This window comes from Abrus precatorius, unplaced genomic scaffold (genome assembly GCF_003935025.1).
Source record: "Abrus precatorius isolate BTA unplaced genomic scaffold, Abrus_2018 Scaffold10, whole genome shotgun sequence".
In the NCBI taxonomy this organism is placed as follows: Eukaryota; Viridiplantae; Streptophyta; class Magnoliopsida; order Fabales; family Fabaceae; genus Abrus; species Abrus precatorius.
This window is the reverse complement of record NW_020874292.1, coordinates 6,483,898-6,598,745: the sequence shown is the minus strand read 5'-3', so window position 1 is coordinate 6,598,745 and position 114,848 is coordinate 6,483,898. Positions and strand designations below refer to the sequence as shown.

Below are 114,848 nucleotides of genomic sequence, written 5' to 3'. Positions count from 1 at the left end.
TTTTATAAAAAAAAATTGGAGAGAGTATAAAGCAAAATTTATTTTATAATTTTTAATAATTAAGATTTTGTCCTTTTCTCGTAGAAAATGACGAGAATTTATTCCATTCAAAACAGGGCATCGGCTACACGCATTCTATGATTTGGTGGCATAAGAATGTGGAAACGAGGTCGTGTCGTGTGTTTGACTATTGGCGGGTAAAGAAATTATAGTTGTGGGATTATATATATGAAGACCATATACTATAATAATTTGTATAATTATAATCATCTTACAGGGAAAAAAAAAAACAGAAATAGCGGAACTATATGAGTGATTAAATATAATACTATCATATATTAGAGGTAATATATATAAAAAAATTTTAATGTGTATTATTGACACATAATAAAACTTATATATAATAATTTATATTAAATGTATTAATAATATTAAATATCATCATTTTTAATAAATATTTATTATTTACTAATTTTTTATTAATCTTTTGAAGATAGAAAATTAAAAATTAAATTATATATTTAGTCTATATAATTAACATATATTTATGAATTAGTTCTTATATTTAAAAAATTACATTTTAATTTTTATATAAGTATTTTTTATGTTTTACTTTTTTCTAATATAAAACGTTAACAATAAAAAGAAAATAAATCATAAGAAAACAACTATGTAAATTATAAAAATTTAAGTATAAAGACTAATTCATAAATATATTAAATAAAAATTAAATATATATTTTAACTAATTATAATTTTAAAAGAATATAATACATTGAATAATTGAAAGAAATACGTGTATTTACTCAATTTTATCTTTATGACACTTTATTTTTTATTAAAAAAGATATTGACATTTTTATTATAATTTTGTAATATGTAACTATATCAATTTTTATATAATATATTTTTTTAATTAAGTATTTAGTCTTTAAAAAATTTACATAATTTTAATTTAAATATTTTAATTAAATATTTGTATAACTTTTGTAAAGACTAAATATTTAATTAATTATATATTTTTTATATGATATACTAATATTTATAAAATCTTTAAAAATTAATTTTTTATATAAAAAATAAAATATTTATTACATTTAACATGTAAAATTATATTATTATTCAAAAATTTTGAAAATCAACTTTCTTATTCTTACAAATTGTGTGTTGATATTTTCTCTGGTCAAAAACATAAAAAAATGATAATGCTATTAAGTGTTTGCAAAGTAAATTTCACAGAAAAATACAGAATATTTATTTTTTAAAATTAAAATAATAGATAATTATTATTAACTATACACAAACTAAAAAGAAGTAATTTAAAAATTGTTCAGAATAATAAGTTAAACTTAAAAGGCATTCTTTATTATTATTTTAAATAGTAATGGAACTGAACAAGCTAGCAGAAATGAAGTCCATATAGATTCATAAAATTGAGTACTCAAGATAGTAAAAATGAGTTAAATGCTGATTTAAATGAAACACACATTCGTCGTGGGAAAACCGAAATAATATATATAACTATATAACACAGGGTAAAGTAAAAACAATTCTACTATAAAGTAGAATAAAAATCTTGAAAAAATATTGTAGAACTTTTGTTATATTTTGCAAGTTGATATAATCTTCGTACAAAATATTAAAAATAGAAAGCTTAGATTTCAGCAAATGTTCGTAAGTTAAAAGAGAGGACTTGTTTTGAAAAGGTTTTTTTTTCTTCCTTTTTCAAATGCTTCTAACACACTTAAAACATGGATTTATAATCTAAAAAAGTACATTATAATAATTGTGAATAATATTGTTGGATACTCTTTATCATATAACTCTAATGTTGCTAGATTCTATTTATTTCCTTTTCATTTTCTTTTGTATTATTTGATACATTCCTTTCAAATAGATTTTATATACTCCTTTGTCTAGATTCTCTCAACTTCTCTGTATTATTATTAGATTCATCTCTAATAGATTCTCTCTGTTCATTGGTCTAACTTTGTTTCTTAGTCAGGTATCTTGTGATAGATGTTGTCGGCATTAGATTTTATTGTAGAGGAGAAAAAATCATTTGACAGTCATCTTCATTGTTAAAGAAGTTATCAGGATTTGAGCTGCTTTGAACCTCTTCTTCACCTTCATCTTGTGAGGCTATTGAGGCTATATCTTGTAAAATTTTGTTAAACTCTATTTCAGTTCTTGCTGAAGATAATATTATAATCATCCTTGATTTGTTTTGTAGAAATAAAGATTGTTGATTGAGGGAGACAACAGTTGATGTTGCTGTTTGGCTTTTTTGGTTGATCCTTAAGCATTGTAGCCACTGATCAATTTTTGGTTTAGTAATTAGAGTTAGGTTAAATTTTTCTCACCATTTGACTTTGATTACTCTTACCAAGTATCGTACACTTGATTTTTCTACCAATTTGACTAAATCATACTCCCATATAGTAATCAAGTATTTCCCTAGCTTGCCACAAAAGAGATAAGCTTATAATCTTCATCAAAGTTGGTCTTTAATGTAAAATACTAGAAGTTTATGAGAATCTCTTTGGGGGAAAACAAATTGAACAAGTCCAAATTCTAGAAACTATTTGATAAACTATTTTGAGAATTTTAAGGAGATTCCTTAACTAAACCATTTGAACTAAGAGTGCGTAGCAAGTTGCATAAACAACATATTACTCCAGCATCAATGTAATCAAAATAATTATATTATTACAGCTGATATTGTATTGTAAAGCTCTTTGATTGATACAGAGGTTGTTGTCAATCCTATATTGTCAAAATTTTAATATTTTTACTTTTTAAAATATTATTTTTCCTGTCTTAGAATCTTGTTGATGAGTTAGTTCTATAGACCGTGTGTCTAATAGAATTCATTCATAATATTGTTTCTTTTTTGCATAAGAAACTGGTACAAAATAGAACTCTTTAAGAAATATTCTCTTTGGTATTTCATGTCATGGTAAACTAAACTATTCTAATTCAATTACCATTAGAGATATTGTAAAATCTTTTTCTTGGTAAGTACCTTTGATTATGCTTCTTTTTTTGGAGTATCCGGTGGTAAAGGAGTGAATCTGTTTGAAGTTTGAATTAGACTGTTTTGATTTTTTGTGTAGGGTTTGTCTTAATTATCTTGTTCATTGTTTGTTGAGGCCTTTTTGTATGATCTAATTTTGTAGATAGGGGCAAACTATATAGGTCTTTTGTCATTCTGAACATTGTTTTCCCTGCAAAAATTCTCTAGTAAAATAATTTGGTAATATATTATTTTCTTCTTTGATATGTTGGATATGAAAATCAAAGTTTGCTAATAAAGCTTGTCATCTTGCAAAAATATATTCTGAAACAATATTTTTAACATCTTTTTGTAAAATTTGTGGGCCTACCTTGCAATCTGTTTTTATTAAAAAAAATCTATTGAACAAATCATCTTGAAATTTATGCATATATAAAACAATTGTTAAAATCTCTTCTTTTAATAGAAAAATATTTTTATTGGGTAGAATGTCAGATACGTGAATGATACTTAACAACTTGTTCTTTTAAAGATTAAGGATGTATCTGTTTAAGAATTTCACCATAACTAAGTTCAGATGCGTCTTTTCAACTACTAAGGAGGCATTTGGATCTAGAATTTCTAGACAATGAATAGTTTTGACTATGCTCTTAATCTTTTTAATGGTTTCACTCATCTCTTCATTTCAAGCCAGAGGGTCTTTTCTAAACCTAGAATATAAAGGCACACATATTATCCTAATATTTGACAAAAAATCTGATATATAATTTAAACACCCTAAAAATTTCTATAATTGTTTTTTTGTCTTTAATTTCATTAGAAAATTTATCTGCAAATTCTAATGATCTTTGTATTGGCATAAAAGTTTCTTGATGAATATTATTATCCAAGAAATGTTATTTTTGTTTGAAATATACTTCTCTTTTTGGCTGATACTACTAACTCATTATGTTTAATTAGTTCTATGAATTTATTGAGGTGTTGGATATGTTGATTTAGGGGTGTCCATTGGATTAGATAAACCAATTGTAACACCTTAATTTAATTTCAATAAATAAAGAATTTCACAAATTTTTAAAATAATAAAATTTTCATTTTCAATCCAAGTTCATTAAGCATTTCAAATAAAGAAAGGGTTTACAAATTATATCGAACGGTTGCTATAGGACTTATTCCAAATACAACAGTTTTCAAAATAAAATCCTAAGCCCTATAGCAGTTCCATCCACCCCTTCACTGAGTTCGGTGCTGATCGTCTTGATTACCTAAAAAATGAATGTAAGGGTGAGTACTCTACACTACCAAAACATACAATTAAGCATAGAGTCTCACCTCCAACACATTTCCAATACATTAAACAAATACAGGCACAAGCAACATTATCACATCTACAAGCACAAATCATGAACCCATGCATACGCATGCCAGCCACACTCATATTGACACTGTGATCACAGATTTACACCTTGAATAGTCGCTGGTCACCCCCGCCTCACAGATACCACGTGGGCAGTCACAGGTCACTCAGCAAAGGTAATGGTCAGAGGTTTAGTCAGGAAGAAAGTGTGTGGCCTGTGGTGCACCCGTTTCATAGTCGGTGTCACCACCACTCCCTCTTCTCTAAGGTATTTCTACCGTCCTCATCTCCCACACCCCAGTGTATCGTTGAACCATTCACATCATATTACAACGGTGTTACACGCCCCAGTCACACATATTTCAGTATACAGCACATAGCCCACAATTCATTCAAGACACACAGCCTCTAGCCTATTTCCATTCATATTACGCGGTCCTCGGCCCCACATTGTTACACAATATTCATTCAATTATACGGCACGAGTGCCCATACCCATTCACAACATCCAGTACATAATTCACATCACATATCTCAGCAATTTCCTATCTTCTAACTCAGCCACATCACAACATTCTACAGAATAACAACAAATTACACATAAAAGAGTAGGGTAGAGTCCCTCCTTACCTTGGATTGAAGACCCACGTCCGAACTCAACCACGGAAATGCTCCCCACACGGTTTTCGGCCTAAATACATGGAAGAATTCCATGAGAACTCTGAAAATCACCAAGAACAGAGAAAGGGAAAGAAAATGAAAATCCTAACCGTTTAAAACTCACCTCCAAGCGTTCTCCACACAAATCCGAGCTCCAATCTCGCTCCTGAATAGCTTTAGAGGTAATTTATCGGTGAAAAAGGGTTTTGGAGATGAGAGGATCGAAGGGAGAGGGAGAAATAACTCTCCTAGAACCTTAACCCCCTCTAAATCTTTTTCTGGTCGCGACACTCTCGCTACAGCGACACGCCCTCTCACTATAGCAAAATAAACCAGAAAAAATACACTCTGATTTATGCAGAATCTTGTCACAACGAAACCCTCTCGCTACAGCGAAACTGCATCCAGAAATGCACTCCAGACTGTCACTCTCTCACTACAGCGAGAAGGCGACAGTTCTGGTCCTTCCTCCCAGGGCATTCTTGCTACAGCGAGAACAACTCAGTATCTCGCCCTGCACTCAGCCCAACCAGTCATGCATACACACACACATATACATATTCACAATATATATCTAAAAATACGCACATATATATATACATTTAGATTTATATAAATAACAATAATTAATATTACAAAATTAGGGGCATTACACCAATAAACCCGATGATCCAAACCAATCTAAATCGATACTTAACAGGTTCGATTTGATCCAAACTGATCAAACTCAACGTAGTTTGGTTTGGATAACGGGTTGGCACAAGTCAACTCGTAGACCTGATGACATACCCGATTAACCCGTTGACATGCATTGACTTTAAAAAAAAAAAAACACCTTCACATGCAATAAAGTGTGTTTTGAATTGAAACTTATTTTGAATTTGGGTATTTGTGTTGGAATGTTGTATAATTACGTTGAAATTATGTGTTAAGAATTATTCAAATAAAAAAATTAATATTTTTTCTATTTTCTTATACGTTTTTTATTTTAAGTTATTTAATCGGACAATTCGATGATCCAAATTGAACCAACCCATTCGGATTGGTTCAGATTTTCAAATTTTTTCACATAAATCTAAACCAAACCAAACCAATTCATTTTAATCAGTTCAAATTATTTTTTTCTCCAAATCCAAACCAAATTGACCCGTAGACACCTCTATGTTGATTTATTCCCTTTGAAAAGATGAGTACATCATCTAAATATACTATAGAAAATTCTATTTATGGGTAAAATATATTGTTCATTATTTTTTAAAATTTACTAGACACATTATTAAGTCCTTGGGACATTACATTTCACTCATAATGTTAAAAAAGACTACGAATGCATTTTTATATCTATCTTTTTTCTTAATTGATATTTGATAATATCCATATATTCATATCAAACTTTGAAAATATATTGGATTTGGTTAGTCTTTTAATTAAATCTTATTTATTTGTTAAAGGATATTTGATCTATTTGAATACTTTATTTAATGGCTTATAATTTGTCACTAATCTAGGAGCTCTCCTTTCTTACTCTGAAGCTTTGTTAACATAAAACTCTGAGCAATTATAAAATATTTTTTCTTTACAGATTTTTGCATTAAATAATTTATTTAACCATCATTTTACTACCATTAGTACTAATTACTCTCTTTGTAGTTTTCTCAAAATATTTTATGGGTATCGATCCCGCTTGTATGCAGTTTACATTTGCACTTGAATCTATTAGTGTAAAGAACTTAAACTTTTCTTTTTTTACTACCAAGACTACTTCACATTGTCACTTATGAGTATTAATTAAATTTAATACTTGCATTTGAAAGATTTTTTACTCAGGTATTTTGGTCTGTTGTTTTATTAGTTATTTTCCTTCTAGTGTTAATTTTAAAGTTAGCTGATTTTATTTTAATTCTATAACTTCTTGTTTTAACTACTTAATTTTATTTGGTAAGTCTTATTATTACTTAATTTTATTTTTATTTAAATATAGAGAATATCTCTTTTATCTTAATTAATTTTATTTATTCAGTAACTTGTTCTATTTTTTGTACTAGTTTATTGACTTTACTAATATATTTAGTATTTAAAGAAGAATATTCTAACTTATCTATAATGAATATTAAAACTTTTGTTTAATATGAGATTAATATATTTATTTAGAAACTAGTGCAGTCATTAGAGTCACATAATCCTAGTTTTAAACAAAAAAAATTGGTTCTTCATAACTTGTATAAAAAGAATTATCTAATTAGTATGTATTTATAAATAGAATTTTTTTCTTTTAAAATGATAAAAATATATAAATTTAAATAAAATTAATAAATTATAAGCACTTATTTTAAATTATTTTAATTATTTAAAAATATTAATTCTTTATTATTTTAATAAAAAAGGAAATCGTTAATCCTAACTTCTAACTTGTTAGACTGATTTTAAGTGATTAATAATATTTTTATATTTTTAAATAATTAATCATAATTATTAAAAATAGATATGAAATTTTATATAATAAATAAAATAATAAAAAATCAGTTTTAAATAACTAAAATTAATTTTTTTAAAAAGAGAACTGTAGTAAAAAAAAAAAAAGTAAGCGTGTAAAGGAAGATCCAAAGAACCATTTAATTCCGTTCCCTTTGGGGTATGGTGTACGCGGACTCGACCACTTTGCATTGGAATTGACCATTGCAACTTTGGAAGCAAAGGGGAAATTGTACTAATTGAATATGCTCTTCAACTCCACCTACTTTCGTATCAAACCCTTTTTAGTCAACTTTGACTTTTATCTTTCACACACTTCTACAAAACATTCACTTTTATTTTGCTATTTTTTATATTAAAAATCAGTATTTATTTTGTTACCATTTAGTATACTTCCGACAAAAAATTATTTGTTAACTATTTTAATTTAATTTCTATAATGTATAAGTTATATTTCATTAATTAATTTCCTAAAAAAGAATAAATTAATAATTTGTAATATAAAGATAAATTAAAAATTTATGTTTATTCATTATTTTAAATCTTAAAAGATAATATTTAAATAAAAATGTATTGCAACAAATTTAAACTCGGTTTCTTTTGAAATAAAAACATGTTAAAAGGATAGATAGTAGTTTAAATCTTTATGACTTTATTTATATAAGAAAAAAAATTATATAAACACTTAAAATACATTTAAGATATGTTTAAAAATGGAGTTTCACAAAAATAAATGAAAGATGATTTTTTTTAAAATTATTTACTTTTTTATAATTTATTTAGAAATATATTAAAACACAAGTAATTATTATTTTCAAGTGTGCATTGATATGATGCTTGATAAATAAATAAAATATTAATACATCAAACTTATATGTTTATCTATCATTTATATATTTTTATATCTTAAAAAATATTTTTTTTAAATTTATTAAATTAGATAATTTATTAAAAAAATATCATTCTGTCTTTTATCAATCACTCATGTAAACGTATATTAGGTCATTTAAATTTTATAATGGTTAGTATTAGTTCATTTAAAATCATTAAAGATTAAGCAGGAGTTAAATTTTGATTTGAAAAAAATGTCTCACTTCATATCCATGAAACTGCCACATTTACTTTAGGCGACTAAATCAATGCATCTCTAACAATTTGAAGAGTAGTTGACATATGGACAAACACAATTAGCTATTGATACTGAAGAAGTCGCAAGAGGATATTAATTAGTCACAACATGGCATGCGACAGAGTTGCTGAAATTCTGAACTGAACCATAGGCATGAAAAGAAAACTGTCGAGTGTTACAAGGAAAATGTTTGATGATTTATTAAAAGTAAATATTTGTAATAACATCAACACATAAAGTAGTACTATAACAGTTTCTTTTGCACAGATACCACAAAACTCATCCTATCTCAACCAAGTAGCATGCACTGGATTGAACAAATTTGTAGAATGCTTCTTGTACTCTTTTGTTTTATTAGAGCAGTCAACTCAATGATAAAGGTTTCAATTGTTCTTGTATATGAACAACAATGAAGTCAAGACACTCTTGATAATAGAATTACAAGGCAAGAGTTAATTTTTAAGTATAATGTGTTATCATCTGATACTCAAAGTTGGCACTTGCTATTGTCTGAAGTGTCTTTCATATATGTTAACTTGGTCCATCAATGTTCTAAATAACTTGGAAATATTTAAGGAAAAAAAAAACTTGAAAATAAATTATGCATGTTTGTTGATACTTAAATCAAATTATCTAAAATAAAATAATCAAATTATTTTTTAAAAATAATATACTTAAATCAAATTACTTTCAATAAGATATATACTCAAATTATCTTAAATAAAATATTCATGCGATATATTTTAAATAAAATACTCAAATTAAATAAGAAAATAATTCATATAATACATTTTCAGTTTCATATACACAATAAAAAAAATATAATATAATTTAATAAATAGATAAACATAAATATCATAAAAATATTATTTATTATATAAATAAAATATTTTTTTTATATTAGTTAGTTTAAACAAAAAAATATAAACAATATATTTTATTTGAATAAAAAATTCTTTTAAATTTCTCTTTAATTAAAATTATAGATTTTTTTTTCCTTAAATGAATAATCTTGATCCTACGGTGGGCAAAGGTAAGATGTGAAGGATATTTCCCACACGAGTTGGCTTCACTTCACTTCACTTCTCTGGCTATAAATATAACCAACACATCTCACTTCTCTTCCAATAAACAAACAACTATTAATTAGCATTGTTCTCTCTATCTCTACCATAAATCCTTCTCACTGCACTGCTCAATTTCCTCGGTAGTTATGGCGAAACCACACCCTGCAGCAGCACTTCTCCTCCTGTTTCTGCTTCTCACATCATCGTTCTCATACGCGAGGCCCTTCAACTCTTTCAACCTTGCACTTCCCAGCGACCGAGTGCTGCCCGTGGAGGAATACCCAGCTGGACACATGTCGCCGAGTCACCGCATGGAGGTTGCTGATAAGATTCCGTTACCGGGAATGAGAGTCGGTAGGAAATATGGGGCTATGGTTCTGAACATGCTTCCTAAGGGTTCAGTGCCACCCTCTGGACCAAGCAAAGGAAGCAACTACATTAAAAACTAGTTACCCATTTATTATTTAGTTACAATGAATAAAAAAAATAAAAAAAATTCAATACATTGGATATGGATACATCATATACATCTGCAGCTGCAAGCCATTCATTATTAATTCCCATGCCTCTCTCTCTCTCTGCTTTTTATCTCACTTTTTTTTTAAAAAAATAAAATCATTTTCTTCTTTATTATCTCGTTTCTTAAATTTTATAAATACTATATATATGATACAGTTGCAGGATTGTGTTTTTTATTTATTAAAAGACGGATGTTCTTTCGTTTTCAGCTTTTGCTGTAATGTCATGATTTTTATAAATTATAATCACAAACAAAATTTATAATTAATTCTTTGAAGTTCTGAACAAGCCTTTTTTTTTTTTTTTTCATATACGTAAATCGTGACGTGATACACGAATTCATGAGAAGATATATATATATAGTTGTAAACCATTGATCGTGAGCTGTTGAAACTTGAAACGGTTTCAAACAAGTCATCTGTATATTTAATTAAAGAAGTGTATATGGCGTTGCTGTGCAATTAATTTGACCAGCTTGAAAACACGTTATTCTGGAAATATTTTATAATATTTTAGTACTGTAATCAAACTAGTTTAAAAAGTTATTTAAAAGACAATTTAAAGCTAATTTTAAGTGTTTTTGGAGTTGTTTATTAATTAAAATTAAATTGTATTTTAAGAAAATATTTATATTTAATGTGGGTGAAGATTACCAATGTTAAATTCTAATTTTGATTACTAAAAAATACCAATAACAATTAAGAAGTTGTATTTACGTTTTGTTTTTGTTTAAATATCTTCAACAATTATTTAATTTAAACATAAATTTTACTGTTATAAATAACTTCTTGCTTTTTTATAATTTTATTATAAAATTAATAATTTTAAACAATTCAAATAAAATAAGTTATTTAAAAAACCAATTCTTGTAGTATTTTATCATAAAATAAAATAAAAATGTACGGATAATATTATTCTTTATTAGATGTCACATAACATTGACTTAGTTTAGCGTCTGACTTGGATGGTGTGCTTCAGTCTTCAACATTGTCAAAATGATAGAGATATTAATTACGAGTAATGTTATTGATTGCGAATCAATCTTGTCAATTACGAGTAATGTTATTGATTTTTTAAAATAAGAAAATATTAATATTATTATTTTAAATTATATTTATTATGTTAAAAATGTAAAATTATAATAAATTATTTTTTAAATTATTTTTAAATACTTAAAATAAGTTATAACAATTGAGGTTCATAAATTTTTTGAAAAAATAATTTCAAAGTCAATTCATGTTTAAAGCCAAGTGAAATAATTAATATTGTGTTTATTCCAGCTTTTAATGAATCCACGTTACGATGTATTCTAAATTAAAATAAAAGATAAGGAGGAGTTTTGTGTATTGTATTTTATCTATTTTTTTAAGTTCTAAAAGGTGCTATTTCTCATAAGAAGAATATTAAGTGTATGATTCTTAAAGACAATTTATTAATGCTTGATCTTTTAAAAAAATAATTATATGAGTAACTGCAGTAGAATTAAATTTAAACTCATAAGATGTATTGACAAAAAATTTTCTTCTAAATTTGTTTTTTTTATTTTTTTAACAATTGAACTTGAGAGATTTATCATCATTCTCGTAACGTTTTCAGATAAATTTATTGATGAACCAAATCAAATAATCACACAGGGGCCATTTGCTTTTTAATTACAAAAATATCACTTTATTTTTATTTTATTTAATGTATTTAAATATCTATACAAGAAATAATAAAAAATTTATTTTTTTATTATTTATATATTTTTAAGATAATAAATATAATAATGATATGATAATATTTTTACAGTTAAAAATAAAAAATACTTTTAAAACTAAACCTTTTCTCGTAACCGTGTTTTCTAAAATAGATTCAATGCATTATTTATCTTTGACAGTGAAAGGAAACATTTTTTAAAGAATGCATTAAACTAGTCATTAAAAAATTGAAATTATTAACTGCATAAAATTTGAAAACGTTTTTTCATTTAATAATTTTCATATTTGACCCATAAAATTTTCAGAGATTATCATGGCAGAAGCAGTAGCTCCACCCCACCATTTCTAACCAAGATAATCGTTGCATGGCACATGCCGTGTGTAACATGTTTTAATTAGAACTATTTGGGTCAAATGTCCTCTAGACTGTGATTTTCATGCTCATTGAATCAAGCCTAGTTTTTAGCTCTCTACTCCATACCAATCTTGTAGCCATTTAAATGAACTTGTTTATGTTTAAAAATATTTATCAATCAAATTGAAATTTTAATTCAATAATTCATGTACAAGATAAGATACTATTCAATTATTGCAAGAGAAAAAAGAAATTAAATACTTTTTCAATCTGACACCAAGAAAGATATTCAAGTCCTTTCGATTTAATTAAAATAATTAAAAAATTAATAGTTAATAATTAAAAAAATAATAATTACTTAAAATAATCAAAAAGTTAAAACAAGGCTGAATCAGAAAGTTTATTAGTTTGATATATTATTTATAAAAAAAAAGTAAGAAGTATAAGTAAAAAGTTGACTTTTAAATATTAAATACTATTTATTACCTTACATTAAATACTAACTTCATCATCTGAGTGTCTTTGCAGATATTCTTTCCTATATTATAGCAAAAAATAATCTAAAATATTCTACAAGAATTTTATATCAAGAAGACTAAAAGAGTAACTATAGAAGACTAGTTTATTTTTAACAAGAATAATTCACCAATAAATATTTTATTAAAATAGAACTCTAGTTGTAATTTTATCTTTTACCTGCTCAGAACAAACAGCATGACTAATTTCATGTTGAAATAAATGAGAATTCACATCTATTTTAAAATTAACTTATTTTAAACACATTAAATTTTGCTTAAGATTATCTGAGTCTATTTGAGTCCCTGTCCTTACGGATACATGATGATATAATATGTTGATATAGATAAGCCGCCAAATGTGACCGAAGACATTATTGTTTCTCTAATTTAATGTATAACTTATAGGTCTTTTTTATTAGTATGTGTTTGAAATTTTATTAAAGTCACTAGTAGTTTTGCTTTATTTGCTTGACTTGGAACTGCAGTTTGGAACGACATGACATGACCAAATCCAACGTTTATCTTTCACTTATGCCTTATACTTCTGTTTCTGTTTTGATGACAAATAACTTGACATGAAACGAGTTCGAGTTTGAGTTTCAAACGACTAGTCGTATTCTGTTGTTTTCATTTTCAAAATATTACGAAATACAATAACATATTAGTGTGTTTGTTAGCAATTTAAAAGGCATTGATGTGATTAATTTAATTATATCATTAATAACCTTTTGTACGAATTGACGAGTTCTATGATAAGATTGTGGTTGGTAGGCCGAATATTAAACTCAGTTCCATGAATTGAAATACTTGTATATTGATTTGTTCATACACATACGGACTGAAACTTATAATTAAATTAATATGTTTTCTTTCATTTTCTTTTCAGTTTTTCACTGTTAATCTCTAAAGATATAGATGTAAGACTAAACCTTAGGTTAGGAACTTAGATGCGATGATCAGATAAAACATTATTTCAAGTGGCGACTTCAAGCTATAAATATTTGACATCATAAGTAAAATTTGCATCATCTCTTCATTAACTTGGATAAATTTACAACTATTATTTTTATTAAATCTTTCGTAGACAAAAAACATCTTAATTTCCTTCTTTGAGTATATTTTTTATCAAGTAAAATAAATTAAACCTGGACGTTACTAAAAAAGGCTTTTGGAGAAGGTTCGTTTTTTTTTTCCTCTTATTATGAGCATTTATTTTCTTTTAATTGACTTTTAGATTATTCTGCAGTGATTGTGATTACCAAGTCAATTTTTATGTTCAATTTAAATGAAGAAGAAATAAGGAAGAAAAAAAAGAAGGAATGTTAATTTTTTTAAAAATAATTTGTTTAAATTGATATAAATAATAAAAATTTGTAATTTTTTTTACTTCGAGTGAAAGAGATTTTTTTTTTCTCTTTTGTATATATCAAGATTTTTCTCCACTGATGGTCAGGCTATTAAGTTCAAGATATAGAGATTATTGAAATACATTTTGCCTTTCTCAATAAGTTTTCTTATAAACATGGTCTATAATTAAATCCTTATCGGTATATTTAAATAATACAATTATCTATTAATTATACCAAACTTTATAAAATAAATAAATGTATTATATATAAGAAATATATTTAATTTAAAAACCTACCTTTTATTGTATTTTTTCGCACAACCTAAAAATAAAAGGGCTTCTGGGTACTTTTCAATTTGGGGATCATGTTTTCTTCTGCGTCTAATTGAGGTTGTGTTCAGTGACTGCCTATGCTGTAACGATGTATTTGAATTCATTTGGGTACTTTCAAAGTTTCAACTTTCCATGCAACTAACACTAATTATTACAGGTAAAATTGTAAAAAAATAAATAAATTATATACTCATTAATTTTATTAAAGTGTTAATTAAATGCAGAGGAAGTATAAAATAAGGGAAAAAATGCATTTAGTATAACAGTAAATTTTGAATATTTATTCTACTTGATAGCTTATTTAGATACATAATTTTATTAGTTTAATTGTTAGTGTAATATGATATTAATAATTATGCATATTAAATGGTAGATAATTTAAACATTTATAAATGTATACTTTTATTATTAATATTTACTTAATTTTAAAAAAATGCATGTATTTCAAGAAGTATTAAATAATTTTTGAATTATGTTAAATTTTGTGAAATTGATTTATTTAATGTGAACAATTGATTTAGTTTTGATAAAATTTAGTGTCTAAAAAAATTATTAAGAGAATAAAATTATTTAATATCTACTGGTAGACTAAGTAAATTTATTATCAAATAATCTAATTATATTTTTATTAAAAATATTAACATAATTTCCCTACAAAAAATGAAATTTAGTGAATAAGCGGCAATGGAATCTTAGTTTGTAATAAAAAACTGAACCAACAAGACCTAAAAACTTAGAATTTGCATTTAAGCACGGGCCGGTGCTCCTACTCCAGCAGGACGAGGGGCTTGACCAGGCTGACCGGGCCTTGGTGCATCATCCTTCAAAAGAGAAACATATAAAGTGATCTTAAATCACCCTGGACAGGATCTCATCTTTTATAGAGTCTATAGAGCAACATAAAATTGAAATCGTATCACAAAAGGACAGATAAACAAGTTTCAAATGTGTGTAAATCAAGTCCTCAATTATATAGCAGCTCAATGCAAGTATGCAACAAACACAATTTTTATAATCTCAGATTTCTGCATCACAGTATAGCCATCCATACGAAATTTGAAGGGACATTATGCAACTCCACTAATTATAACCAAAAATCAAGCAAATTAATAAATTAATATATATATATATATATATATATATATATCCACATAACTAATCATATTAACTTCGACCACACTATAATCCTATGACTAACAAATAGGAAAAAAAAAACAAGAAGAGTTAAATAAAGTTACCCTGCGCCTGATGAATCGCTGTGGAGGTTCACGCTTCCTCCTATCAGTGCGAGATCGAACCCTAACAACATGAGAATGGATAGCACAGGAAACACAGTACTGCATCTTCAAATACAGCTTCGGAAGAGTGTATTCTACAAATAAGAATTAAAAAATAAGGCAAATAACAAAAAGATATGTGATGTTTTGATGAAAATAGAAGACAAAGAATAACATTACGGTCATAGACACAGGCCTCCTGAACATCTCTTACTGCAGCCTGTTCAACAATGTTCCTCACCAAAAACCGCTTGATTGCCTTATCCTGTTCGGTTTTTTTCACAAATAACAAAGACTTAATTGACATGCAACGCAAAAATTTGAAGGCAGAAGAAAGTGAAAAACCTTAGGACAGCATTTGCCGCAATTGGAGCATCGAATGAATTTGACGTGGCCACGGCCGTGTTTGTTGCGACCTCCGTTCCTTCGCTTGAATGTCTGCGAAGAAGAAGAAGATCGAAAACTGAGAAGAAGAAAACATGTGAATAAGAGCGGAGGAGAATAAGAATAGATCTGAAACCAACCATCGTGACGGAGCGTTCGACGGCACTCTCTAGAGTTCAAGGTTCAGCGGCTGCTAACTGCAAAAGAGGAAATCAGAATGCCTCTTTTAAACGTAGGTTTCTAGGTTTTGTGTTTTAGTTTACATCCCCTAACTTCAAAAATAAATTATGAAAATTGTTGTGAGGTCAATCAACATTAATATTGAAGGTTTAAATTTTTTTTACTATTTTTTAATTTTTGTTTATTTCGTGTGAGAAAACGGGTTTGATCTATCTCAAACAATGTAAAAAAGGGATTAATGTAATTTTAAAAGAGGAAATCTGCTGATTTTTTATAATTACACGTGTCTCTATATTAGTTATTCAAAAAATTTAATCAATAAAAAAATAAAAAAATGTATATTATCACCATATTAATTTTTTAAATGATTCTTTTAATAAGTTAATCATTCAAAAGTTTAATCTGTTGTTAATTTTATACAAATTTAAAATATTATTATAGTGAATAGCAAAAAAATATTATTACAGTGATAATTATAGAACACAAAATAAAGATAAAGAAACTTTTAAAGGATTAATAAAATGATTTATTTTTAATTTTTTTCATTTTTAATAGCTTTTAATTTTAATTGATTAAAAATATGTAATATATAAGGAAAACAATAAATAAAAAATAAAAATATATTATTGAGGACTGGAAGTAGCGTACGCGGAATAAATAATGGGGGGATATATTATCTTATGAAAGGACGATGGGAAAAATGAAGGTAATTATAGTAGAATATAGAAGCATGTCTTATCATATTTGAGACATATACATTTCTTTATGCAAAACAAAATCTACCACTTACACGTAATAAAATGCAGAAAGTGACTATGGGGAATATTACACCAAAGATTCTTATCCATATTCATGGTATGCTAAATAGAGTTTTTCGTAAACTATCGTTATTTTCTTCTATTTATTAATTATTGATAATGATGATTAGTTTTAACAATTTAATATGAATTTAATTGAATTTTTTATATATTATCATTTCGTTTAAATATAATTTTTAATTAATTAACAGTATAAAAATTTTATATCAATGATATATTTAAATTAAATTTATTAAATGTAATAACAATGAAAATGTTTTCCGAAAATAACGGAAATGTGACGAATGGGTTGTAGCTGGTGTTCAATGCCTGTCTTCTGGACTGTTCTGAGACCATTATGTTTTGGAGTTTTCTCCGGTGACAGTCTTCAGATCCTTCGATAGTCGACACAAACTCTTACACCTTCCAAACAGCATCATTGCTTTGAAGAATTACTGAATTAGAATAGTGCTGAGACTTGAGTATGGCGAAGCAGAAACATCTCAACACTCTTTTCATGCAATTGCTCATTCTCTTCTTCTGTGCTTTCTCTGTTTCGGTTTCTGCGAGAATCGTGCCTCTGTTGCAGAGCTATGCGAAACCCATTTTCAGAGCAAACTTTCACACTGTTTACGACACTTCAAAATACGGTGTGTTTCAACTGAGTAATGGGTTGGCTCAAACACCTCAGATGGGGTTCGTCTCTCTCTTTCTCTCTCCGACTCAGTTGAAGAAACTTTTGCTCGTGGGTCGTTCAGTTAACTGAAATTTGAAGTTTTTTTTTCTCTCACTCACGGTCACAATATTATCTACGGTTCAACTTTGATGCTTCTTTTTAATTTTTGTGTAGATGGAATAGCTGGAACTTCTTCGCGTGCAATATCAATGAAACGGTCATTAAGGAAACTGGTATTGTTTTCTTGCTTTGATGCTTCCACTTGCAGATGCATCACTTAATATATCCAAAAAAGTGTTTTGCTACCATTTCTAATTTTAACTTTTATTATATTTCGATTAATACTAATAAAATCACAACTTATAACCTTTTGCCACTGAACTATAAATGAGTTTAAATTAAATCCTGGAAAAGTGGAAAATGATGTTATATATATAAAAGCCGATATATATCTTGAAGAGTTGGGAGAGGAATTTTGCCCCTTGCTCTTTGGCTTTACTTGTGCTTTAAATAACTATGCATTCTTAACATATTTTGTGATCTTCTTTGGTGAAATAGGTTACTATATATCGAAGAAAAAATTTCATTCGTTTTCCTGGTGAATTTTGCATTCTATTAGATAAATTTTTGCATTAAGTTATTAATTCCGTTTGTGGAGCTCCACAAACGGAATTCACACACACTGCAATGCACCTTCTGTGAGGAGGAGCTGTTTATCAATATGCTGGAACAAAGGTTGGGAAGTTATCCAATCAGGCCATACATATTTTGTCTCATTGCAAGCATCATGGTTCATATTTTTACAATTAATAATAGTAATTCAATCTTTTTCCCAGTAATTTATGTCTACCAGTACTGAGGTGTGCTTTATCCTTTCAGCTGATGCACTAGTATCAACGGGGTTGGCTGATTTAGGTTATGTGTACGTCAACATAGGTATTGTTCTTGTGTGTTCAAAATGCACATTCTAACAGTGAGTCATCTATTTATACTTATTTTATATTACAATTTACAATGTGTGCAGATGATTGTTGGTCTTCTGTGACAAGAAATCTGAAGGTTAGCTAAAGTATCTCACTTTCAATGTTGTTATTGTATCAACTTCACAGCTTCTCTTATCGTATACACTTGTCAGCTTTTGATGTTATCTATCTGGACTTTCAATTTGATGAAGAAAATTTGTTTCAATTGGCATTTGTTAGGTCTTGGCTAAGTGGTATCACATAAAATAGGTATAAATGACAAGTCCTTAGATATATTTAGATATGATTCTGTTAAGATTTCAAATAATTCTCTCTCTGTGCTTTGAGCCTTGCGCTGTGCTGAGGTATTTGTTTAATCTAGCAGTAAAGCATGCATTCTTCACATGACTATTTGCACTACCCATTTTCTACGTGAATAAATGGTTTTGTAGCAAAGTGTAAAAGTCTATTTTGAACATTGTCTTGGTAAATATATGTTTTTCCTTACTGTTTTGGGTGTGGATGTGCAGGGTCAACTGGTTCCTGATCATAAGACATTTCCATCAGGAATCAAAGCTATAGCAGATTATGTACATGAAAAGGGACTAAAGCTTGGCATATATTCTAGTGCTGGGTAGGATGATATTGTAAAATCCAGCCAGATGTTTGAACAATTCATTCTAAAATACATGATACCTGTATTGATTGTGACAAACTGATCTTCTAATCTCCTGCTCAATATGTTACACATCCAACTCTTTTTTAGGGTTTTTACATGTCAAGTCCGGCCAGGATCGCTTTTCTATGAAGGTGGTGATGCAGATTTATTTGCTTCTTGGGTTAGATTCTCTTATCTCATTTTCTAGTTTGCGGAACAGTATCAGATACTATTAATGTTTCAGGGAGTTTATGGAGACCCAAAGAAGAGTTCTCTTTGTTCATTTCTATTTAATATGATCATTGCAGATGTAAATTGTTTATTAACTCCACAACATCATATATATATATATATATATATATATATATATCTTTTTATGGAATTAATTTTGTTTTTTTAGGAAACAATACCAAGCTTTGGATATGAAGTTCTAATTAGAGCCATCATAAGTGCCAAATTTGGATGAGAGAAGAGATTGTTCCATTTAATGAAATTCTTTTAAAGTTCTTCAGAAAATAAATGGAAAATTATGCCTTTCTTGATCAAATAGTTCTCAATCATTGATATGATTGAAATTTCTGTATTCAGATGGTCTTCATGGAACTTAGCAATGACCTATACCATCATAGATATAATGTCTAGTTGTCTAACGTGGCTCAATTAGATTGTTAGAATTACAGCACAACTCAAAAATTTCTGTAGTAAATGATGAAGTAATACCAGAAAATTAGGGTATGTTTGATTTCTCTTTTAATTTGATTGCTCTTTTAATTTATACTACATTTAGAAAAAAAAAAAAAAAAAACTCTTTTTAAAAGAGAAATCAAACATACTCCTAGTCTCACTGCTTGATAAATTTAACTATAAACTTGCAGTCACATTATTCTTAAATTTAAATTGTTGTTAGCAGTATTTTTCTTTACTTTATCAGTAATTTCCCCCTTTCAATCCTTTTACCAGGGTGTAGATTATTTGAAGTATGACAATTGCTTCAATCTGAACATCCCTGCAAAGAAACGGTTTCTTCTCATCTTTGTTTCAAAGTATTTGCAATAGTCACAAAACCTAATACATATAAATTGAGTCAAGGTGATTGCTTGTATTCCAGTTATCCTCCTATGCGTGATGCTCTCAATGCAACAGGGCACAAAATTTTCTATTCAATCTGTGAATGGTAATAAGGTGTTTTTGTTTTTCGTTATCTGACCTTAGTTATTGTTAGCTTGACAGAAATATTCCTATAGCATTTTTTATTTTGCAGGGGTGTTGATGATCCCGCCTTGTGGGCAGACAAGGTTGGTAACAGTTGGCGCACAACCGAAGACATCAATGATTCATGGGCAAGGTTAAAATTCTGACTTTAGCTTATAGGTGGTGCATTTAGCTTTCTATCTGGGTTGCTTATAGCTCAATAGTGTCAATAACTTCAGATAATAGCATTCAACCTGATAAAACAGAAGTTGTGGGGCCAAATCAGTCCTTGATTACTGCATTGAAATTTTGCTTTTGTCACATGTTTCTATCAAATACTGATCTAATAGCATGAACAAAAATCGTGTTGAAAAATGGTATCTGATGATGACATTAATGGAAATTATTTGGAACTTTGAATTATATTAGAACAACTACTTAAGATTACATTTTAGTTGATGTTATTTTATAATCAGGATATAGTTAGTGAAATGTGGATTGTTGTTTCATTATGTTAAGGCTTGGTATCCCTGTCAATTTATTATTGTTTGAACTTTCAGTTATAGAGAGGAATAACATATTTCCTTGTCAACATTGCTTCCTTCAGTCCTTTATACTTTAGAATAACAGGGAATGACGAGTATATATACATTGTGCACGTGCCAACAACTAATTGGAATATATTTAGTATTGTAATGGCTACTCTTTTTGTGGCCCTGGCTTGATGGGAATGAAAATATGAGGAAGGTTGTAGGGATGAGTAGACTTGTGAAAGTAACAAGCAAAGGGTAGGAATAAATGAGGGCAGAAGGAGGATGGTATTTTTCCATCTATTTCTAGTAACCACGATAGGAAAAAGAATTAAGAATATATTCCTGTATACATTCTTTCTCTGAACAGTAGGAAGATAAGTGGGTGCATTCCTTGAATCTCAAATAATCTTACCCAGCTGAATCTTATTATTGGATTGCGATGATGGAGCTGACATTAGCATAGAGTTAGGTATTAAGTATGTTTATGTGGCTGGGACATACTGCAGCATCCATCTATTTTATTTTAGGTTTGACTGCTTTGAAATAATCTAATACATTCTCATGATGTTTTTGTATATTTATTACTAGAAGAAATTTTTTAAATTTTGTTCTTCTTGTCTAATCATAGATGCTGTGCCAATGTGTCACTGTTATTTCAATACAAAGTTTTAACATATGATCAACTAGCATTCTTCTATAAATTATCTGCAGGGTAGTCTAATTCTTAAAATTGTTGTTTTTCTTGTTTAGCATGACAACCATTGCTGATCTTAATGATAAGTGGGCTGCATATGCTGGTCCAGGAGGATGGAATGGTACGTGTCTTTCTTGAAATTTTATTGAAAATGCAAGGCAAACCCAGAAACAATTCTTTCTTATTCCTCATATTACTGTTTCTGGACAGACCCAGATATGTTGGAAGTTGGCAATGGTGGCATGACTTACCAGGAATACCGTGCTCACTTCAGCATATGGGCTTTAGCAAAGGTGTTGTTGCTCTTAGTTCCTAGTCCCCCCTCCTTCTCCTCCTTTATGCTATGTTTGGATAAAACAGAACATGAGTAGAAGGAAAATAAATAGAAAAAAAAATGGTAAGAAAAAAATATATGAGAAATGAGATTGAAAAAATCTGTTGTTTGAATTGACAGAAATAAGAGAGAATGCACCAAAATTTTTTTACTTTATTTGTGTGAATGAGTGAAAAAGAGAATAGATAAAAAGAGAGTTTATATGAAAAATATTTTATAATAAAATTAAAAAAATTATTTTAACTAAGATGAAAAGCTTTAGTATATTATTTTTAAATATTTTTATACTATTTTTAAAATTATTTTCAATTATATATATATATATATATATATATATATATATATATATATCACAAATTTTTTCACCCAAAAAATAATCATTTTATGTCAGAAAAGTTAGTGGTAGGCTTCACGAAAAATATTATTTTTCATTCATATAAAATAAAACATTCAAACAAATGAAAACTTTCTTTTCTACACTTTTTCATCCTTAGTTTATTCCACCAAAACAAACAAAGTAGTAGGGATTTGACAGACTGATTTTGCATGTCTATACGGGATTGGTAATCTTCTCTCAATATTCATTTGTCATTTACTGTTTTTCTATATGTTGCCTGATAATTTAGCTATCAATATTAGATATTGGGATAGCAGGCATTGGTGGCAAAACTGATCTGATAAAAATAGAAAAACGGCTAGTCTGAATTTAGTTTCATTAGTATTGGCAATACTTTCATGTGAATAAAGTGTAAAGACAAGCTTGCAAAGATCACAACACAAATATTATATTAGAAACTTTCACATTCTCAAAATGGTATACTTGTGTGTGCAGGCTCCTCTATTGATTGGTTGTGATGTAAGAAATTTGACTCCTGAAACACTTGAGATTTTGAGCAATAAAGAAGTCATTGCAATAAACCAAGGTGGTACCACTTTTTTCTATTTTTGTAATCAAGTTGATGCAATAGATTATTCAATTCTTTTTGATAAGTTGATGTATTAGGCTATTGAATGTTTTGTTATCAAGTGGGGCCTTATCATGGTTTTGGCTATTGAATAATACTTTTTGATAGATCTCTTTTTTTGTTATCAAGTTGATGCATAATGCCTGTGTGTGTGGTGTTGGTTATATTGTTATCTAGTTAATTTTTTCTTTTATCTCATTCAGGAAGGTTAAATGAACAAGGTTACTAATTCTTATGTATTGCTGCAGACTCACTTGGAGTCCAGGGAAGGAAAGTTCAAATTGCTGGAGCAGATGGCTGCAGACAGGTAATCTATTCTGTATCCTCCAAGGTGCATCTATGGGAGAAAGCTTGGCATTTTGTGTGTTTTACAGGTTCATTGTAGTCATGCTCCTGATGTAGATTTGATTGGATTACTAGGTAGTTATTTGGACCGATCCTCTAGTGTGCGGAGTGCTGCTTTGAATAAACTTCATGTTCCTTTTGAATTGAAATAGTTGTTATTCAATAGTCAAAACCATTCAAAGTGTACAAGGAGTATTTATATATACAGACCAACAAACCCCAAACATGATAAGGCCCCTTCCAAACATAATAAACTAACCAAATCTAAAATGATAAAGCAAACAAACTTACTCTAAGTTATAATAAAATCCATAAATGCAAAATAATCCTAAGTCTAAAACCCTAGTTGCGAAATCAAAATCCCAAATAACTACTTAGTAATCCAATCATCTACATTAGCTTTACAATTCTAATGGTTTCTATCTGGAGCAAGAAGCTTTTAAGTGTCTTCATCTCAGATTTAGATAATTTCACTGTCTTGCTAATTTTACACTTCTAAAGCATATCCGTACTAAACCCATTTGATCTGTCTTTGAAACTTCACCTGTTACCCTGTTAGTATACACAACATTCAATATACAGATATTGACCATCCGTATTATATTTCTCAATACAAAGTATGTTGACTAATATGACATCTATAAGCTGTGCATATGTTATTGTTTGCTAGATTTAGACCTTACTTTTACATCTTTCCAGGTTTGGGCAGGCCCTTTGTCAGGAAATCGATTGGTTGTTGCTCTCTGGAATCGGTGTACAAAAGTTGCTACTGTAACAGCTTCATGGGAAGCACTTGGGCTTGAATCTGGGGTTCATGTTTCTGTGAGGGATTTGTGGCAGGTAAGCTAGCCTAGTTGCATGAAACTGCTCAAGTTGCATCTAGGAATAGTGGTAAATTAAGTACTAATTCAATTAGCTTTTTTTCATACGAAGGCTTATTCTATAAATTTGATCATAAAACTTCTTGGAATAAGCTAAAAAGTGCTTATTCTGATAAGTTATACAGAAAAACTTATTGAAACAAGTTGAAAAGAACTTATGGAAGCTATAAGCTATTTCCATAACCTCTTCCAAAGTTTTTCTATATGAATTTGTTATTGGGTTTTGTTTTGCTTTGCTTTGCTTTGCTTTGTTATCTTAGTATACTTTCCCTATTTTGTTGAAAAAAATTCCCTTGCCACTGTTGTTTTTACTTAAATGTACCTTTATTATCTTGCAGCACAAGGTAGTAACTGAAGATGCAGTGTCATCATTCAGTGCTCGAGTTGATATTCACGACTGTCAACTGTACATTTTCACTCCATTTACAGTATCTCACTCTGTAGAGTAGCTCATACACCTGTTATGTATGGATATATCTATTGAAGGAGAAGTTGATGCAACGTCCATTTTGGATTCGCTGCTTTTATGAAAGTAAACTAAATAATAAACCTCTGCATGTTTTATTTTCTACTCCTGTATCATTTATTGGTCACACGCTAAAGTTAAAATATTCCATATCTTGGTGTTTCCATCTCAAATAAAATGTGTACAAGATGGCCCGCAGCTCATGTATCATGATCACATGGTTTGTCCTAAATGTGGATGTAAATGGATTTATGATGTTTTTGAAACTGTTATGGGAAAAAGAGAGCCTAATTATATAGTGTCTGATTGGTTTATAGTAGGAAAATAAATTCTTGCAGCGTTTAATAAAGAATGCACGTTTTAATAATAATTTATGGTTAAGATTAATTTTGGCACATCTTAATTACGTTGAATGATCCAAAATTAAAATTAATTCTATTGATATCAATCCATCGATTCTACTCAATTTTATGACAAATAGGCTCGATGGTTATGGTCACTTTCTTGGGAAAATTTATTTGTAATTCTAGTGTGATATTGAAAATTATATATATATATATATATATAGACACACACACACACCCGAAGATTATTCTATCTCCATCACATAGTCTAAAGTGGATCTATTTGTAATTTATATTTTGTTTGGATTAGTTTATTTAGTGTTTTAAAAAAATATACCTGAATTTACGCAATTTTTTTCTATTGAAATTACGCAAATTCAAACGTGCAACTGAATTAACTAAATATTGTTTTGATATATTTGAAATAATTTCAGTAATTTTTATATAATGAGAAAAAAGAGAGAAAGTTTCATTGTTTATATTAACCAATTAAATTTAGTCACCAATTTGGGATTAATAAATGACACATGCTTTTTAATACATAAATTGTATTTTATTTCACCGAATGATTCTCATTAGACTATCAGGAATTGAAGTTGGCCTAACTAAGTGTTTGATTGAGGACAACAATGACTAAGGGTTTATTCTAGGGTTGAAACCCAAATTTAACGCTTTCAAAGAGTCAAACAAAAGTCTCCTACGCACTTACAAACACGCTTCAATTATCGCTGATCGCAGCTTTTAGATGATCCTTGCCGTAATTATCTCAGTTCATACAATGTGCCGTAAATTTTAGTACATAAAAATGCGATGTATGTGTGCGTGTGTCACCAAATGTGATAAACAGAAATATTTAATAACTAGGATATAAATCATATGCAATAAACCCCTACACAGTAGTAATAACAAGTTAGCAGTTAATGCAAATTTTACAAATTGGTTTAGCATTTTTACAACTCATGTGGGCATAAAACCTGTATATAATTTTCTTTGATTTAAATGGTTAATAACATGTTTGGATTCACATTTAAATATTTATCTATATTTTAGTTATAACTTTTATATTGAATTTATATTTACAAGTTTTTCAATAAATTTCCAAGCACACACTAAATATACTGCGGTTGAAAACAACTTTAGTCTACGCGTCAGAACTACGAACCTACGTTGCAGTTTTGACAAACTAAACTAAGTCATAATAGTAAGAAAATCAACCAAACTAGTTTGGTTTCATTGGTTTGATTTGGTTTTTCATGATGCCAAGAAACCAAACATGCCAGTGTGGGATAACTAAATGGATACAACAGTAACAGAAAATACGTTACTGTTGGAAAGACGGATTTTAAGACCTGGGATTCATCTCCCAAACAATGAAATTCGATCTAACTGAGTAATCATTTTACCAGTGAATTGCTGCAGTTCCAAGGATGATATATGCAACTTTAAAAATCAATATAGAAAGGATAAGAAGTGATGCCAGATCCACTCTTGTAGCCCTGTCCAGCTCTTGCAATTTTTGGACCTTTTGAATTGTACTGCTAAATCTTTTTCTGTTGAAGAGTTACTAGATTAAAATAAGGTATTGGAATTGGATTAAGCTTAATAAAATGTTCTTTCATCCATTTATTTGTTGGGCATCTAACCTGGCAAATTGCTTAACTTGCTATGGTATGTGAAGTAACTACGACTCATGTTGTGAAATATTGATCGTAAGAATTATTGTTTGGTATGGTGTGGTAGTTACATACTCACAGATTGTTGCCTTGGTCACACCTAAAAAACACAATTACAGGTTAACAAGCTTTTGCTATTTGGTTTACATGCTTTTGCTATTACTTGAAGACAACCATGCAGCTGCTATCTGCTTCTGCTAGTTATGGGTCAGTAACATGAGGTGGTGAATGCAAATGAACATAACAATTATGTATTTGGTGGGGGCTAGTAGTTATAATTTAGATTAGATACTTTTTTGTATACAACCGTTTACTTATTTTAAGCATTGAAACTTCTATGTATTAAAGTTGGAGTACCCTTTGTGCTCTATTTATATACTGTATTAGCTTATAAAATAAAATAAAAAAATTGGATTAGACGACCAAATTCTTCTGGTCAACTTGGTCTTGCACCTTCTGGTTTTTGTGCGCTATACAATCTTACGTCTCTTGACGTGGAAGTACAAATATAATTATTTCATTCATGCTTTTATAAGATATTCTTAGATGTTACAAATTCATAGTGTGCCCGAATTTATTTTTAAATGATCACGAATCCACGTTTATTTTAATATTACTAGTTGTAAGTTGTAACTTCTGCGTTGAATTTATATTTACAAGTTTTTCGACGAGTTTCTAAACACATACTCAGTTTACTTATTATGCTTACTAAGTCTTCAGTGACTCGTGTTTCACTTTGCACCGTATGTGCCAGGAATTTGTCCATTCATTTCTTCGACTTTTTTTTAGCTAAATTACTATCATATACTGGCACTAACTACTTGTATTTGGGAATTCTCGAGTCTAAAAACTTGAGCACTAGTAGCGGTTAGACTTAGAGTGATGTAAACTGAATTATCGAATAAATACCAAGGCACATCCATAATTCCATATTGGGTAGCAGATGTTAGGGCACAAAATTTGATATGACCAAGAAAGTTGATATGACCTTCCACCCTTGTGAGCATTAACCACGCATAGTTTGCTCTGATGGCATTACGTGCAAGTGGTTTTGCAGCCAGAGTAACCTTCAGGCTTCAGCACTCAAATCATTAAGCGATGGAAACTTGCAGAAGTTCTTTGGCAATCTTAATGCATTCTGTCATGGGGCAATTTGTCTTGATTGCATTTGTGGATATGTGAGACCTGCTAGCAGCATAACCCTTCTGCAATAAGCCAACATAGAAAGCTGGTAAAATGTTCGGTTTCTAAAGCTTTATCTGGAGTCAACATGAACCATCCACGATCCCATTATCTCATCTAACCAGCCTCAGTAATCAAACTGACAATGATGACATGATATAGAACAAAAGACATCTTTCTTTGGTTTTCAGTTTAAGTAACTAAGTAAAATTTTGAGTCATTTACCTAAAGAGCTGTTGTTCCATGTGAGCAACTAAATGTACCATAAATGATTTCATGGCTTAACATAGTAGTTTCTTTTGTTGAATTTGAATTAATATATGTTAACAATATACACTTTTGTAACTTGTTTTCGTTGTTTCAGTTTATTAAATAAGTATCTTATTAAATAAGTAGTTTCCACATTTTAAGAGTAATATTAGTTTGTTAAATCTTAACTTCGTAATTAGTTTATGTTTTATTTGAATAATTATAAATATATTGTTGTTATTAAATAAAGATTAAAAAAAAAAATTTCATTCATTCCCTTCGTAATTTTACGCATTTTTACTTATCTTTTTTTTTTATTTTTGTGTCATAAAAACCAACAATATATGACATACAATTCAAAGATGATGTTGACATCATTAATCAATGCAATGATCAATAATCCTTTAATGCAATTTTGGAATAGATGCAAGTTAGATTTGTTTTTAACATAACAAAGATCACTATCCACAGGAGAAATATATATCAATAAAGAACACAATCATAACTTGATTCTTTTACCATATAAAAGATTGTTTATACAGTACCTGGTGCATGGCGCTCATCAAGGTCTTTAGAGGTGGAGAATTAATTTTTGCACGGCTTGCCATCTGGATAAATACACAAAAAACCACCATTAACCATTCTTCTTACCAGGGTTGGTAACATTATTTTACATGCAACAAAGATATCATTTCAACAAGACGCACCTCATCCAACTTGATGTACCCAGATGGCAACTTGGGGTCACTTTCATCCACCATCAATTTTATAAGCTTTTCAAGACTATCTTTACCATCACAGCCTATCCAGCCCCACTGCTTGGCCAGATTTAACATGTCCATAAGATAGGGAGCATCATGCAGAGGTCCTGTCCAAAGTGGTCCTGACACCACAAGGGAGTTTGAAACCTGAAAAAGAGATGAAATAGAAAGTAATTTATGCATTCATAGGAAGTTTCTGAAATTTGAACTACGCGCCACACAAATAATATATCGACTTTGTAAGTTTTTACAAAAAATTACAGAATTCAATGCAATTTAATATATACTATTAAATGCTACAATTTCCAATATAAACTTTCTGTAGAGTATAAACAACCTTTTATCCTGTGCAACAAAGCTTAGAAAAATGGATCTTATTCCTGTTCCATATATCTTTTGTTAAAACAATTGACAGAAATGGCAAATACAAAACATTCGTGAATAATATCAATCCAACAGGGCGGTTTTTTACTTCAGTCGTATTATAGCTTACAATTACCGAGTAAAAGCAATGAATATACTTGAAGCTGACTATTTCTTATGCAGTAACTGTTTAAATAGGAATTTAGGATAAAAAGAATAGAGATGCTCAAAAAACTTCGTTGACTACACAAGTCAAAACATAGCTTGCTATTTGAAAAATATGCACAAAACTCGACGAGTAAGTCTCAAACGAACCAGACCATACCTTTGGCACACTGCAGGAGCAACTCATCTGGCCAAGTTGATCCCAAGAAAATTCATGGGAATTCCCACATTGGTGGCAGTATCCAATGTAACCATAATGCCTACAGTAGTGAAAAAAAATATAAATAATATATATATATATATATATATATAAACAAAAGAGAAACAAAATAGCAATTAAACGAGAACCCAATAAAAAAATGATACATTTATTACCTACTGTCATGAATCTTCCCACGATTCAATCTGAGCAAGACTCGAAAAACAGGTCCATGAAAAGCATAGTAAGAAAACAAAGGGGTGATATGAAACCCCAACACTGAAGCCTCCCTAGCAGCCCCACCTATAAGCATTCGCAAACCAACCTCATTTGAATATGGCATGGGGCGCACATAGGCTCCATATGCAGCTAAAGAACTACGAAAAAAGTACAAAGTCAACCAACTACCAACTGGGGTCCCCAAATCCATTACAACAAAACATGCAAACCCCAGACATAACAATCCTCATATGTTTAGAAAAAAAAAAAAAAACACCATCAATTTCAGTAAAGCATCCTAGTAACCCCACATTAGAATTAGTTAATTAACGACTACAATGAAACTAAGAGTCTAACATGAAACGAAAAATTAAATCTTACTGATGAGGACGGTGGCCACCAGATGAGTATCCATCAGTTGAAGTAACATAAAGCAATCCACCTAATTTCAATGTACTAATGGCAGACCTTAAGAAAGAAGAATCACTCCCAAATGAATCAACATCAATAAAATCAAAAAAACTCTTCTTCAAATAATAATCCATCATCACACGATTAGCTTCTAAATGAGTAACCACCCATTTCCCCTCTTCTTCCCTCGAAACCCTAGACAAATTCTCCACAACTGTGCTTCCATAGTTCTCATTCCCATCGTTCGCCGCCACAAAATCTGCCTCGGCCTCCGCCAGATACCGGAGCGACCGAATTCCACACCCACACAACGCATCAAGAACACGCAAGCTTCCGTTACCCTTTTTGTGCAAGGAAGCGGCAAGCACGGCGAGATCTCTGCCGGTGGCGCTCTCTTGCCGGAAAAACGCGTTTCCTGTACTAAACTCCAAACCCCTTTCAATGTGGTAACCATTTTCGCAGGATTTAGGGAGAAAGTTAGGAACATTAGAACCAGAGCAGTTAATTGCAGTAAAGAGGTTGGGTTGAAAGTAAGAACACGATGAAGATAGTGGTTGACAAGGGTGAATGAGAGTAAACGACATACCGAAAAATACGATGGAAGGGATGTAACCGTCTTTATCTTTTAAAGTGAAGTGATCAAAATCCCGTCAAACAGTACACGTGGATCAATAAGGGACTAAAGATGCGGTTTTTTTTTTCCTTCAAAATCTAGGTGGTTTTTTTTATATTTTATTTATATTATTTTGGGATATATAAAGAACAATGATCTTGGTTTCTGACACATTAGAATGAGCAACTACCAACGTTGTGGGCCATGGCTTTGAAGGAGAAGGGGTTTCCTTAGGGCTTTGATGTGGTCACAGCGTTGGGGACGAGGATCAGAGCTTGCGACCCAACTGCATCCGAGACAAAAGCTTGAAACTTTCTGCGTTTTTGGGGGTAAACTTCTCTTTCCCTTAACTTTTGTTGTTGTGGGTGATTATTATTTGGTGCAGGACGTGATGGCTGTAATGGGGTTTCATGGGAGAAATTCTGAGACCCCAAAGTAACCTGTTTTCGAGTATTCGGTTTTCTGTAGATCATTGGTCAATGTACCTTCTCTGATCCTCATTATTTGTGGAGTTGAATTTGTTGGAGTTTTTTTAGCGTTTCCTGCTTAAAGAACGATTTTTTTACTTCTTTGGTTTGGGACTAGGGATTGGGGTGTTATTATTACTGTTATTGTTGTGTTTTTCCTCTTCTTCCTTCAAATCGAGTGCTTAATTGGAATTTGTGTGAACCTAGATATTTGTCATGTTTATGATATGCTGTAATGTCTGAAATCATGGTGAGGAAACTTCTCTCCCATCCTTGACTTGTTCTTCTTCGCAAATTGAAGAGGATATATATCAAGCCTTTTTAAATTCAATCTGGTTTTACAGTACTAAATTCCTGCACAATTACCCGATTTTAGTGTCGTGGTTTGGGGTAAGGAAATTGAGGGAGAAGCATTATATTGGATAACTGTTGGGCTGGCAATGCTCTACAGCATTAAATGTTGGGCAGGAAAGTGCCAACAGGAGAGAGAAAAAAATGCAGGGGATGATGAAAATGTGGGGTGGATGAGTTGACTAACCGGAAAAGACAAGGAACAAAAATTTATTGGGAAAAAGTTAGACTAACTCCTGTTAATGAGAAGATGGTTTGGTCATGTGTAGATCAATAGAACCATCAATGAGAATCATGGATCAAATGGATGACAACCCAATTGACAGAGGTGGAGGAAGATAGAATGAAGTGTTACAAGAAACCCTTTAAAAAGACCGAGTTAAATGTTCTTTTCTAGTTTTTTGGATTTTGATGGGGCAAAACAGCATTGCTTGATCCATGTAACTGACCTTGCCTATTGGTAGGCTTGGGGGTTGTTATTGTTATTATTTATACTAAATCCCAGATATTTATGAACTGCTTGATTTGATAGATTTGCCTGCCGGCTGGGAAGCCCTTGAAGTTAATTGGTTTAGGTTTTCTATACAACATATGCCCATAAAATTTTATAAGTTCCTTTAAGGCAGTAACTGATATCTATGAAGATAAACGGTTTGAAAATTAGGCAAGGAAGCTAAAAGCTGTCTTCAGTTAACAATTATATCATCCTAGGTAAGGCTAGCCTTAGATTAATTATTAAACAGGGTTATTAATTTTACTTTGATTGCTGATACAAAGTTGGTTTATAGATAGAGGGACTACATGAAAAACAAGGGAATGTTGAAAGTGTACAATTTATTCAGTCACTATTAGTCTTATCTTGTATTGAAAGATACCCTAGTCCTGTTCCATGTAACTTCGTTAACAAGAGAAAAATTCACAGTATTCACTTCATAATAGCATACAACAAAGGGGAAACGTCAGTTAGAAATGGTAAATAATGACTCAAACCTTTCTCTCCCCTTTCCATAAGACGTCATCTCGGCTGCTGAATTTATTCACAATCATTTTTCTTTGTTAAAATTTGTCGTTTCTCTAATTTTGAATTTTTTTCAGTAAGTAATAACGCATTTGTCATATTCTGTTTCATATTTTCCTGCATAAATATCTTTTTTTAACTGGCCAATGTGTCTATATTACATTGGAATTGCAAGCATGGTAGAAGGGTGCACTCTGATTTTATTTACCTATGAAATTTCAGATTATTCGTGGTGATATTTTAAATGCCTATATTTTCTTTGCAAAATTTTCTTTCCTTTTCTTCTCCCCCTTTCCTCACCTCTCTTTCTCTCTCTCTCTCCCTCTCGCAAATCAGGGTTATTAAATTGACAGTTCCTGGAGACATAAAGCACAAAATCATTGTGGAGGAGTATCAGTGGCCAGGAATTTGATTTTCTTCTCATTTGTATACAAAGTTGATAAATTGACCTTGGCTCATTTATTTTACCTCTAATTAGGTGTAGGTGTTCTATCTTTACTCTTTAATCCTAGGTTCACCCAAATGTAATTTGGCTAATTCTTTCTCTTTTCATGAGCATGGTCTCTTACAAAAGATCCTAGTTTTAGGGGCCTGTTTTGCATGCAGAGATTGAAAGCAATGCTGAGATATTTTGTTTGTGCTGTTGTCTAGGTTTTCTGTGTGCTGGAGGTCTGAGTTCTGATATCTGCAGCTATGGATGATAAACAAGACAATTCGTTACCATCCCCCTTGCCGAACCAATTTTTATTAATTGATGAGGAACTTTGGCAGATGGCTGAAGAGAGGGCCCAAGAGATACTATCTACAATTCAACCAAATGTGCTATCTGAGGTCAACAGAAAGGATGTGATTGATTATGTTCAGAGGCTGATTAGAGGTTACTATGGAGCAGAGGTTAGAATACATTGATCCTATCATCATATTTGTAACTTTCTATTGATGTAGGTTTTCTAAATTTGACATTTTCTTCTTTTGACCAATTTGCTTTCTTCCCTCACAATTAGTTGGGTGTTCTTCTAGCATTTGCTGCTTTTAAATGATTTGTACATATCAGATCCATTTTGATGTATGCTATGAACGTTCTTTGATTTCTGTTTAGAATAACTGGTGGAAATTTCTTTTTCTGTTTTCTCCCTATCATTCTTTCCTTTCAAGAGAAGTTAGATTTGATTATGTTAAGAAGTCATTTTACTCATTCTACTATAATATGGTTTTTCGACTATTTTGTTGACTCTTGTGTGCTTCTACCCTACCTTAGGTGTGCAGATTGACACCTTCCCCTATCAACTCCATTTTCTTCCCATTTTATATTTAGATATCTAAAAGAACCATTAAAATCATGGAATGCCTTGTAATCATTTGCACATCTTATGATCAATATAATCCTACTCCTGCAGGTTGGCTTTGACTTTCCTTGCTATGTGTTTTATTTCCTTTACACTGTGCTCTTCCTCTTACCTTGACAAGAAAACCAAACGTTTTTCCTATTTGTATGAACTGATGTTTAAGCTCACCTAGTGGAACAAGACTTGATTGTTGTTGTTGTTTTTGTAAACTGATACTTCATAGGATCACTAGCATGCCTGTACAGACTGTCCCCTACCAGCCTAAAATTGCACCCAGAATTAAAAAAACTGTGCAACATGTAGGTTTCGTCCTCCCATTTAAAAACTGCATTTCTCGTAACATGAAAATGTGTATAGTTTAAAAATTTTGAAATGCTTTAATTGAATGATAGTAATTGATTACTCCATTGAACATTGTTCACTTGAGGGATTGGACACTACTTCAAAAAATATAGAAGCCTTCAGTTCCAAATTTAAAGGGTTTTTTTAAACCTTGACTGCCACTTAAAATTTTAAAAGCTTTTTTGGTGCCAATAATAAGTTGATTTCATTTTGTTTATATCATTACTGTGGTGAAGTAAATGAACTTCTTACATTTTTGTGGACCACCTACAGGTCTTCCCATTTGGCTCTGTCCCGCTAAAAACCTATCTTCCTGATGGAGATGTTGACTTGACAGCTCTCAGTCATGAAAATGTAGAGGAGGATTTGGCACAAGCAGTATGCAGTATACTTGAAAGTGGAGAGGACCCTGAATACCAAGTAAAAGACATACAATATATACGTGCACAGGTTTAGAAACAATATTTTCCATTTAAACTATTATTATTATTATTATTATTATTATCATCAATTTATGACTTTTTGGGACATCATTTTGTCTGAAATTTTGTCTTGGAAGATTTTTCATTTTCTGTTATGACTTGTGTTTTATATAAGTTTGCCTAACTTCAGTAGGATAACTCTTGTTTCCATTTGACACTACAGTCAGAAAAATCTTAACTCTAGAACAATCTGAATAGTCACTGTTGACATTGCTATTGTTGAGTGTAAAAGGAAAATTAATAGAAGTAAACAATAGAGCTGATAACTAAATGAATGCTACTTTAATCCCTCATTGATAAGTACTCCCATGAATCTGTCTCACTCTATTATCTATAAATTAAAAATAATTGAGAGTTGTGAAAGATTGAAGCTGCTGTTGCCATTGTTATTCAATTGCCAAAATACTATTAATTATCTGGAGTTACTTAGTTTCATTTACTATTGAAAAATTTGAGATCCGTAATAGCTTCTTTAACCGAATGATTTGCCTGACTATGTGTTTCTTTTGGGCCTGAATACTAGGTTCAATTGAGGCCTTCATTTCTTCCCCCATGTCAATGTCTATTGTCTAATCATTTTTTTATCATGTTGAGGAATCTGCTTGATAGGAGCCTTGTCCTGTTACCTATACAGTTTTTCTCATTGGGCATCGAACTAACTCTGCCGTAACTATGTGAAAAAGGAGCATCTCCTCTGGCATCATTGCCTCTTTATCTTTTTATATTCAAAATTATGACTCCCTTTCTGTGTTTGTCCTGATTAGAAAGTAGTGTTTAATGTTATTTTGTCAAAGGATATCTCTCGGCTTTATCTGACCATTTTTTTTAATGTTTGGATGATGGGCTGCAGGTCCAGCTTGTGAAATGCACAGTGAAAAATATAGCAGTTGACATCTCTTTCAATCAGATGGCTGGACTCTATGCTCTACGCTTTCTTGAGCAGGTAAATCTTAATTTTTGTTAATCAATATTCACACCTGATTGATGTTCTTTGATTTCTACATACCATGTGCTTAAAATGTTCAGTTTATGTATGCTTAAACTTGGTAGTTGAGTAGACCATATATGTTGGTTGGTATGGATAAATCTAGTGTCAGAACTGTCATTTATATCAAATTTATACATTTTTATATATTTGTTCTGCTCTGTTTCAGCTTTCTTGTGGACATTTTGGGCTCATTTTCCTTTTATGTTCTTACATATTTGTACTACATGGTTTAACAAGGATTCCTGGGGTTCCTGCAGGGTCAAGACCAGTGCAAATGATCCTATAGAGAATATCATAAAATTACTTTGTGTCTCCATTCAATCAATTTGCTTTGTAGTGGCCTCAATTTTGAGTTAATTGTTTACTTAGCCGCTTTCCATTCTCATGCCCCACCCATTTTCTCAATAAATGATCGTTACCAATTCTCTCTGCTAAGTATTTCTGTTTGAAATTCACTTCTTTTGTTTTTCAGTTCATGTTCAGGCTTTGCTAATTTTAATTTTAATTTAAATAAATTCTCAGGTTGACCAACTTGTTGGGAAAAACCATATTTTCAAGCGAAGTATCATCTTAATCAAAGCGTGGTGCTATTATGAGAGTCGTATTCTTGGTGCACACCATGGACTGTTATCAACATATGCTGTGGAAACATTAGTGTTATATATTATCAATCGATTTCATTCATCAGTGCGTGGTCCTCTGGAGGTGAGTCAAGTCTTCAATCAATATTCTTAACACCCTTTCAGCATTTATATGTACATGAAGAATAAAACCATTGAATCACTACTGGTTGCAGGTGCTATACAGGTTTTTGGACTACTATGGCAGATTTGATTGGGAACATAACTATGTCACTATAGATGGTCCAAAACCCTTATCTTCCCTTCCAGAAATTGTTGGTAAGTGATGTGATGCACAAGCAATTGTATGTATCAGTGATTTGGTGGGATGATTATTTTCAATCTTCAATCATTGATAAATCCAAACTTGATTGCTTGTCAGAGACACCAGAATGTGATCGGGGTGAGTTCTTGCTCCAGAAAGAGTTCCTGAAAAGTTATAGGGATATGTGTGCTTTTTCAGCAAGGGCATCTGAGAATGCAGTCCATGAATTTCCCACTAAGTTCTTGAACATCATGGATCCTCTAAGAGATGATAACAACCTAGGCCGTAGTGTCAGCAGAGGTAATGCTGCCCACTAAAGCATCAATGGATTATAGTGAATATTTTTTATTTGTACTTCAAGAAATTTCGGTAGATCCTAGTCTTATACTCCATGGGACGTATAAGGTTTGAAGGACATCTACACGTGGTTTAAAAATATCTACAAGTTCACTACAGATATTGTTACAGATATTCATAGATGAACTCCAGTGATGACTTTAAAGTTTTATATGATGCTGAAATAATTAGAGATTGCGATGTTTCATGCCAATATTTCAAATTTGTAATGGTTACTTTTTTAAAACACATACTTCTCTTTCACTTATTTACCAACCTTTTTACTTACTACCTGCAGCCAATTTACATCGAATTAGATTTGCTCTTACCTTTGGTGCTCGAAGGCTTAGGGGCATCCTTAAACTTCCAGGAGAAAACATGGGGGCAGCACTTGAGAAGTTTTTCACAAACACTTTGGAGAGGAATGGAAAAGGACTAAGGCCAGATGTTGACATTCCTGTTCCTGTATTTGGTACTGGAAAATCTCAAGAGTTTGTCCTCCGGGGAGATTGTGAAAGTTACTATGGTGGCCTACAATATGTTCAGTTGTATCGTAATTATGCCACACCAGTCACTGCACATCAGAGTTCTCCATCGTCACCTTCTCAGGCTGATATCCTTGCACTATCGATGCAGCAAAACTGGAGTATGTTTTATCAAACGGGTACTGATGTCTATGTCCCAGGACAAACGCTCTATCATCCAAATGTTTCCCCAAGAAGTTACAGCCTTGAAGAAAGAGCAAAATCACGAGGAACAGGGACATATATACCGGACATGGTATAGTGTTTTTTGTTATTAAACTTCATCTATTTATATTGTGACAACTCACTTCATCTCCACATTGGTTGAATCTTGCAGGCTCATAATTCCTACTGGGACATGCGAGTAAGAGTGTCCAGGCCAAGGAGATTTACTTATACGAATCATTATTCACTGCACAAATCACCTCCAAGAAACCCAGAAGTGGGCGTTCATTCTGAGACAGCAGATGTGAATGGTAATTCAAAGCCTTTTGAGCTCTCAAAAGAAGATTTCCCCCTTCTTCCAAGCGTTCACAAAGCCATGTCAGAAGTCCAAGAGTCTGCTGACTCTGCTCAGTTACCTGAGATTCATTCTGTGACAGACATGGATGGTAATTCTAGGTCAGACATGGATGGTATTTCAAGGGCAAACATGGATGGTATTTCATGGGCAACCATGGATGTTAATTCAAGGCCTGTCATGGATGGTATTTCAAGGGCAGTAATGGATGGTAATTCAAGATCAGACGCACATGTTAATTCAAGGTCATTTGAGCTGTCAAATGAAGATTTCCCCCTTCTTTCAAGCACCCGCAAGACCATCCTGTCAGAATCCCAGAAGTCTGTTAAGTTAACTAAGCAGGCCAAGAATTCCTCATCGTCTCAACTGAATATTGATTTTGGAGATGTCAAGAATTCGCAATCACTGACAGAACCAACTTTGTCAACCAAGGATGAGAAAGAAGATTCTGGTGTTTCATTATCTCAAGATACAGTGCTAGTAGTTCCAAAGGTGGCAATGTTGACTGAGGAAGAATTTCTCGAGGGTAATGAGAAGATGTATTGATAGTAGTATCTAACGCATAGACCTTTTGTAGGATATCCAGAATAACATCAGCGAAGTTATAGTGTTGCTTTGTAGTTGGTGGTTGTTCAGACCATTCCAGCTTGAAGATAATAGTCAATTTTCCATTTTGGTTTTTACAGATGTACATTTTGGGAGAAACTAGAATTGGTTGCCAGTAGTAGTCTCCAACTTCATAGGAACAAGCCATTGGTAAGCATGTTAACCAATTTTGTTCTGCCTTAGTGAGAATAGCTTACCATGACCCTAGGAACAGAATCACACCTCCCTTCTAAAGTCCGAATGAACTTGTACATGATTTCTCTTTGAATGATAAAGCAAAATATATTGGATACAACGCTCTTAACATCTCATCTTTGAACCTCTATGTCATCGCAGCACAGGCAAGCTTGTAAGATGATGTGCTATGGTACTGGTTTTTTTCTGAAGAAAAAATGTGTCATGAGTTCAACAAAATTTAATCAGCACCAAATGAATGTTTCAAGGTAGTACCATTCAATCATGAATTGGGCCTACCCTATAAAGATTTCTACTTATCAAAGATCAAGTTGACATATATTACACATACAACATAAAAGCAAGCTAGACCACCATAATTTTATCTGTCTACTCTCGGTAAGTGCAAATCATAGTTCTCCCTTTCTACATCCAAAGGCAGATGCCAATCCAAAATAAGCCCACGAACTACCGGAAGGAGCTGGATGAATATCAGCAGGATAAAGCTATATGATGTGCCAACGGAATCATCATCCCAATAAAGTCATTATCCACTTGACTCCTCTCATCCCTCTTCATCTCTGTGTCTCATCACATTACTCTGTCACGTTTTTCTCTTTTCTCTCTCTCTCTCTCACTAAATCTCTTTAGGCATCTGCACTCCAAGTGATATCTACTGGTACATTTTCCTTCTATAACATGCCAAGTCCTATTGTGAATGCAGATTCAATCAGGGTAGGAAGCACATCTCCAACTTTAAGGAATTGAGGTTGCAAACAACGGCAAACGCGTTTTGTTATTTCATGTACGTGAAAAGCTTTTTAAAATGAAATTATGACAATATTTTGTATTAAATCAGTTACAAACATAAATTAAGAAAACCTGACTCATTTTTTTCAACGTGTATGGTTATGCCAGTGAATTTATTCGTCAATTTCATAACCTTTCTGTTCATATTAAATAGCGTTTCAGTTCCCTTGCTTTTTTGCAGTTAATTTTCAAAATTTAGTAACATTCTTATTTTTAATTTAAACATAATTTAGGAAAAGTCAACCTCAAAATCAGATATCATCATTATAATTGGGGAAATGTAGACTACATAAGAACTGAAAAAGGGTTCAGTCCATTCCAGTAGTCCTTTACGTTCAATATAATACTGCACTTGTACCGGGGGAAAACGATTGAAGGGTGGTGATTCAACCCTAGGCTTGTCAGGTTTAAGTATTATAATTCTAATAAATCGAGTTTCAATCGCACTGACAATCCATGAACCTTATCGTGAAAGATTTAATACAATAGAACATTGCAAACGCATTTAACCATCAACCTCTAATAAGTAATACTTTTCCTAACTAAAACTAATACTTTGAAATTTATTATTTATTATCATCTTAAGATATAAGACAAAAATAAGATTGTTAAACAACCAAATTCAATGAGCGCATAAAGCCGAACTTACTTGGAAAGACGTACCATTTTTTTTGTTGATGGGTGTGTAGAGGATAAAACTGAGTTTATAAGACTCAGGTACTTCAAAACGATAAAATTTATAATTTATCAAAGTTCCATTCTCATCAAAACCGACATTATAACAACGAAAATATAACAGTTCGAGGACTTGGGCGGACAATTAGAAGAGAACATAATTTCCCTACACAAAACTGAAGTTTAGAAAGAAAATAAATGGCAAAGGGAATCTCAGTTTGTAATTTGCATTTAAGCACGGGCCGGTGCTCCTACTCCAGCAGGACGAGGGGCTTGACCAGGCTGACCGGGCCTTGGTGCATCATCCTTCAAAAGAGAAACATAAACTCATCAAATACCAACACAAGTAAAGCAAAAAGTCATTATTTAGAATTAAAATAAAATCTACTGATCAATCATTCCTAACAACTTCACACCCACCAAATCAAATTATTATTCATGAAAATATAGATCATTCTCCTAAAGCAAACTGCAAGATTAATGACTTAAAACTTCCTCAGAGATTTTGAAGAAAAGCAATTGTTTCCTTTAAAATAACCTGTGTCGAAACATGTATTTGCTTCTATATAAACTCAAAAAAGCAACTATATTTTCTTTAACCGAAAAAATATTTTCAGAATATGAAATTTCCACGTGTTTTGGCACAATATCATGCCTATAGAAAAAGGTAGACAGCCATCCTACTCAATAGCAGGCCTTCACATTTCCATTCTCAAATGACTTTAATCTTTAATCACCCTAGACAGGAACTGATCTTTTAAAGAGTCTATAAAGCAAAATAAAATTGAAAGCGCATCACAAAAGGACAGATAAACAAGTTTCAAATGTGTGAAAATCAAGTCCTCAATTATATAGCTCAAATGCAAGAATGCAACAAAAACAATTTCTATAATCTCAGATTCCTGCATCACAGTATAGCCATCCATAAGAAATTTGAAGGGACATTATGCAACTCCACTAATTATAACCAAAAATCAAGCTCTTGCTAGTGTTCTAAATATTTATCCACATGACCAATCAAATTAACTTCGACCACACTATAATCCTATGACTAACAAATAGGGGAAAAACAACAAGGAAATAAAAAACAAGTGTTAAATAAAAGTTACCCTGCGCCTGATGAAACGCTGTGGAGGCTCACGCTTCCTCCTATCAGTGCGAGATCGAACCCTAACAACATGAGAATGGATAGCACAGGAAACACAGTACTGCATCTTCACATACAGCTTCGGAAGAGTGTATTCTACAAATAATAATTAAAAAAATCAATCAAATAACAGAAAGATATGTGATATTTTGATGAAAATAGAAGATAGAGAAGAACATTACGGTCATAGACACAGGCCTCCTGAACATCTCTCACTGCAGCCTGTTCAACAATGTTCCTCACCAAAAACCGCTTGATTGCCTTATCCTGTTCGGTTTTTTTCACAAATAACAAAGACTTAATTGATATGCGACGCAAAAATTTTGAAGGCGGAAGAAAGTGAACAACCTTAGGGCAGCATTTGCCGCAATTGGAGCATCGAATGAACTTGACGTGGCCACGGCCGTGTTTGTTGCGACCTCCATTCCTTCGCTTGAATGTCTGCGAAGAAGAAGATCGAAAACTGAGAAGAAGAAAACATGTGAACAAGAGCGAAGGAGAATGAGAACAGATCTGAAACCAACCATCGTGACGGAGCGTTCGACGGCACTCTCTAGGGTTCAAGGTTCCGCGGCTGCGAACTGAGAGAGAAAACAGAATGCCTCCTTTTAAACGTAGGTTTCTAGGTTTTTGTTTTTTAGTTTACACCCCCTAACTTCAAAAACAAATTATGAAAATTGTTGTGCGGTCAATTAAATTAATATTGAAGGTTTAAACTTTTTTCACTATATTTAGTTTTTGTTTATTAAGTGTGAGAAAACGGGTTTGATTATCTCATCAACCTGTCTAACCTACAATTTTTACAAGGTCCAAGTTCGAATGTTTTAATTTTTTTATACTTTTATTTAATTTTAAACAATATAATGTAATTTTAAATGAGAAAATCTGCCGATTAGTCATTCAAACAATTTAATTAACAAATTACTTTTTAAAAAAAATTATATCATCAACACATTAATTTTTTAAAATATTTTGTCAATGAGTTAATTATTTAAAAGTTCTCTGTTGTTAATTTTATAAAAATTTAAAATATTACTTCTTTTGATTTTTTTATAAGAAATAAAATATTAAATCACCGTATCAATAAAAGTAATTAATTCTGTTATATTTTTTATAAATATAAATTTTATTTTAAAAATATACATAATATTAAATAGTATAATTAGTAACATGTATATTTAATGATACTAATAAAAGAATATAAAAAATTTAATAATTAATGTATTTTAAATTTATTATTTATTTTTTATAATAAAAAAATATTTTATTTTATTTCTCATAAAAAGAAACAGAAAAAGTATTATAGTAATAATCATAGAATACAAAATAAAGATAAAGAAACTTTTAAAGGATTAATAAAATTATGATAACATCTTCAAATATTTTTTAAGTTATTTATGGATGATTTATTTAACTTCGGTATGATTTTATTTGTTTGATTATTTGCTTTTAAACTTGCAGAATACTTTTTTTTTTAAAAAATATTATAGAAGCTTTTATCTTTTTTGAATACTCAAATAATCATAACATTCATTAAGTATGGAGAAGATTATTCTCTTTTAAATGCATTTAGATAAAGGACTCGGTAAAATATTAATATCAAATTTATAATTTCATCATTGAATATAGACTATCATTTAAAATTGGATTGGATTTAATATTATTTTTATGGTCAAATTTGAGTTAATATTGTACTTTATTTTTAAATATATAATATAATATTGTATATTAAATTTTATTTTAACCACTCCAACCATTTTATTCAAACTCATGCTATAGAGAGACCCTTAATGTGGTGTGGTTAAACTCTTCTGAAATTTGTACTGGACTGACTGTCAGAATTATTGAATATTGGCTTGTTGTCCAAATGTTTGTCTCTGCATAAATGGGTGTTTAAATGGCTCTCTAAATGAATCATTTTGCCAAATGGGATTTATGAACTTTAGTTGAATGCTAAATTTCATGCTTTGTGATGTAAGAAATTCTGAAAATTTTAATTTGTTTTAGCACTTATATCTTCTCTGAGGCTCAATTTCTATTTTACGTAATAAGACCTTGTGATGCAAATTTTATCTCAATATGTATTTAAAGATTGGCGTGTAAAATTTATTTCTTATTACAATGATCGTCTTTAAATTAGAGATAACGAAAAAATAAACAAAAACTGCACCCACATGTACCCAATAAGTAAAACCCATTATGAGTCGAGGTTCAAAATCTTTGAACCACTCTTGTTTTAATTAAACATTTTTTTCCTTGTACCTATTTACACACAAAAAAAAAAGGTGAACATCAATTTATTTGTAAATACAAATATTCGTTACATAAAATTACCTATTTTATTTATATATTAATTCCATTATTAAACACAGATTAATTGGCATACGGTTGTTTTAACTTTATTTATAATCTCAAATTTAAATTTTACTAAAAATTACCTATAACTTAGAAAAAAAAATTACTTTTATCCTAATTTTGTTTATCTCATCCTCATTTCCCAATTCTTACGCCCAATATATATATATATATGCAGACATCTATCATTCTGTTTTTTTTTTTTTTTCTAATTATATCATAAGATTCCAATTTTATTGTGTTAGTATATTAGAAATTCAACTCATTCTTCAGTATCATTTGAAGACTTAAATCAAGACAAATCTTGATTATTTTGGTAAAAAACAGTAAGAATCAAACCTTGACATTTTTTTTATAAGGAAGCACTTACTTTAATCTTAGTAAATAATTTATCTTTTCATATAACCTTAATTTAATTTATATTTGTAATTAAATGTTTCATTTAAATAATGATAATTTATTGAAATTTGATATACAAATTTTTCAAAATGATAAATTTAATTTTATATTTAAAAGTAAATAAAAATTTTATTTATTCATCAATCTTTAAAAATATCTTCCTATTATTATTTTAAAAATATCTTCCTATTATTATTGTTAAATGGTCCTTTAATTTTAAAATTAAAAATTAATATTATCTGGTAACTTGTTCTTCTAAAATTTGAAGTCAAACTTAACATTCTAAAACTCTATCTTCTTCTTCCCAAATCTAAAATCAAATTTAAGATTCTAAACCATATCTTCACCACACCTTCATCTTTATGTCATTGTTGCCAGTGTATTAAAGGATTTTTTTTTTTTCCTTCAATCAATTTTATCTTCTCGCTAATGTCAATTTTTTTATGTACGTTTTAAATTATACTTTTCTATTTCTTAATGTTGTTAGGTCTACAATATTTATCTTAACTTTGTTTTATCGATTTAGAGGTAGAACTTTCTCTCTAAGAACTAAGAATGAAGTAGTAAATTTTGGAATAGAGAATGAGTTCCTCTGAGGCAGCAATTAAGCAACTATGAACTCTACCTTCCTTAATTTCAATGTGGTTGAGTGATAGCTTGGAAATTCAAAAATTGTGTTATTTCACATTTTGTAATTTGTAATTGACTTGCCTATTGCTACATTTGATGATTACGAGATATAGCTTAGCTAGGAGCCTCATCTAAGTTGAACCATAAAATCAAAAATATAAAATTGTTTGATAAATAAGGGGCATTGACATGTGTGTAAAATTCATTAGAAAATCAATTTGATTATTCCTAATTGAACCACCACAAGCACCTTTTTTTACTTGCACTTTAATAAATCCATCAACATTCAACTTCAACATATTCTTAAGGAGGGTTCAACCAATATTTTTTTCTCCTTTCTAGCTTTGGTGAATGGGACTATAACAACATAATGAAAAGTAATATAATTTGCACAACTTCAAATTTAAAGACAAAGGAATTTATCATTAATAAGATTATTATTGAAAATCTAATAATTTCTATTATTCCATAATCTCTATAGTCACTTCAAACAAAATATTTCAATTATTCACCTTATTAAAATTGTTCTTCATATTAAACACAAACCATTTACTCAAACCAAGGCAAAATGAAGAAAGAAACTACTACTATTACTCTTAATTAAAGAGATCTAAAATTCACTAACAAAATAGCAATCTCCAACAATATCTATAATAGATTTATAGGCACAATTACACATAGAACATAAAATTAGAGAAACATTTTTTCAACATTTTTTATCAGTGAATAACTTGTCATGGACAACTTCCCATAGAAAAATTTAATTTTTTTGTGGTCCAAGTTAATTTCAAATTAACTTAAAAAATAGACCAACAACAATAGCTTTTAAAAAAACAACTAAATCATGTGTATATTTAAGATAAATTTTTTCATCAGCTGAAGAAACAAGGTAATTGTATCAAATTCAACATTAATATTTAGAGAGAGAAAACTGTAAATGAGATCATATAATTGAACAATTCAATAATCCAAAACAACTCATTAGTGATATTTCAAGCGTGTGAAATACTTTCCATAAAATTGAACAATTCTAACGAGTTTTATTAACAATCAGATCATTAATTGCAATTTTATATTTTCATTTCAAGACCTACACTCATAGAAGAGGAATTAAATTAAGAGAGAATATTTTATCCTAATAAATTAAATTTCCTTTGAATAGAAGAGGAATTCAAAATAAAGATCTAACAATATTAATTTTCTTATAAATACCAAGAAGGACAAAATGAGACTACATAAGATAATTTGGGATACTAATAATACTAGGGTGAGTTAAGGTCACTACCACCAAATGCAAGAGTATTAGGCTTCTAATTATTTAATTTCTTCTTAATTTTATATATCAAAGTAGAATGTCTGTTTTTAGTAATCATATTATAGAAAATATGAGTTCCTAAATAAGAATTCAAAACATTAAAAAATTTAATAACAATCTTTTAGCTGATAATACGCTTAAATTTAAAATTAAGATTACTGAAAAAATTACAAATTAATCTTTATAATCAAATTTTTAACCAGAAGCTTCCAAAGGTTGTAACACAAATTGAATTATTTTAATTTGATTCAAAGATACTTCAGTAATTAAAATGATATCATCAACATAAAATAAATTAAATAATTCAGGTCCCTCTTACCGACACAAACTGGCTTCCAGTTACGTGAATTTATTTTATGTTAAATGCAATAAGCTAACTTTCCTGTATAGATAGCAAAAACATAAGGGGATAAATAGTCATCGTAGCTGTACCTTTAGAAGGCAAAACTTGCTCTAAAAGTTCACTATTTTCGTTAATACACACGGAGGAAGGAAAAAATAAGAAAAGACCAAATCTGCAAAGCATTCACCGAATCCAACCCTTTCAATAGAATTTTTAATAAAGTTCCAATTGATTTTGTCGTACGACTTTCCTTGATCAAACTTAATTTATTTTAAATTATAAAGTTTCAGATGCTTTTATTTTTTTGATTAACTAAAATTTAATACACTTCATTAGTTGCCACGTTGAAATTTCGTTTAGCCTGATTGATAATTTTATGACAGTCATTGACAACTAGAGACCAAAGCAAAGATGATTTTTGGTATAAAGATAAATCTATAAACTTTTTTCATATATAAACTAAATTAAAAAACAATGTTAAGTATAGAAACGAAAATATATTTAAACATAAAATAATTATATACACATCATTGTAATTATTGCAATTATATATTCACTCGCTGTTAAATTTAACAAACTCTGCACATTCAAATTATTTGTATACTAATCATTGCTATATTAAAAGAGGAAAATTCTTCATTGAAGACATTGTTTTATATATATATATATATATCAGTGATGTTATTTTTGTTTACAAATAACATCGCAGAACTTTTAAATATTAACGTCACTCTTAATATTAACTATATTACTAATAATTTTAGTCAAAAGTAGCATGTGCTAGACATAAATAAACTTAAAACAAGAGAAAAAGAAATTAAAAATATAAATATAGCTTACAGTGCCTTTTTTTCATATTTTATTAACTCTAATACATAAATACATTTATTTTAAATTAAAAATCAAAGCTGTATATGTAACATTCAACTTGTATTAATTATAAACCATAAATCATACATGACATATACAACTTTTACTTTTAAATTTTCAAATATATAAATTGTATATAATATGTAGAACTTACTACTTTATTAAAAAAGAAAAAACAACAAGTAAATCGTACATGAAATCATTAAGTAAAGAATTTTAAAAATACATCACACCCATAACTCAAGAATGAAATTACACTAGTAACGTAAAAAGGTTTTCCATGTACCATCAGTGCAAGAAATTCAGCCATATATCGCTCGTGGTTCTTCAGTAAAGTATATAAGTAATTATTCTATAAAAGAACCCAGAGCCTAATGACAGTGTTATCTATTACATCACATCACTTTATTCCATCTCTAACCCTGCTGCAAACCTGTCATCTCAAGTTCCATACAAGTAGCATTTTCAGACTAAGAGCTCTCTTTCTCATACACTTCACTGGCATATTTCCAATTAATAACTTTCCAAATATTCTTCAGATAGTCTGGTCTAACATTCTTGTACTGCAACAAGAAAAATAAAAGCATACATCAGAAAATCTTTTAAAAACTGATGCAAATAAAAACTGATGTTTTATTTTCTTTCTAATCGCCAAATAATAGCACGATATGAGTTTCAACATCATTAAGTGACGACAAATGATACAAATTTATTTCCAATGTTTGTGTACTCTTTAGGAACAGACAAAAATTGCTGAAAATGAAGTCTCATCCTCATTATCTGCAATCGTGATAAATTCTTTACAACAAAGGGAAGGTGAAGCACAATTGAATGTACGATTTCTAAAAGAACACAACTGATTTAAGAAGACTTACAAGAAAGTACATGCAAGTGTTGATGCATGCACGTATGTGTGGTTTTTTATCCCAGACAGTGGGGATAGAGAGAAAGAGGAAATCTTAATTAAATTCCAACTCATAACCAACATAGAGGAATAAAAATGAATATTCTATTGTAAGTTGTAACTATCATTGACCTAAATTCTTAAAATAATAATAAACTTAAGTGAGCTCTTGATTTGCTTTTTTTATCAAGTAAGCTGTCAAAGAAATGTAACCATTCCAACTAAAAGTAAAAAATAAAAATATTTACGAACATTCCCCTCATTTCATTATTTAAAACTAATGGAATTAAAATAAATATACTGAACCTAATTCAATTTCAAAAGCTAGTTGGGAGGGCAGGGAAAGGGATAAAAGGGGGATGATTCAAATCTTATAAAAAGTATTTTGTCAGTATTAGAACATCTTAACACAACCTCCTCATGCTTAAAAACTAGACATCTTAAGCATAACGTTCGCAGGACTAAACATATATGAGTCGCCCAACATCCTAACTTGACTGATATCATATTAGAAATGAACCAAGTCCAATTCAACTCCAAAAGCTAACTCAAAGAAAGGGACGATTGTCCAATTCTTCCAGAGTATCTTGGCTATATTGTATTTTTTTTAGTCAATATAAGACATCTTAATATGAAGTTAATCATGAAGTTGTGAAACTTTGGAGGAATATATGTGATAGAATACCAAATATGAGTAATGTGGATCATGAGGTAGGACAAGAAGTGTCAGCTGGTGGGCTCTATTCATGGGAAGCCCAAAATATGGAAAATCTGTACACGTAAGAAAAAGAAGTGTGTTGGGGGTGAGAGTTTGTTACATGTTGCTGAGCTGGCCAATTGGTTGTACCATACAATATGCTTTTAGGAAGAGAGAGGGGGGGGGGGGAGAGGGGAGTGATAAGAATTGCTTTTTGGTTATTGTTGGACAGAGTATTTTTAGTTTTTAAAAAGAGAAAACTCTTTTAAAAATTGGAAACAAACATGCTCTTAAATTCTCTGAGGAGCCTTGGCTCTGGTTTCTGCTTAATAAGAGCTCTGACTAAACCATCTTTGGTTTCATCATAACACTATCTCCTTTTATATCATTCTATTCCTATCAATATGGCATCACTTCCTCCTTGTCTCCAATATTAGTTTGGGTTAATAGTTAATAAGAAGATCTATTTCACATTTTGATTCACTAGAACCACTCAGGAATATCAATTATCAAGATGGAAATAATCATAAAAGCTCTAGAAACATGTTTGAAGGTCAAATTTCAGCACAAAGAAAGTTAGTAACTATTTTGTTCAAAAAAAAAATTCTATATTTCTGAAGTGTTTCAATACTGAATTAAAAAACAATTCAACTTTATTTTAGTCAAACACATTTTGTTTGAAATTTGTATTTGAAAACCAATGACTGAAAACTTGCAACCATCCCAAAGAAGCCAACATTTCTCGTTAGTCATAATCACAATACTTGGAAAAAAACTGCTTTCAAATAATGTCAACCACACTATCAGTAGTGGATCACCAAGTTCAAAATTTTACCTGTAAGTAGTATGCATGCTCCCAAACATCAATTCCAAGCAATGGAACCAAATTTGGTCCCTTAGTAACCAGTGGGTCCTGCAAATAAAACGTTCTAACATTACATCTGAAAATTAACAAACCAGAAACAAATTTTCACAGAGCATCCGTTATCCTGAACAAGGAAAGAGGAACAACTGTTAAAATCTTCTCTTCTCTCCAGTTTCCACTATAACAATCTTTCTATATCCTGAACGCCACTAACATTTGTAAAAGGAAGGGTTAATTATATATTTTGTCCCAACAATGTCACTCAATTTTAAAGTGGTCCCTGCGTTTTTTAAATTTGGAATTGAGTCCCGGTGATAATAAAAATTTGTAATCAAGTCTGTAAATTTTAATCACTATAACTTCATTAAAGCTGAACAGATATTGCTAAAACTTCTCTTACCAGATCTAGAAAAATAGAGAGGAACACATGCCAAATAGCTTCTGCACCCTTCAACTATAAGTTAGCCATGGATTCAGTGGCAGAGGTTAAATAGAGCTAGAGAGAAAATGTTCATCTGAGATCTGTTGGTGTTCTGGTGGTTAGCTCTAGACAAAAATTATTAAATAGTGTAGCGGGTAAAGAGCCACATCAGAAAAGCATATAAGAAAAGACAGATAGAACCAAGACTTTAGAGAGACAAATCAGGTAAAACTAATAAGGTGGCAGCAGGTCCTCGTGCGGTGAGAGCTGATGTAAAAAAAAGAAAGAAAAATGAGAGAACTAGAGAGATCACTCCATCTCAGCAATGAGCCTGACTGAAAATGAACATACGAGACTGCAGAAAACAAAAACGGTGGCAGGACAAATAAACACGGTTTCCATACTCAGATACAAATAGTTTGATATGCATACATCACATTCTATCCACCAGACAAGATGTTTTCTAAAGGGGAAATAAGAATTTTGGTAGTAGGTAAGGACTTGACTATAAATTTAATAAAATGTATGTAAGGACCCAATTCCAAATAAGAAAAAAGTATAGCAACCAATTTTAATAAGTGAGTGAAGCTATAGAGACTACATATATTTATACCTTTAAATAAGCTCAGAGCCTCAAAAGTCAAACACAGTTTGCAGAGCCATGTTACAATAATAACACATTGTTTAGAGCATTATCTATTCTTTAAGATATCAAAGATTAAATTAAAAAAGTCAGCAGAAGGAACATGTACTTGAGTGCTGAATCTCGTTGTGTTAATGTAATGAATATAGACTATTTGTAATAGCAATAAACCGTCAAAGAATCTTGAATGGTGTTACAAAATATACAACAGAAATACAAACGGGTAGAATTGAAGGCCAAACCAAAAACAAGGAGACTATTTTCATTCGCTAAATTTTTTTCATGTGCTATAGTTGATCTACTGATCTACACAGTCTCTTGGGATCATGTGAAAAAGAGGAGCATTGGAGGTGGAAGGGGAAGGGGTAGTTTACCTGGTTGCCAGTAGTTTCAACCACAAGCCTCTTCAACTCTTTGTCCAGACCAAGCCACTGGCAAAGCATTACAAATTAAGTAAAAGGAAACAAGGCATTTCAAATAACAACTGAAACATTAACCTCTAATGATTTGCAAGGGTAGAAGATAAGCCAGGAATTTCAGAATCTGCACAACTTACCACCCATCCAGACCCCTGTAGCGCTGCACCTTCAGCATTAACTTTTTGTATTAATGCTTCTAAAGAACCAAAATGTGTGTCAATGGCCCATCCCAGGGAACCCTTGGGTGGTTCACCACCTCCTTCCTGCACGAGAGGCAAAGTATTAGGTAAAAGAACCACCGAAGACAAAACACTTCCTATAAAACAAGATCAAGATACAAACTTACACGAACAGGAGCCAGATTTTTCCAGAAAATAGAATGGTTGATATGACCTGCAGTGAATGATACTCAGTTATACATGAGCTAAATTAAGCAACATAAAAAATCATAGAAAATATATCCTTGCTCCGTCTCTGAAAATCTCGTTTCATTCATTTTAAAATCAGGCTTAGTTTAAGTATCCACGATTACAAAACAATGATGCAACCCACCGTTGAACAAAGTATCCGTGCATCAGTGCATCAGTACCTGACATATAATCCTTCGCTTCACTAATCACTACCAAATTCACAGAAAAGTGTAAAGCAAATTCCATATCCCCTACTTCTCTTTAATATCTCATTTATCATCAACAAAGGTCACCACAAAATCCATCCACAATTACCAATTCACGAATCGATTTAATTCCAACCAACAAATAACGCAGTTACCCTAATTTACCATCTAATTAACCAAAAAGTAAATCGAGAAAAAATAAAGAGAGACCTCCGCCATTGAACTTGATGGCACTCTGGAGCTTAACGATGGAAGAGGAATCGGCCTTGGCGATGGCATCATGAAGCTGCTCAAGAGCCTTGTTGTAATTGGTGATGTAAGTCTGATGGTGCTTCTGGTGGTGCAGCTGCATGATTTCGCCACTTATGGCTGGCTCCAGGGCGCCGTAGTCGTAATCGAGATCGGGAAGCGTGTAGACATGCAAGCCGCGGGAATGAGTTGCTGAAGCTGCGGCTACGGCAACTCCGATTGGCTTTGCGTCATTGCGGAGCACGGAGGCTAGGGTTTTTCTGCTCAATAGGGCTCGCACGGCCATTGCTAAAGACAACGGAGACCCTTCTGTTACTGCACCAGTGTGGAGGATTCCGAGCCGCTCCAACAGAGGTGAGTGGGTTTATAAAAGAAATAATATATTATAATAATAATAATTTGTTTTTAGTTATATATTTCAAATAAAAAAAATGGTGGTTTAATTACACAGTTTTTATAACTAGTTTTGAGAAAAATGATTTTGAATTGAATAAACTTATATGAGTTTACACGCGTGAACAAGAGAGCGTTACAGCAGATATGTCACGAGTTAAGCAGGTAAATAATATATAATTAATCTTATGTCCATTTGTGCTGGACAGGAATAAAACTAGTAAAGGAGTAAATACATACAAAATTTAAAACAAGTTAATTGTCACTTTTAATCCCAGTTATGTTCACTACCAGTGTGACAACAGGATTTCAATTCAAGCGTAAAAAATTTCTATTGTGGTCCCCTCTCCTCAACACCTTATCATCACTTGAAAAATCTGTACTGCATTTATTTTATTAAAAAATGTACTAACTTAACATGTTAATGTCAATCAATCGCTAATTATACATAACGACAGATATTTTAGAAGAATTTTATTATATCTCCTAAAACATCATATTTTATTATTTTTCAACAGTTTGTTTTTATTTTATTTTATTTGAATTTTCAAAATAGATACATTCAATATGTTTATAAAAAGTATTTTAACATTTAAATTTAATAATAGAGAAAACTATTGAAATTAATTATAAGAAGGATTTATGCTGTTCATTTATTTTAAAGGAGGGACTAATTTAAAATAGTTAATAAAAAATAATTAAAACTGATTGCAATTTCATTTTAGTATTTTGGTTAAAACTACTACACACTTTATAAAAGCTTACATGGTATGTGGTTAAAAACACCTTAAAGAACCTATAATCATAAATTTAATATAAAAGTTACAACTAATATGTTTGAATCAACGTTAAATATATTCAAATGCAAATTTATTTTAATATTAAAAGCTATAACTTTCACATTAAAATATGATATAATGTTGTTTTATCGAGTTTTCAATCATTCATTAATAATGTTAAAATAAACATAATTTCATAACAAAATATAAATTTTTTTGTCGTGAACTTATAAGCATCTCCTCTAGCCCAATATGTGATTCTAAACACATCATATTCAGTGGGGAGCCCTAAAAGGGTGGTGCCCACAAAAGGGTCCAACACAACCCAAAGCAGAACAGTAACGATCCAGTAATTAGGCCGAAAAGAATCGACCGAATAATCTGCTAACCTAAATCATCGTCCGAAAAAAACAAAAGAACCTAACTCAATCCGCACGCTCAAAATTGTTGGTATAGGAATACAATCAGGACAGACTTGAAACAGAGACGAGAGAAACTCAGAAAACAAGAGAAAAATAATTACAGGTAAATGTTTGTTTAAATGTTATTCATGGCAAGAAAAAGTTTGAATATCTATATAAAATTATAATTGTAACAAGATGTGAAAACACCACCAGGAAATGTATGCTACTAAAAGCCATATTTGTAGGCCAATAAAATTACGACATGACCATGAACTAGTTCCTCTCCCTAATACTGCTGGTTGGCAAACGATTCTTAAAATACTATATTAATGCTATTTAGAAAAACCACTTGAAACTTGCGTTTGGCAGCACTTCCTAATTCCATATGGATTATGGGTGTTAACCCTCCATAAGGACTATAACTGTTCTTAACAATAATTTAACAAAGCCCATAAATATACTAGTCTTTGCTTTTGCTCCATACAGGGGACTTCTGCCCAACAGTATCACCCACTCCTGCACCTCCATTTTCTACATTAATCAGAGGATCAGATTCACCTTCTCTTGCCTGGAAAAATTTTGAAGAAAAAGGGTCACAGAATGTTCTTGTAGTAAATGGTCGTGACAATGCAAAGCCAGAAAGAAAGCCAGTTAAAAACAAACCTGGGATGTTTGTGCTGCAGTTTCAACAGCTTTTTGCTGATTCTCAATAGTGCAATAGTAAGAATATAGAATCATCCCGAGCATGGCTATCAAAATACCCAGTATGTTTCTCCAGCTAAATGGGTCATGGAGTAAGATATAACCAAATGCCAATACAAGGCATGTCTTCAGGTGTCCAAGAACCTGATAGGTGACTGGAGATGTCTTTCCAATAACAAGGAAGGTACTAAAATTGACAGAGATGGAAATAAGGCAGGAAAGAACTATGAAAACCTGCAATGCAGAAACAAACAATTGAGAACACAATAAAAGAGAGAGAGAGAGTTGGAACTTGGAAGACTATTTAACTCTTACCGTCACTTGTGTTGTATACTTGAAAGCAAATACATTTTGGTTGGTCAAAAGTTTATCCAGGTATGGACCAGAGATTAACAGAGTTGCTGCTTGATATGGACATGATTGATACAGAAGCTGTGTGGAAGAAACCTTGTACTTCTTCTGGATAGTATTTGTCATCTAAAAGCCACTAATTAAGGACAAGACATCCAGAGAAAAAATTGATAGCCCAATATAAAAAATCAGACAAACATCTTTGTAAAGCTTTCAAGGGCAATATAAGGTAATATTTTCTTCTAATTATGTTCAACTAACATGAATGACACTCTAGATAAAGAAAATGGACTTGTGTGAAGGCAAGCAGAGAAAGAGAGAAAGAGAGAGAGAGAAAGTGGCTCCAGGCCAAAAATGGGGGTCTGCATGTAAAGCCTTGAACATTTTAAACGAAAACCTAAGAAGATACAAAGTTGGGAATATGATTAGTTCTTCAGCCAGCTCATGTACCTCAGAGAAGAAAATAAATGTTTCAAGTTTTCTTTTCTGATATAGTTAGCAGCATAATATCTTCAAGAACCATTTTTTGTATGGTTAACAACAGTGCATATAAAATATGCCAGTACCACAGTGGAAATCTATCACAAAATTCATCTCACAGTATTGCTAAATATTTTAGGCGCTAATACAATTGGAAATTAATTTAAGGATACAATCTGAGCAACACAAGTTGTAATCACTGCTAGAAAAGATAAGAAAGAGCCCAGAGCATTGAGCTGCAAATCCGTGACAGTTGCAATCCCAACACCCAGAAGGAGGGTAGTAAGGGAAATTTGAATTCTCTTACTGCAGTAACAATGAAAAGAGAACAATTAATTTTATTTCTGGAAAAAGTACTGAAGGCAGCTATGCTCAGAAATGAGCATTGCAAATAGACACAATGCTGCTTCAAATGAGCATGAAAATTAGAAACAAATGATACTTCAGGTCAAAACAACATGAGAGAGAGATGATAAATCAAGAACAAAAGGAAAAAAAATGGTAGGTAAATGAATAAATCCTTTCGTTAAACATTACATACATTTTTATAAGATATTTCAAGTATATATTGACAATCAATCATAAAACCATAGTATTGGTTGGAAGCCAAATGGAACCTGAACTTCTTCCCAAGAAAAATGGTCTCCAAAAGTACAGTACAAGGAATGATTGCCAGCTTAGTCATCTGAAAAGAAATATCATAGAGAAGTTCAGAGGCAAGGATGATCAAATAACACATGAGAAAAACAGAAACCATAACAAACAACCATACTTGATAAAAGCCAACAGAATTGAACCCCAGGCTCAAATTTAAAAGTCCAATTGAGATCCCATTTAGAATCCCAAACCCCATTACGGCTTTCTGCTCAAAAGGTTTGTGCTCAAAGAATCTCATTCTGAGTGCCACATGAAGGGAACAAAAAGTGACAAGCAGATGCCAGCTCGTCAAAGTTGTTGCTGCATACCAAAGGACAAATTTAAAAAACTTGAAAGTTTCAGACAATAAACTGAATGTAAACAGGGAATCTCAAATTTGTATACAACATGGAAATAACCAAAATCATCATCATTCTCCACATTTCTGAGGTGATAAATTTACCTTCTCATGGATAGGACAGATAGTTGGCAAACAAAAAATCATATAAAGTTAAGAGATGTCTAATGTTTAGGGCTAGGCACACCCAAAAATTGATCAATAATTGCATTCTTAATGAGGCAACTTATCCGTTATTCACACTACCAAGTGACAATGTAGATTTAGAAAGAGCAACAAGGAAAATGAAATCATTAACTTCGTAACGGCTAGCGAATAAGACAACAATTGATACTTCCAAAGAGGCAATATTAATTTAGAAAAAGAAGGGATAACAACAGATTATGTCACATTCACACGAACAGTATCTAGAAACTAAATTCCAAACATAAAGGGAAACAATAAATCGTGAAATTTGGCAAATCCAATCTCCAATTAATACATCTAGATTTGAGATCATGGTTGATTCAATTGGTAGAAATTCATAGTTAACCAAGGGTGAAAATGAAGTACATTTCCATTTCCACCTTCTCATGTTTATGTTCAAACAAGCAAGTATAACATAGCTTTCATTCCAAAATTTCCACCTAAATAACCATGCACACCCTAGGTTAGTACTTAGCCTAGACCACTAGTACAATACAGCATAACGGATAGCAGCAAGTAAAATAGATCAACTTCCAAGTTCCAACAAAAAGACACAACAGGAAGGGAAGGGTTAATCTTCAATTCTTACGGCAAGAATAAAATCACAGAAACACAAGGCTTGTTAAGGTTAATAGATATGAAATGAAAGAGATGCAATACAGATAAATAGCCAAAAAGAAATGAATGAATTTGCAACAATCTAACGGGGGAAGTTACCAAAAATGAAATGCAGTGAGCTCATCAACGCCTTATTGCAAATTACAATCGACACAGATGAGACCACAGAAAGAGTCAACGCGCCCACCGTCCCCAACTGAAAACGTTCTCCCTCACCCATCTTTGTCTTTGCTCCAAAAACTGAAAAACCACAACAAAACAAATCAGAACAAAAGAATAAGCACTCCCAATTTTCAAAAGGGTATCAAACAACAGGCGAATCACAAGAACAATACACTGAACAGCAGAATTGGCCAAACCCAGAAAACAAAATAACAACTTTACCCTCCCACTAGCCGACAGCAGAAAAAAGGGAGAAAAATAATGAGAATTGAGTAAAAGGGGTTTGTGATTCGGGAGAAAAAGGCTAAGATTTAGATCGAAGCAACGGTTTAGGGTAGGAAGAGAGTGAGTGGTGGTGGTGGCTGGTCAGGTAAGCACGATGAAGAAGGAGAGCATCAATTGGGCACGGTGTTATTAATGTTCCCAAAAACCGTGGTGTGTGTTGGGAATGGGAATAGCATTGCGATGCAGAAGCTGAAGGCTTCGTCAAGATCAATTATTATTTATGAGTACGCGCTTGCACAGCACATCTACTGGTGACTGAGGAAGCAATGGACAATTAGTAATCAAACAAAATTAAATTAATTAATGGAAAATGGGGTTTGGTAATTTCGCATAATTATAATTATTGACCTTCCAAAAAATAAAAATGCCTTCAGTTCCGTCAGCATTACCGAACGCGATTTTGTTTCTGAGTTTTCAGTGTCCTAACTCCTACAGACTAATAATTTTATTATTATATAATATTTTTTATTAGAATTTATAATATTTAATCGTGTCAATGCCTTAAATTAAATATATTAAATATAAATTATTGTCATGTTTAATGTTACGTAAATTTTAAAAATCAATAATAAAAATACTTAGTATTGAATAAAAATTTAAAATAAATATATTTTAAAAAATTTTAATACAGTTTAACATAATTTTTAATAAAAAAAATTAATTTTTTTATGAATATTAATTAATAAAACTCCAATAAAAAATAATCTTTTGTAAAAAAGGTATTACATGTCATTAATAAAAAAAACTTTATACTATAGTTTTAATTAATGCTATTAAGACATCTGATTGTATGACTTTTCTTATAAAATAAATATTAGTAATTATTAAGACTCCCAGAATATTGAAGCACACTTAATTAATTAATGAACGTTTTCCATTGTTTTGTTTTTCAATGAATTTAGACAATAAAAAATTAATTAAAATATAATGATATTTTTTATAGCATGATTATTATATTAGTAAAAATTATTAATTTTTATATAGTTAATTTTAAAATTATAGTTATAATATAAAAAACATACATTAATAACATATCAAAATTAAATTTTAATAAAATATATTTAGATAAATATATTGAAAAGTGCTGATGGTGATAATATTTCTCATACTTTGAAAAATATCTTCACTCCAATTGAAGAAAGTTTCTCAAATAACATTAAAGATACATTGTGATGTTTTTCTTGTTAGTAATAAATATTAAATACATGTTCTCAGTATTAAATGTATTGCTACCATTTAATAATTTGTATTAAATATTAATGAATTGCTTTTGCATTCAATAACTTTTTATTATATATTACGAGAACTGCTATAATAATGCTTTGAATTAGTATAATGAATTTTCACTTAATACTAGTAGACATCTATAAAATATTTAATGTCGCTGGAACATTTTTAATGATTTATCAAAGAAATAAACTAAAAGAATATAAATCTATTTTTTTATAATCGGATTATTTTAATTATTTTTTAGCTGTGCTCAACTTAAGATGTCATTTTCTACGTGAGCCATTTTTGATCTGATCTGACATTACTAGATAAGAGAAATATTAGAATACATAAATTACAAAATATAGTTAACATTTTATTTGTATTATAACTGTTTTATTTTTACACATATTACTTCCTTTATTTCATTTTTTTAATGTTATAAACATAGATTAAATTTTATTAATCTTTATATACTATTTTTGTTTCTACTTATTTAAATGAGAGCATTTTCGGCCTAATATGATGAAACTTGAAAACACTAAATTTGAACTAGTTTAACCCAACCGAATTTCTAAATATTTTTTTTTTTAATTTTAGTATAGAAATTAACTTTTTTTAAAGTAAAATGTGAAAAAAGCAGCTTATTTTTAAATAATTTAAATTAAAATATTTTATAAACACAACTAATTTTAGACGAGCGGTGACTAGGTTCTTTTTCATTTATTTTAAAGGATCCAAATCAGTATGAATGAAATGTAAAAGAAAAATATTAATAAAATATTATTTTTAACATTTTTTAGTTATTAATAAAAAATATTAAAATTAGGCAAGTCTCACCATTAATTTAATTATTTTTACTTTTATCTTAATTTAACTATTTATTTTATATTTTCATTATTTTTATAAACTTTAATTAATAATTAAAAAATATGTTGATAACAATATTGTCTAAAAACTTTTGATAGAAAATTATTTTTCAATCATACAATCCTCCCACTGGATGATATTGTGCTCATGTTCAGAGAGTGTAGAGAGAAAAATAATTTTAAGTGTATTTGGATGAGATATTTTAAGTGAGTAAATATTTTTTTGAAAGGATTTATAATTTTATATTGACAATTTCATGGGTAAAATTTGTTGTTTAGATATTTAATTTTAAAAATTGAGAAATTTTAGTGAAACTTTTTAATAGACTAAAATTAAAGAATTTTTAATCCTAATAAGAGTGGAAATTTGAAATTATTTTTTTATTTATAGTGTGTTTCATTTATATTTTTATTTAATTATGGTTAATTTAATAAATTAAATTTAATATTTTAATTATTTTTGTTAAATATAATGATTATTTTATTTTTTAAAAATATAAGTTAATTACTTTATCTAAACAAAAAGCATTAAGCACATCCACATCCACATCCACATCCAATAGTATATCACAAGTGCACTAATCAACAAAGTTACTCAAATTCATATATAAACTATAAACTTTTTTTAAAATAGATATCATCCCTTAACTTCTGAAATAATTCTTATTAGATATTTGCTTTGAAAAACACAAGTGACTGAGTGTACCTATCAGCAAAGTGGTTAAGTAAAAAGTATGTGCTGTAAAACTTTTTACTACCAATTTAGTTCATCAAATAGTTCTCAAGTAAAAAGTAAGTGATTATATGTATTAGTTCTTTAGTTTTTAATCTTGTCTCATTGGTCCTATATAACAAGCTGAAAAATTATAATTTTTGGTTACATGACATGTAAGATGCTATAACAATGTTGTTTTACATATGGTTAAAGAATAATTTAATCATTTTTTGTCACTGTCTCTTGTTGTCATCTTTGACATTCCTAGCCATCATTGTCACTTCTTGCTCCCTGTCTTTGATTACCCCACCTCTTACATCACTGGTTGCCCCAAACTCCCCTTTCTCCTCGCAAATGCAGGTATGTTAACAAATGCAAGGGTACATCACATTTTAGATTGAGATAAGCAGTCTAATAATGATTTCAACAAAGTGAACGGTAGTGGATGGGTTTACGTCCAAGGAAGAAGGAGACTCACTGCAGATTATAACTGGTTTGCGTGTGTTCTATTCGTGATGGGTGTGGACGAATATCTGCGTTCAGTTTATGGTGAAGGGGTATTGAGTTTGCAATATCTATAGTGTGGCCGATGATGAAGGTAGGATCATGGTGGTTCAAGGTTGGGCTAGCAAGTTTGGTCTACAATTTGTGAGCTCTAAGCAAGTCTTAATGGTGGTTGAAGAGGAAGACAGAAACAAAGAGAGGTGGTAGGGGTAACTGGGAAAGTCGTGAGTGAGGAAGGAAACATCAAACATTACAGTAGTGGCGATGGTGAAAATCAATCATTTTTTTCCCTAACTTTATATTAAATAATATCGCTTTAGCATTTTAAATGTTATTTAATATAACATGTCAGTAAAAGTTAAATACATTCTTTAATGTAAAAAGAACTTAACTACGCAATAAACTATTATTTAAAGACTAATAAGAAAATTTTAAAAAATAAAAAATTAATATACACGATCGTTATTATCTAAAGAATTAATTTACGAATTTATTCTATTTTTGTCATTAGACATTTTAATTTATTGCAAAATTGACAAACAAAGCCCATAATTTTTATGTGAGATTGTGCCTAAGAATTTATAACTTGTTTAGATGCTGAATTATAAGGGTTGATATGCTTACTCGGTAGGTTGTAAAGAAGCAAGCTAATTTATTTTATTTTATTTTTTGGATTTACTTGTGAGGTAAAACTTTTTTAACATTAAATTAATACAAAAAATTTAATTTTAATCTCATGCACTACATCCATCCTATATTTCTCTTTGTTTTGAATCATTGCTCATACACATTATTTTCATCTTTTTTGTCTCTCACTCTCACTTTTCTCAACGACCCACCATTTGAAATAAATATATAGGTCAAAACTTTCATAACCCGCAATTTATGCATGCTGAGTACATTCCACAAGTATATAGGTCAAAACTACCATTTTTCACTTTTTTTCTTGTTCTTTTAATGCTCACCTCAATCAAGCATACTCCTATCACAGTAGAATTTTTCTTGTTAGATGTGACCAGAAGAAAAATTATTGTTTTATGAAAATCGTTGGGAGAATTGTGATAACAACGTATTCTAGCTGAAGATCTCAAATCTCACTCTTCATAGACATGGATTTGTTTGGAAGAGCTTATGAACACTCTCACAAGTTGTTTTCAACTTATTTCAATAAATTTCTTCAAATAGCTTATAAAAAAAGTTATTTTCACATTATCTCAATAAATTTAATTGTTAAATTTATTACATTAGTTATTGTTTCAAAAAGAACATATTGATCAAATAAGCATTTATCTAAATGCACTCATAAAATAATGCGGGTTTTAAATTCTATATCTCCTCTTCCAATCCCCAATCCTATTTCCCTATAAAATACAAACGGCTAAGAGTGAAGTGCGTAGATTTTTCTTAGTTGACAGCATCTTATTGAGGAAGTGAGATTGAAAATAGAGGATTGAAATCCTAAAATGTGTTCCAATATTGCAATCAAGATTTGCCATTAGATGTTTATATGCTTATTCAAGGAAGCAAAATTGGAATATTTATATATATATATGTGAAATGATGTAAAAAATATCCAGCAAGTATTTGCTAAAACTGAGCCATATTTGGTTGGCCAATAACTTTGACATGACATGTAATTCTCCCCCCCCCCCCCCTCTCCCCCACTAATATTGTTGGTTGGCTATCAACGCACGCAAAACTAAACTAAAAGTACTGAGTGAGACAATTCACACCTGTAAATATTTGAGAATTAAGTCTGAACAACTTTCTAATCAAGGGTATAATTCCTCTATAGGCCTATATACTTCAATGTTGATTTTGAAAAGCTAATCCATAGAGTTAGTCTTTTTCTTTGCTCCAGACAGCAGGCCTTTTGCTAAAGACTGTACTTCCATTTTCCACATTCATGAGAGTATCAGATTCAGCTTCTCTTGCCTGGAAACAACGGGGAAAACAATTACTCACAAAGTAGCTCCTTGTAGTACAAGATCAAGATAAAAAAAAAACACGAGATGCAAAATGACACATAAATAAAACAAACCTGTGATGCTTGCACAGCTCCTTCGGCTGCTTTTTGCTGATTCTCAAGAGCGCAACAGTAGGAATATAGAATCATCCCAACCATGGCTACCAAAATCCCCAGTATGTTCCTCCAGCTGAAAGGGTCATGGACAATAATATATCCAAAAGCCAATACAAGGCATGTCTTCAGATGTCCAAGAACTTGATAGGTAACTGGAGATGTCTTTCCAATTACAAGAAATGTACTAAAATTTACAGCAATAGAGATCAGGCATGAAAGAACAATGGCAAGCTGCAATACAGAAAATAGAAGATGAAAATACATTAATAAAAAAAAAGAGTGATTGCAAAAGTAACCACATAAGTTTTTTTATATCTCACCGTCACTTGTGTTGTGTACTTGAAAGCAAAAACATTTAGGTTGGTCAGAAGTTTATCCAAATATGGTCCAGAGATTAACAAGGTAGCTGCTTGATACGGACATGATTGATACAGAAGCTGGGTAGAAGAAACCTTGAACTTTTTCTGGATGGTATTTGTCATCTGAAAGGGACTAATTAAGATCTTAACAAGACAGAAACACACAAATGGTCTACTAGCCAGATAATAAATAGGGTCATCATTCTCGAACTGTCATGCGCAACAGAAGGATATACTTCTGTTAAGTCAAGTTCAAATGAAATGAATGATAAAGCGCAGAGGCACTGGGTAAAACCAGAGACGACGCATGTACACACTTGCAGATTTATACATATAAAGTCTATGAAAATAGGAGCTACATTAACTCGGGGAAGAAATTTATCTTGTCACATGCCAAATGCAAATTTAGATGACAATTTTTTTGTCGTGTAGTTACCGGTTTAATTGTCATGAAGAAAAACTTTATAAGGCTAAGAATATGCATTTGTATCACCATTTTTTCCAAATAGTTAGCAGCACAATTATCATGAAAAACAGTTTTAAAACGGTAAGAATATATGCATATTCACTAAAGCACAGCATGTTCTTTTACTTGATTTGTGGAAAAAACATTCCATAACTACATTAAAAATTGAGCAGCAAACAAAAGTGGAACTTGAACATTCTTTTAAGGATACAATCTGAGCAACGCATGTTGTAATCACTGCTAGCAAAGATAAGAAAGAGCCCAAAGCATTGAGCTGCAAATCAGTAACCGTTGCAATTCCGACACCCAAAAGGAGGACAGCAAGGGAAAATTGTATTCTTTTACTGCAATGACAGCCACACCAGAACAGTTAATACAGTTCAAAACTATTGCAATTGCTAAGGCTACTTCAAATGGCACAAAAAACAATTAACAGAAATCCAGAATACTGGATAACGATAGAGTTCAGGTCAAAACAACAAGCCACATAGATGCCTTGACATTTGTAGGTCAAAACATCAACAACCTGACATTTTGACAATCACATGATGACTTAAAATATGTTAGAAATCACACTGAATGAAATTAATAGCTTAAACCGAAACAAAGAGGGAGGAAAAAAGAAAAGGTTGGCACACAAAACAATTCTTTAACGGAACTTACTATAAAACAACTGAGACGTATATTAAGAAATCAATTATAAAATTAGAAATGCCATAATGATGATAAGAAGCTGAACGGGACCTGAATTTCTTCCCAAGAAAAAGGATCTCCAACAAAATAGTACATGGAATGATTGCCAGCTTAGTCATCTGAATGCAAATGTTAAAGCTTGTTCAGAAAACCTTGAAAAGCTGCTTAAACAAAAGAAATAAAAAGATCACACACCAAAGAAAAAAAAAATCACCTGATAGAAGCCAACAGAATTGAAGCCCAGGCTCAAATTTAAAAGTCCAATTGAAGTTCCATTTAGAATTCCAAATCCCACCACAGCTTTCTGCTCAAAAGGTTTGTGCTCAAAAAATCTCATTTTTAGTGCCACATGAAGAGAACAAAATGTTACAAGAAGATGCCAGCTTGTCAAAGTCGTAGCTGCATGGGAATCCAGTGATACGTATATAGTCACAAGTCATACACAAAAGCACATAAATAGAAGGAACACAGTCGCAATAGTCACCAAAAGAAAGCATATAAGTAAGTTGACATTTGTGAACCGTATCAATTTGCATACAGACTTAGATGTAGTCCCTTAAGTATTTCCTGTGCTATTTTCTAATTAAAATTAGAATTTCACTTTAGTAATCAGCATACAAAAGGTCGGTATTAAAGGTAAATACTTACTTTTCAGAAATTCTAATTTTGAATAGAAAACCACACAAAAACACATATGATACGTTATCTAAGTTTTGTCCTTTGCAAAGAGCAATACCTTCATGAACTTACCAAAAATGAAATGCAGTGAGCTCATCAACGCCTTATTACAAATCACAATCGACACTGATGACACCACGGACAGACTCAATGCGCCAAGAGTTCCCAGCTGAAATTTTTCTCCCTCTCCCATCTTTTCCTTTATTAATCTCTTAACAAATCCCAAATAATAAAAATAAAATTACATATATTCAAATAATAATAATAATAATAAAAAAAAAACAAGACGAAGACATTGAAGCAAACAACGCCAAAGGATGCACTTTAGCACAAACCCAATAAACAAAATAACAACTTTACTAAAAAAGCACATTGAGAAAACTCACATAAGGGAGATACGATTCCAAGAGTGAAACTAAATGGCTATGATATCCAGCGAACTGTGAGAAAAGCTCTTGGATCCGATTAGCTTAGACACGTCACGATTCTGCGTCATGAAAGTTTATGAATGAGAAAGAAGAAACTCAGCGACTAGCACAGAAGCTCTTCAAATGAAATGGAATGAAAATGAAAATGAAAAAATGAAAAAAAAAAAAAAAAAACCGGGAAAGGGTAATTGGAGGAGGGTGGCATTGATCGTGGTCAGGTAAAAAGAAGGGTCTCTCTCGGTAAAGTGAAAATGCAGATGAATTGGTGGGTACTTGTTGTTGCAGTTGCAGGAGAAAGAAGGAGTGAAATGCATAATTAAGGTCTAAAAGAGGCAATTAATGAAGAACATTAATGAGGTTTGAAACTTTACTAAAATACTATTGGTTCTGCAACGCTCATTTTTTTGTGTTTTCTTTATTTTTACCTCAAAAACGACGGTGATGCACCTTTTTTGATGCTGCTTTGCGTTAAAGTGGCACAAGACAATATTATTTATTGTCTATGGCGTACAATGTCATTTATTATTTATGTGAATGCCTTAAATTCGAGTCAATTAATTTAAGAAGAATATTAATAAATGTTCTTAAAATATTTATTGAAAATATTAAATTACTTTTTCATTTTAAATTGATTTACTTTTAATTTTTTTAAAAGAATTAACGAAAACGATGAATGTTTTAATTAATGAAATGATTTTATTAAATGTTTATTATTTATTCTTCTTAATTATCGGAAAAATACTTTAGAAAGTAATTAAAAATTATTATATTTGTTTAAAATGAAATTAAAAATATCATTTTGTTAAAATTTTAAAACGTTACTTAATATACAAACAATATTGAACTAAAACATTGCTTGATGTAAAATTAAAAGAGTAGGAAAAAGTGATGTCAATATAACTAGTTGTAATTTTTAAAATGATTTTATTATATATTATAAAAATAATTATATTTTTAGTTTTTGTGTCATAAATTATGTATGATTTTAATATTTATTATTTTAATGTTTATAAATTCAATTATTTAAATTAAATTCTTTATTCTTATATCTCATTTAATAATTAATAAAATATTATAAAAATTAGTCATATTATATACATATATATAATATGTTTAAATAAAATACAATGAAACCTTTTTGTATTTATTTGATTATTTTATATTCTTTTGCTTTGTAAAATTATATAAATTAATCATATACTTTGATATTATTTATAAGAAAAAATATTTAATTTATCAAAATTATTTAAAAAATTTATATGCCATAAATTTGAATTATATTTTAAAAATATTTACAATATTAAATAATTAATTTAATATATTATATATTAAATAAATGAATATGTTATAGTTAAAACTTCATTAATATATATTTAATAATAAATAAAAATATAAAAAATTAATAGTCAATATATTTTAAAAAATAATATTTATTTGTTATAGTTAAGATGAAAAACATTAATATCTCATTAATAGTTTTAATTATGGTCTAGTATTTTTTAATTATTATATAAAATATTGGAGAAAATTTTTAATTTAATAATTTTAAATTATAAAAATTAAATATAAGCAATTAAAAATATAAATACCAAAATTATACATGAGTCAATAAAAGTGTAATTAATATTTTTAAAAATTATTTAATTTCATTAATTACAGGTCTTACACATTAATTAGCAAGTTTTTTTAAGAAACATATTTTTTCATTAGATGTCTGTGAACTATTATTCTCTTTGGTTTCAAAGTGATTGACGTTTACAATTTTTTCACCAAAAAAAATATAAATGCTTAATTAAAAGAATAATTTTATTAAGTTATTATTATTTTTTCATCTATTGAAAGGTTGACTCACAATACTTAAAAACCATTTCATTCACTGTTTATTTATGGCAGAATTAGAATAAAAAAAATATTTTATTGAAGTCTTAAAACGTCACATAATATGTAAATTTCTTCATTGTGCTAAAATGAGACTTAATTTAAAAATGAAAGAAGCAGTCAAAGGTTCATTTTCTGCTGAACACAACCATGAGAAGAGATGAAATAAAAAAACAGTTAATATTGTGATATGTAAAAAAAAAATTAATAAAAATACTAAATTGAATAAATCACTAAAAAAAACTAAAGAATCGATCATATCATTAATCCAAATAAATAAATAGTTTAAAGTTGATTAAAATTGACGTTAAAATATTATGTTGTTTTATTAAATATTTTATACAATGTTATTTACATATAAATAATTATTATTTAATATCTTATTTTAATTTTTAACTTATACAATATGCAATATAATTTAAATTTAAGTTTTATAATTTATATTTACTTATTGTCTTATTTGTTATAAAATAAAACTATGTATATAATTGTCACTAATTCTACAAAAATGTGATAAATGTATTATCTTATATTGCTATTAATTAATTATCTTTATTGACTTCATTTTTTAAATTGTGTTTAAGTATATAAAAATGATAAAAAAAATCTTAAAATTTATTATTATATTTCATGTATAAAAATATAATAAATATTTAATTTAAATTAAAATGTATTATAAATAATTATTAAATTCAACATTGTTAGTAGATCTCGTATTATGGTCTATCATAACATCATAAGTATGCTGTGTCTAATTTTTATTCAATATTATTATTTATTATTAATAAATATTTATTAAATTATAAAATATTATTATAAAATCATAATTTTTATAATTTTTAATAATTTTTATTAATAAAAAATATTTTAAATAATGTATTATTAGACTAATCTCGGCCCACCCTTACTCTTAATAATATTTTTTAAAATATAGTTTTTTATTTTATTTCATTTTAATAATTAATATCGTAATCAAATTATTATTTTTTATAATGCTGCAAATATTTTAAAATTTCAAATGTGTACTGTAGTTAAAATAAACTTATAAATAGAATCAAGCAGAATAACTCTCAGCTGTCCAATAGTTTTATTTAGTTTAAGACAAATTTTAATAATCATTTTATTGTATCATTAATAATATTAAATATTTTTTTTATGTTAAACATGTATTTAATAAAAAATTTAAGACTGGCCTTATAGAAATACATATTATTTTTTTATACAAATTAATTTTTAAAAAATATAAAATATTTATTAATAACATAAATTGAAAAAGTTTGGGAATATGAAAGATAGAAAATATAAATTAAAGATGAAATAAATGAAATTTTTTGAAAAAATAGAAACAATTAATTAATCAAAATTAATAAAAAATGCCATGTAGCATTTTTAGTCATTCTTAAAAATGTTGCATGACACTCTTTGAATAGTTTTTTTTAAGAGAAAAAGTAAAAAAACAAAAAAAAAAATTTAAATATGAGTAATCTTAATTTTTAGTTGGCAAATTTACACATGTATTATCTTTACGCATAGTATATTTGATGGTAATTTGTTAGTTTTTTTTCTTAATCACTATTTTATATTCTAAATAACATTAGCATACTTGTGAAAAGGTAAAAAAATTATATTATTAAAAATGTCAATAAACTTATAAGTTCTTTAAGTCAATTTCTATTCTTATTTTTAATAGAAGCACTAAACTTAACTCTTTAGACTTGTTTGGAAGTTTGAAGGGGAGAGAGAAAAAGGGTTTGAAAGGGACATGAGGAGAAAGGGAAGATATTAAACTCTTCTTTTATTTTGATATTTAATATTGGGAGAAGATGGTAATAAGAAATTTTATTATAATTATATTGTTATATTTTATATTTTTTTATTTATATTGTTTAAAATAAAAAATTCATATTTTTTTAAAAAAATTAATATTTTTATTTTTATAATTTTAAAAAATTAATATTAAAAAAGGTTAGGATCCTAATCTTGAGTACAAGAAAGTGAAAGAGAAAAATATTCAAAAAACTCTCAAATTGATGAACTAAAAAAATGAGTGTTAAACACACATTAGAAGTTTAGAAAACTTCCCCAAACTCCTCTCTTAAATAATAACTCTCAAATAATGATTAATTTATCATTTCCCTGCCCTCTTAAACACAACTCACAAACATAGTTTTATAGATTATTCTAAGTATTCTTAACATTAAAGATAAATTCAAATTTCTAATTAGTCTCTTAATGAACGAGCGTTCCAAGCAAGTTTAAGATGACTACATTTGCTCACATGAATAAAGTTGGTTGATAAGGTTCATAACCTGAAGTATAATTTATAAATTAATTTTTTTTTAATAATACAATCAACATTTCTCTATATCCATTGTAATGTAACTAATAATAAGGAAGGATTAATTTTGTGATGAGTCATAATTCATCTGCTCATATCAAAAGAAATTGCAAATCCTTTAATTTATAAACTTGCACAAACCCTTATTTTCTTAACTAATAGACCGTCTCTAATACAATAAAAAATATTTTTAGTGTAAATGTGACATTTCAAGCAAATGGGTAAAGTCATCAAATGCTTATGATGTCTTAAGTAATTTATGGGAAAGACATCAAAATAAATAAATCAAACTAAGAATTTCATTTATTTTGCACAAAAAGCCAAATCTACCCCCAACTAATGTATTAATACATAGTTTTTGAACTTATCTCTTATAATATTTAGATTTTTTGATTATTTTCTAAGAGTGAGACCCTCGATTTTTATTATAATCTAATAAATTATTTTTCTTTACATATTTTTCTACAAAAAATTGAACCTAGAGATTGTCTTTTTTATTTATTATATCTCAAACTCTTTTATCCAATAATTCTCATTAGCTTTCTTCATTGTTTTTAGATCAAACCACTATCTTAGGTTATATGAGTGATTGTGTCCTAATTCACTAAGTTAATTTTTTTTCTATCCTTATTGTTTTAAAAAAATAACATACAAACTTATTAACTAAGTAACAAATAAATTAAAGTAACCAATACAATTGTATATGTTATGTTGAGATTGCTACAATAAATAACTTACTTAAAGTTAAATATTTCGCTTTATTTTGAAAAATTTCTCTACAACTACTTTTATTTATAATAATTTTGTTTTAGTGTATATTATACTATATTGATGGATAATAAAAAAAATTACATTTTTATAACTGAATACATAATTTAAGCTATAAATTATAACAAAATCATGATTTTATTCTATTTTTTAATTTTTTTTTATTATCTTGATTCTACACTCTCACGGACACCTTAGCCTTCCTCAAAATTTGTTTATATCATAACTCAACCATATACAAGAATAATATACAAATAAATAGTAAATAAATTAACAAATCACTAAAAAAAATGTTTTTGAATATTAATTTAAAATAAAATAAATAAAAATTTATTAACTTTTTAAAAATTAAAATTTTATTTAAGTTCTATTTGAATGAAAGATGAGATAGAGAATAAATAAATAAATAAATAAGAGAACAAAAAATAAAATGAAAAATATTTAAATAATTTTAAATAAGAAAAAATAAAAAATAATCGAATTGTATATAATATTTAAAAAGACTAATTTAAAAAAAACAGAAGACATATAAAAAAGAAAATAAAATAAATTATGTGAGATTAAATTATTTGTAAAATATTTATAAAAAACGCTTATAACAAAAGAAATAAAAAATTAAAATGAATTAAAATTTCTCAAAATATAAGTTTCAATCGCGTACTCAAAATATAATTTCTCAAATAAATTATAGGTTTATCTTGAATGTTAAGTTAAACTTTAAAAACAATTAATTTTACTCTTAAATTTAATTAAATAGATGTAAATTTAAATTTAGTTTGGCTAAATTTGCATCTCAAAGCAACCAAATTTCACTACAAATTGTTTAGTTTTACTACTTATCCCCAACCGGCCTAAGATAAAGTGAAGAAGGGAGATGTAAAGAACATAAAAGCTAAGCGAAAATCTTTAGTGAAATGGGGTGAACTCTTTCTTATGTTATTTTTAGTATATCTTTAATTAGCGATTACAATTTAATAAAAATAAAAGTAAAATTAATCAAATTAGAAATGAAACAAATGTGATTTTTATAATTTTTAATAATTTGAATTAATACTAAAAAAGATACATTTAAAAGAGTACCCTATATATGTTAGTATTATTTTTTCAAATATGTTAAACCATTTTATTACAATTTGCATAATGTTTACAATCTTAATAAATTAAAACTAATAATAAAAAAAACGTATTTAATAAACAAGAACATATCTTATTTAAAAGAAATTGTAAAAAAAAAAAGGTGGCATGGTTTCTCAGATCCTTAAACCCTTCCGCCACAACGAAAAATACTTTTGCGGCACTATTGGACGCAGGGCAGAGGACAGCCAATACACCTCTGTATTTGTTCTGTTCCGTGGAATCTGAATCTGTGTTGTGATTGATGCAGAGGATCTAGCCCTCCCTCCGATGTTGCTCTTCTCCAAGTTCAGGAAAGCATTGCAGATCCCCTGCGGATTCCGGCGACACCTCCGAAGACTCTGTGTTCCGTCCGAGGAACGTGTCTCATCAAACCCGCAACTGAGTCTTCGTTTCTGCATGTGGGTGGCTCTCAAGTTCGAGAGCATTGAATCTCGAGATTACTATGACTTGGTGACTGATGTTCTTTGCGTTAACAACTGGCTTTCTCTTTACTGGGGGGCTCTTGAGTTGCTTAAGAAATCTGGGGTTTTGATAACTTCTGATTCTGTTAGATTTTTGATTAGGTCCTATAGGCGAATTGGTCTCCCCGAGAAGGCGATAGAGTCATTTGGAAGAATGAGTGAATTGGATTGTAAGCCCGATTCTCATGCCTATAACACCATTTTGGTTATTGCGTTGAAGAAAGAGTTGTTGTTGCTGGCTCTTGGGGTGTATAATTTGATGCTTAAGTCTAATTGTTGTCCCAATGAGTATACTTATAACCTGTTGATTGGTGGGTTTTGTAGAAGTGATGATGTTAAGGGTGCGCTTGAGATGGTTGATGAGATGGCCCAAAGGGATGTATTGCCGACTGTCTTTACGTATACCACTATTCTTTCTGGTCTGTGTAATGGGAAGAAGGTTGATGAGGCACAAAGGTTGTTTAATGGGATGATGCAAAACGGGTGCCAGCCTGATTTGATTTCTTATAATGTTTTAATTAATGGGTTTTGCAAGATGGGTAGGTTAGACGAAGCCATTTCGATGCTACGGTTGTTAGAGAGAGATGGGTATGCCCTTGGATTATCCAGCTATAGTTCTCTGATTGATGGCTTTTTTAGGGCTAGGAGATACAATGAAGCATATTCATGGTACACGAGGACGCTTAAGGAGGGGATTAAGCCAGATGTTGTTTTATACAGCATTATGATAAGGGGTATGTCGAATGAGGGGAGGGTGGGAGAAGCTGTCAAGATGTTAGATGAGATGAACGAGAAAGGCATAGATCCTGATGCTCATTGTTACAATGCAGTTATTAAAGGTCTCTGCGACATTAATCTTTTGGATCAAGCTCAATCTCTCCAACTTGAGATTTCTGAGCATAATCAGTTTCATAATGCTTGCACGCATACCATTCTTATCTGTGACATGTGTAAGAGCGGAATGGTTGGCGAGGCGAAGGAAATATTTAATCAGATGGAGAAGCTTGGATGTTTTCCTACAGTTGTGGCCTTCAATACCCTTATAAATGGACTGTGCAAGGCTGGCGAACTTAAGGAGGCACACCTTTTATTTTACAAGATGGAGATTGGGAGAAGTCCTTCGTTATTCTTCCGGCTTTCTCAGGGTTCTGATCGGGTTTCTGATAGTGCTGGTCTCCAGAAAAAAGTGGAACAAATGTGTGAGACTGGACAAATTTTGAATGCTTACAAGTTTCTTATACAACTTGCTGATAGTGGGGTTGTGCCTGATATAATGACTTACAACATTCTAATCAACGGATTTTGCAAGGTCTGTAACATTAATGGTGCTTTGAAGCTTTTCAAGGATATGCAACACAAGGGGCTATCACCCGACTGTGTTACTTATGGGACACTAATTGATGGGCTTTACAGAGTTGGCAGAGAAGAGGATGTCTTCAAGATTCACGAGCATATGTTAACACATGGGTGTGAACCTAGCTTGGCTGTTTATAGAGCACATATGACTTGGTTGTGTAGAAAAAGGAAAATCTCAAGGGCCTTCAGTCTTTATTTAGAATATTTGAAGAACTTTCGTGGCAGGGAAGTTGATTCAGTCAATGCTCTGAAGGAATGTTTTGTCAAAGGAGAAGTTGAACAAGCAATTCAAGGTTTACTAGAACTGGACTTCAGGTTTGGAGATTTGGATGTAGCTCCATATACAATTCTTCTTATTGGATTTTGTCAAGTAGAAAAAGTTGATGAAGCGTTAATTATATTTTCAATTCTTGATAAATTCAATATCACTGTCAGTTCTACAAGTTGTGTACATTTGATCAGCAGTCTCTGTGCAGAAAAGAGGCTGGAAGAAGCCATAGTTATCTTCCTTTACACTCTTGACAAAGGTTTTGGGTTGAAGCATAAAATTTGTTGCCGGCTCCTGAACTGTCTTCTTGACCAAAATAAAGTGGAGTATGCCATTGATCTTATTGGTAGGATGAAGTTTGTTGGATATGATTTAAATAGCATTGGTTATCGTAGAACAATGTCCCTTTTTCATCAAGTACAGACTGAAAAGGACAAGCAGTAAAAATTTGCTTCTCACACGATTAAATATCACTGACTGATCAAGATGAATGAATTTCTTTATTCAGCTCTTCACATATCCTCATTAAGGAAAGTGGTTATGAATCAGGAGATGAACCAAAGGTGCCCTTTAATCCTTATGCATATGTTGAGTGTTGAATGGTGTCTTTCCTGAGTTACGATTGAAAAATTATAGGGATCAATTGAAGTGTATATTCTCGTATGCGGGCTTTTGGGATTTTACTTTGCATTAGGAATTGAGTTCTCTAGAACTAATATAGAAATACAGACACTTTAGATCTCTGAATTTTCTTCATTGCTGTAAGATTTTAAAGAGCAAGTAGGAGAGTTGGTTTGAGCTTTAGATCTAGTGAAGCTTAGTTAGTAATTTAGTATGATGAAATAGATGCACCCAATGTCACTTGATCTTGTGGCCTCTCTTTGACCTGAAATACCCACAAAACTTCTCATTTCTATTATCTTTGGAATTTGTAAATTCTTCTTCCCTTCTTCCTTTGTGGGCTTCTGTTTTTGGGAACCTTATGATTCATTTATGCACAACCTGTGGTCGCATTTGAATGTGTGTAGCAATAAAATGTGGAGCAATAAAATGACGGGCTTTCTTCAAATTTAGAATGTCATAGACTGAAAATAAGATTTTCTGAATTATGCTGGTGATTGGGAGTCCTACCACCACTGTCCAGCCATGACTACTTGTGCTGCTTTGCTCAGACAACTTGAAGTCAATCACCTTTTCTTGTCTTCTCTTTATTATTTCATGTCTTCACCTCCAAGTTTTGCTCAGAGGACTTGAGGTGTTTCGAGATGCTGGTTTTTGGAATTTGGGAATGAAAGAATTTCTTAATTTTGTTCTGCTTGTTCTTAGTTAAGAATTTACTTCTAGTTATTTGTTTTTGGTGCCAATTCCTTGTCTTCTTGGCTATTCTCCACCTAACAATGTTTTCTTTTTCATCTGGGGATCATTTCTCTGTTTTATTGTGTGAAAAAGATATTAATAGATGGGGTCTCTATAGTCTGTAGGTTTTTCATTATAGGGGAAAGGAGGCATTCTTTAGATACAGAGATTAAAGGACTTGAAAAAAAAATAAAATTAAAAAAAAAAATAAAAAAAAAATATATATATATATATATATATATATAATTTCCCCTTCCTTTTAGTCTTGACATTTGAAATGGTTGCTTTTCAGCAAATTGGTTACTGAAAATTTCTAGGAGCGCAATAGGTGGGTGTTAATCTTGATTTTTAAACCACATTTTTCTTTTTTGGTAATCTGTCTATTATATAAAAGGAGTACCGACATAGTTAGATCTCCTCTTAAAATGAGAACTTAGATTTCCAATCCCAGGTACATTATCGATGCCATTATGCTTGATATTTTCCTTCTTGCAGGGCCATTATTGCTGGGACAATTTCTTTTGCTTTGGCATTCTGCATCCTTGTCATCAAAATCCGGTACGACCCTTCATTTCAGGCATTTTTGGGTTTTCTGGTTGTTGTATGCTTCATTACATTTCTTCCTATCTGCCTAAGAACCTTTAGGAAAACATTAGCGAGAAAGAGGGAAAGAAGAATGTCATTGTTCACATGGACATTCTTTATGGCGATATCTCACATATTGTACAGTGTCAGGCAAAGGTGTACCAAAGATAGTCACGATCTGATCCTGAATGAGAAGTTCTTGCTAATGATAAATTTCATGGGATTTCAATTAGCCTTCCATGTCTTTTCACATTTTAACATCCAATGATCAAAATTTAGTGAATAGACATTGTTACTTGTGTTTATCCCCAAAAAGGAAAAAACAACATTTATTTTATTACTTGTTCAATTTCAGTGTGTATATATCAAATGCAAGGTTTAGTTGTATATTACTAGGTTGCTTACGATTTTCTTTGTAAATGGATTCTATGCCTCACATAGTTGGTTACTTAAGTAAGTTGAAATGCTAAAATGTGGTTTATGTAATGCGGATGTGCATTCCCATTAAGATTGATAAGGATCGAAACATGGGCACCCTCAAAACATGAACTGATGTCAGATGTGTTTTGGGGGGGGGGGGGAGATACAAAACAAGTCTTTTTTCAGATACGTATGATGCAAAGCAAGAGGGTTAAGATAATAATTGTTTATTATTTTACAATTTAATATCAATTTGAGAAGGTGATCCTGAGTCCTGACCATGAACCTCAACTTATATTGTCATCAACTTATCCTGTTGACTGTTGCAAGTTTCGTTGTTCCTCTGATTGAGTGCAGTAATATCTTCATTCTTCAATATTCAGGTTAGTCAATCTTCCATCTTCTGCTACATGCTTATTTTTTCATTATAACCATTTTGTTAATAAAGGTGTAAACCCATGGAAATTTTAGTATATTTAATATGGTTTTGTTATCATCTGCCCTTAGGGCTGATTTTAAGCATTCAAAATTGGTAAGATTTTATTGGAAAAACAAATATTTATTATATAAAAAATATGAAAATTGTAATAAATATTTTCATTTCCATAAAAGCTTACAAATTTTGAAGGTTTAAAATCAGCCTTAAGGGGTAATGTCAACATTTTCCTATTTAACAAAGCTATTCTGCTTAGTACTGACTGAAACTTTGTTCTGCAGTCTTTGTTGTTCCTCTAATTAACAATAGGACTTAGTAAAGGGGAAGTATTAAAATGTGACTCTTCTGAACATGGTAGTTAAAATCGGGAGTTGAATCGTAAAATCGTATGATTTGGGTCAGCCAGATGATGCAGATCGGAGCAAAAATTGGTGAAAAATGAAATTGTGATTTGGATCATAAAATCGGTTAAATCCCAATTTGCCTTTGATTTCAGCAAAATGAGGGTCGGATGCGGATTTTGACCCAAAACTTTTATAATTCGAGCCCAACCCAGTTTTTCATTTAGGCGCGAAAGAAACTCTGCGATATTAAATCCTTCTTTTTTCTTCATCAAAGCCTAGAGCGGCTTTCTTCTTCTTATTTGCGATCTCTCGGGTTTTGTCTATCGATCTGCGCCAATTTACTTGTTTGTTATTTTCTTCTCATATTTCTCTGTTTTCATCATTGAACCCTAAACTGACAAGGGGACAAGCTGACAACGACTTGCTAGGTTTTTCTTCCTCCCCTGTTTTTTTTTTCATCTTGTCCGAGAATGGCATCAAACATGGTTGGGGTCAAAGCTCAGGTGGTGGCATTTCTGGGTCACTCCCAACTGCAACCGACAGCTCCAATGCTATGGGCTCTTTAAGCGTGCCTCAAAAGTTGGTTCCCCAAAATGCCCGTGGAAACAAGGGTGATGTGGGATGGAAGTATGGATTTTCAGTCCAAGGAACTGTGAAGATTCAATGCAAATTCTGCCAAAAGGTATTCAATGGAGGGATTTATCGCCTAAAACATCACTTGGCTAAAACAAATCAAAATGTTGAAGCTTGCAAATCTGTTCCCGATGATGTGAATAAGGAGATGATGGAGGTTCACATCATTCGGACAGTTTTGCAAGAAAAGGGGTGTAGATTCACAGGCCATAATAAACAACATATTCAAGAAGGATATAAGAGAGGATGCATGTCAAGCAATTGCAAGATTTTTCTACAACAACGCCATAACTTTAGATGTGGCAAGAAGTGAAGAACTTCCTGCCATGTGTGAGTTAATTGCACAACACACTCCAGGATTTAAGCCACCCTCTTATCATGAGATTAAAGTGAAGTATTTGAAGCAAAAGGTGAAGATGACAATGGAACTTATTGAAAAACATAAGGCTGTTTGGAAGAGTGTTGGCTGTACAATAATGACAGATGGGTGGACTGACAAAAGGAGAAGAACCATTCTAAATTTCTTAGTGAACAGCTCGAAAGGAAGTCAATCGATGCTTCCTACATCACCAAAACAGTTGATAAAATATTTAAGATGCTTGATGAAGTTGTGGAAGAGGTTGATGAAGAAAACATAGTGCAAATTGTAACTGGTAATGCAGCAAATTATAAATCTATTGGAGAGATGTTGATGGAGAAAAGGAAGAATTTATATTAAACTCCTTGTGCTGCACACTGCATTGATTTAATGCTTGAAGATTTTGAGAAAAAGATATCCCTCCATGAGAAAACAATTTCAAAGGGAAAAAAAATCACAACTTATATTTATTCAAGGACTTCTCTCATTTCATTATTACAACGCTTCATAAAAGGAAAAGATTTGGTGACACTAGGTATCACTCGATTTGCCACTTCATATTTAACTTTGGGATGCCTTCATGAGAACAAAGGAGCTCTTTTAAGAATGTTCTCGTGTGACGAATAGAAGTCCAATAAGTTTTCTAGGACAAGAGAGGGAAATTTGGTAGAGGAAGTTGTTTTGGACAATGGGTTTTGGAAGAATGTACTAATCTATTTAAAGGGTGCATATCCTTTAATTAAAGTCCTTCATTTGGTTGATTCAGATGAGAAGCCAGCCATGAGCTTTGTTTATGAGGCAATGGACCAAGCTAAAGAGGCTATTAATATAGCTTTCAATGGTGTTAAAAAGAGGTAATTGATTATCTATCAAATTTAGTTAAAATTAAAATTTAGTAGTCTTTTATTCATTTTTAAAAAATTAACTTATTTTATTTATTTTTTAGTTACATACCTTTATAAAATATCATTGATAATAGATGGGACAAATAATTTCATAAGCCTTTACATGCTGCTGGCTATTTTCTCGACTCTCAGTTATGTTATAATCTTGGATTTAAAGTTGATCTTGAAGTTAAACGAAGACTGTATTATTGTATGGCAAGGATGGTGCCCGATATTGAGGAATATACCCAAATCAATGTTTAAATTGATGATTTCAAGAAACAACAAATGTTTTTTTGGTAGTTCCTTAGCTAGAACAACACTTCAGAAAAAGACTCCAATTGATTGGTGGGAGTTGTATGGAGATGAACATCCAGAGCTTCAAAAGTTTATCATTCGTGTATTAAGTTTAACATATAATTCATCTAGATGTGAACATAATTGAAATGCATTTGAGATGATAAAATTTTTAGTAAAGTTGTTTTTAATTATCTACATTTTACAAGCCTACATATTGCATATACATATTTTAATGTGTTTAGGTCTATTGATATTGCCAATCTGGCAATTCTTTTGTAAATGTCAACTTTTAGGCATCTCCTTTCCAGATCTTATTGATCTGATAAAATACCGTTGGCAAGTCATTCGTGACTTATAAACATCGGCATAATTCTTTTGAACATAATGACTGAAAAGAAATAGGTGTGACGTTTATTTTGAAACATGAAAGACCTCAAAAGAACATGGTGCAGTAGGAAAAGAAGTTTCCTCCTCTTTCCCTCATTTATTGTATGATTTATTAATAGAGAAAAAGGCATACATTTTGCAGGTCTCACAAAAATATTGTAGGACTCGTTAAATGCACGTGTCTCTTTCTCATAATAGAGCATCTAGTAATGGAGAATATTTTTAACTATAAGAGACTCTCTATACTTCTCAAATCACGGGAAGATGTAATATTACCTGAGATGCGATAAAAAGGTACATGAAAATGAATCGCAGTTTTTGTTTTGGTGCTTAATTGCGGATTAAAAAAAATAAGGTCTTTTGAGTTTAATTTGTGGGCCCTAGTTTTGTGTTTCACACGGCTCCTATATGTACTGGAAATGACCTCTTCTTTTATATTGAACGTTCTTTAAGAGTTGAGTTTGGATCTAACATCATTTTCCCCCTCAGAGTAATAATTCACTTCACCCGTTGAACCAGACCTACTTATAATTTAAGTTTCTTTTATCAATGTTACCATGATTTTCTCCAATGCTACAAAACTTCATAGTTTACAATAAACAATGTTTTTTTGGGTCATGCACTAAACATAATGTTTATTGCGGATGGTCATTGCCAAGTGAAACTTCCAACGCCTCACATTTCCTCCTCTTTGGATAACTTATTTTAAATGTACACTTGCTGAGGTGTAAACGTATTGACCCGTGAATTATCTTGCTGACATGAGATAGTATAATTAAATGCATGAGCGAATGATGAGACTCGAAACTCAAAACTGATGAGGTGCTCTACCAAATCGTCAATGTACTCAATCTGTGCTGGTAATTACCTGGTGACAGACATAAAATGTGATTTGTGATCCACGCAAGTCAAGTTTCTAGCGATATACCACGCTTACCCCGTGACTAGTTTAGCTTTCCATGTTTGCAGCATTTGTGGTTCTCAATATTGGAATTTTGTTAAGAGAAGACCAAGACTAATGAAACGAGCTTAGTTATTTTCTCTAGCCTAAAAAAATTCTCTCTTAAAAAATCTAAACCGATTTTGGGGCTAAATTGAGTGCTTTTATGTAACCTAGAGGTAGCATTTGACACCATGGAATGGAATAATTTAAAATGTTATATTTCGTTTTTGAAATGTGCCCATAAGACAAAATCAATATTACGTTTGTACCATTATGATTCTTAACCATCGTGACCTAAATATGCAGGTAAAGGGAAATTTTTACCTAAAGATATTTTACCTGATGTAAGTTTCCGCTAGGGATGTCTCCAATAGAACGTTGAATGATACAATAAGATGTCTCACTCATAATAGTACCTAGATTCATTGTTAATTCAAAGTATATTTAATGACAAATGAGAATTTACCTTGGAATGTTGCAACCTTCCCTTGCTTGTCCTACACTACTATTATTAAGAAAAAGGGTGTAGTGAATGATTAAAACACAGCTGGAGGTTATGCTATTGTAAGAGGTGCTAACAGCTAAGAACATGATATGTGAGAAAGCTACATGCGAGTCGCCATACATATTCTTTAATGATTTTTTTGGAATAAAAATTTAAGGATAAAGAATGGCGTTGCAGTTCTATACAAGTCTCCTAACTCGATCATTTATAGTATAAGACTTACATATTTACCTTGCTCTCCAAAGATGGGTAAACTTGTAACTTGTTGGATGCAAAAATCAAACTTATACTAACACCATGGGAAACCTTATTTTTCATAAGACGAACGTTAACAACACACTTTTTCTAATACACTCCTTATTATTTGCTAAAATTTATTGAAAACTACCAAAATCATATAAGTTCCACTCTTTCTCGTTACTAATTTAAGATTTTTCTCTTATACTTTTGTAATTTTAATAAATTTTAACCAACAACAACGAGTGTGTTAGATAGAGTGTATTGCTAACATTTTTCTTTTCATAAACATTTTGCTTCAACTTTCAAATAGAAGCATGAATGTTTTTTTTAATGAAAAATGCTAATACTTGTCCTTAAGGCACTACTCAAAGAATAAAAAAAGGAAAAGTTTTATGGAAAAATGTTATTAATACACCCTTTGTGATTTTCAATAAAACGTGATGTGATTTTTTATAAAACGTTTTGTTCCTTAACCAATGCTCTTAAGGCACAAGTAAATAAGACGTTTTTTTCAAATGGACATGCAATTTTTTTAGATGAGACATGATACAGTGTTGAGCCTAGAACAGACATTTGGACGGGTTTTGAGCCAACAGGAGGGGGAAATTGTATAAATTTATGAAAGATGAGCAAGTTTTCTGCTTGTTGGTTGTTCATTAGATCAACTAAGCATTTTGAATTCTCAGACATTCATACAAACTCTACAATTATGGTGCATTATTCGCAAAATTGATTTATCTACCATCCAGTACTATATCATATATTTCATACAAATTACCAGCTATATATGCCCATATCTCTATGAATAAGCTTGAAAAAGTATCCAGTTTTGAGCAGTATCATGGCACCTGACACCATCACTGCAAGGTTGCCAATCTATCCCGGAGTCTCCATAGGTAGAAACCTGTCAATCACAAATATAGTGTTGCATCTCATCATGCATGTTGTATGAAAGGCATATCCGTGCATCTCAATTAGGGAATGCTTTGGTTCACCATATTGATGGCAAGAGCCAAAGAAGTGCAAAGCTATTATAGCTCCCCTCTATATACAAGTAATGCAGATCCTCAAAACCCGATAGGCAAATAACAATCATTTAGAAACATTTACCTAAGTAAGTTGTCAAGTTGCACGAAGGGATCGGACACGATTTTGAATCAAGCTCCTTTCCCAGTCTGCTATATCCTCAAATGCATGTTCTGGAAGACTCTCAAATGGCTCTTTCCATGGATCATTCTTGGCCAAATCATAAGTAGCTCCACGAATTGCCCTTTTATTTGGCCCACAAGGTCTTTTTGAAGTTAGCATATCATATGCTGTATTTAACTGTCCAAAGAAAAATGCCACATTCATTTTGTGAAAAAATTAACCCTTCTCAACTAAGAAAACGGTTAACCAATCCATCACCACCAAGAAAATGATGTACAACCAAATTCAATACACATGAAAAACGAGTAGTATGGAAATTGTTTCAGAATTCAAAGATAAGGGGTGAGGGTTTAGGACTCACATTCATGTCACAAAACCAGAATAAATAAGCAATTGCCACTGCTGGAGCTCTTCCAAGTCCAGCCGTACAATGCACATAAACTCTTCCTTTTCCCTCAGAAATTGCCCATTCTAAGGATGAGACCGCTTTAGGTAGTTCACTTCGCAAGGAATCAGGATCAAAGTCTTTTGCCTAATAATGTAGATAAGAGAAAAAAATCAATAAAATGAGAATGACAGTATAATATAAGAACTACAAAGCAAAGCATTCTGTAAAGTAGATCAATTTAAGAGTCGGGATAAGTTTACAATATGGATCATGACACAACTCAAAACTCTACTTCCTAACCACATTAGGCAAATCACTTTAATATGTTGTTTAGATTATCACAAAATGCAAGTCTTTCTTTATCTTTTGCCCTCAATAAATTTACAGAAAAATGAGCTTGCTTACCGGTCTCATCATGTGGCTAATTTCGAGTTCACCACACCTTCGTATTATTGACTGCAAGTCTATTCCCCAATATTCAATATCCTTATCTTGTTGCAAGTTAAGAATGTATGCCACACCCTCTTCCTTTTTCAGGTGATCTATGTCATCGGGTTTCTGTGGTTGAGAGCCCACAACCAAATAGTCAGTAATCAGTGTGTAATTCATACCTGAAATCAGGAACCACTGTTTGCATCAGATGAATGATATAGTAGGTCTCATCATAAATAAAGCAAAAATTTATGAACTTTTTTTTAATGCCCGTTTACATCAATTGCAAAACTTGTTTGTACAAGTTAAAATTAAACTTTGGCACGAGTTAATAGATTTAAAAAGAGGTAGCATTTGACAGAGCAAATGGCGCAAACAAAAGTACTAGCTAGCAGATGTCAATGTTACGTGTGGTAGCAATAGGATAGAGATGAAACTGACCCAGATCGTGATGATACTCGTAAGGGTTCCTCATCATCCTCTTCATAGCTAAATTGTAGTCCTCCATTCTGTCCTTGGATTTTGAGGCCTTCTTGCTTGTGGGGTTCTCCTCAATCCCACTTTCTGATAATTTACAACAGATTTGACTCCGCGTAACAGAGTATTTAAGAGGAACCACAAAACCGCATGCTGATTTATTCATCTTCATCTGCTTTGAAAACGGTTGCGTATGCACAGGAACTCTGAATACTGAAGGGAAGCCAATGCTACTAACTGTTCCCATGTCTGATCTCTACTTGCGTTTCTTGTTTGTCTCTATGTCAGGGGTGGTTCTGGTGTATAATGTACACACTGTTGTTATTCTGTGACACGTTCATGATAGTATTTTGACCAAAACGCCCTTGGATATTTACTCAATGTTTTTTTAATGTTTGTTTAAGTTACTCCACAAAATGGGTAATTTCAGTTCATCAATAAAATTAAAATATTATATTAAAAATTGTATTAATATTTTATTAAAAAATATGCATAGTACTAAATAATTAAATGTTTGTATTATATATTAAACAAATGTATCCACTTTCATAAATAAATAATAAAGATATTGTTAACATCGTAAATAATAGTTATTATTTTTTATAAATAGAACTAAATTATTGTAAAATATGTAATATTTTATTTTTATATTATTATTTATTTAGAATGTACTTGAAGCATGGATGAATAAGTTCTGTATAAAATCAAGTGAAAGCAGGGTTGGTCAGCCCCAACCCTATCACCGCACGTTGCGCACCTAAAAGTGGATCAGGTTTTGCAACAATTTGTTGAAATATCTTATAATATTGATATTATATTTTAAAATTATTTATAATATTTAATATTATCAAGGTTTTGTCCTAAAATATTTCAAGATATCTTAAATATTCCCAGTTAAAATTACTTTTTCTAATTTCACATTTTTTCATATTTTTAATATTTCATAATTTGCTTCTTTTATTTAATCAGAATTAATAGTACATCTAAAAGATAATGTAATGTGATTTAGCATCGTAACTCACGTTAAATTAAGTCAATATCAACTTTATTATATTTGATTCCCTCATTTTCGTTTCTTTTATGTCTATATACCTATAATTCATCCCACTTAATTTTTTTTATCTATTTTGAATAATTGTCATACTCTTATTTATTAAAATATAATTTTCAAAACTTTTTAAAATATAATATCATCACATGCAGTGTCAAAACTTAAGAAATATTAACACTAAGTCAATGTCTCTAAATTTCGCCATTGCTAAATTAATTTTTTATGTGCAATAAGTTACAAGAGCAAAGATATCCATAAAAGTTTCCAAAAAGCATAACCTAGTCGCATGTACATTATAATATTATATAGATAATTTAAAATAATTATTAAAATTTAAAAATAAATAAAAAATTTATGAATACGAGTATGATAAAATAAAGGAGATATAAATTGAAAGATAGTTTTTATTCTTGAATAAACTTACATTTTTTAAGTTAAATTATACATAATATCACATGTTATATTATACTTAAATTATTTTTAAGATATTATTTTAAGTTGTATAATACTATTATTAGGATATTGATACGTGTCAATATGTTTAAATTTCGCTAAGACAAGTGACAATTTTTTTAAAAATAAATTTTATCATTTTCAATAACAAAACTAGTGATAATATAACAAAAAAAAAAGTTCTGCTGACTACAATAGTGAAACTAGTAATAACATGATAAAAAATTCCTAAACATAAAAAATGTTTTAAAAAATTATATTTTAATAATAAATTATTTTATAAAATAATAAAAACTAAAAAACATACAATTTTATCTTTAAATTTAATTGTCTGAAAAAAGAAATAACAAATTCCACCTTAACTATATCTAAAAGATAGATAGGGGATGATAGAGATTGTGAATTATTACATGATTCCAAATTATTTATTTATATAGTTTTGGCCAATTTCTATTTATCACGTTGCTAAATTTTATCAATTTTTTAATTAAAAAATTAACCACATATTATAAAAATATTAACCGAACTATAGATAGATATATAGTGACTTAGACCATGCAATAATTTTCCGATTCCGAAGAGATAAAGAAGCTTCGCATCCTTCGTCATGAAAAGTGAGGCACAAAAGTCGAATACGGACGGTGGATTGGAGATGACCCAGTGGGGCAAATACCGGCCCAATGCTTTTCTTTAACAAAATTTGGGCCTCGTTTAAGGCCCAAAGAGGAAACGAGTAAATTGGTGGCAATGAAGAAAAGATCTGCTTTAGTTTTAACCAAAAGAAAAAATTTGCTGACTACGGTACTCTAAACTTGAAAAAATATTTAATACTATTTTTAAATTATATTAAAATATTAAAAAATATTTTTTTTAAAAAAATATATTAATAATTTTACTACTAAAATTAATAATTATAATTATTTTATGTATATAAGAGCATAGAATGCTTTGTTAAGATGGCTCTTTCTTCTTAGGTGTCCCTTTCTCCTTAATTATATGCTACGGTCTACTGCTACATAGAGAGTCTATTCCTCTATCATGCCATTAGTAGGTGTGAGCAACTTACCCCTTGGCAGGCTGTGATGCTAAATCAAATATGATTTTTTTTTTCTCTCTATGTAAGGCTTAATCAAGTTATGTCTCTAAAAATAATAATATTTTTTATTTTATAATTTTTGTACTTAAATTTTATATTTAATAAAAAATATTACATATTTTTTACATTTTTTTAATATAAATGTGAATAATTTTTATAGAAATTAAAATAAATAATATAGTATTCGTAACAACTAATTATTAGATATTGAGACTTCTTCTATCTTGTTTAGATAAAGACTCAAGATAAATAAGTGTAAAAGTGAATGTGAGTTAAAAGAGAAAAAAAAATATTTTAAAAAAATAACAACTATCATTGTGAGAGAAAGAAAAAAAATTATTTTCACATAACTTTAAAATAATTTTGATAAATTTGTTTTTGTAAAAGTTATTCATCATTAGATAAAATTGAAATTTTGATAGAAGTTTCATGATGTGTGATTCATCTTAAATAATTTATATTGTTGCTAGGATGTTGCGATTAGTTGAACTTGCACAGTAGCTCTATTTTTGAGTATTTTCATATTCTTAGTTCTTATTTTATAAATTTTGTTACAAAATTTGATTGGTTGATTGTAAGTATGATTTGTACACATATTTGTGACTTTTGTTCACCATTATTTGATCATAGTAGAGTTATTTTCTTAATATCGATGACTCATAATTTTTATCTCTCATATAGAAGGAGTTTTTCATGTGAAACAACTTAATGTCAACTTTATATTTTAGTATTTTCGGTTGCTGCAATATTTGTTATTACTTCTTGTAGATTTTTGAAAGTTAAAAGATTTGATTCTATTACATTATTTATTATTGCATTTGTGTTGTGTTATTGTCCAATATCATAGTGAGATTAGAGCTTTTTGGTTGAAGAGTGTTGTATGTAACACTCCAAATTTTGTAATATTATTTTATTATTAATATAAATATGTGGATTGCTATTTGAATGTGTAATTGATGTATGTCATGATGGTGTGGATATAAGTGTATATGTGTGATAATGTGGATGTATATGAATATGGGTATATGAGCATGAGTGTGAATGTTGATTCTGTATTAAGAATGTTTGACTGTGATTGGTTTGGATTGATGAGAAAATAGGCTAAGTGTGTGTTACATGGACATTCTCGCTGTAGTGAGAAGGCCTTGGACGAGAGGACTGCATTTGTTGTGATTTCACTGTAGTGAGAGACTTTTCGCTGCAGCGAGATGACAACAAAGAGAGGTGTTTTCTGGGTTGCAGTCTCGTGAGAGCGTCTCACTGTAGCGAGATTCTATAAAAATCAGAGTGTAGTTTCATCTGATATTTTTTCTATAATAAGAGGGTGTGTCGCTTCTCGCTGTAGCGAGAACATCACGACCAGATGGGTATTTGAAGTGTTTAGGGGTTTGAAAAATTCATTTCTCATTCCTGTCTTCGAAATTCCTTCGATACTCTCAACTTTCAACCATATTTCATCGATTAAATTGCCTCCAAAGCCGTTTGGGAGCTAGATTGAATATTGAAATTGTGTTTGGAATGCTTGAAGGTGAGTTCTATGGGTTTGGGTTTCGATTTTCGTCCCTCTTCCTTGCTTTCTCAGTTTCTCATGGAGATTTTCCATGTGTTTAGGATGAAATCTGTATGGGAAGCATTTCCATTGTTGATTTCGTATTGGGTTTTCATTCCGAGGTAAGGGGGGACTCTACTCTATCTCATTATACTTGGAGATTGTTTATTTGGATGTATATTGTAATGTGATTAGAATGATATGTAGGAAGAAGTGTATTTTGATGAGAATGGTTTGGTTGTGATTGAATCTTGATGGAAATGTGGTGTGTAATATAATGTGATTGCTGTTTGAGAACGGTATATGATAAATAATGAATGTTATGTGATGAAATGGTGTTGAAAATTCTGTGTTTAAGTATAATGTGGTTGACATGTGTGAACATGCTATTTATTGATGACGAATGATATGAAATGGTTGAAAGTGTGGAAACGGCATGTTAATTGTGATTATTATTGTGTTTGGAAATGTTGAAAACTATGAATGGTTCAGCGATACACTAGGGGTGTGAAGATGTGGGCAGTAGAGATACCTCGGGGAAGAGAGGGTGGTAGTGACACCAATAATGAGCGTGAGTGCACCACAAGTCACACACTCTCCTCCTAATTCGGCATCTGACTAACACCTTTGTTTTGGAGCTCAGTACTGCGCATGTTGTATCCATGGAGCGGGAGCTATCCGGCGACCATTCATGGTGTGAACTGAATAAGTCCCTGAGGTTGAGGGAATCAGAAATCTGTGATCATAGTGCCACAATGAGCGTGACTAACGTGTAGTGAGCGCATATGTGTGTATGGATTGTTTGATAGTGTAGTGAGCGCACTTGTATATGAATGAGAATGAAATATTTAAATTATTGCTTTATGTTTGTTGATGAATGATTTAAATTATGTTGAAAATATGTGAAAGTATGCTAGGTGAGTCTCTATGCTTGTGTGTATTTGATAGTGAAGAGTACTCACTCTTACGTTTATTTTTTAGGTGACCATGATGATCAGCACCGGGTTCAGTGAAGGGATGGATGAAACTGCTATATGAATTGAAAATTTATTTTGAAAATCTTGATATATTTAAATTAGTCCTTTAGCATTGATTTGATTCAAACTTGTAATTTATCCTTATTTTGAAAGACTTTATTGAAACCATGTGTTGGGAACTAATTGAATGAAAATTTTTATTTATTCCCATTTATTGTGAAATTTATTTATTTTAGAAATTAAATTTAAGGTGTTACATTGTACTTTCTTGAATGATGGATGTAAATACACATAGGAGGGTTAAATTGAATGATACTAATTATCATTTATAGAAAAAAAAAAAAAAGACTTGCCATTCGTGAAGAATATGCATCTTCCTATCTTGACTATTCAAACGTTGAATTTTATGTATAATAAAGAATGAGACTTTAGGCATCAATAAGTGTATGGTTTCATTCAACATTTTATAAATGATAGTATTTATAATCATATTGCAAGTGAGACACATGTCAGGACTTTGTGTGAGAATATTGAATCTTTGTATCTCTTTAGGTCTAAGAACAACAAGTGATATTTGCTAAGTTTCATTATAAGTTTGAAGTATAAGGAATGGACTTTCATTTTAAATAACTTGAATGAATTTTAAGGACTCCTTGATCAAATGTCAAGAATGGACATCAAGTTTAACGATGAGATTTTGGGAATATTGTTGTTGAATTATCTACCTTAATCTTTGGAGATATTTAAAATTTCTATTACAATCTCAACTCCTAATGGTATTGTATCTTTGCAAATCGTAAATGTTAATATTCTTAATAAAAAGATGAGAAAAAAGATACGTGGTTCTTCATTTCAATTTGAGGTGTTTATTATTAAAAATAAGGGAAGAAGTAAGAAAAGACAATCAAAAAATGATAAAGATAAGAGCAAAAGTAAGTACAAATTCAAATACAAGAATGGGTAGTGTCATTGCTATCACAAAACATGATACAAAAAATTATTTTCAATTGAAAAAAAGGAGAATAAAGATAAGAAAGGTAAGCCAAAGGAGAAGGAATGAGATGATAATGATCATGTTACTACTACTAGTAGTATATACGACAATCATGTTATTCTTTATGATTTTGAGTAAGTGAATATTATTTCAGATGCGTTGTTTAATATGAAAAATTCTTCCAATGTGAAAGGTAAAATCACAAGTGATCTAGACCAAAGAAATAATAACACATCATGAACAAACAAAGATATAAGAGAGTCACAAATAAGTGTACAAATCATGCTTAACAAAACTTACAAAATGAGAGCGAAAAATAGAGTTACTATGCAAGCCTAATTAAACATACAACAAACCTTATTCCAATGATCCAATCCTTAAAGACAAAGGACCATAAATCTTGAAATTAGTATTAAAGTTTCAACTCGATGTAACGGTGAACAACTTTGCAAACATAGATATACTGAGACTTCTCTAAAGTTTTACAAGAATGGCATTCTCTATTCTTTTCTCACAATGATTAATGTTTTTTTCACTCAAATGACCTTTCTGTCTTTTAATCCTAAAGGCTAATCTTCCCTTCTACAATTTATATTATCACTTTATATTACATGTCCATTTGACTATCTTTAGATGGATCCTTTCTCTATTTTCATTTTTTATAAAAGTTTAGTAACATTCATTTGGTTTGATGATATATATATAGAAGCTTGTTATTTTTTGAAAAAGCAAAATTGTTGCTATACTTGCAATTATGAAAATTAACAAGAGTTTATAAACTCTAGTAATTATTGGAATTTTTAAATCACAGCTAAATATTAAAATTACTTGCATTTGTCTAGAATCACAAGTAATACATTTGCAATGCATGGATTTCTTACAGAAGGATTAACCACGGTTAACACTTTTAACTGAGTTTAAACTCCTACAAAAATCAAATTTAATTATGTGTAATTTTTTTTGTAGTGCAAGTTACCTTTAATGAGGTTCTATTTTCCAGAACCAAGGTGGTTATCATAACCGCTATCATTAAGCATTGACATAGAGATTACATTAAAGCGAATATTTGGAGCATATTTGACTCTTCTATGTAACAATTACACTCTTATGTTAGTTTGCAAGCACCTATTACCCACACCAATTACTTTTGATACGCCAATCTTTACTCATTTTTAATGTTTCATAGTTACATCAAGTATAAGATGTGAAGAACTTTTTTCTTTAATATATAAACACTAATTACATTTTGGAAAAAGTTAAGACACAACGCTGCTAGGGTTCTTTTTCAAGAAACTTCCCTTTCTTTCAAGATAGAGAGACATTGTTGGGGTGCTCACCCTAGTCTCTCTCTTTGAGGGTTTGCTATCGCAGGGAAAGACAGTGACTTGGAGATTGATGACGATATATCAAAGGCCTCTAGGCCAATGAATCCCATAGGGATAGAGGTTTAAAAGGTTGAGAAATGTTCGAATGAAGAAATGGATTTGATAGACAAAAAAAAAAGAAGATCAAGATCGGAGCCGAGGTGTCCATGGAAGCCCAAAAAGAACACATGCAAGAAGATCAACATACTATAAATCTAGAGCCATTTCAGGTTTTTTCTAGCCCTATTGTATCTGAACATGTATCTTATAAGGATAAAGTTTTGGAGTCAACAGATATAGATATAACTCTTGATGATAAAGATATCATAAAATTTGTGTTAGATGATTTCAACATTAATGCTGATTCTGAAGAAATTAGTGACATAAATAGTGTGCATGATCTGTGTTTTGACCTTAAAATACCTTTAAAGGACTACAAAGTGTGGTGTTCGCCCTGGAAATATACCCTCATAGTCAAACTCTTAGGCAAATCTGTCAGTTTTAATTACTTGAATCAAAGACTTACAAATTTGGGAGAAAAATGGATCGATAAAACTTTTTGATCTAAATAATGATTTTTTCTTAGTCTAATTTGAGAGCATGGATGATTATAAACATGCTTTGTTTAAAGATCTGTGGCTAATATTAGATCACTATCTCCTTGTTCAGAGGTGGAGACCCCTGTTTAGAACTAAGGACCATAACCTAAAAAAATAGCAGTTTGGGTTCGAATACCTGATTTACCTTTAGAACTATATAATAATAAGTTCTTATGGCAGGTTGGAACTTGCCTAGGGTCAATGTTAAAGGTTGACCCTTATACCTCTCTGTTGTCTAGAGGAAAGTTTGCCATAATTTTTGTTGAAATTGATCTTAAGAAGCAACTAGTCTTAGCTTTTAAGGATCTAGGTCAGGAGTTCATAGTAGAATATAAAGGGTTACATTTAATATGTTTTAACTGTGGAAAGTATGGGCATAGGCAGGACTATGTAGACTCTATTAAAATTAACCTTCTAATTTTGGAGTAAGAATCAAATACTAATATTCTTAGTTCAGTTAAAGAAATGATTGTTGACTCCATAGGAACTGAACCTGAAAAGAAGGATGAAATATTTGGACCTTAGATGCTAGCAAAGAAATAATTCAGGAAAAAATCTAGTCATCTTCAGTCTTCTAGTATTCCTTTTAAATCTGGTAAAACAAAATATATTTTATTAGTATCCAGATTTGATGTCTTAGAGGACTTACCTCAAGAAATTCATCATCATTTAGATTCTGACTCTAGTAAAAGCCCTAAAATCTCCAATACCAACTCTAAAATAGCTCAGAAACCTATTATTAATAAACTGACAAGTAAACAGAATAATAACACTAAGCTTGGAGTTAATCTCAAGAAGAATGTCAAAACCAGACCTCCAGTAAAATCTGTTAAGCCAATACAAGAAAAGGTGAATTACCCTAGGATGACAACAATGATATTTTCATAAATGAACAAGATAAATTTAGAAACATATCTGAAGAGGAAAGTAAGAAAATTATGAGATTAATGTTAAGAATCCAAGAGAATATTCAAGAAAATACTAACGGGAGCCATAACATATTAGATTTTATAGACTTAAGTTCTAATTATCTAAGGAAAGACTAGGAGAATACTAATCAATTTTTCCCTAATAAGCCACTTGATATTCATTTAGCAATGGAGGTGGACAAAATAAGTATAGCTGATCAATCTTGCCTTGTAAATCCTATTTGTGTAGATAATGCCACAATGTTATCTGAACATCCTGAGGATGTGCCTGAACTCATTTTATAAAGTTATGAACTGTTTGTTTTGGAATTATAGAGGTGTATGAAGTAAAACATTTCCTAAACTCATTAATGATCTAATAAAAATTCATAGCCTAGACTTTATTGCACTTTTTGAACCCAGAATTAGCCCTTGACAAGGCTGACATGGTTATGAAAAAAATTAACTTTGATGGATCTGTAAAAGTAGATGCCATAGACTACTCAGGGGGTATTTAGTGTTGTTGGAACACTAGTAAAATAAGAGTTACTATCTTAGAAAAAAATATTTATTTTATTCATCATAGAATTAGGAATGGGTAGAAGGACTGGGTGCTAGCCCTCAGGAGGGGAGGAGAGCTGAGTGTTGAAAACTTTTGACTGATTTTAGTTCTAACATTAAGGGTCCCTGGTGTGTGGCTGAGAATTTCAATTTTGTCCTATTTGAGAGGGAGAAATTGGGAGGTAGACCTGCAAACCTAACACTCATAAATCAATTTGTTGATCGTCTTTACTGCTGTAGTCTTTAGGATTTATGTTCTAAAGGAAACCTTTTTATCTAGCATAGGAAAAATATAAAAGAAAGAATTAATAGAGTTGTGGTTAATGATGCTTGAAGGATGCTATTTCAAAATAGTTCTCTAATACATATACCTATTTTAAAATCTGACCATGCAGGCTTATAGTTAAAAATCAGAGGTAAAGATAATACTTGAATATGCCCTAGACCTTTTAAATTCTTAGCCTTTTGGCTAACCCGTGATAACTTTGAGAATAAAGTAAAACACTCCTGAGTAGCTTCTATGTCCTGGAATAAGAATGTTAATACCTTCACAAATAACATTTCTGATTGGAACATAAATATTTTTGGTAATATCTTCAAAAAGAAAAAATGCCTCTTGAATAGGATTAGGGGTATCTCCAGTGTTTTAGCTAAAACAGATAATTCCTATCTTTGCAACCTTACAAAATCCCTTTGGATAGATTACCAAAAAATCCTAGATTCTAAGGAAGTTTATTGGTTTCACCAGTACAAGTTTAAGTGGATTAGGCTTGGGGAGAGGAATACTAGCTTTTTTCACAAGGCTGTTGTTATCCGAAGACAGAAAAACCAGACTGAGGTCCTTAGAAATGGAAAGGATGTGTGGGAGTATGATTCTCTAAAACCTTGTTGTGAATTACTTTAGTGATATCTATTCTAACCCTTACCCTAATGAGAATTCTCTTCTCACTACTACTAGATTTTTCCCCTTAGAGAAACTGACTTGGCTATACTCAACTCTGAATTAACCTTGGAAGAAGTCAAGGCTGCTCTTTTCAGCATAGGTAGTTATAAATCTCCTGGCTCTGATGACTTACATGCCTTATTTTTTAAAAACCAGTAGAATGTTTTAGGTCCCTTTGTCTGGAATTTTGTCTCAAACATTTTTAATAATCCGCATGATATTGCTACTGTTAATAGTACTGTTATTACTCTCCTTCCTAAGATTGATAATCCTAAACTTGTTAAACACTTTAGGCTTATTAGTTTATGTAACATCAGCTATAAAATCATAACAAAAATCTTGGCCAATAAAATTAAAGGTTCCTTATCCTATCTCATTTCAGCTAATCAAACTAGTTTCATTCTTGGCAGGTAGGGTATGGAAAACACCCTCATTATCCAGAAAACTGTTTACTTTTTTGATAAACTAAAAAATATGAATATGATTTAGAAAAAGCCTATGATAAACTTAGATGAAAAATTATTGCTGACACCATTCAGGAAATCGGGTTTAATTCCAAAATTATTGAGCTTATAAATAACTGTATATCTTCTACCTCTATGCCTATAAATTAGAATAATTGCAGGATTGAGAGTTTCAAACCTAGTAGGGGGATTAGACAAGGGGACCCTATATCTCCTTATATATTTGTTATGTGTGTAGAAAAATTAGCCCACCTCATTCAGGACCAAATCAACAGTGGTAATTGGTCCCCTTTTTTCTTTTAGTTCCTCTGGTCCCAGTCTATTTCACCTTTTTTTTTTTTTTTTCTGATGATATAATCCTTGTGGTCAAGGCTGATAGGCAAAATACTGAGACAATTATTTATGTCCTTCAAAGTTTCTGCATCGCTTCAGGTCTCTTTATTAACAAGAAAAAATCTTGTATTTACTTTTCCAAAAACTGTGATGGTGCTTTTAGGCAGGATGTTAGTCTTACCTTGGGTTTTAGGTCTACTTCTCAATTTGGTAAGTACCTAGGTGTCCCAATTAGTCATCTCAGCCCTTCTAGGAATAATTCTTATCTCTTGCTGATATAATCCTTATCTCTTACTGTTAGAGTTAGTCTTGCATAGGCATGTATTATGAGTATACCAAATTATTTTATGCAAACAATGATTATTCCTAAAGCTATCTACATAGAAATTAATAATATTTGTAATAAATTTATTTGTAGATCTTTGAATGGTAGAAAATATCACCTTATAGGCTAGAAAAAAAATTGTACTCCTAAGAATATTGGGGGATTGGTTTTAAAAATTTTAATATGGTTAATTAGGCTTTCATGATGAAGTTGTGTTGGAGGCTTATCACATCTCGTAATGACTTATAGGCCAAGGTCCTCTACTGTAAATATAAATTTAGTCTTGGGAAAAGGCCCACTCCCTCCAAAGGTAAAAAATTCTCTCATTTGTGGAAAAGCTTAATATCTATTTGAGACTCTTTTTGTTGTGGTTTAGCATGGGTTGTAGGAAATGGTTTATCAATTAGATTCTAGCAGGACAGTTGGGTTCCGAATATCCAAAACTTATCCAAATGTGCTATATTGCCAGTTCCCCACAACATCTTACATGACCCTATAATTCTCTTCTCTCAAATGTGATTGGGACTAGGAGAAATTTGGAGAATTTTTGCCTAATAATGTCTGTAATTTAATTAACCATATTAAGCCTCCTATTTTTAATGGTGGTCAACATAAGATTTTTTGGAATTATTCCAATAATGGTACCTTTTTTCTTAAATCTGCATACAACTTAATTTCTAATATTAATCATATTAACCCTGAAAATAATCAATTAATCAATTTAGTTTGGAAATGGGAAGGCCTCTAGGATTTCCTTTTTTCTTTGGAAAACTGTTCATGAAAGATTGCTTACTAATGAGGAAAAATTTCATCGTAAAATGACTAATTCCCCTAAATGCTCTAGATGTAAGGAGGAGCCTGAATTTGTGATTCATGTCCTTAGAGATTGCTAGGCAGCTAAGACTATTTGGAAACATATTCTCCCACCTGATCAATGGGTCCCTTTTTTCAGTCTTGGCCTATCTGTTTGGTTACTTTATAACTTTTTTGCTAAAAACTTTTCCCTATATCCTCTCTGGAATAAAATTTTTGGAATTACTATGTGGAACTTTTGGAAAAATAGAAAATATTTTATTTTCCAAAATTCTGCTCTAAATACTGAGGCTCTATTGCATGAAATTTTTTATAACTTGGATTACTTTCATTTATGTGGCAGGGAAAACCAAAAGAGACTTGCTGAAGTTAGTGGGACTCAAAGTTAACTTAAGTGGCAGCTCCCTCCGATGGTCATCTCAAGCTCAATACCGATGGTTCATTTTTTCAAGGTTCAACCTCTGCTAGTTGTGGAGGCCTTATCCGAGACAGTAAAGGTACTTTCATTGCTGGATTTTATAAATTCCTATATCCCTATACTCCTTTGGTTGCAAAACTTTGGAGAATATATTGGAGTTTTCAACTGGTTACTACTAAAAAAATTAACTTCATTTGGATAGAGTGTGACTCTAAGATTTCTATTTCTTTAATTGTCAATGTTCAGAGGAACTCCCATCCTCACTTTTTTGTAATCAATGAGATTAGGAAGCTTCTTAAATGTATTCCTTTTGTTAGGTTCAATCACATTTTTAGAAAGACTAATCAAAGTGCTGATTGGTTAGCTAAAATAGGGCCTAAGATTGATTTACCTTTTTGTTACTTTAATGAAACCCCTATTTCCTTAGACCATATGTTATGGATGGATACTATTAGGTTCCTATGGCCTAGGTCCTGTTCCTAGTTTGTTATATTGTTTGGGTTGATTGGTCCTATTTTCTATGAAAAAAAATACACTAATTTAATATTTAATATTATAAATATTTCTAAAATAAATTATAAATTTATTATATATAACTATCTTTAATTAGTTTTAACAAATTATATTTTTTTTATAAATAAGATTTTTAATACAATTTATGAAAATGTGAAGGCTTGACAAAATTAATTTAGACAAATATTAAACTAAGTTCTATCTACATGTCAAAATGGGTTGCTTTGTCCCAACATTAATCTACCTAAAAGTGGGTTAGGTTGAGCTAGCTTATTTTTTAAAGTGAGCTAACACATGCACCCCATCCCATTTAGAAATAGGTTGCGGGATAGCTCATTAACTCATAAAAAAAATATAGAAAGAAAGATAAAAGAGAGGGAGTAGAGACACAGTAATGATGTAGAGCGTAAGTGGTGACAACAACGTAAAGTGCTGTAAGTTTATGAAGGTATAGTAGTGATGCAAAGCTTAAGAGGGAGAGAGAAGTGCAAAGAGAGGGGTAACACAGTGGCATTAACGACGCAATGAAGGAGGAGAGTGAATGATTGAAGTATGTGACGCGAAAAGGAGAAGAGAGTGAGGGAGGTGCGACACAGGGAGTGGGGTAAGGTGAGGGCACACTGAAGGAGAAGATTGAGAAAATGAATTAGATTTACTTATAAAGTCCAACAAAGAAAAAGATATATTTTTTAAGAAAGAGTTAACCTGATTGGACAACCTGCACCAAATACATTCCAAACTATTTTTAGATGAATTATGCGAGTTATTTGGTCAAACTATCTTAACTTGACCCATCTAATTTAGCGGATTAAACAAGCTAGTCTAGTAAACCAAACCTGAATTGACAATCTTGCCTCCATCACCCTTCATAGCTTAGAATTTAGAGCTTTATAATGTTTGATAATACTTAATTTGACTTTATTGAAATTCACTTGTCAATATTGCTATCTAAATTGATAAAGGGAAAATCTCCTTAAATTTTCTTGGCTTAATCAACCAAACAAACCCTTTATGATCTAACTCGAACATTCTAAACTTTGCTTGCAATTAAATTTGTCATTAATTTACTTCTCTTATAAATTCATGCTAGGTTGAGAAAGAAAAAACATCTTCATCATTTAATACTCTTGTTAATAGAATAGATCCAATATATAATAAATTTTAAAATGATAATATATTGTTTAAAAATTATTTTCTAATAATTGACATTTTTTTAGTACATGTAGAAAAAATATAATTTTTATTTATTGTAACGCTCTTCATTTAGTTTTTGGATTTATCCAAATTAATTCAATAATTTAGGTCATTAGCTTAATTTTTTTTTGAGTGAAAAATGAAAGGATATCAATAATATAATAGAAAAAATAGTTAAATTATCTATTGTAAGGATAACATATAGGAATGAGGAGGATATTTGAAAGTTCTAAAAGTTGACCATCTATAATAGTATTAACAACTTTATGGACATATTTTAAACTTCTAACACTTTTACAATAATGTTATGTTAACCCCCTATTCTTTATATTTGTTAAACCTTACAATTAAACAACTAAATTACATCAAGTGAATCATATTTACAATAAACTTTTTTACACTAAGGTACAAGTTATCATGAATAATATTTAACTCAATTAAGAGTATATTTTTTATATATCATTATGACTTAAAAAATTATAATAATGAACATTTTCAACTTGAACATAATATATTAAGAAGATTAATTTTTATAATCATAATTTAACACTATCTTCTAATATAATCCATGTTGTACTTATTAAATTCATGCATAAATTATTCTTCCAATGTCTAATTTACCATAACGCACTGCACAATCTACTCAGTATGTAGGCAGGTTACTTGCTTGTTTAATTATAATAGAACTATTTTAAAAAATGAACAATTTCGTGAAAAAAATGATTCTTTAATATTTATATAATAAATACAAGTAAAAGTTTTTCTCATTAAATGATATATATTGTTTATATAAGTAAGTAATTAATACATATTATTGTTGAAATAAAATACATCTCCATAACATATTATTAGAGAAAAATATCAATAAAAGGATTTTGATTGATTTATTTACAAAATATATTAAGGGAGAGAAAATAATAAAAAATATTTTAAGATAAACTTCAAAAATCACAATTTCACAGGTGCTAATCTAATTTTAATAATTTCTTTAACAATTAATACATGGCAAAGAGAAAATCAAATATAACAAGGCAAGGCAAGCGATAAAAGAGGAAATCTTGATTTTAGCAACAATTCCTATGATTGATATCTCTTCTTTCTTGTGAGTTTTCCATTTTTCACGAACATTATCTATTTTTTCCTTGTTCTTTCCGTCAAGTACTGTTATAATGAATGACACCCAATACCCACATCTTTCAGGAAGTGAAATATAATTTATTCTTAAATTATATCCAAAAGAAAACTCAATTTGATCCTTAAAATATTTGGACATGAATATATGAATATCTTATAAATTAGAGTATACTTTTTAAATATATAAAAAGTGGTAGAAGTAACTAACGTGCGAGTGTTTAACACGTTAGAGAATCACTAATATTATATTATAATGAAGTTATACAAGCAAAATTAAATACTATATGCGAATTATTAATATAAAATTTTAAAGTAATAAGTTGTGAATTTCCATCCACTTATATGTATTCAACTTCTTTATTTTTATTTAATATTATATTTTTAACAAAAAATAAGAATTAAAATTTAATTTTAATAAACTATATAAAGATTTTAACATTATAAAGTCGTAAATATTAACTATTAAAAAAATGTATATGATTATTTACAAATAAATAATAATAAAAAATATATATTCTGAATTTGAATTAAGTTCTAATAATTAATTGGTGACATCGGAAATGAGAAACCGCGAATGTGATTTCAAAAATGGGTAGTTTGATAATCGCTGTGGGGATCATATGGCATTGCTTCCCTGGAGCTGAGTAGCTGAGCCAGACCCAGAAGAACAGGATCGAAAAGTCATTAATTGCTTGTATTTGGCAGTTGAATGCAGAAACCATTTGTGTCATGCACTCTTCGATTTGACACCCTTCAAATCCAGTTTTTTAACTTTTTCAATTTATAGGATTCCTAATTCAACTCTGTCCCTTTCATAGGGTAGATAAGCAATATGGAGCTTCTAAACTTTTCCACCTAATCCCACTCTTTATACATGTTTACACCAATCTGCGCCAAAAAAACCTTTCCCTATTTCATGCCACCACCCCCGTGGAAGCATTTCCTTGCCCTTTTTCGAGATCTTTAGCTACAGGGACACAAGATCTACTTCCTTTTCAATGTCACCTCTTATCTACACATCTGTGGAGATTTGGGTAGGAAAAGAAGAAACTATAGTGGTCTTTGTTCTAAAGAAACAAAGACAGATGTATTAAATAGATAAAAGAAAAGTGAAATTTTAAAGATATAAACCACGGGAAAGGATGAAATTCGAAGGAGCATTAAGAAGGAGTGAATTTATTAATTTATTTAATATAGGGATAGAGTTGGAGAGGTGGGGTTGGTATGTTGTTGGCATTTAATGACGATGACGTGTTAATATAGCAATGGTGGCTGGGTGTCATTTCAGAGAATCACACTAGGTGGCTATTCCTATGGCAAACAAGACCCCAGTTCGAAGAGGGCCCTTTTGAGTCTATGAGAGAGTGACAGAAAACCATGTTGCATATCAGATCAGCAACAACCCAAGAATATGTTCACTCACCTAATTTTCTAACATCTAGCAAGTAATCATCCAATGGAATAACAATCTAATTAGCCAGAATTAGTCCCAAAAGAAGATTTACAAGCCAATCATTATCCTAATTAAACAACCAGAATCAAGCTGTCCCCGTGCATTGGTACGTGTTTAACTGTTAATTTTTTGAGTTTTGATAAAAAGAAGCTCCCACACTGCCAGACAGGTGGTCTCTGTTAGCTTTTATTAATTCCCCACTGCAAGGACAATCAACCATGCTACAAAAACTTTCTTTTTTTACTGATTTTTTTTAATTATTTACATCTTCTTTTTTTCATATATTTATAAAAATAAAAATACAAAACACAACTAATCTTCTACAACTGAAAAGCTGGAAGCAATTACCTTACTAAACTGATGAAACAAATTATTGAAAACACGTAGAATTATGTGTTTCATATTCACCTTTTTGGTCCCTTGGAGGGCCAAGAGCAAGGTTAGTCCAAGGGTATTTAGATATTAGAAAATTTTCATATTAATGTATTTTAACAATATAAATTATATATTTAAAAATAATTAAAATTGTTTTTTTTTTATTTTCATGGTGAAAGAATTAGCTATTAAATTTATACAATCAAGTTTATAAATTGATATTTTTAATTAAATAAATAGACAAGTTGATCATTTGTGAAATATTTTTTAAACGCAAATGGGATTTTATTAATTTTAAGTTCAATTTTTTTTTACTAAAGTTACAATAACATTATATAAGTTATCCATGTATTTAAAAATAATTTATCTTTTGTTATAGAACTTAATATTTTGAGTAGTGTTTTATTTTTTAAATTTGTAATATTTTTTAAATTTTAAATTCTAAAACTAAAATTTTTAGCATAAATATATACTATTATTATTTTTTTGTCATGAGAATTATTTTGAAGTTATCAGAAAAGTGAAATTCTAAGACCAGGCCCTAGTTGCACATACCTTGAAGTAACCTGAACCAGAGCCCAATAAGAACCTATGTTTATTCAATTATATTATGTCATTCGAATACAGAACAACGGGTGCTAACGTTTTTTTACAAAAAAAAAATAATAATAAAAAAATAAATAATTAATATGCTCCATGCAGCGGAGGCTAAATAATATATTACTATTAAGCTAATTTTTAATATATTTTTTTATATTCTAACTATTTTAATTACTATTAAAATAATTTATTAATTAAATATTTTTAAAATTTATGGTTTTTTAATATTTCCCTTATGTTTATAAACTCCGTAGTAATGGACAAAATCTAAAATTAAATATTCTCATATATAATTTTGTACATATAAATTTTCATTATATTTGTATGAAAAAGTGATCTATATAGCATCGTAAGAGAAATTTAGGCGATGTTTAAAAAGAATTATAGATAATTTTTATACTATATTATAAAAAATTATGATCAATTTGATAACAACTTTTTATATTAAATAAATATTTAATCAAATCGCATTTCTAGGCACACCTCTTAAGAATCTAAGCATTTCTTTAGACCAACTCCTTGACTTCCAACATTGTGCTTCGTTTCAAAATCTCTCACCTATTACAGTAGACCTTATGAGCAAGGATTTGACAATCTCAAGCATTGTTAAAACAACAATGAATAAAAAATTTATATTTTCTTATCAATAACAAATAAATCATACATTTATTACAAAGAGTAAGAGGATATATACATAATCATATTTCAAGAAAGAAATACATTTTGAAATTATACTATCAAATTCAATAACTTTTTTAGACCACAGTTATCTCTGTCATCGTTGTTGTGTTGAAATAACTATCAATATAAATCAACAATTTAAATATATTTTAATCTTTATTAAAATTGTTGCATTTGATTTTTTAATTTTTTTTGTTTTAATTTCTGTAAATTTTTATTTTTTAAGCAGTTCATATCATCATGCATGTAGTCTTGCCTCACGATGAGTAAGAGGTGATAGGATTATTTAAAAAAATTAAAATTAATAAAATTATTTAAAAAATTAATTAATATTAAATTAAATTAAATTAGATTTATAAAAAACTGAAAATATATTTCACACTGTATTCCTTGCCTTGGTTTAATTTGGGATGGATTCTCGTCTACGGCCTCTAATTATTACTGTGTTTTCCTTGTACATGACTTGCCTTTGATTGTACGATACCTGCCGTAAATTTCAAATTAGAGAGTGGGTGAAAAATGGAAAAATTGCATCCATTTTGTTGCTTCTAAATCTAGTTTTCCTTTAAAATCATGAATAATTTTGCATCTCTATCAACCATCAATCAGTAAGACTTCTAACTTGTAAGCTTAATGCATGTTCGCAGTGATCACTAAATAATCATTTATCTATTAAAATGAATTTTGTCCCAAAAAACCTCAAATATTGGGAGGTCATGATTTCAAATTTTTATTCATGTCGTACGTTTCTAAATAATGATCTCACACCAACTCTAACGGAGGCCATTGCCTACAAAAACATAAGTTACCGTTTCATTTGTATTGTATGATTAATATTGATATAAAAGAGAAAATTACATGGATATAAGACAATTATTTAAATAAATAACAATTGCATATTAGAAAAATTACATATATATAATGAGAAAAAATGTAATTTTTTTAATTACACTTATAAAATTACTTTTATTCATGATAACTTTAATTTATAAACATATACACATGCAGTAATAATATTCATTTCATATTTTTATTTTTCTCTATCTTTCCTATTATTACATTAATCACATTTATTTATCTTTAGTGAAAATATATCTTTGAAGGATAAAAGGAAAACAGTTTGAAGAAAAGTGTACAACCTCTTCAAAACATTGATATATGTATACACTTGTTTTTAGGTTTAATTGGCTTTCACTTATAACTTAACTTGAATGCAAAATGGATTTGATAATACAATAATGACTTTTGTAGAATGATAATTTTAATTGACATATGTTGTGAACTAAATATAAAAGAAATTAAATTGTGATGTCATGAAAGAATGGAGTAAAATGTGAGTCTTAGTTGTGTAAACAATATCTCTGAGTCTTAGTTTTATAGGTCTTAAATGTGCTTAAAAGATATATATTTATACATATTTTGTGTTTATCTACGAAGAAGAGTTACATCAACTCAATAGATGTATTTTCATGAATAATCACACTGTTTTAAGTGGCAAGAAGAGTTAGGTCAATTCAATTGCCTTATCATAAATAATCATATTATTTTAATTATATTTATTTGTGTATGAATAATTATATCATCTCACTTCATGCCTATTCATGTAAAATTGTCACCTTTTAATTCACATTTTCAAATGAAATAAGACAATTCTTGGTTATAAAATGAGACTTTTCGTATAAATAAATTAACACAAACTTATTATAATATAAAAGAATATAACTCTTTTGAAAATTGCTACACATTATTTTGGTCTGATTTGTTCCTATAATTTACTGGGTGAAAACGTACGAACATTTTCGAATTCAAAAATTTCCTAACTTCGCTGTTTGAGGTGCGTACAATCAAAATAAATAAATAAGAAAGAACAAAGAGCTTAAGAAACATGTGATCGAAACCCAAACCTAAGATGCACTTGAGCCGAATCCAAGCCAAAAGTTTCCAAACTATAAGAGCAAATAATTGAGACCTGTTTGAAAACCAACGTCATCCAAGCTGTAAAAAATGGGGAGAAGAAAGGGCAATTTGAAAAAAAGACATGGAATGTATTCACATTTCACAGTGCCATAAAATCTCTACAAAAGCATGTAAAAATTATGTATGAATAAGAAAAAGGGAGAGTAATACAGAAGAACGTATCCAAAACTAAACCTCTAATTGAAGAGCTTTAGCATTTGGATTTTGAAGTGCCCCATTGACCCCAAGATGATGGGAATCATGATCATGATCGGGGGCTCTGCTTGCTTTCACAAACCCAAAGTGCCCCAAAAGCTCCCACCCCCAATCCCAAAGGTTCAACACAATGTAAGTCCCAATCCCACCAATAAGCCCATAAGCAATGGAATAGGTCAACGGCATCAGAATGAGAGTCACAAACGCCGGTATCGCCTGTCTCATGTCCTCCCAATCAATCTCCACCACCGATCTCATCATCAAAACCCCCACCAATATCAACGGTGGCCCCACCGCCCATGCCGGAATCGACGCTAGTAACGGCGTGAAAAAAAACGCCAGAAAAAAATACGCCGCCACCGTCAGCGCCGTTATCCCCGTCCGACCACCCTCCCGGATCCCCGTGGACGACTCGATGAACGCGGTCACCGGCGACGTCCCCAGCAGGGATCCCACCACGATGGACGTGGCATCGGACATGAACGCGAAATACTGACCCTCAAAATCCCCTTTCTCGTCGGTGAAACCCGCGAAACGAGCCATGGAGTACAGTGTGCCGGTGGTGTCGAGAATGTCGACGTACAAGAATGTCACCACTGCTTCCCAAAAATACCCCTTCCCTATATTCTTAAAGCTCAACGCCCCCGCGGTGCTCTTTATAGTGTGTATGTCCACCACCTTCTTGAAATATTCGTGGGCTTTTTTACCCGACTCCGTGTTTGGAAACGCCGTCACTTTAGTGTTCCGGAACCACGACACTGCGGTCACGAAAACGATGCCGTATATCATGGCGCCTTTAATGTTTTTCACGAGACAGTACGCGATGATCACGAAGCCCACCAGCCCCAGCCAAAATGTCGGGCTTTCCATTCTGTTGCTAAGGCATAAAATATCTCCCGATACCGTTCCTCCGGGTAACAAGCTCACCGTGCCGTTAGCAGCCGTTACGACGGGCGCCAGAGAAGCCCGCGAGGAGCTCGGGCATGCGCCGAGGGTCACCAGCGTGGACGGGCTATACCCGACAATCCCAATTCCTTGGTTGTTTTGAAGCCCGATGAAGGCGAGAAAAAGTCCAATTCCAGCGGAGGAGCTAATTCTGACGGGCTTGGGCACCAGCTTGGCGAGTTTCGCGCGTAGACCGATTGCTGAAACGAGTAAGAAGACCATGCCTTCGATGAAGACGGCGGCGAGGGCGCTTTGATAGGAGACGTTGCCGGAGCCATGGAAGCCCACGACAGTGTAAGCGAAGTAAGCGTTGGAGCCCATGCCCGGGGCAAGGCCCAGAGGGAGGTTGGCGAAAGTGCCCATGATGAAGCAGCCAATGAGGGAAGAGATTACCGTTGCGACGATCAAGTCTTTGCGGGTTTTTTCGATGCAGGCCGCGTAGCCCGGGTTAACCGGGTTGAATTTGCACGAGTCATCGGGTTGGAGAACTCGGAGAGAAGAACCGGTGCAGGCGGACAGAGGAACAGAAGGGTCTGAACAGAGAGGGACGCAATCGGAGACAGAGCAGGTTCCGCCGGAGTCGGAAAGAATGGAGGCGTTGACGGCGAGTATGTAAGCCATGGTGAGGAAGGTGGCGGTGCCGGCGCGTAGCTCGGTGGTGAAGGTGGAATTGCGTTGGGAGAGTTTGAACCACTTGCCGACTCTGGTTTTGGCTACGTAGTTGTTGAGGCGAGAGAGGGGTTGGGTGTGAGAGTGGTGTTGGGGAAGTGGGGGCCTCTCAGCCTCCATTTCCATTGGATTGTTGGAGTGTTTTGCTTTCTTTGTTAAGGTTTAGGATTAGGATATATCGAGGTTTGATGTTGGATTTTATTGGCTTTGTGCCTTTTCTTTTGTGTTCTCTGAGGGAGGCAGAGCACAACAGAGAGACAGGGCAGTGGCAAGCTTTGATTTGTTTGTGGTGTTGTGTTCTATATTTGTTTTGCAAAGGATAGATTCCAAGGTCTGGGGATCTTTCTATTATAGCCAACAGTGCTACTTTGAGTATCTAATTATCATTATTGTTTTCCTATCCTATTTTCTTATATTAATTTATGAAAATTATCGCCCCGGATTTTGGGTGTGAACCCACCCAATCCTTATCAGTTTTCTCATTATTTTATTTGATTGGATTTCAATGTCCTTCCTTTTTTATTAGCAGATATTTTTAGATCCCTTTTTTCTAACATCTATTACTCACAATATTGATTATTCGGAAATAAATTGGTTGGGATGCGAAAATAATAGATATACTTCTGTTACGCATATCAAATTTGAACGCTTAGGGGGGGGGGGGGGGGGGGGGGGGGAAGACTACGTTCCTTGTACACGTGCTGCTTACGTATAAGTTGGATGACTTTGACTTCGATATATGTATAGAAATTATGGGAATTTTGCACATAAATTTCAGGGATTCAATTCGAACATTTTATTTTATCTCTAAAATTAAACTCTTAAAAGAAATATCCCTATCCATTCGATTCTAATTATGTATAATTCCTACTAATATATATTTATCATGGATAATAATAACTATTTATGTGAACACCATTCAAATTTCCCTGTCGAAGCCATCACTTTCTTGATAAATCTCACCTAAGAAGCGAAAATGTGGAAAGGCTTTAGCATTATTGACTAACTTAGCTTGCACAGTTGGCTACAAAATTGGTTCACTACCATGAAGATATTTAAAGTCGTGTAATTTGGTTGGGTTCCCTCTATTTTAATTTTCTTTCCCTCAAAATTGGTTTTGGATATCGTGGGGGGTGTCCATTTCTTTTAAATTATAACGATGTTTGTTGACCAAGAGATATATAATTATTTTACAATTTCGAAGACATGTATTAGATTTTGAAGTCTTCCATTTCAACTGGTGACGATCAGTGACATAATCAAAGAAAACAATACTAATCTGTCACCATGTGCTCAACGAATATCGCATGGTTTCACACTAAATTTGTATGCATATTTATTGGTTTAAACTTTCAAGGGTCAAATTAAGCACATGCTTTGAGTTTAGCCTCATCCTATTTCTCTTATTCAACCACTCTGATAGCAAGAACAGAAAACATAAACAACTCAGCACGTACGTAGTGTTTTTTTTATCAAAGTTGATATTTTGTTTTATGTAAAATAAATTCAATAATATAATACAAGAACCAGCACTAAAGCTAGCATGGACGTGGAGCATGACAATTTATGATAAAAAATACATTTGCACACTTTCCTTTCAAACAGGTAATACTAGTTCCTTTCGACTTTAGTTGCCAACATCGATCAATAAATTAATCCAGCTGTCACACATAATTACATATTAAATTTTGGTTTTTACTATGATATGATACGATGCTAAATGATGCTTTTTTCGGACTTTTTAAATTTTAGTGTGTGAACATGAGTATAATAAGTTGGAGAGAATTAAATATATTTTACTATATGTTATTAAGTATTGAATACTTTTTATTTAATACATACTTTATTTTATGATAAAAAATTTACTTTTATTTTTTGAACCATTACATATGAAAATAGGTTATAAAATATCACGCACGTGCTTAAGTGGATAATTGGGTTGGAGAGTCATCAATAGAGGTCCACCAATACCAATAAAAAGTGAGTGTAACACAAATAAACGTATTGCGAATGGTCAAGTAAGTTGAAAAACTAAAGAAAATAAAATATGACCAAAAGGATGAATGTAAGTAAATATTCAGTAATGTGTGTTTGGAGTTGAGGAATGTGTATGTCGTTGGAGTTAAGTCCAATAATATCCATAATTTCTTGCTGAACAGATAGATCAAATTTAGCGTGAAAAATAAAAATTGAACTGAGAATTCAAAAATTTAAGTTAATAAAACTAATAACACAACTTTACTTTGTTGCATTAGATTATTTTTCAAATGAAATTTTAAAAAGTTGTATGGATATTGTTTTAATTTGAGTAAAAAAAGAGTAAATTAGATAATACAGGAAACAAAAAGAATTCAAACCGTTGGTAATTAAGATTTCAGTTGCAAAAGACAAAAAGATAATATAAAAACATTATTAAAGATAATTTGAAATAACAATCTGGAAAAACTAAGAAATAAAATCATCTAAATTTAAAAGGAAAATTCGGAGTTGTTAAATAATGTGAGAATTTTTCAAAATATAAAAATATATAATAAATAATAATGGTAAAGGTCACATATCATGAAAAGAACACAAAAAAATATTTTTATGTTCAAGAATAAAGATTTAGATTTATACTAATTGATTGTGTCTTGTTATTCAAATATTTTTTTATAATTTTCTTAATTATGAATTAGTTTATTTTTAAATTTCTTGTTCTTTCTTATTATATGATTTTCATGTTTTTATATTAGATAATAAGTTTTCATAAAAATGGATAAAATGAACAATATATCTTTAATAGAGTTATGAAATTGATAACAATAAAAATAAAGCATGATTGTTTATAACTTAAAAATTCTAGTTGTAATATCGTATAAGCTTTTTTTTAATAATTTAAATCCAAAATGATATATTAGATTTAGAATTGTAGTAATTAACTTAGAAGACAAAAAAAAATTTGATATTTTATATTAGTTTTTACATGTTTAATGTGTATTTGAAGATATATTTCATATTTTAAAAATAAAACAAAATAATTCAATCTAAATATTTTTTCTATTAAATTAAATTTGAATTTAAATCAAATAAACTGAATGAGATTTATTTAATATTTTTTTTCAAAATCTAAAATCTATTTTGCAAACACTCCTACTTGAATCTATTATAACCAAACGAGTTTAGTGACGTTAATATTATTTTTTATTAAATATCAATATTTTATTAAAGATAAAAAAAAAAAAAAGAACAAACATCTTGGTGACCTTATTTTGTAATATACATTTATCCTAAGGTCAACCCACAACCCTTTAATTTTATAATTTTTACCTATGAAGTTTAAATAAATTCTAGTTTTATGTTTTAGTTGTTTATTTAATCCATACTTATAAACTTATTTTTTCATATTAATATTTTTTCGAAATGATGGACTGTTGCTACATATTAATTTATATAAATTTAATTGATGTTTTAATATTTAATATAGACATAGATTCATAATAAAAATAGGTAATGATGACAGGTATAAAAATATTAAAATGATAATTTTTAATAGTATAAACGATGTTAATTATATTGTGATTATTTAACTATAGATGGCTATTTAAAAGTGGCAAGATGGGTTCTAACCGACCTAGTTTCATTAGCAATCCATCAAATGATAAATTGGGCTCAACTTATAAAAAAATAAGCAAAAAACATCAATCTATTATGCTTTTAGGAGGGGTTAATGGATCAATGAATTGATATATTTAAAGATTATTTTTAAATAATAAATTTAAATAAGATAAAAATATAATTAACATATATACACTTAAATTCTAACTTAAATAATGAACCAACTTTATTAATATTGATTTAATTTGTATATTTATTAATTTTATAAATATAAAAGTTAATAATATAAAAAATCTTAACTTATTTATATTTTTTTATTATAATATTTAATATATCTAATCCAATGGAACCAAAATTGACAGATTCTGTAGATTAATTTAGTGGGTTTGAGCCATATTACCATCCCTATATAGTAAGAGATTTTTGGCAATACAAGAAAAGAAAAGAAAAATCCTATCCTAATATTGTATAATTAATTGATTATATAAATGCAGGGAAAAATAAAGTAAATCTAGAAAATAATAATGATAAGAAAATAATTAAAAACTAAACTAAAACTTAGAAAATGTAAAATATAATTTTACGCAGATTATATAAGTCATAATATCCATGCACGTTAACTAAATATTGATGATTATATTTATACCTATTCATCAATAATAAACTAATCTTTTATAGTTTAATGTTCATTAATTTAAAAAATAAAATTAATTGCATTAAACTTCATTATTTGGTGTACACTTTAGATTTAAACTGTCGGATTAAGTAACTTTGTTACTTGACCCATTGGTGCCTATTTGACTACCCATCATAATGAAGTCCTTCTATCATGATATATATTTCGATATAAAATTTATGATTAGTTTTTTTAATCATGTATTTTAACCATATTTAACAGTTAAAAATTAATCATATTTTATTTTAAAACAAACGCGTCCTATGTAGGGGAGCTAAGGAAACAAAAAAAAAGCTCCTAGGACAACCGCATGTGTATGCTGTTGTTGGTTGGATGGTCAGTACGTTGGTCATGGTTTGCGGTGCTCTAGGCTGCTTTGTTTGTTTATATGAATATGGATTAATCCGAAATTTTAAAAGTTTTTTTTTTAAATTTTATTTTAGTTTATCTTGAATGTTTGTTGAATAATGGAATTTGAATATTTGATATATTATTATGTTAAGTTTTTTATTATTATTTAACTTCTTATTTAAAGAGAGTGATGAATTAAAAGAATATAATAATAGGATAATTTTTTTTTCATTATTCATATTTCATACTATTTTTTAGTTTATAAAAAATTAATCTAAAGAATGAAATTCAATAATGAAAAAAAAATAATAAAATTCAAAGATTTAAATATAATTTTTTAAAAGCTATGTTAATTTTGATAAAAAATTATTTAAATAAAATTTATACATTATTTTATTATTATTTTTATTTATCTCAAATATTTATCAAAATAACATAATATTATTCACTGTACTACTCTAACATATATTAAATATATACTAGAATAAGACTTTATTTATTATATCTTTATTCAACTCTTTTTCTTATAGTTTTTTTTTATAAATATTATAGCATGTTTACTAAATGGGTTGTCACTTTGGTTGTTTGTTTGAAAATGGTTAAAACTTGAAACTTTGGATGGTAAATGGTAGGTAAGCTATTGCTAGTGTGAGGGGCTTGGAGTGGAAGGTGCATTCACATTAACTATCAATGCCATTGATAACAGGAAGGTCAAGAAGAAGGTGCATTCACACTGTGAAGGTAGACTTCCCAAAATGGGGTTGCGGCTGTTGTGTCATGTTGACCAAAATTTAAGAGGATGTTATCATGTCTTTTGACCCCAAGTGCACACGTTAAAAAATACAAATAAGAAAATGTTTATTATCTTTAAATTGTAAAAATATTTAATATTTCTCAACACATATCATTAAATACACAGTATAAAAAATATATTAATAAAAATTCACTATATTATTAATTCATCAAACAACACGCAGCATCCAGCGTTTTTATAACTGCATAACTTCACTGAAAAGGCCATGGATGAGTCTTTGGTCTTTGAAACCTTCTACTGTAGGGCAAGGACGGATCTAAAATACCACATCGAGTGAGCCAATAATTGAAAATGGGTAGCTAGTTGATGACAGAAGTGCTCTTATTGGGCAGACATTGTATTGAATAGCTCAGCTACTCGTGTTCTAAGGGTGGCCAACATGGGGGAACACTGCTCTCTGCACTTATCTTTGTCTATTCAATGACATGTACACTATCATAAACCCACTAATTAATGGCTCCTATTCGATTCAATTTGATAATGCAAGAAAAACTTTAAACCGGCTAATCTAGGGTTAGGATTCACGAGTAATTGTTCATGTCCTGTTGTCTGTTGATATTCAATTCAAGTAATACAAATTATGGTCTTATGTACTATAATTTTTAAAAATTATAGTCTATTGATTCATTTACACCTTTATTGGACTTAGAAAGCAAATAGAAATATATTTTTTTAATATTAAGAACGTAACGAGAAAAGTAATATTATTTTAACTTCAGCACGCGGTTAATACTTATAAATATAACAATTTATAATAAGTTTTTTTAAAATTTTTTGTTAGTATTTAACTTTTGATATTAATCTCTCTTCTATCAATTACTGAACAGACCAATAAAAAAGCTCATACTTTTCACGTAATATATTATTAAAACTTTTAAATATTTTAAGTTTAATTATATCTTTTGTCTATATAAATGTAACACGTTTTATAATAGATTCTATATATTTAGAATTTAATTCTTGAAATATTAAAAAGTTAAGATTTAGTCATTATTATGAATTTTTTTTTCTTATTAATGTTGTTATATTTTAGTATGTTATTTAATTTTTAATATTTTATTTTTTAAAATTAATATTTATAAATAAATTTATAAATATATTTTAAATATTTATAAAAAATTTATATAAAACTCTAATTCTCTTTCAACATCTTTTTCTTTCTTCTGTTTCTCTTTTCATCTCTTAAGACTTTGATAGTTTAATAAGTATTTGGTGATTGAATGAAGGATTTACATTTTACCGAAAATTCCAACTTAGCCTGACTTAGATGTATAGAACTTGCTAATGGAGCATTCGAAACTATTAAAAATAGAGTTCACAATTTAGATTAAATTATAATTTTTTAATTTTTTATAGACTAAATCTTAAAAAATATTTTAATAAAGACACTGATTATATTTATAAAAATAAAAATATAATTAAATTTATAATATTTAAAAAATTAAATGACATAACAGTGACATAGAAATACTAAATTAAACTTTTATAAGTCAACTCAAAACTAAAAAAAGAAATTCACAAAAAAAACTAAATCTTAATATTTTAAGAATTAAATTATAACAAAAAATTTATAAATATTTATAATAAAAAATGCTATATTTATAAAGATCAATGGTATACTTAAGTTTATCATTTTCAGTTTTATACTATATATTTTTTAAATTATTCATAAAAATTAAACATTCAGTTAATAATATTGAAAATTATCTCTAAAATTATTAAATTTCTATTCAGTTACTTTTTTTTTTCTAATCAATTAATATATTTTTACTTGTAATGACTTGTAACCAATGATTTATCTTTGTTAGTGCGAGTAAAAGAAATCAACGTACCGGTGAAAAATTGTAAGTGATTAAAGGTAGTTTATATATATATAACAATGCAGCATACATTTGAAAAGAAATTTTACATAAAAAAAATGAAAGTATATTTTAAAAATTTTCTATGAAAAGGATTATATATAGTAAAATTTTAAAGATTGTTTTATACGAGAGAAACATACTTCTCTATTATCTTTTCTCCTTATATGGAAAAAAATTAAAAAATAATAAATTTTATGACTTTTTTTTTTTTATATATATTTCTCTCTGATCAAATAGTTCTTCATTCGCTCTTTTTTACTTTTTCCTTACTTTTTAGTCACATTTTATCTACGAAATACAGTATTAAAGTTTTTAAAGTTAGATTGTATGAAAATATAGTATTTAATTTTGTCGTATTTATATGAAATAAAAATTTGAAGTTTTAACTAACTCAATTTGGTAAAAAAAATGAAATCTTATTTTGATTTATTTATGATATAATTATTTTTTATTTAACGTATTCTTAAGAAAATGATTAATTTTATAAATATAATATTTAATAAATATTTTTATAATAGCAAAATAAGATGAAACTAAGAAAATAAAGAGAATAAAAAAATTTGAACTTATATGTAATAATAGTTTTTATGATGAAATTATATAATTCACTAAGTATATTGCTTTTCATAAATTAAGTTTAAACTTATTTGTTTAAAAAAAAAAATTCTATCAAATATTTAACAAATTCAAATACAAATTTTATAAGTAATTTAGCTCATATATATTTCTACAAAGATAAACTCGTACACAAGTAACCCATACAGTTAAAATTTGAACATAATATCGTGTTTATTGTATTATATGTCCGTCCACCGTTAAATCAATACCTTGAAGGGTTAACTAGACACTTTACTCTACATGACATCATTAGATTTCAGTTTATCTCACTCAAACTTTAATTTGTCTAATTTTCTATTCTATAGTATATAGGATGATAAGAGGCATTAAATATATTTTGAGTATTCTTAATTACTTAAAAGATAAATATTAAATAACTTTATATTTTTCAAAGAAATTCTTTTCTTTTATTCGTGCTTATATACTAAACAGTTATTTATAAAATGATAAAAACTCGCAACCTATAAAATATATTTAATAAAAAATAATCGTTATAAATAAGTGGACATTTGTGGGACATGATATTATGATATGTTTATTCACCTAATAAGTATCC

At 30.2% G+C, this 114,848-nt stretch overlaps 11 protein-coding genes and 1 pseudogene across 21 annotated transcripts; 5 read left to right on the top strand and 7 right to left on the bottom strand.

The window, feature by feature from the left end:
• Positions 1-9,846: 9,846 nt before the first annotated feature.
• Positions 9,847-10,149, top strand: LOC113850608. The gene has a single exon (XM_027481190.1). It carries the CDS (start codon positions 9,847-9,849, stop codon positions 10,147-10,149), a length of 303 nt encoding a protein of 100 aa, XP_027336991.1.
• A 5,015-nt stretch (positions 10,150-15,164) lies between these two features.
• LOC113852774 (40S ribosomal protein S26-2-like) lies at positions 15,165-16,398 on the bottom strand. Its single transcript, XM_027483144.1, has 5 exons — positions 16,275-16,398; positions 16,096-16,188; positions 15,931-16,015; positions 15,712-15,845; positions 15,165-15,294 (listed from the first exon to the last, which is right to left on the bottom strand). The coding sequence occupies exons 1-5, from the start codon at positions 16,275-16,277 to the stop codon at positions 15,220-15,222; spliced, it is 390 nt and encodes a 129-aa protein (XP_027338945.1). The 5' UTR covers positions 16,278-16,398; the 3' UTR covers positions 15,165-15,219.
• Positions 16,399-17,400: 1,002 nt separating this feature from the next.
• LOC113869557 (alpha-galactosidase 3) lies at positions 17,401-25,090 on the top strand. 2 transcript variants are annotated; one of them, XM_027505941.1, is made up of 15 exons: positions 17,401-17,807; positions 17,962-18,020; positions 18,667-18,723; positions 18,812-18,846; positions 19,280-19,383; positions 19,516-19,588; positions 20,368-20,426; positions 20,516-20,581; positions 20,669-20,752; positions 21,882-21,946; positions 22,036-22,118; positions 22,992-23,082; positions 23,373-23,431; positions 24,169-24,309; positions 24,689-25,090. In XM_027505941.1, exons 1-15 carry the CDS (start codon positions 17,596-17,598, stop codon positions 24,797-24,799), a joined length of 1,299 nt encoding a protein of 432 aa, XP_027361742.1. In that variant the 5' UTR covers positions 17,401-17,595; the 3' UTR covers positions 24,800-25,090. The 2 variants fall into 2 exon arrangements, with proteins under 2 accessions (XP_027361742.1, XP_027361750.1); XM_027505949.1 differs by lacking the exon at positions 18,812-18,846 and having other exon boundaries at positions 17,437-17,807; positions 19,317-19,383; positions 24,689-25,016.
• Positions 25,091-27,564: 2,474 nt separating this feature from the next.
• Positions 27,565-31,037, bottom strand: LOC113852669 (tRNA (guanine(26)-N(2)/guanine(27)-N(2))-dimethyltransferase). 2 transcript variants are annotated; one of them, XM_027483004.1, is made up of 6 exons: positions 30,353-31,037; positions 29,929-30,129; positions 29,714-29,813; positions 28,972-29,172; positions 28,810-28,872; positions 27,565-28,038 (listed from the first exon to the last, which is right to left on the bottom strand). In XM_027483004.1, exons 1-6 carry the CDS (start codon positions 30,964-30,966, stop codon positions 27,925-27,927), a joined length of 1,293 nt encoding a protein of 430 aa, XP_027338805.1. In that variant the 5' UTR covers positions 30,967-31,037; the 3' UTR covers positions 27,565-27,924. The 2 variants fall into 2 exon arrangements, with proteins under 2 accessions (XP_027338805.1, XP_027338806.1); XM_027483005.1 differs by lacking the exon at positions 29,929-30,129.
• Positions 31,038-31,170: 133 nt separating this feature from the next.
• On the top strand, positions 31,171-39,149 carry LOC113872458. Of its 3 annotated transcripts, XM_027510037.1 has the most exons (10): positions 31,171-31,324; positions 33,168-33,311; positions 33,483-33,725; positions 34,793-34,969; positions 35,852-35,944; positions 36,512-36,694; positions 36,786-36,888; positions 36,992-37,174; positions 37,509-37,990; positions 38,072-39,149. In XM_027510037.1, the coding sequence occupies exons 3-10, from the start codon at positions 33,525-33,527 to the stop codon at positions 38,798-38,800; spliced, it is 2,151 nt and encodes a 716-aa protein (XP_027365838.1). In that variant the 5' UTR covers positions 31,171-31,324; positions 33,168-33,311; positions 33,483-33,524; the 3' UTR covers positions 38,801-39,149. The 3 variants fall into 3 exon arrangements, with proteins under 3 accessions (XP_027365838.1, XP_027365847.1, XP_027365828.1); XM_027510046.1 differs by lacking the exon at positions 33,168-33,311 and having other exon boundaries at positions 31,184-31,324; positions 34,793-34,939; positions 38,072-39,065; XM_027510027.1 differs by lacking the exon at positions 33,168-33,311 and having other exon boundaries at positions 31,184-31,324; positions 38,072-39,064.
• A 1,384-nt stretch (positions 39,150-40,533) lies between these two features.
• Positions 40,534-42,267, bottom strand: LOC113863595 (40S ribosomal protein S26-2). The gene is made up of 5 exons (XM_027497234.1): positions 42,191-42,267; positions 42,015-42,107; positions 41,849-41,933; positions 41,629-41,762; positions 40,534-40,825 (listed from the first exon to the last, which is right to left on the bottom strand). Exons 1-5 carry the CDS (start codon positions 42,191-42,193, stop codon positions 40,751-40,753), a joined length of 390 nt encoding a protein of 129 aa, XP_027353035.1. The 5' UTR covers positions 42,194-42,267; the 3' UTR covers positions 40,534-40,750.
• A 5,450-nt stretch (positions 42,268-47,717) lies between these two features.
• LOC113863586 (superoxide dismutase [Mn], mitochondrial) lies at positions 47,718-52,776 on the bottom strand. The gene is made up of 6 exons (XM_027497223.1): positions 52,354-52,776; positions 51,874-51,920; positions 51,665-51,790; positions 51,483-51,539; positions 50,015-50,092; positions 47,718-48,141 (listed from the first exon to the last, which is right to left on the bottom strand). The coding sequence occupies exons 1-6, from the start codon at positions 52,676-52,678 to the stop codon at positions 48,049-48,051; spliced, it is 726 nt and encodes a 241-aa protein (XP_027353024.1). The 5' UTR covers positions 52,679-52,776; the 3' UTR covers positions 47,718-48,048.
• A 1,311-nt stretch (positions 52,777-54,087) lies between these two features.
• LOC113865361 (UDP-xylose transporter 3-like) lies at positions 54,088-66,092 on the bottom strand. 7 transcript variants are annotated; one of them, XM_027499869.1, is made up of 9 exons: positions 65,926-66,092; positions 65,720-65,809; positions 65,395-65,533; positions 64,859-65,043; positions 64,696-64,763; positions 64,163-64,295; positions 63,447-63,608; positions 63,085-63,357; positions 54,088-54,536 (listed from the first exon to the last, which is right to left on the bottom strand). In XM_027499869.1, the coding sequence occupies exons 3-9, from the start codon at positions 65,513-65,515 to the stop codon at positions 54,429-54,431; spliced, it is 1,050 nt and encodes a 349-aa protein (XP_027355670.1). In that variant the 5' UTR covers positions 65,516-65,533; positions 65,720-65,809; positions 65,926-66,092; the 3' UTR covers positions 54,088-54,428. The 7 variants fall into 7 exon arrangements, with proteins under 7 accessions (XP_027355670.1, XP_027355678.1, XP_027355654.1 ...); XM_027499885.1 differs by lacking the exon at positions 54,088-54,536 and adding an exon at positions 62,708-62,978; XM_027499877.1 differs by lacking the exon at positions 65,926-66,092 and having other exon boundaries at positions 65,720-65,855.
• Positions 66,093-72,026: 5,934 nt separating this feature from the next.
• Positions 72,027-76,382, top strand: LOC113852565 (pentatricopeptide repeat-containing protein At1g79540). Its single transcript, XM_027482879.1, has 2 exons — positions 72,027-74,519; positions 75,808-76,382. Exon 1 carries the CDS (start codon positions 72,139-72,141, stop codon positions 74,398-74,400), a length of 2,262 nt encoding a protein of 753 aa, XP_027338680.1. The 5' UTR covers positions 72,027-72,138; the 3' UTR covers positions 74,401-74,519; positions 75,808-76,382.
• A 1,268-nt stretch (positions 76,383-77,650) lies between these two features.
• On the top strand, positions 77,651-79,595 carry LOC113850600 (annotated as a pseudogene).
• Positions 79,596-81,935: 2,340 nt separating this feature from the next.
• On the bottom strand, positions 81,936-84,110 carry LOC113852658 (phosphoglucan phosphatase LSF2, chloroplastic). Its single transcript, XM_027482991.1, has 5 exons — positions 83,758-84,110; positions 83,290-83,495; positions 82,858-83,028; positions 82,458-82,673; positions 81,936-82,251 (listed from the first exon to the last, which is right to left on the bottom strand). The coding sequence occupies exons 1-4, from the start codon at positions 84,038-84,040 to the stop codon at positions 82,470-82,472; spliced, it is 864 nt and encodes a 287-aa protein (XP_027338792.1). The 5' UTR covers positions 84,041-84,110; the 3' UTR covers positions 81,936-82,251; positions 82,458-82,469.
• A 20,186-nt stretch (positions 84,111-104,296) lies between these two features.
• LOC113846000 (adenine/guanine permease AZG1) lies at positions 104,297-106,698 on the bottom strand. Its single transcript, XM_027473794.1, has 2 exons — positions 104,743-106,698; positions 104,297-104,560 (listed from the first exon to the last, which is right to left on the bottom strand). Exons 1-2 carry the CDS (start codon positions 106,501-106,503, stop codon positions 104,468-104,470), a joined length of 1,854 nt encoding a protein of 617 aa, XP_027329595.1. The 5' UTR covers positions 106,504-106,698; the 3' UTR covers positions 104,297-104,467.
• Between the last annotated feature and the right edge of the window lie 8,150 nt (positions 106,699-114,848).

Coding starts and splice junctions, on each gene's coding strand:
- LOC113850608 (XM_027481190.1), top strand. CDS start 9,847: ATGGCGAAACCACACCCTGCAGCAGCACTTCTCCTCCTGTTTCTGCTT.
- LOC113852774 (XM_027483144.1), bottom strand. Junction 16,016..16,095: donor GCGGCAAATGCTGTCCTAAG/GTTTTTCACTTT, acceptor AAAACCGAACAG/GATAAGGCAATCAAGCGGTT. Junction 15,846..15,930: donor GGAGGCCTGTGTCTATGACC/GTAATGTTATTC, acceptor TCTTATTTGTAG/AATACACTCTTCCGAAGCTG.
- LOC113869557 (XM_027505941.1), top strand. CDS start 17,596: ATGGCGAAGCAGAAACATCTCAACACTCTTTTCATGCAATTGCTCATT. Junction 20,427..20,515: donor AACATCCCTGCAAAGAAACG/GTTTCTTCTCAT, acceptor CTTGTATTCCAG/TTATCCTCCTATGCGTGATG. Junction 24,310..24,688: donor CTGTGAGGGATTTGTGGCAG/GTAAGCTAGCCT, acceptor ATTATCTTGCAG/CACAAGGTAGTAACTGAAGA.
- LOC113852669 (XM_027483004.1), bottom strand. CDS start 30,966: ATGTCGTTTACTCTCATTCACCCTTGTCAACCACTATCTTCATCGTGT. Junction 29,814..29,928: donor GGGAAGATTCATGACAGTAG/GTAATAAATGTA, acceptor TCACTACTGTAG/GCATTATGGTTACATTGGAT. Junction 28,039..28,809: donor TGATGAGCGCCATGCACCAG/GTACTGTATAAA, acceptor GGCTTATTGCAG/AAGGGTTATGCTGCTAGCAG.
- LOC113872458 (XM_027510037.1), top strand. CDS start 33,525: ATGGATGATAAACAAGACAATTCGTTACCATCCCCCTTGCCGAACCAA. Junction 33,726..34,792: donor GAGGTTACTATGGAGCAGAG/GTTAGAATACAT, acceptor GACCACCTACAG/GTCTTCCCATTTGGCTCTGT. Junction 37,175..37,508: donor AGGCCGTAGTGTCAGCAGAG/GTAATGCTGCCC, acceptor TACTACCTGCAG/CCAATTTACATCGAATTAGA.
- LOC113863595 (XM_027497234.1), bottom strand. Junction 41,934..42,014: donor GCGGCAAATGCTGCCCTAAG/GTTGTTCACTTT, acceptor AAAACCGAACAG/GATAAGGCAATCAAGCGGTT. Junction 41,763..41,848: donor GGAGGCCTGTGTCTATGACC/GTAATGTTCTTC, acceptor TATTATTTGTAG/AATACACTCTTCCGAAGCTG.
- LOC113863586 (XM_027497223.1), bottom strand. CDS start 52,678: ATGGCCGTGCGAGCCCTATTGAGCAGAAAAACCCTAGCCTCCGTGCTC. Junction 51,540..51,664: donor TACAGGGGTCTGGATGGGTG/GTAAGTTGTGCA, acceptor ATGCTTTGCCAG/TGGCTTGGTCTGGACAAAGA. Junction 48,142..50,014: donor AGCATGCATACTACTTACAG/GTAAAATTTTGA, acceptor TTCTTGTTGCAG/TACAAGAATGTTAGACCAGA.
- LOC113865361 (XM_027499869.1), bottom strand. CDS start 65,515: ATGGGAGAGGGAGAAAAATTTCAGCTGGGAACTCTTGGCGCATTGAGT. Junction 64,764..64,858: donor ATTCTGTTGGCTTCTATCAG/GTGATTTTTTTT, acceptor ATTTGCATTCAG/ATGACTAAGCTGGCAATCAT. Junction 63,358..63,446: donor AGTACACAACACAAGTGACG/GTGAGATATAAA, acceptor TCTGTATTGCAG/CTTGCCATTGTTCTTTCATG.
- LOC113852565 (XM_027482879.1), top strand. CDS start 72,139: ATGTTGCTCTTCTCCAAGTTCAGGAAAGCATTGCAGATCCCCTGCGGA.
- LOC113852658 (XM_027482991.1), bottom strand. CDS start 84,040: ATGGGAACAGTTAGTAGCATTGGCTTCCCTTCAGTATTCAGAGTTCCT. Junction 83,496..83,757: donor CGAGTATCATCACGATCTGG/GTCAGTTTCATC, acceptor TCCTGATTTCAG/GTATGAATTACACACTGATT. Junction 83,029..83,289: donor TTAGCCACATGATGAGACCG/GTAAGCAAGCTC, acceptor CTACATTATTAG/GCAAAAGACTTTGATCCTGA.
- LOC113846000 (XM_027473794.1), bottom strand. CDS start 106,503: ATGGAAATGGAGGCTGAGAGGCCCCCACTTCCCCAACACCACTCTCAC. Junction 104,561..104,742: donor CTAAAGCTCTTCAATTAGAG/GTTTAGTTTTGG, acceptor GTTTTCAAACAG/GTCTCAATTATTTGCTCTTA.